The sequence below is a fragment of the Artemia franciscana genome, chromosome 13, assembly GCF_032884065.1.
Source record: "Artemia franciscana chromosome 13, ASM3288406v1, whole genome shotgun sequence".
Lineage (NCBI taxonomy): Eukaryota > Metazoa > Arthropoda > Branchiopoda > Anostraca > Artemiidae > Artemia > Artemia franciscana.
In genome coordinates, this window is record NC_088875.1 from 41778752 (window position 1) to 41922930 (window position 144179).

General features: G+C 35.1%; 4 protein-coding genes across 4 annotated transcripts in view; 2 read left to right on the forward strand and 2 right to left on the reverse strand.

The window, feature by feature from the left end:
* Nucleotides 1-369, forward strand: part of LOC136034325 (N66 matrix protein-like) — a 660-nt gene extending 291 nt beyond the window's left edge. The window contains exon 1 of the mRNA XM_065715459.1: nt 1-369. This exon is cut by the window's left edge and continues 291 nt beyond it. Within this exon, the coding sequence (XP_065571531.1) occupies nt 1-369 (369 nt within the window).
* Nucleotides 370-13213: 12844 nt separating this feature from the next.
* Nucleotides 13214-91367, reverse strand: LOC136034952 (AP-1 complex subunit gamma-1-like). Its single transcript, XM_065716497.1, has 16 exons — nt 91063-91367; nt 78591-78737; nt 70797-71035; nt 68217-68293; nt 66899-66994; nt 61385-61564; nt 58452-58598; nt 48104-48322; nt 46249-46422; nt 42974-43185; nt 34486-34711; nt 30655-30766; nt 28135-28305; nt 19932-20092; nt 16839-16931; nt 13214-13570 (listed from the first exon to the last, which is right to left on the reverse strand). The coding sequence occupies exons 1-16, from the start codon at nt 91305-91307 to the stop codon at nt 13469-13471; spliced, it is 2601 nt and encodes an 866-aa protein (XP_065572569.1). The 5' UTR covers nt 91308-91367; the 3' UTR covers nt 13214-13468.
* A 2649-nt stretch (nt 91368-94016) lies between these two features.
* On the forward strand, nt 94017-119720 carry LOC136034953 (dolichyl-diphosphooligosaccharide--protein glycosyltransferase subunit STT3B-like). Its single transcript, XM_065716498.1, has 2 exons — nt 94017-94236; nt 113775-119720. The coding sequence occupies exons 1-2, from the start codon at nt 94064-94066 to the stop codon at nt 115906-115908; spliced, it is 2307 nt and encodes a 768-aa protein (XP_065572570.1). The 5' UTR covers nt 94017-94063; the 3' UTR covers nt 115909-119720.
* Nucleotides 119721-130153: 10433 nt separating this feature from the next.
* On the reverse strand, nt 130154-141312 carry LOC136035109 (DBH-like monooxygenase protein 2). Its single transcript, XM_065716691.1, has 4 exons — nt 141285-141312; nt 137378-137516; nt 134973-135080; nt 130154-130534 (listed from the first exon to the last, which is right to left on the reverse strand). Coding segments are annotated over exons 1-4 (534 nt in total). The 5' UTR covers nt 141287-141312; the 3' UTR covers nt 130154-130249.
* Nucleotides 141313-144179: the final 2867 nt, after the last annotated feature.

Here is a 144179-nt window from a genome sequence, read left to right on the forward strand (position 1 = left end):
GAACAACTGTGTGAAGATTCTGAGGATGATGATGATCAGGATGACGAAGAAGATGGTACAGAATGTCCACCTGTCAATGGCAATGGAGGATCGAATGGTGGTAGCACTGATGGTGGTGAACAAGATTTTGATGACGACGATGGAAATGGAAGCAACAGTAATGGCGATGATGAAAATGGGAGCAATAGCGGCAGTCCCGGAAATGGGAATAATCCAGAAAATGGAAATAATCCCGGAAATGGAAGCAATGAAAGTGGAAGTAATGAAAGCGGAAGCGATGAAAACGGTGAACGTACCCCAGTCGGTCAAAACAAAGGCAGAAAGAAGGACGGAAACCACCGCGGAAACAAAAAGAACAGCCGTGGCTAGGAGTTTGAGTGATTTAAGTATTTTTTAAGTCCTTTATAGCAATAAAAAGAACTAGTTTTTCAACAAAGAATAAAACAAGTTTGTTGTACTAGATTTTATATACGTAATAAAAATAAAAACATTTTATATAAATTTGTATTTATATATGTACATATGTATGTATATATATATATATATATATATATATATATATATATATATATATATATATATATATATATATATATATATATATATATATATATATAAACATAACTGTTCGTAGGGTTCGTAGTGCCCGGGTAAAAACTAATTACAGCGCTCCCTCCCGACTGAAATATTAACACAAAAAAACCCAACCAAAGTGAAAAATTTGATCAAAGCGGGTAATCCCCGGCAGCGCCCCTCCCTCTGCGGTGCCCGGCGCAGCTGCTCCGCCCCTAGGAAACACTCCAGAATTACACATAGCCAATTTTGTAAAGCAACTTCTATCCCCCTTTTCTCTATCATCATAGAAATACTATCTTTTTTTTAAACAAAAGGCAACGGGCAGAAGAAACATGGATGCCAGTTAAATCTAGAGAAATAAGCTCCTCCCGGTAGAGAAGACAGCCAACAAGTTTGGCTGGTTTTTGAAGTTCAACGGAAGCTTCGTTTGCCAGAACAAGACCTAACATAAGAGAAGCACATGGGCGTACGATGGGGGGAGGGTGAGTTATCTCCCTAGAACTTGAAATTTACACGAGATTTGGCTGAAAAAGCAGTTAAAAAAGGTAGATGGCTAGAAAAAGTTGATAAAAGGTAGATGGTTGAAAAAGCTGGAATGACCGAATAAAAGTCAAACAAGAAGCAATTATCCATAATGCCTTGGAAAGATTTACCTCTAATCCAAGAAGATTAATGGCGAAGCGTATGATGAAACTTGCTGGCGGTGTAAGGTTTTGTGAACTGCAAATATAATTTCAGCTCTACCCCCCACCCTTCATCACATAATTGGCTGCCCCCCCCCCCAGACAAGAGGCTACGTACGCCCATGGAGAAGCAGTGACATAACTGTCGGTTTTGTATCTTAATCACTGTCCCTTTTATAGACAAAACGAAACTAGGGCCCCAAACTGTTTCGTGCTCGTGATCTATTGATAGGGTAGTAATCCTTTCTCCGCAAGGCTTCGTTTAAAAATGCAAGTATTTCACATAGACGTTTAATCTATGATGACGAGAGAGCCCGTGTTTTGGTGAGTTCCTTGAAGTTCTTTCATGCCACAGTGGAGGTTTCCCAAAGTGTTGAAGTTGACAAAATCAGTTACTCAGGTTTGCTTTTGGATGGATGCACCATTCTTTCTCTTTTGAGAATGTGCATATTTTTTGTTGCTTGTTTATTTCTTGTGATAGAGGAAACACATATGTCTGCCTACCTCTCTGTTATATAAATATCTACCTCTCCATAATAGAAGTTCCTAAATCTACCTCTCCATATAAATAAATATAAATATCTAAATATCTACCTCTCCATAGTAGAAGTTTCTGTCTACCTCTCTGTTATAAGTTGATCTATATAAGCTTAACCGTATTAATTCAATAAAAAATTAACGAATAATTAAGTTAATTAATTCAATAATTAACTCTATTAATTAATTGATTACCATTCCTCTTGTCAGACAAGTGGCGGCTACTCATCTGCTCACGCACAGCAATGATTTTTCTGTATCATTTATTTCTCTAGGTAATAAATCTATCATATTTCAACAATAGGAAAGGAAATTTCTTATTTCAATAATAAGAAACGAAACGCGCTTGGGATCGGAAAAAACAACAAAACAAATGGACGGCATAAATCTTTATTTACATTTCCATAACAAAACATGTATTTTTTGCCCTATATACACTACTGCAGCTAGAACTCATTATTTAAATTCCAAGCAATAACAAAATTCTAAATAACAGCCTTCATGATAGCCCTCGACGAAAAAAAAAAAAAAAAAAAAACAACAATAGGTAAAATATGTTAAGCTAGGATTTTAGGCTCCGATACAGCACAATATCAGAAATACTTCAAGGAAATACCTCTTAATTTTTGGTTGGAGACCCGGGATAGCAACGTTAGTTCGGAAAAGAGCAGCAGGTCCTCTCAACTTCTCCCTTTTGATTTTATCAGGAAATAGCAATATTTTATACCCAAGACTAAAAATTAAAAGACTGTAAATCAAATATCTCTTATGTTTATCGAAACCTAATAATGCGTTCGAACATGCCTTATTCAACTTATCCCCTTAATATTAAGTTCCCTGGGTGTAATTCGTAAAAGATAACAACAAACACTTATCCGGCAACGTGCCAACTGAAACGCTATGGACAAATAGGCAAATAACAACATCAATCACGTGTGTCCCACCGTAAACATAAATTATTTAAGGTGTGTCGCATTTCACAAATAACTGTCTCTTTTTGCTTTCCTCTGCATATAATTTCATAGACTTTTTCTGTTTTTGAGAAGATTGTTTTTTTTTTGTTTATAAATATGACATCACTTATCCTCAGTAATCCTGAATTTTCCAGGGTTAGCAGGTGTAACTTTTTCGACAATCGGGCTTGTCGGATAAGTAATCCTGGGATGCTCGAACGCACTATAACTGTTATTGTCTAAAATAGTGTTATAAGTTCATACCCTTTTAAAGAAAATAGTAAAAATTCAAAGAATAATCATAAAGGTGCATTTAAAACTAATTTTAAACTGCTACAATCTTATAATTATTATTGTGTTGCGAGAGCAGCACTTTGGTTTTGTGGTGTTTTTTTTTGTTCCTAGTAACCCGATTTCAGCTTATACCTAGAAAGTGGTAAGGGGCTAATCTCTGCGGTTTGTACGGACAGTGTGGACCTTAGGCCGGATTGATGAATATGACTTTGCATTTTGGAAAGCGTCGTAGAACTCTTGCCAGGGGCCAAAAAGGATGGTTTTTGCTTGTCCTTGAGCCAGAGCCTATAGTGTGTGAAGTGAAGTGGAATTTTATAGCCTATGTCAAAGAGAAGTATCTGAAGTTATGAAGTCAGGCTTTGGTTTCATCAACCCATGTTCCTGCTTTCGAGTGGAAAGCTCCGTTCTAGCAGGCAGGCACCAGTTTCAAATTGAAGATGGACTAAAATCTATAAGTGTTAAATATATGCGTTTAGTTACCCGGCCCCACAGCCAATATATCTATTTTGAGTAATAAACACAAAATTTACAGAAAAAAAGTGGCATTTTCTCACAGGTCGGAAAGTGCTGCCATCTATTGTTTCTACCCATTTCTGTTCGTAATTTCAGCTGAGTTTATCATTTGGTTTTTCGCACTTGGGATTGCAGTAGAGAAATGGTATCAGATGTGCTTCTTAAACTTGAAAAGTTCTCTCATTGCTCAAGAAATTAGAGTTTATCCTTTGCTCCTTTCCAAGTCACGACGTTAGAAACTTGGCCTACGGCAAAAAAGTCAACTTTTGAACTAAGACAGATAGATTTTTTTTTTTGACGGCAGTCGATAGCTCTTGATGAGTTGATCAAAATATATGTCATTCATTTTTTGGTAGAGAAATTCCTTCATGAGATGTACCAGTTTGAAAGTTTAAAGGGGTTGACAATTTAAGCAGTAAGGTACACACTGAAACCAAAAATAGGTCAATACCAATTGTGAGACATATAGGGGAGTTTTAAGCAAGAGTCGGCAGTTAGCTCATAATCATCTTCGGCAATGAAGGGTTCGCAGCTATTGCTAGTTGGTGTACCTATTATTTGTTTCCGTTGTATTTGATGGTAAGACCAATTTGGTTCCAGTGGTAAGACATGTACGGGACATTTACGTTGCCGCAACACCTCAATTTTCCCATGCAACGTAGATCTAGTTTAATTAATATTACGCTATTGTCACTTTAATAGAACCATTTTCATTATCGCAAGGAAAACCAATCCAGTAGTTACAGATATGGCTGGAAATTAAGTGGTAAATGGTAAAAATTGCGGTATTTGCCGCTTCTGTCCTCTCTTTTTGGTATTACGCTCGCAGGCAAGACCACAGTAGATAAGTTTAGACAGAACAATCATTCCCTACCTCAACCATTACACAAAAGCGGACCTAGATGCAAGTGCTCCAGAGAACATTTAAACAAATATGAACATAAGCGACATTAGATTTTTTCACGGATAGGTACGCATGTGGCAGAGGAAGAAAAAATTGGTATGGCTGTAATAATGCAAAAGGTAAAGGTAACATTGTTTTAAGAATAGAAAGAAAAAACAAAGAATGAATTTATAAGGATAATCAAGGTAAAAATAAGTTCTATTTGAACAGTACCATAAAGTGATAACATTTTTTGGCGCTTCGCATTGATATTTCACTTCTATAGTTTTGTTAATTTTTTCTTAAACGGAAATTATGTGGTCGACATCAATACAGACTCGCAGGTAAATTAAATTTAGCCACTTTTCACATATTTGATATTGGTTTGATTTTTATTGTCTGTAGTATTGGGGAGCTCAATAAGGAGACAATCAAATATTTACACTATTAAAACTAATACTTGGTGGTTTATTTTCCTTGATACGGATATCTGTTCATTTCATGATCCCTAAGTTTCACATCGTAATATGCACGTGTGCGCAAAAAGTAACGCATAAACTGTTCAAGTGGAAAGTCCTCGCAGCCAGCTTCCCAGTTCAAGTCTTTGCACTCAAGCCAAATTCGATGGATTAATTCTGGTTCCCAACAAAATTTTTATCTAATGTTTGAAGAAAATGGAGTCACAGTCTAGCAGAAGCAAAACAACACCTAGCGAAGGAACTAAGGTAGGATAAATTCAGGTTGACTGCTCGTAGGCCTTTTCTGCCATAAAAGAATAAGTTTCGTTGGAAACTTTACTATCGCCTTGAATAAGCTTTTTAACACACATCGGACACTTGTGCCAAGTGAGCAGCTTCTAGTTTCCAAGTGAACACGAAAACCAACGATATATGTTAAAGTATAATTCTCGAGGTATATCTGATAGGAGAGAATGCGGGTTTAAAGGAGAAAAATAACACGAGGACCACAATATATGGAGATGATCATTTTGCGCGTATTTCCTTCCCGTTTTGCAAACAAAATATATTGTCGCACGAAATACTACTTTTGAACAAATAGAAAACCCTATTCTTAGAAAAAATAGAAGTGGCAACACTGTATTTATCAATAATAAAGAAAAAGATTACACCAATTGCACAACTTTCTCCGAAGGTCATGAGGATTTTTCATAGCATAATGAACGATATTTTATTCTTTTTTTGCACCTTGTGAGAAACAAAGAGGATTCCAACCCTTGAAACCGAGAATTGTTGCAAGTCCTTGAAAAGCCAAATGACAGTGCTAGGTCAAAAGACGGATAAGACAAAGATATTCAAAAGCAGAAAGGGGCATTATAAAACTTTCTTAGCTACCGCTCAAAGCCTAAGTGAGGACAGTTTTCATAGAAAGCGAAGCTAATTATGCCACGACAGCGAAAACAAGAACTGAATGTAAAGAATAAAGGAAACTCAACCCCTTCCCTTTCTCCCAAAAAGGAAATCCTAGAAATGCGCATGATAATTAAGCTAAAGAATATTATGCAATAAAGGCCATTGGTGGATCTAGTGAGGGGTCATACCCCCTCCACCTGGCTCCAGACATGCCCTTGGCAAGAAAAGTCTATTTAGTAACTGACAATAAACTTGGTAACTAGAATGATTAAACAATTTTAAATACTCTTAACATAATTTTGAAACATTCCAAGTTTATACCGTACCAAACTTGCACGAAACGTGAAAGATAATGAAAAGAATCGTAAGGGTTAACTTGATGAGTTATAAAAAAGTTCTTTCTGAAGAGAAGATATACATAATTTGCAAGGTTGTGGCAGAATATTTACAACAATAATAACAACAAGCCTTACTATATATTTTCCTTATAATAAAAATACAATTCTTTTGATGTCCTCTAATTTTCCGAAAACCCGCTAAAATTTCACGAAAAACAGTTCTTAACAGACGTTTGATATTTTATTGAATAGGACCATTCCAACAGTTATTAGAAGAAAAGCAAAGCTGTTATATCAAATTTCGAAATACTTTTTTATGACCCAAAAAAAGAATATATAAGAGGAGAAATTCAATGGAATATTTTTCTTTACCAAGAAGAAAAAAGTTTTGACACTCCATGGCACAATATTACTATCTAAAAACACAGATAATTGTGAAACCTAATAGATAGTCTCTGCCAAAACTATTAGGTTGCCCCTTTGTGGTATAACATTTTGTGGCAAATTTCAAATAGTCCCGCCACTTTATGGATCCCTCTACCATTATTATGAAATTCCGGCTATTTCTCTGTGGAGGTGTTGATTCGAACTTAGCACTAGAAAATTTCTGTATTTGCTCAAATTTAATTCAAACCCCCCTTTTAGAAATCCTGGATAGGTCACTCAGTTAAGTCATACCTGTGAGACGGGACAGAAGTGAATCACTTCGCTGGCTCACCATATTTCTTTCTACTTTCACATTTATGAATAATAAAAATTCGCATCATTTTTCAGTGAAAATATACACTGGACCGCTGATGGTAAATTAAGTAGGAGGGGTTATTTGTACGCGCCGACAATGTAGTAGCCAAAAATTATTGAGTTTGATTATACTGTCTAAATTTATCTACAGTGGGCAAGGCAAAGTACAGTAAATTACAATGTGATGTAAGCTAAAATTGAAAGGGATATATAAGTCATGTGGCATATAAAGGGTTTACAATACAGACAGAGAGAGGAAAATAAGACAAATTTCAGATAATCTTGTCGCCTAAAGTTCTTCCCAAGAACATTCTTTTACCACCAGAGAAGAAGACATACTTTTAAACACAAAAAGAAAGAAAGAAAAAAAAGAGTATGTAAGGAGATTGAAAAAAAAACACGTCACAGGAATCTCTAGCAATAATAAAAAAAAGCTGTGTTCGACAAACTCTTGACAAGCATTTAAAGAGAGTACATGAAATCACTGAAACGTATCTTGTTACCTGATTATAAATATAGATTAATAGATGAACATGAAAATACTATTTTGGTACATATGTTGCTACTTCCTTCTATTTTTGGACATTCGAATAGATTTCAGAAACTAATTACGTTCGAAAGTAGAGGGGTGGCTTAAATGTCAAAATCAATTTTCAGACATGCGAACAGGCCACAAGACTTAGGCGAAAATCTATAGCACTTAAATCATTTTAATAATAATTGAAAGAACGCAAATTAAAATTTTTTTAGAGGGCTACACATGAAACACGGCCTGAAAAAAAATACACTCAAAACAACCGCTAAAGTATAGTCAACCGCTAAAGAATAACGCATTCAATAGGTCATTCAATCAAAACAAATCAATAAAATTTAAATTTACTTTACGTTGTGGTTTCTTTTCATAAATATTATAGTTAAAACTGAAGGCATAGCTTTCAGAAACTCTTTTCAGAGTTTCAAAAGGAAATAAACATAGCATACGAGTATATATATATATATATATATATATATATATATATATATATATATATATATATATATATATATATATATATATATATATAGATAGATATTATATGTTACCGTGAATGTCCAAAATCTGGTCAATGTCAACATTCACCAGTGAGTGTTCGAGATTTATTTTTCTCTGCTTGGATTCAATTAGCTTTGCGAGTCAGCTTTTTCAGTCTTATGCAAGCTATGATGGTAAAAGTTAAAGTTAGGTTAGATTATGTTAGTTTAGGTTGGGTTGGGTTAAGGTAGATTAAGTTAGGTGTGGTTAATTTTTTCTCTAATATCGGAAATGGGTTGAAAACCTGACCCAACCTAGCCTCACCTAACCAAATCCAATCTAACCTAACTCGTCATCATCAAACCTTGCATTAAATTGACAAAGTTAACTGACAACGCTGACTAAATCCTAGGAGAAAAACAGGTATTTCGGATATTCACGGGGTCATATATATATATATATATATATATATATATATATATATATATATATATATATATATATATATATATATATATATATATATATATAATATATATATATATATATAAATATATATATTTATATATATATATATATATATATATATATATATATATATATATATATATATTATATATATATATATATATATATATATATATATATATATATATATATATATATATATATATGTATATATGTATATATGTATATATATATATATATACTAAAAATAGTGTATCCATTTTCAAAAATGAATATAATAATATTGTCAATTATTTGTTGCACGAATAGAAAAGGCAATTAAATCTGATACATTTTAATAATCTTAATTATGTATTTGTCTTTAGTCCTGGTGGTGTTACAACAAACCTTTTTGATTGGTTGAAGAAAAACAACAGTTCCTATGCCCCTTCATTTAACAGGATCGATTATACCCCTTCATTTTTGTTTAGCGAAGAAAAACAACAGCTAACGGAACGAAATTCTTTTATTATATTCTTTCTTCACTACAAAAATATTAAAACTGGCGCATTGGCTGAAATAATCATTAAGGCCTGTTAATTATACTCTATAATGTTTTCTTAAAGCTATAATTAAAAAAAAAGAATACGGACTTTACAGTCCCTACCGGCGCGTCTGAACTCCGTTTCTTGGTCCTTCAGCCAGGAAGTGCGATGGGTGGTTTGGGCCAATTATCCTGTGCTTTTGCACACCCTTCCTGCTTACCTTCCCCAGATTTCTCCAGGTACCCATTTAGAGCTGGGTCGACTATGGCTGAGCTTACAGAGTCACGCCACTGACCCCCGTCCCAAACTAAATAATTGGGTACTCTAGGATTCGAAACCTTGCCCTCTCGGCAAAGGATCCTGAATCCAGCGCACCTGGCTCTATTAGGCCCCTCCATTTTCATTTAGCTTTTTCAGTTTTCAAAACGTAAAGGTTGTGGGTTCTTTTAAAGTCATCCTCAGTCCGCAACAACCTAAACTGAGCATGGTGGATCTATTACGCCCCTTCATTTTCAGTACCTTTTTCAATTTTCAAGACGCGAAGGTTGTAAGTTTTTCCAAAGTCGTCCTTTGCTGGATTCAGAAAGTACAAAATATATCTTTTGAAGTATAATTGCCTTCGGCGTTTCTTGAAGGCCAAAATTAATAATATCATCATTTTTTTTGCCTTTCTGTAAAGATTACACTTTTGATATCGCTAAAGAATCAGAATTTTTTAGTTAAACTGAGTCAACACATGAGAAAAGGACAGATTTTAAAGTAAATAAGTGATTTTAAAGCAATAGCGAGAAGTTTAAAGGCGAAGAGGATCCAAAAAGCCGTACAATTTTGTTTCTGATTTCAGTGGAATTGACCACTATTATAGCTGGCGCAATTCCGATCGGTTGCGTTTGAACCCATAAATATCAATCAATTTGAAATAAATCTTCTTAGTAAGACAAATTACGTTATATATTTTTGGAATTGGAAAGACTTTTGTGCAGCCACGTTTTGTTTTTAAACTTTACTGTCATTAAAAGTAGATCTTTTCATTCGATTGTGTTTCAATCCATAAAGATTCATATAGTTTGTAGTAAATCTTCTTAGAGAGAGAAGTTGTGGTATCTACCATTAGAATTACAAAAGCTTTCGTGCAGCCAGTTTTTACTTTTAAATCTTACAGCATTAAAGGTAGAACATTTTCCAATCCATTGCGTTTGAATCTATAAAGATTGACTAGTTGTTAAATTAGTAATAAAGATTTACGCTTTTAAAGTGAAACTTTAGTAACGGACTTCACAAGTAACGCCACTCGCCAAATAACTAGCAAATGGAGTATACTGGTGGATATCTCAAGTGCATATCTACCTTAAGACTTATAAATTCTTTTTCGCAGCCACTTACTATGGTTCCTTTACACATTGCAGAAATGCATGTGGAAATCCGTCCGTTTTTTTTTTCGAACAATGGCCCAGAAAACACTTACGTTTAAGGCAAAATTTTCAAATAAAAGCATCGGCGTGGATGAAAACAAGTTCTAAAAGAAGGATATTGGCTAATTTGAATCTCGCTTTAGTCCTTATACTGTGAAGGAGGCCAAGAAGACAAAAAGAGAAAGAAATTTGTCTGAAATAATACAAAGATTTCGATGTCCCAGTCATGATTTTATTCATTTAAAAACCTTGTCAAGAATCCGTCTGAATTGACAAAACCGTTGCGGAAGGCTAGAGAGTTTTTCAAGCACGAGAACGGGCAGAATCTTCCCACGGACTGCTAAATCCGGACGGATTTCCACAATGTGTAAATTAACCATTAGTTTTAAATTTTAGTGCACTAAAGTTAGGTTTAAACCAACCGCGATTAAATCAATACAGATCAATATAATTTGAAGTAAATCCTGAAGTAATATGTAACATTCGAACTTGTACAACTGAAATATTTAATACCTTTAGTATTAGAACCAAGGTTCAAAAATTAGCTTAAAGGTCCCCATGTATCCTCTTTAATTGAAACCGATAAGGACAAAGCAGCTTTAGTAACGCCACCCCAAAAGTAACTAGCAAGGAGGAAACTGGCGGATATCTCGGGCATTCAAAATCAAATAATATTTTCCCATTTTTATGGATATTTACTTACTTTCCAAAGACATCTGTGGTTACCATGTGCACAATCCCTGAACATTTAATGGGAAAAAATCCGTTTTTTATGCTCACAATGCGAAGGCAGCATAAGAAGCTATTCAGTTACACATTGTGGAATTTAAAAACAATTTAAACCAAAGTTTTGACAGAAGACGCCACATTTTGGGATACAAAAACAATTACACGACGTCGCAATGCGAATTTAATCCGATAAGTCTGTCGGAACACAATATCTATTTTTTTTTTTAGAAAACGTCTCGAAAAAAAGACTCTTTTGAATAAAAAAAGAAGCTTTATTTATTTTAAACACACTTTAGTTAGCAGGCGAAATAATTTTTTCCATTCTACCTGCTACGATATCCATCAAATATTCATCCGACAAGCTATCTTTTACCGTACGACATGATATCTGGCTCGAGAAGTGAAATTTAACTTAAATCCTAACTGAATAGGCAAAGTTAATTCATTAAATAGCTGAATGATAAAAGTAACCACAATTTTTGACACTTTATGCTGAAGATATATATTCAATGAAAATCAAAAGCTAAAATTTTGCCACCCGAAAAGCGACACATTACTATATTAAAAAAACAAAACACAAAGTGACTTACAACCCTGTCAGACACCGCTGAAACAGAGCAACCTCTCCTAGGAATGTTTTCAGGCTTCGGGATTTCAGTCTTGACTTGAGGTTTTGGAAAATATAAATATTAAATATTACCCTCAAAGAGTTCCCAAGTATATGCCCAACTTAAAATCTATTTTTTTTAGACGAACGGATTTTTTGTAAGTTCATCTTTGCGATATTGGTACTCTCAGCGACAGCCTTGGACTGATATGATACATGAGACAAGTACTTATTCTTCAGACGACAGAAGTTAAAAAACGTCCATCTGCGGGGAAAATTCTTAGAATTTGTTAAAAAATTTCAAGACAAACAAAAATTACAAAGGCCTGTCGGGTTAAGGGCCCAAAAAATGGACGTAAATGTGCTATTCAACAAAAAACATATAAAATTGCATTACGAGCAAAACCTTTCTCCAAGGGCCAATTGAAAAAAACCAACGTCGGACTATTATTAGTCCGACGTACTAACGCCTACTATTCAACTGCTTTATAATAACCAGTCACCTGCTGTATAATAACCAAAGCCTACTCTTCACCTGCTTTATAATAACCAACACCTACTAGCTTTATAATAATCAACGCCTATTTTTCACCTGCTTTATAATACTAAATTTTTGAAGACGAAAAGAATACAAAACAATAGACAACTTACATTTAGATTTAAGATAATTTTAAAATCTTAGTTTGAAATAAATTTTATTTTTGCTTTTGGAATAAAACTTAAATTTTCAATAACAAATTTGGCAATTTTCCATGATGACTAAATACTTAATCTCGATTTTTATGGTTGATGCCCTTAAACCTAGAGATTCCAATTTAGGTTTCATTTGGGCTGGATTTTCTCTGCAAAACATGGGGCTCACTTTGCATCTAGTTATTTAACCTTGAATTTGCAGTTCGGCAAACAACGCAGGCCAGATTGAAATCATCTTTCACGCCAGCATATAGAGGGGTGCATTTTTTTTTTTGGCTAATCAAAAATTTCCAAAAAAAGTTAAAAACGACCAGCTTGTCGCATAAATTTTGTTCTACGCGTTAATGTATTTTTTAAAGTGTTAAAACTTCGGTCATATAAAAAGTCCACCTTTAAATTTCGCACGGAACTATCGTATGTAGTTTGACTCAAAACCGTGATTCCTTTTTGGTAGCTTAAAGACAAAAAAAAAAGAAAGCTAAACGTAATAAAACATCGCTTTCTTTGATATTCAAAGAAATTAGTTGATCTCCAGTATTTCCAGAAATTAATGTGCTGATGCCTGGAAATTTCATTAACATGACTCCAATTCTTTTTTTAAAATATCAACAACCATAAATTCCTCTTAACGATGAAATGCAGTCTATAAATAATTCTTCAAAAAAGAGAAAGAAAGCCAAATATATTTTTCAACCTTTTTGGCCCGGAGAAGGATAGATAGATAGATACCCCCCCCCCTCCACTTCAAACTAAGTCCTGTTCTTACTTCTTAATTCCTTTTTTATTTAAATTTCTATAAGCTCTGGGTTTACTGTGCTTTCTGCCGACTAGAAAGCACAGCAAGATAAGGAGAAAATAAACATACATATTATAATGCAGATTTTTCAATATATAATATGTTTTTATTATTTAATGCACATCTCAAAAACAAATTTGATTCAAAATTAAAATATAATCAGAAGCTAAAGACATTACCGCTTTTATACCAGCCTTTGTCATTTTATCAAAGTAATTTCTAACTAAAATAACAAAGGCAATAAACTCGCCCAAACAGAAGAAAGGGGATAAAACTATAGAATGAAAGTGCACTTGATTCCTTTAAAAATGGTTTCTCTTTAGACCAGTTTGCATCACCTCATTGCCATGTTGCAGTCGGAAAATTATTAATTTCACCTTGGTCAGTGATTGGAACACCGTCTCGCTTGAACGACACCTTTATTCGCATTCGAAGTTGAACCTGCAGAAAGAGTGTAGTTCAATCAATGAAAGAAATGAGCCATTCAGAGGCCAATATCATTAAGTCGTTAAAAACCAAACAGTGGGGAGAATTCGAAGATTCCTTCAAAAAATTCCTCCAAGTGTTCCAAAGCAAACATAAATTGGCATTCTTTTTGTGCAAATAAATTAGCTGTTTAGAGGCTAATCTGACCAAACTCATAAAAGACTAATACATTTTTGTTGTCAATTTGTAAGGTTAAATATGCAAAAATTAAACCAATGTATTGAAAGAAGGGTTCAAAAGAAATAGTAACTTTACATGATGGAATAGAGAAGCTTAAAGCAGATTGACGTGGAAGATGAGAGTGCGATATCTGGTCAAGTGGCCTGATGCTTAAACAAGTTGTAACTATGAAAAAGCTATGAGTTGTAAGCTACGAAAAAACAAACAGAGAAGAAAATTAAAAAAAAAGTTTCTCTTAATAATTTACATTAACGCACTAACTATGGTCCATAAGACCCAATAGTGGGGGAAAATTCAATAGAAAATTTGATTCCAATCTCTAATTGCATCATGGAAAAAAAAGAACCCAAAGATGATTTGGTGTTTGCTTAAGTTTAACGAATGTTTTAAAACACAATCAGTGCTGTCAAACTGCCATCTAATAGAAATTAGATTAGAATTAGAAAGAAATTAGAAATTAGATAGAAATTAGAAAGCTGAAAAGCTAAGGATAAAAAAATATATAAAGATTCACAAACTAAATGAATGAACTGAAGAAATGGTTGAAATGAACTTCATGGAAGGGAGTAAAGATTGAAATTGGGATAGATTGTATAGCCCTTCCTAAAAGCGGTCTTTTCAGTGGCTCTTTGGCGTTCTTTTTTAGTACTCTCTAAATATGTACGCTAACATCGTTCCAAAAATTTCCTAAGACGAATAAATATGTTAAGATATACACTAAGCTTTTTTTTTTCCATTAATACCTTTTGTTTTTCATCACGAAAGTTTGATTATTTTGAATATTTGAATACTTGATTAATTATGAATATTTGAACTTTTTTTCAGGTTTTCTACTTAAGAATTAATAGATCAGATTCTATTTTCAATTCTTAGGTTGCATGAGGTAATCTGAGCGTTGATTCTGATTGCATTCACCACGACTATTGTCAAAATTTCTTTCAATTTGAAATGAAAGTTTAAAATGGTTCTTGAACTATGCTTTTGATTTATCAACAATCTCTAGATAATATAGTCGATAAAATCGTTGTGGGAGACTGTTCAAAAAATTACTTACAAATGAGAATAAAATTAGAGAATAAATAACAAATAAATAACAAAATAAGATAATAAATAACGAAATAAGAGAATAAATTTTTGTCAATTGCATCGCTCAGCTCTCTTTATATCTGACTCTTAAAGCTTTTGTGTTTCCTTGTAGGTAAGGTCAAGCAATACTCCCGACAAACCTAATAAGAGTGTCAACAATCCCAGTTAATAAACCCGAGCACTGCAGATTTTGATTGGCTCCACCAAAATAGGCAGCTCCATATTTCTCAGCGCTTGCGGCAGCGCTTCCTATTAAGCTTTTTATTTGCGCTTTGCTGCTATTTTTACACTGCTATATAAAATTCTCTTACGACGGTAAAATATGTACGCTAAACCATTGTAGAAACTTCTTGAAACGATAAAATACGCTAACCTACAACGGTAAGAGAAATCTTCTCGAACACCTGCAAATACCATTATTATTGTTAAAAGTACCCCATCGAAGATAAATAATGGTTATTGGCTAGGTATTAGGAGATGCTATTTTGTACAATTTTATTCTAAAAAATCTTTGATTAAAATAAATAGTGGCTAAAATCTAATACTTTAAAATACTTTTTGAATTTGATAATAGCCACTGTCTTTAACTTTTGTAATTCAAATTCGTAAACCCCCCCCCCCCCAAAAAAAAAAAAAAAATCTCATCATCTTTGGTATCTCGTTGAAGTTATTTCACAGGTTTAGTCTTTAAGATTTTTGACACTTCAAAGAGCTCAGTGGATCAAAGTAATTCCCCTTTTCAAAAATGTTGCTCATTCAATTGATTCGAACTATGTCACCGGCACGGAATTTTATACAAAATCTAATTCTTAAATTAGTTATGCGTGCGATTACCACATCATAAGAAAAACAAGTAGTTATGAGTAAGGCGAATTTCTTTAAGACAGTGAGTAAAATAAAAATAATGTAGTGAAATAAAAAGACTTCAGTAAGTCAAAGAAACCAATAAAGGAATCTATGTCACTCAAAAAATCTTTGATAAAATAAAAACTGGCTAAAACCTAAAAATAAAAGCCAAATTAGCAGAGTCACTTAAGTAAGTAAAAAGTAAGTAAGACGGCACTAGACCCTTAAGGTCCAAACCGGCGATGCTGATCTCTGTTTCATGGCCGTTCAGCCAGGAAATGCAATGGGGGGGGGCTGGGGTCCAACCATCCTGTGCTTTCACACACCCTTCCTGCTTACCTTCCCCAGATTTCTCCAGGTACCCATTTAGAGCTGGGTCGACTGGCTGAGCTTACAGAGTCACGCCACTGACCCTCGTCCCAAACTAAATAACTGGTCATAACTGGGATTGAGCCCGTGCCCTTTGGACACATAATTCCCACGCCAGCGCGCCAACCACTCAGCCAGAACGGTTGAGCAGACGGTTTAGCAGAGTCTCTTTAAGAAGTTCAGCTAAGACTTCAGCTATATCCCACACTATTAATGAAAACACTAGCTACTGCAACCGAAAACACCACTATTAGAAACTTTTGATAATAATTATTGAAAAGACTATTGAGAAAAAAGAGAAACCTATTGTTTGAAAATTCTAGGTTTGTCATTCGTTGTTTTAGTCATTTTACGACTAAAACGAAAATTATCTAAGAGAAGAGTAATTTCGTCATACACCCTCTCTACCCAGCTTGGGTAGAAGACTATTCCTGAATCTGGTTATACCCCAATTCTTGTTGAAGAAAACAATGTACGCTGGTATTGAAGACAGTGGTATTGGAAACATCTGTTTAAAGAAATTTATTGTTGTAATTATTGTAACTATGTATTATTGTATACAGGAATGTTACTGGAAAAAAGCCGCAACTTACCTGTTACTGAAAACACTATTGTTCTCCCATTTTATAAATAAAGCCAAAAACATTTAAAGAAACATTAAAGAGAAGAATTCAGAATTAAAAAAGAAGAATTCAGAGAAGAAGAAGAAGAACTAACAAACACATTAAGAGACTTTTTTAACCTTTGATTGATTAGTAATTTTAATGTCCTGCTGCACAGATTCCAAAGGTTGAATGGTCGTACTTGTTGGAGGGAACATTTGAAGCTGGATACTCTGGAAAAGAAAAATTTCACAACTAGATCCTCAGTAAAAAAAAAAAAAAAATACTAAGGACAATTTTACAACTTGGCAAACAAAAACTTCTTGAACGCAATACACTTAGTCAATCTTAAGAAGTTTCAATGTAACACCTTTAGTCGTTCTTAAGGTCGTGACGACCTTAGTCATAAAATTCATAACCTAGAGTTAAAAAATGTTTTTGATTCGGTTCATTACCCCCCCCCCCCCCTCAGTATTCGTTGAGAATTTCATCTTAATATCCTTAGATGTTCCTGAGATATTGCAAATATACCCTTTTGCAACATGGATAAACATAATGTCTCTTGATTGAGTTCAACATCCCCTCATGATTCCATAAAGGTTTCAATTTAACAGCCTTGGCTATTCCTGAGTAATTACAGAGGCGGTCTTTTGACAATCTGGTTTGACATAGTGTCTTTCGATTTTGTTGTTCTTCTTCTTTCCTTATGCTTTGGTCGAAGAACTTCACTAGTCTGTTACGACCTCTTCTTCCTGTTGGCGAACGGGCCTCCAAAAATGTTTTCGTCACGAGGTTTCAATTCCAGAATTTGTATGAGGGTATATCTTTCTTTGTCATCTTCTCCTCCCTTCTGTTTGGTTTGTGGGAAGTGCGAGTACTTGAGCTGCCTGTCCCCAGCAGTTTAAGACCTAGAAGCCGGCTGGTGTTCTACATCCCCCTAACATTTCTTGAAAGTTTCAACTTAATTATATAAGCTATTTCTGAAATGTTGCAGATACTCCCTTTTTTCATCCTGGATCAATACAGTATTTTTAATTTAGTTCAACAGTTCCTGAACGTTTCAACTTAATACCCACACCCGATCCTGAGATATTTCAAATATGCCCTCTTGACAAACTAGACACACATAGTGTCTTTTCATTTAGTTGAACATATCTTCAATACTTTCTGAAAGTTTCAACTGAATACCTTTATCCATGCCTGGTATATTGTAGATACACCCCTTTGGCGCCCTAGATGCACATTGTGTCTTTTTATTTAGTTTAGTATCCACTGAAAGTTTCAACATAATACCCTTAGCCGTTTTTGGAATATTGCACAAACTCCCCTTCTTATCATAAAAGTATCAAACAATTGCCAATTCACATTATTTACGGCCCTTGACCTCAGAAATATGGGGGACATGACATGCCTAGGCGCATTTTTATTGGACCTTTAGACTAAATGAATAAACTGGCTGTTTCAAAATGTCTTTGGAAATTATGGGGGGAAGGCAGCATAAAACGGAGAGGGGTCAGTCCCCGCTGGTTGAACTCCAATCACTTTTAAATTTTGTAAAAACAAGAAACAGAAGCGGGTTAATAAAAAAAAAACAACAACAATTAAGCATGTCTGTTAGTTTTTGAATAAAAATCAACTTGGCTAACTGTAATGAAAAAATTGAGAGCCATGGCTAATTGGAGAAGCCAAGACAGATAGTTTGAGTGAGAGGCAAGCCTGGCATAACCCATTTTCGAAACTGTATAAAAATGATGTAATTTCACTTGTTGATAGACAGTCTATTGGGCAACTGAGATTGTTCATATTATATGAGCTTTGCCTACTGGGCGAGCCCACTGGAATTGCAATGGGGATGGCTCTCAATTGTGTCATCACAGTCCATCAAATTGATTTTTGAATTAAATCAACTTGGTGGACTGTGACGAAAAAGTTGAGAGCCATGGCTGAAAATTGGAGTAAAAGCCTAGACAGGCAAAGCTGGGATAAACCTTTTTTAGAATTGTACAAAAATGATGTAATTTCATTTGTTGATAATTGTATGCAAAATTGGTCTATCATCAATCCATCCTAGGGTACAACAAAGGTAGATAGGCATTTTTGGGTTGACTCATGACGGACAATGTCCACTGGTCTTGTATGCAAAATGGGGGACTGTATTCACCAGCCTAAGTCTCCCCGTTCACATACAAGTTTAAAGGACTTTTCAGTCACATGTCAATCCAAAAAATCGGTAGCCCACCAGCTTTGCCTCTTACTCAGATTATCTGTCTAGGTTTTCCTCCAATTAGCCATGGCTCTCGAATTTGTCATCAGGGTTCACCAAGTTCAGTTCTTGATAGATGGCCTATCATTAATTCATCCTAGGACAGAACTAAGGTAGATGGACATGGAGTAAGGGTAATTCAAATGCATTAAATGGAAGACATGACATGAAAAATGCAATGTTTTGAATTTGCGTAGTTAGGACTTAATTATGGGATTATTTGACCACCAGAACCTGACAGTCCAATTTTTATCAATATCATTTTACCTTGGGGAGGGGGGACTGTTTCCCTTCTGTTCCTAAGCTTCACCAAATTTTACTTGTTTTGAGTCAAAATTTCTGGGTACCGAGTTTTTGCTACAACCAGTATGGGTCGCAATTTAGTTACAGATCCTTGAAACGAATTGTCTCTGCAGATACGCTCCAATTTATTGGAAGGATTATACAAAATACAATGTCCTTATCTAGTAGGCTGTATGAAAAGTGTGGTTCAATCCCACTTTCTAGGCCTATAATGAGAGAAAGGCTGAGATGGCTAGGGCACGTTCTGCGGACGAAGGATGACAGATTGCACAAGATTGTCCTTTTCGGCCAACCATCTAGGGTAAAACGGAAAGCAGGTCGTCTGCAGTTGGGGATGGTAGGATGTCATAAAGAAATATTTAAAGGAAATGGGAATTTCCCGGTAGAGTGTAAAGAGGGAGGCTTTGAACAGCTTGGGATAGAGAATGAGCATGCGTAGTTGTGTTGGCCTCAGGCGGCTTGGTGCTGCGGTGAGATGTTAATAGTAGTAGTAGTATTGTGCCCTGCACACAATACAAGTAGTATTGTGTGGATACACATATGGATGACTTCTGCTATGAGCTTTAGTGTATTCAAGTAATCAAGTTTATATCTCAGTGTTATATTCTTGTAAAAAAAAAAACAAAAAAAAACAACAACTTGAGACACTTGAACAATTTGAACTTACCTTTGGTACTGCAGCTTGGAATAACATATCTGTAATGTTTCCACCACCAGTATTTGTAATTTTCATAGTTATGGAAAGGTTGTCTGGAGATGAAATATCTTTACTAAAGCTGAAAGCCAGCTGAACTCCATTTTTATCGTAAGCAGTTATAGATGGAATGTCTAGAAGAAAAAAAAAGTCAACTGACTTTGGTGGAATGTTTAATTCTTAACTCTGCATGTTTATGTGTTATTTTTGTTCATTTCATGCCCAATATTTTTATAATACAAGTGAGATACAATAATGGTGTATTTATGTATGTTCTCGAAAACGGCTCCAGATTTTTTCGGGAAAATTGGTATCTTGGGATATTCTCGCATAAAAAAAACCCATCTAGATAGGTCAACAGTCTGAGAAAATTTGTTAAGAGCTTTAATTTTAGTTTTCACAAATGACGCCATATATTTTGTTAGTACATCATATAAGCATTTTATTATCTGATGTCATGCATAGCATAAATGAGATTGTTGAGTTTCTAACCCATCAATTACTTATGACATCTTTATAAGTGAGAATAAATTGTGTATTTTTTCTCAAAACCGGCTCCATATTTTTTCAGAAAAATTGGTATCTTGGGATGCTCTTGCATAAAAACGATCTATACATGTTAGAAGTCTGAGAAAATTGGTTAAGAGCCCTAATTTTGGTTTTTGTAAGTGACGTCATGTACTATGTTGGTACATCATGTAAGACTTTCTTATGGCATAATATAAACATTCGTTATATGATGTCATGCATAGCATAGATAAGATTGTTTAGTTTCCAACACATCAATTCTTTACATAAGGGAAAATTGGTATCTTGGGATATCTATATATATAAAAAAAAGTTGTTTGTCGACTGACGTCATGTTTGTCCACTGACATCATCATAAGGATTGAACATTATGACGTCATATATGTATTTTGTATGTTTGTAGGCTATATGACGTCAAAGGATTTGTATATGACGTCAAAGGCTTTAGCCGAGGAATCACAAGAGCAACGTGAAAACAGGCTTGCGACTGAAAGAGAAATTACCGAAAGAAAGCGTGCCGAGGAATCACAAAAGCAACGTGAAAACGGGCTTGCGGCTCAAAGACAAATTACCGAAAAAAATCATGCCGAGGAATCACAAGAACAACATGAAAACAGGCTTGCGGCTCAAAGAGATAATGCCAAAAGAAAGCATGCCGAGGAATCACAAGAACAACGTGAAAACAGGTTTGAGGCTCAAAGAGATAAAGTCAAAAGAAAGCGTGCCAAGGAATCACAAGAGCAACGTGAAAATATTCGCCTGGCATTCAGGTGCAGCCCAGTCGATGATTATAGCTTGAGTAGATGTGTTTAAATCGGGACTATGTCTAAAATTTGAAGTGCCTTCGTATTACACGTGGAATGCTAAAAATAAATCATTTGAACTTCGAAAACAAGGTAAGTGAGTCGACGGCCAACCTACCATCTTCAAAGATACCACGATAGGAAGACTCTACATCATTCACCCCAATCAACATGAATGCTTCTTTCTCCGTCTGCTTTTGGTGAATGTACTCGGTCCGACGTCCTTTGAGTATTTGAGAACTGTAAACGGTACTATACATGACACTTACCGTAGTGCCTGCCAAGCTCTGAATTTATTGGAGAATGACCAACACTGGGATAACTGAATCAATGACGCGTGTGAAACGTCAACTCCAAGCCAAGTTCGTGCATTGTTTGGAATCATGCGAGTCAAAAATGAAAATGAAGAGCAAATACAAACGCGGTTAGAAGAACAGCGGCGGCGTGTCAAAAATGAAAATGAAGAGCAGACACACGCAGTTAGAAGACATGCGAAACCAAGCAAGTGAGTGAGTCAAAAATAAAAATGAAGAGCAAATACATAGGCGGTTAGAAGAACAGCGGCGACGTGTCAAAGCTGAAATGAAGAGCAGACACACGCGGTTAGAAGACATGCGACACCGAGCATGTGAAGAAGTCAAAAATGAAAATGAAAAGCAAAGACACACTCGGTTAGAAGACATGCGACACCAAGCATATGAGCGAGTCCATGAAAATAAACCTGGACAGCAACAATCAAAACGTGTCAAAATTGAAAATGATAGCGATGATGATTGGGTTCAGGATTTTGACATGGATAAGGTCATCAATGCCTACCATACCTTTGTTAAAAAAAAAAAACAATGGTTCAGCGATATGTATTTCATAATGACGAAAAACAAGCCGAGGTAAAACGAACTAAACAAAAGGAAAATGATAGGGATGATTATTAGGTTATGGATTTTGACATGAATAAGTTCATCAATGCCTATCATACCTTTGAAAATCAAAAAGCTGGACTAGATAAATCGTTGGAAGAAAAAGAAGTTTCTGTTCTACCATCTGAATAATCAAAAGAAACAAAAGTTTGGCGATATGTCGTGAGAAAAGACAAGCCAAGACAAAAGAAGAAATTTTATATCCCACCACGTGAACAACTAAAAGAAACAAAGGTTTGGTGACACGGCTTTCATAATGACAAAAGACAAGCCGTGGCAAAAATTAAAGCTCCAAAAGAATGTAATTTTACACAGGCATTACTTCTAATTTAAGGTCCTTTGGACGTCAAGACATGAAAGAAAAATGCCCAAATTGTCTGCGTCTAGAAGAAAAGCGGCAGTGATAATCCATATACAGAAGCTTGCCGCGTACCGAGTGCAGAAACCCGGTAAAGGACTCGACCAATATAGAAATGGAACCCATAGAAAATGAAAGTATTCTAATATTTCCAATTCGAATAAAAAGTAGACTTTAATGATAACTAATAACTTACATCAACATCCACTTTCTTGTCCTTTTCCTCAAATAAATAGAAGACCTGAATACCAGGTCGAAATTACTAATAAAATCAGCGACACAACAACTGCACAAACCCCCTTCTATCCCTGGCCATGGAGCCTTTCGAGGGGAATTCAGTGTATTGTAATTCGATTTTGAATTGTCTTCTATTTAATATTAATAAACTTCTCTCTCTCTCTCTCTCTCTCTCTCTCTCTCTCTCTCTCTCTCTCTCTCTCTCTCTCTCTCTCTCTCTCTCTCTCTCTCTCTCTCTCTCTCTCTCTCTCTCAGCACTTCCTGGCACAAGGACCACGAAACGGAGATTAGCACCTTCGGTTTGGACTTCAAGGGTCAAATGCCTTCATCCTCATAACAACACTATTTTACAAATAAACTTGTCCCCCAATCTTCCAACACCTAAGACCTAGTTGGTGGGGGCGCTTCGCGCCCCCCTCCAAGCCCCCCCGCGCGCGTAAGTCGTTACGCGCCATATTAGTTACGCGCCATTGTAGTTGTGCCCCTGTGTCCCACCAGTGAATATAGATAAAAGAGAAAAGATTTCGCTTTTCGTTATAGATATATATATGTTTTTAACTACGTAAAACTTGCGAATATACAACATTCTTCGATGTCCCATTGTCTGTGCATATAAATAGATTGTCAGGTTTACCGACTCTTGAACATGCAACATAAAATTGTCCATGGGAAAAACAATCCGTATTCAGATCTATACCTCATTATTCTAATGATTGCCCTTGAGCTTTGTTGATGGTGATTGCTAATCGAACACCCTGTGTCCCGGTCGTCATTTCTATTCCCAGTATCCCGGTCGTCATTTGTGAATGTGATTAAAGGCTCTTTTCCTATGTCAAAAGATTTAGTTTTCGGGGGTAATAGCTACATATGTGGAAAAAATGAAGATATTAGACGTCCCAGTCTGTAATTTCTCTTTGAGCGGCCTGTTCGTCATTTATATTCCCTGTGTCCCGGTCGTCATTTGTATCTCCCGGTCGTTATTTGTGTCCCAGTGTCCCAGTCTGTAATTTCTCATTGAGTGTCCCGGTCGTCATTTATATTCCCTGTGTCCCGGCTTTTAGTTTTCTTTTTCTCCTTTATTTTTTAGTTTTTTTTCCTTTTTCTAGTTTTTTTTTCTTTTTCAGTTTTTAGTTTTTTTTAGTTTTTTTTATTATTTTTTAGTTGTTTTTTTTTTCTTTTTAGTTTTTTTTTGTAGTTTTTACCTTTTCTTTAGTTTTTTTTTAGTTTTTTTTCTTTTTTAGTTTTTAGTTTTAGACCTTTTTTTTGTTTTTTTTTTAGTTTTTTAGCTTTTGTAGTTTTTTTAGTATTTTCTTTTTAGTTTTTTTGTAGTTTTTACCTTTTTTAGTTTTTTTTTCTTCTTTTGTATTAATGCTAAAGCCAAGGTTCAAACCTGGAGCCTCTCGGACCTAGAACCTGAAACATAACGCTTTACCAACTCAGCTACTTCGGCTTGGATACATTCGTTTTGAGCAGCTTCCTCGTGTGTTGCCATTGTAGGTTCTTCAGTCATTTTACAATTAGAAATTTCTCTTTCAACGATCTTCTTACAATTAAAAATTTGTCTTTGAACGATATTCTTAAATACCTGTGTCCTGGTCGTCATTTATATTCCCTGTGTCCCGGTCGTCATTGGTGTCCCGGTCTGTAATTTCTCTTTGAGTGTTTTTTCTTTTTAGTTTTTTTTAGTTTTTTACCTTCTTTCTTTTTTCAGTTTTCTTTTTCTTCTTTATTTTTCAGCGTCACTATGAAACACATATCGCCGAACCTTTGTTTTTTTTTTAAACTAAAATCTGGTAGGCATTGATGACCTTATCCAAGTCAAAATCCCAAACCCAATCATCATCGCTATCATTTTCAGTTTTGATATGTTTTGACTCTCGCTGTCCAGGTGGATTTTCATCTAACTGCGCGGTTTTGCGTTCTTTAGCCGCAAGCATGTTTTATTGCTGTTCTTGTGATTCCTTGGCACGCTTTCATTTCTTACTTTCCCTATTAGCCGCAAGTTTTTTGGCATAGACTCTTTGAGCAGCTTCCTCGGCTGTTGTCATTGTAAGTTCTTCTGTCATTTTACAATTAAACATTTTTCCGTCCACGATCTTCTTACAATTAAAAATTTGTCTTTGAACGATTTTCTTAAATACTTTTAATGACGTCATCGTCATAACAAACATGACGACAACTAACCATGACGACATGGTGACATGACGTCACTTGACAGACCCACAGACAAACAACTTATTTTTATATATATAGATAGAAAATAATATATTCTCTATTCGTAATCTGTTTACTAGTACTCCCACTACTACTGTGGCTAAGTGTATTAAGGTGAAATTTTCACATTATTTTCACTGAATTTTCACGGTATTTTTTTTCTTCCTTTGAATTTTCTATCCAACATCCCACAATTTTAGGCCTCATCTTCCTTGTTTTTATGTTTCCTTTTCCTTAATCTACTGTCTTTAAAGGAGTAACAGTGTATATATTTAAAAACTTTTCTTGAAAACAACTGCATGTTTTTATTGTTTTTTGTTTTTTTGTTTTTTTTTTAACTGACACCCTGGGATGTTCTGAAAAACAATCTGAACAGATAGGTTACGAGTTTAAGAAGGCAGCATCGTAGGCAGGGCCGCGGTATGAGAAACTTTTAAAGGAGCTCATCCAATTTGAAATGAACAGCACTAGTGTATGTTTAAATTGGAAGGCAAGCAGTCCCCTTCCCAAGTCCATAAGTCCAATAACTATGTATCTGGGGAATTTGGGGATGTCTATTCCCAGAGCCCTCAGAGCAAAGGCTATAAGGTATACACTTTGCCCATTGTTTCTATATAGTATTTGTTCTTAGGTTAAGGGTATGTTTGACCTTAGGTGTAAAAAAAAAAACAAGTGCATTCAAGTAAAACTTTCAGACAATGTTGAGGAGATCATTGAACTAAATCAAAACAAGTTATGGACATATTGGTTGTCAACAGGCATGGAAAAAGTTCCGAAGCTACCAGTAGCAGAATTTGACAGAATTCCGAAGGCTGCCGACATTTTGGCAGTACAACTTATGTTTTGACAGGTTTTCTTTGAGCAAAAAGTAATTTTATGTGTAAAAATGGTATTTTCAGACAAAATCTGCCAACAAATTTGAAAACCGCCAAGTAGCATTGCTACTTTGCCACCCCACTTTTTACACGGCGGGTTTTCAAAAGGGGAAACTCAAGAATCATAGGGTATTAAGTTGGAACTTCAAGGGAATGATGGAGGGAAGATCCATCGACCAAGAGTATGTTGAGGGGGCTGTGGAACTAACAAAAAGGCACTAAGCGTGTGTTACAACTATTACTACTATGACGATTGATACGACTACTTCTTCAACAGAGGTTCAGGAAAATAAGGTGAAATTTCAGAGAGCACTTTGTCCGTACTACTACTACTACTACTATTGTTGCTACTACTACTTTTATTGCTGCGACTATTACTAATGAGGCTAAGAGTAGGTAGTTATAAATTTCAGGGTATGTCGAACTAAACAAAATCGCACTCTGTACAAGCAGGTTATCAAAAAGACGTATCAGAAGTATTCCAGGAATGGTATAGGATATTAAGTTGAAACTTTCAGGATATGTTAAGGGAGATCTTGAAATAGGCAAAATGCAAAATGTGCATGCTCCTACAACTACTAACTCTAATACTACTACTACGAAGAATACTGTTAGTACTAAGAAGCTAAGTTTGTTACAGTGAATGTGAATTACAGTAAAACTTCCAGAGAATGTTGAAGAGGGCTTCGTTTTTGATTTCATTTATTTATTGATGGTTATTTTTTTGGTAGCTTTACGTTTGGAAAATTATTTGAATATATTTCTGCTCATTTTGTTTTAATTCAGCTCTTTATTTTTCTTTTGAAAACTTATTTCAAGGAAAGAAAAAATTAATTTGAAAGAAAAAGCAAAGGAACAATTGACTGATGCGGATTTCAAGATAAGAAAATATATATGAAGGCACATAACCGATGATGAAGATCATGTTTTAGAGAACCTTTCAAAGACAAGTTCACAATCAGAACATTTATACTTGTCATTGATGCAATAAGAATCGAGTCTGATACAGCAGGCTCATTATGCAATGACGATACAAAAAAGTTTTCATTCTTATCAAAATTTATAAGCTACAGTAAAGTAGATTCTGGGAGGTAGGGTTAGGTATTCATGGAGGAGGGAGGAGTTTGGCTTTGGGCCAAACTCCTCCTTGATTCAAAGAAGTTTTCATTCTTACCAAATTTATAAGCTAGATTTTGGGAGGAAGGGTTAGGTATTCGTGAAGATACGAGGAGTTTGGCTTTGTGCCAAACTCCTCCTTGATACAAAAAGTTTTCATTCTTACTAAATTTATAAGCTACAGAAAAGAAGATTCTGGGAGCAACGGTTAGGTATTCATGAAGGAAGGAGGAGTTTGGGTTTGTGCCAAACTCCTCCTTGAAACAAAAAAGTTTTCATTCTTACCAAATTTATAAGCTACAGAAAAATAGATTCTGGAAGGAATGGTTAGGCATTCATGAAGGAAGGAGAAGTTTGGCTTTATGCCGAACTTCTCCTTGATAAAAAAAATTTTTCATTCTTACCAAATTTATAAGCTACAGAAAAGTAGATTCTGGGAGGAAGAGTTAGGTATTCATGAAGGAAGGAGGAGTTTGACTTTATACCAAACTTGTTCTGAAGATGTGAACAAGAATCTCAAAAATCAAGCATTTTCATCAAAATATCAGAGATAGACAAGCCTGTGGTCCAGCAGAACATGATAGTCTGACACTTCTTTAAAAGATAATTTAAAACAATTATATTTAATCAGCATTACGTAGTGAAGAAGCAACTTTATTAGCAACATGGCTCTGTAAAAAGGAAGAAAGAAAATAATTTTCAGTTATAGTTTATTATTACACTATTTTTATACTTCTTAATTACATTTCAGTGCAACCCTTCATGTTCCCCAAACTCAGAATTAGAATTTATATAAGATATTTGAAAATATGAGGGGTTTCATATCTGACATAGCTTATCAAGCCTAAACCCCAGCCTGACTGCATGCACATAATTATTTTTCTTTACATGATGGAAAAATGCATTTGAACTTCATTATACAATAACCTTGACAAAGTTAAACAAAAATGTCTAAATACATAAAAAATTGAAAATAGAAGAAATGAAACAAACATATCTTCAAGGTAAATGTTCAGAGTGAAAGAATTCAGCACGATAATCTTAGGTGATCTTCAAGAAGCTGTATATAGAGTACGACGCATCGTGCTGGCTGTAATGGACTTCCCGTTAAAATAATTATTAACTTACTTGACGAAGCTGGTTGTGAAAGACCAAGAAGTCCGAGTCCAAGACTATCTCCACCATTCAATAGACTTGAACCTGCTAGAGTTGGCGAACTGCCAATATTTAGAAGTGCATCTAGTGACTGATTTGTCCCTATGCCAGAAGGAGGTTTCGAAGGTTCGAAATCCAAGCCGGCTACAAGAAAAAGGAACCCTAAATTTTCTTAAAGAAAAAAAATAGGATGCTGAATTATCAAAAAAAAAAAAAATGTACAAACTTTCAACCGCGCCAATAATTTTTTCTTTTACTTCACACATACTTCCGTGTAATTTTAAACAGAGAGGAATAACTCTCTTTGAATTTTGTCTCTTTTTTCAACGAATGGGTTGAGGATCAGTGATTGAATGATCAAATCCTGTCTTTCACAACAATTTTGGCTTTACTATGACGAGACACGGTGATTTATCAAGTTTTCTCTTCCTCTTTGTGAAAAATATAAATTACATCGGATACCAAGAGGACATTATGGCAACTCTAATGCTAATAAACCAATCACCATATTTTTTAGCGAGTAGGTTACAACCCGTAGCCTACGTCAAAAAAAGTGCATAAACATTTAATAGCCATTTTTTTTTTATTCTTCAACCGAAGTACATAGTGAAATAGGTTAAATAGGGTTTAGAGAGGCTTGCGATATTTGATATTCAAGTAAGTATTTAAAAAAAAAAATAAATAATAGGGGGGAGTCCGTAAATACTTATCTGAGGTTCTCAGTGTCCTGCTTTGCCCCTCTCCCTTATACGACAAATCTTAAAGGGTGAATAAATTAAAAGCATATTCGACAGCTGAAGGTTGCAAGTAAAGCTCGTTATCTTCACCAGTTATTCAATCAACAAATAGCTTTAGACAAGAATGGTAGAAAAGAGCAAGTATAATTTAAGACCGTATATAGAAAACTAAACAAGGTTACGTCAACATTTATTCAGATATATCAGCAAAGACTACACTGGCCTGTAAGATTTTTTTTTAATTTCCTTTGAAGATTTCGTTACTGCCAGTCTTTGGAGTCTTTGAAGACTTCGTTTGTAGATGAAGGTAAAAAATTTTGTAGATGAAGATATATAATTTAGAGGTGACACACCATTTCCCACCTTGAAACTTTGGAAAAGCATAAAATGACAACCGAGCATATTTGCTATCAAAAACTTATCTACATTTCAGTTTGTATTTTAGTATTTCAGTTTCGAACAGCCAATTGTTTAAAATTGACTCAAGTGAAATTTGTCATGAAAAATTTATATGCATTAACCTAGCTCCCTTTTCTTTGATACCCTTTATTAACCCTCGAAATTGTTAAAAAAAATACATTATTTTGACTGTTGGTCTTTCAGTTTTTGCCTCTTGATTTTTCTTTTCTGTCGAACTAAAATTAAGATTCAAACAGAACAAATTTTCAATCTTGTATCTTTGTTTTAATCTTCAGCCAACATCACCGACATAATGTATGGCTGAAACACCCAGTTTTGCATGTTTTTCTTTATCTATCTACGAAAAAACCTTATACCAGAATTTTTTTTTTTATTTGAGACTTTATAATACAATATAGTCGTCACGTTCAAACCGGGGAGCTTTTACAGAATTTAGTAAAGAAACTCCTCATGTACATTTTCAAGCTGTACTAAGTGCTGTATTTGGTATTAAATTGGCTAAAAAATCAGGCTAAAAAATTTAGCCAGGTAACCAAAAGGGAAACCAGCTTATTACTATTTTTCATCTACTTTTTACTTTGATTTACTTATGAACAATATTTGAAGGTATTAGTCTAGAAGGGATGGGGAGGGGGGGGCGTAAAATATACCCTTTCCATATAATACGAATAGCTCATAAAAATATACAGTTATTGGTTGTGTGATAACTAAATAATACTTTCTATGGTAGGTCTCCCCCCCACCAAGAAAGAAAATCCTCGACAGAGCCTAGTCTGGAATGTTGTTCATATTATGGAAACTGAAGCGTATTATTGATATGCATGGCCTAATGAAAGTATCCGAAATTGTTCTTTTGCTCTCTTAGAAAGACAGAACTTTTTAAAATACAATGATGCATATGACATTCAAATACTTCATTTAGGGGCACCAATTCAAAAAACATAGATGGAAGGAGGGCTCAGGATTTTTTTTTTTTTAAGTTTTCTTACCAAAAGATATATTTTCTAAAATTTAAGGGTGGAAATTAACTCCCCCCCCTCCCCCCATCCACATAATCACCGTCTCGGACTTTATTAGGGATCATCTATTGAAATTTACAGTTGTTCCTTCTTCTTTTTTTTACAAAAACAGTTGATGATCCGAACAATCACCACTCCTGATAGACGACGTACTTTATTCTTTTTTAGACAAATCAAAAGGTCCCACTTGTTTTCGGTGATGGTTTTGATGATAAGGAAAAAGCCCCTAATTCCTAACTAACTCAAGAACAAGAAAGTAACAAGTGCAAAAAGTGTTTAAATAAATGTTCTATTTCTTAGAAAAAAGCAAGTCATACCTAATAGATCCATTAAAGGTTGTGATGAAACTTGAGCTTTCTTGTCAGAATTCAACTTTTCTAAGGCAGGCGGTGTTGAGTCAGATAATCCTAATAAGTCCATCAAAGAGTCCTAAAAAAGAAAACAAGTAACAAATTATAATTAGAAATTGGGTACTTAAACAACTGACTAATCTCTCACACTGATAAATATTTTTAGCCTAAGGGGCTGAGAAACAGAATACATATTGGCTACGGTGATTTACAACACAAGCGAAAATATATACAAAAGTAACACAGCACAGGCAAAAAGAAATAAAAAAGACATTAAAATGTGAATTTTAAAATGAAAAACGTTTTAAGAATCTTTTAGAAGATTCGCATTTTAATGTAAGTTTTTTATCTTTATTTTTTGCTTACGTTGTGCTGAAGACGGCCCTTGGACACTGGGCCAAAATATTTAGTAAATTGAATTCCCCTATCTTTAGAAAAGATAGTGGATATACCACTAGGTTCATATCTCTCACTAGGAACGCTAAACGTACGCACATTAGCCAAACCAGGAAAAAGGGAACTAGTCCTAAACGAGATGAACCGTTACCGCTGGGACATGTTGGACTTTCTGAGACTCACCTTCCCTCCACAGGAATAGAAAGAATAAACGACATCACGCTCATCACGTCTGGAAGAAGTGATGGAGTTCACCGCCAAGGTGTCGGTTTCCTACTCTCCAAGCGAGCCAAACAGTCTCTTCTTGCCGTCCATCCTGTCTCTGAACGTATTATCACCATTCGTCTGAAAGGAACCACTGCCAATATGACCATAATCCAAGTTTACGCCCCAGACTCATCCCGGAATGACCAAGAAGCCGAAGAATTCTACAGCCAACTCCAACACACCGTTGACATGGCTCCCAAGAAAGATGTTCTGTTCGTGATTGGGGACTTCAACGCCATATCGGACACTCAAATGATGGACTTGAAGACGTCATGGGCAAGTTCGGGCATGGGAGGCAAAACCACAGGGGTGAAATGCTCATCGAATTTTGTCGGGATAACGAACTTTTCATAACGAACACCATGTTCCGTCATAGAGAACGAAGGAAAGTTACTTAGAGATTCCCTGACGGCCGCACTGCAAATATGATTGACTACATACTTGTCAGCAAGCGATGAAAATTATCAGTACTGAATACAGCTTCCATAGCCGGTGGCGACTTCAACTCGGACCATGTTCTAGTCATGTCTGAGCTTCGTTTGCGTATTCGGAAGCCCCAACAGCTTAAGAAAAGCTTACCAAGATATCGTGTCGACCTGCTGAAAAACATAGAAACAAGGAACAGGTATAGAACAACAATCTCAAGCAAGTTGTCAAGAATCCAACCCATGGAAGCTCCAACAACAGAAGAAATTGACCGATTGGTCGACGAAAGCCCATCCATCATCAGAGAAACTGCTAGTGAAATCCTGGGAATTCAGACCCATTCAGATAAACCGTGGATCACCCCCGAAATTATTGATCTATGTGTGCAGAAGCGCGTCCATGCTAACAAGGTAGATCGACAAAGCAAGGACGAGTACAAGAGGCTGAAGCGCCTAGTAGAAAAGAAAATCCGGCAAGCTCTACGACACTACGTCAATGATAAATGTCGTGAGTGTGAAGAAGCCTTTCAAAGAGGTAATAGCCACTTCATGTACAAGAAAGTCCGCGAACTGTCAAAAAAGAAGTCATCGGCCGCTCCTACACTGTTAGATAAACACGGGCTCCAAATCACGGACTCCGAGGCAAGACGAGAACGTTGGAAGGATCACTTCAGAGAAAAACTGAACCCCACAATAACGCCCGACCCGAACATCTTACTATCTTTCCCACTACCGCAGTACCCAGTAGACCCAAGACCTCCCCCACTAAGAGATGAAGTACTCTCAGCAATAAAATCTCTAAAAATTAATAAAGCCCCAGGCCCGGATGGTATTCAGTCAGAACTATTAAAAGCAGGCCCAGAAGAACTGGTCGATATCTATCACAAAGTCATAACAAGTGTCTGGGAAACGGGCCACTTCCTCAGATCTTGGGCGAAAGCCACCATCGTCCCCCTTTTAAAAAGGGGGAAAAGGGCGACTGTAACAACTACAGACCAATAAGTTTAACTAGCCAACTGGCGAAGATTCTTACAAAAATACTCCTTGACCGTATGAAATCTCTGACAAACCATATCTTAGGGGAATACCAAGCAGGCTTTCGAAAAAATCGCTCCACCATAGACCACATTTTCTCCACTCGGCAAATGATGGAGAAGTATATCGAGTTTGCGAAAGAGCTGCTACTACTCTTCATTGATTTTAAGCAGGCTTTTGACTTGATATGGCGAGATGGATTATGACACATCCTGCTACACTGTGAAGTCCCTGAAAACATAGTAATCCTGATAAGAGACATGTATTCACATTTCGTCAGCCAAGTCCAAACGCCCGAGGGATGGATAGAAGGGTTTCTGAGATCGGCGGGCGTTCTTCAAGGTTGTCTCTTGTCACTCCACCTCTTTAACCTGTTCCTCAACGCAGCGCTATCATTTGCCGAGACTGATGACGGTGCAGAAATTGGAGGAAAGCTTATCGATAAATTGGCATACGCAGATGACATAAAAAAATTCAACAGTCAAGAGCATCTACTCCAAGCTGACACCGACGAACTGGTGTCGGCAACCGATGCCTTTGGGATGGTCGTTAACACAGCCAAAACCAAGGTTATGCGGGTGTCTGGAGACCCTACTCTAAGAAACGTGCAGCTAACAATAAAAGGAGAGCCAGTAGAAAATGTTGACTCCTTCGTCTACCTAGGGAGCCTCCTAAATTCTGATAACGCCTGCTCGAGATCGATCAAACGAAGACTTGGCCTGGCAGGCGCCAGCTTCAAGAACCTCTTGCCAATCTGGAAAAACAAGACTCTGTCAACTTCTCTGAAGGTGCGACTCTTCAACTCCCTCATAATCCCAATTGCTTTATACTCAAGCGAAACTTGGTCAATAAAGGCTGACGATGAGCGAAGAATCTCCGCATTTGAAACTAAATGCCTTAGACGCATTGCAGGGATCACCTACATCGACCGAGTCTCAAATGAAGACCTCTGAAAACTACTCCGTTGTCCCCGCACCATCATGGACCGGGTCAGAAACCAGCATTTCCGCTGGCTTGGCCATATCCATCGAATGTCGGCCAACCAGCTCCCAAAAATCACATTCGAAGGACGGGTCCACGGCACACGCCCCAGAGGCCGACCTCGTAAGAGATGGACCGACAACTTCCAGGCCAATAACCTCCCCCAGCTACTTCGTCTAGCGCCAGATAGATCGAACTACCGTCGCCACATCCATCATTTGCTAAGAAGAGAAGAAGCCCCAATACAGCCACAAAGGACGGACGGGACTTAAGTCAATTAAGTCAAGTATTTTTAGAAAATCTTCGCTATTATTTCTAAGTATGTTTCTTTTTTTGTTATGGAAAGGAAGTGTGGTCTTCGTCGCTATTTACATTTAGACAGTCGCAGTTAAGAATAACAAAGGAACATAGGACAATCAATACAAAATGACGGAAGAAAATAGAAGGAAAGAAAGGAAGGAAGAACATAAGAAAGAAGATATAACATGCAAAATTTAAGAAACAAAGAAAAGAAGAAAGAAAACAACATACAAAATTTATGAAAGAAAGAAAAGAAGAAAGAAAATACGACCTACAAAATTTGAGAAGGAAAGAAAATAAGAAAGAAAAGAAGAAAGAAAAAAAAATTATGAAAGAAAGAAAAGAAGAAAAAAGCATACAAAATTTAAGAAAGAAAGAAAAATACAATACTTACCGATTCTTTTTTCGGCTCAACGGATGGTAGAGCTGTTTCAGTTGGTTTTAATTCACCATTTGCCACAAGTCGATTAGCTTTGCTAGTTTCCATAGCAGGCATCTTTTCAAAAACTGCAGACTTGAGATTTGAATGTTTAGACACATACTGAGTAAACTCCAGACCACGTTGCTGCAGTTCAACATTCAAGTTAACAGAAAAAAGCCGCATAATCTTCTCAATCCGCCTATAGCAGAAAAAAAGATTGAGTTGGATTAAAAAGATACAATTTAAACGACTCAGATAACAAAACTAAAAATATAAAAGAAATTTTCAGCCCCGTAAATTTAAGTAACAGCCAAAAAAGAACCAAAAGAAGAGAAAAACAGCGAAAGGTGTGCAAGCGAGATCACAAAAAAAGAGAAAGTCAGTGTTTCTAACCCACACTCAAAGCATGGACACAGCTGGGAAGTATTTTTTTTCTGGAGAGGGTAGCCAAATTTCATAATAAAGCAAAACCCTTCATCATAGGCAGCACAATAGCGCTGCCTAAGTAAAGAGCCATATGGGCACAATTTAATTATTTATTTATTAACTTTTTTTGGTTTTAGAGCAGGGCACTTCGTATCGAAGCAGTTGTCGTAGAAACTTCAAAAAAGGTCATTCGATTGGAAATTTATAGTCGTAAGTTATTTGAGGACAACATAATCCCCCTCACACACCCACCACTCCCCCAAACACATCCAATCAAAGTTTTGAGATAGCCATTTTGTTCAATCTAGATGAAAGCTCCGGAAACTTTGTCTTTGAGGCTGACAGCCCACATCCCTCAAGGCAAGGATTGTAAGTTACGCCCTGGGGGCTATAGAAAGGGTGGTCGAAGGAATTTCGGAGAGGGCTCATTGGATTGGTAATCAGAAGTTCTAGTGCCCTTTTTAAGATTCAAAGTGATCGGAAGGTGGATGACCCTCCCCCCCCCAACACCTCGTATTTTCCCGAAATGCATCTGATAGAAATTTTGGGATGGCCATTTGTAGTCGTAGAAACTTCAAATAGGGCTTATTCAATTAGAAATTTAAAGGGTCATTGCCCTTTTTAATAGTAAAAAAGACTGGAGGGCTAACACCCACCCCCACGCTTATCAATTGCCAAAACACATCTTAACAAATTCTGGATAGCTATTTTGTCCACCGTAGTTGAAAGGCCCAGAAATTATGCCTTTGAGGATGAAAACGTCCCCCCCCACACAACCCTCAGCGCAAGGGTTGTATGTTATGCCCAATGGACATATAAGATATTTATTGAATGGATGGTCGTATAAACTCCGGAGTGGCCCCATTGGATTGGAGACCATATGCTCTCGTGCCCTTTTTAAGAGTCAAAATGATCGGGGGCAGCCACCCTACGTCGTATTTTCTTCAAATACATCCGATAAAAATTTTGAGACAGCCATTTGTTCAAAAATACTCCAAAGATCATATAACAATGCTTTCGGGATTGAAAGAATCCCCCAGAGTCTGAGGGTAAGGGTTGTAAGTTATGCCCCAGGGGCATATAAGATTTTTATGGAAGAGGTCATCGTGGAACTTTAAAAGAGGCAAATTTGATTGGAAATGTATAGTTCTAGTTTCCTTTTAAGAGTCAAACATGACGGAGAGCAACTAGCTCCAGTCCAGCACACCCTATTTTCCCGAAACGAATTCAGTTGAAATTATGTGAAAGCAAGCCATTCGGTTACCAATTGTCAAAAAATCATATAGCAATGTCTTTAGGGTGGACACAAAACCCCAGAGCCCATGGGCAAGAGTTTTAAGTTCTGCCCCGGTGCATATAACGTTTTTATGGAACGGATGGTCGTATAAACTTTGGATCGGTCGAGCTCATTTGACTGGAGGTCGGAAGTCTTTGTGCCCTTTTTGAGAGTCAAAAGTGAATGGAGGACAATCAGCCCCCCTAAGCTATCATTCCCCAAGCACATCCGATCAAAATTTTAAGAGAGCTATTTTATTCAGCATTGTTGAAAGGTCCAGTAATTATATCTCTGGAGATCTCAACCTTCCCACAGTCCTTAGGACAAGGGCTGTAAGTTAGGCAATTCGTTCATTGTTTACACATAGTATATGTTATTGAGAAAGGTATGCATGTTTGAACTTTACTTTCCAAAAGACGAAGGGCATTCAGGTGAGCCTTTAAGAGAATGTTGAGGGGAGTGTTGAACTAAATCAAAACATGATATGTGTCTACGGATTGTATAAAGGGTGTAACACCAGAATAACGATTATATTAATTTGAAAAGTTCAGGAAATGATAAGGGATATGATGAAAAAGGCAATATTTGCAAGCTACCAATGCTACTACAACTACCAACACTACTACCACACTACTCCACCTGCTGTATTGAGGGGAAATTCGAATAAAATCAAAAGACGCTGTGTGCATACACAATGTCAAAATAGCGCATCTCAAGAATTGATTTGGTTATTAAGTTGGAACTTTCCCAGAATGCTTTAACGGGGAAAATCGTGTCACCAAAAGGTCACCACACATTAGCAGTAATGTGCACTAAAAAGTGCACATTACTGCTAGTGCTGCATTTACTATTACTAATACTACTACTTCTATTGCAACTACTTGTAAGGCTAAGAGCACTGAGATGAAAATTTCAAGAATTATATGAGCATACAGGTTATCAAAAGGACATATCAATAATGTAACAGCAGTGGCTAATTGAATTAAGCTAAAACTTTTAGGACTTTATTAGAGGGATTTTCTACTGACCAAAAGGCAATATGTTAATACTACTGCCGCTAGTAATAGCAGCACGTAGTAAAAGCTAGTAAAGCCAGTAACATGCAACCCAGGTACTGGGATGCTAGTTTTAACTCACCAGTTTCAGCTACAGTTACCTACATATTCTAAAATTACAACACACCTGATTCAGTTGCGAAGCTCACTTCATCAAAAACGGTCGTTTTTAACTAAAAGAAATTCTCCATATTCTCTTGTGTAACACAAGGACAATTCAACAGGGCTTCCAAAGAAAGCCATCAGCCTCAATATCTCCCATCATTAGTTCTTCAACGAGCCAACCCTCGACAAGTACTATGCTGTCAGTTTCAACTAACGAATTTCAACAATAATTATCTTTGAAGGATACTTTCAACTCACACGAGACCATCAGCAGACTTAGTGGAAGTTCCTCTAATGCCATAATAGCGAGCTTTTAACAGGGCTTCCAAATACAGACAGACTACAGAGTCATAATCCTCAATACGTCCTACCACAAGGTCTTCAACGAGTAAAACCTCAACAAGCACAAAGCTGTCAATTTCAACTTACAACTTTCAGCAATAATTACCTTAAAAGGACAATTTATACTCACACAAGAACAACAAACAAATTTAATGGAAAGTTTCCTTGATGCCCTGTTAATCAGCTTTTAACAGGGCTTCCAAAAACAGGCTAACAACAGAGTACTAAACTTTAATACCTCCCACCACAAATACTATAATGAGCGAGTCCTGAGCTGTTAGTTTCAACTTAAATTTTCATCTATTATTACCTATCAGTTCCAGAAACTACAAGATATCTGATTCAGTTGGAACAATCACTTCATCTTCTTCATCACAATTTTTCCAGCTGAAGAAAACTCTCCATACTCTTCTATTCATAACATGGCAATTTCGACAGGGCTTTCAAAACAGGTCATCAGCAGAGAAATCAGCCTCCATACCTCCCTCAATACCAGAGTTATAAAGTACTGAGCTTTTCATCTCAGCTACAGTTCCCTTAAAGGAAATAAACTCTCTATTCACTAAAAACCACTAGTAAACTTAGTGGAAAATTTTCCTAAGGCTATAATGGCATATTCCTTAGTGACTAAGCTTGATTGCTTGGACGTTAATATGGATTCCAGAAATTGGAAGATGTATCTGATTCAGTTGCAACAATCAATTCATCTTCTTCATCAAAACAGTTTTTCCAGCTCAAGAAAACTCTCAATACTCTCCTATTCATGGCATGGAGCATCTGTGAGCCAACCTATGAGCATCTTGGTTGTTACCCAGTGAACCAAGTTTTTCTTTCTGGCCGTTAACCTCTTAAAAAAGATGGTTAGACAAAGAATTGTTGGCACCAAATGTAGGCTGAGAGTCTTTTCGAACTCTGTGAAATGTGGAGGGTGCAATTGCTCATTCCATGCAGGAGCAGAAAAGTGTGCCAAAATTGTTACAGCTAATTGGAGTGAGAGCTGGTGTTATCCTGACTGCTCCTCTAAGAAAATTTCAACCATACAGGTAAATTCTTTAAACTCACCTGTTTTACCTTCACCTCGCACCCCTCGTTCTCCAAATTCAATAGCCAGGATGCTTATATATATATATATATATATATATATATATATATATATATATATATATATATATATATCCTAAAGGAACTTAAATCCCTGTTGCCCCTCCTTTCACAGAAGTCGATTCCAGCTATCCCTAATCAGCATGAAGTGACCCCCCCTCGTGAAGTTTCTTATCCTGTTTTACCTTCACCTCGCACCCCTCGTTCTCCAAATTCAATAGCCAGGATGCTATATATATATATATATATATATATATATATATATATATATATATATATATATATATATATATATATATATATATATATATATATATATATATATATATATATATATATATATATATATATATATATATATATATATATATATATATATATATATATGTATATATATAAGGAACTTAAATCCCTGTTGCCCCTCCTTTCACGGAAGTCGATTCCAGCTATCCCTAATCAGCATGAAGTGACCCCCCCCCCCCCTCGTGAAGTTTCTTATCCCTGAGGGCACTACGGTGTTTACCGTCAATCCATCCTCTACTCGCGACACCACCAAAGAAAAATAAACACCTGCTCACGTGAGGTATCTGTTCAGACCAAACCATTTTTACGTTTTGCCAGTGATAATATAGCGTTATTCAAATCCCTGTGTTAAAGATTTTTCTTGCTAGACAGAAATCTACTCTACTAATCTGGAAGTTCTTAAACAAAAGCCTGCGTTGTGGCTTTCAAAATTAAAAGACAGACTAGAAGAGACATTACGGTACATTTCGAACATTATTTCTGACCGCCTATTCGCAATACAAAACAATCATATTCCTCCCCAACTGGGTATCTTCAATATCTCCGATATTTCCTCTTCCTTCAAGGAAAATCAGAAAATGCTAATCTGTCCTTTCCAACTTCATCTGAGAGGTCAAGTGCAGTGTGTCAAACTATTGTCAAACAGGTTATTAGCAATGCCACTGACCGGAACCGTCAAGAAAAAAAAATGTTGAAGCTGAATCAATTATCTTTGAACGGATTAATCCCACCGACATATCTTCTATTGCTATGGGAACGGATCAAGCTACCGAATACACAAGTAGCTTAATGACTTCCGGTTGTATGTCGACAATAAAAGGTGATAATGACAATGTTATTTTAAGGTCTTACAAGGTCAATGCTAAATCGTAAGCAGATGATGATATACTAATTGTTTTTGAGAAACTTGTGAAAAAAGAAAAGAAAGGAAACGCAAGAATAAGCGGGGAAAAATATGTGATATGTAGCCATTTTAATCACGGTCTCTGTAAGTTTCGTAAGAAGTGCAAGTTTTTACATATTTGTCGTAATTTTATTTTAGGTATTTGTATGTCCGATAAGTGCAGTCTTGATCATGTTCACCTTTGTCCAGTTTTACCTTGTATTGACAAATCGTATTGTTTTGCTCATGTATCAACCAGTGCCATATGGTAGGTTTAAAATCCTACCTTTTTTAGGGCGACACTGACAGCATTCATGACCCCTCCTCCCTTGGTTATGTTCCAATCGACTTCCTGTCTCATCCCCCTGCATACCCAATGTAGAGCAGCATCTTCAGAAATCTATCCCTTGAAAATTTCCTCCGTCCCAGGTACTTACGCGTGTCCAATCGACCCAGCCCCTCAGATCACGTTACACAATTCGGACTATCCCCAAACCTCCCCTTACTCACATCCCTCCCGAAAACCTACATCCCATAGAGTTAGATCCTCTCCGTATGTCCAAGAATTTGAAAACTGGCTCTTGCCTCCATCCGCCATTGGCCAAAATAAACCTGACCCCTCCCCTCTCAGACATCCTCCACCCTACTTCCCTTTCCCAGCATCTACTTGCCTTACTATCCCCCTATAAAGACCATACCCAATTTGACTTCTTTCCGTATCACTAGAAAACCTTTCCCCAATCCCTTCTACTTTATTCCCCGTGGGTACCCTACCAATGTGACTTTAGTTTGAGAGTTTCTACGTGCAAAAATTATCCTGTAGTAAATAGTCCACCCTAAAATTATCAACTCCATCCCACAGCCCATATTCAAAACCCACCCCGAGGATTACTGAAACTTATCGACAATCACGTTTCCCCAGTCGCTTATTTTAATTTAACGATATATCTTTGCCCTTTTATTGACAGAAAACTTCAATTCGATGACGAAAACTTTGCTTTAAAGCCGGAGCACTGGGAAATGCTCCTGAAAGAGCCAATATTTACCGCAGTAGTATATCCCCTGCTGAACCGACTGACGGAGATACTAGCGACTCAGACGAATTTTACTTACAATTACAGTAGCAAATAGACAGGGTCCCAGGTAGAAATATGGTATTTTTACTAGGAGATTTTAATACCGAGGTCGGTAGAAATAGAGATAGACAGTTTTGTACAAAAGGAGTCTTGTTTTTCTTTTGAAAAGAGAAATTCAGCTGTTGCTAAGTAATAAAATAAAATCCCTAATTTCTCTGCCTCACAGCTTTATACGACAGAACTTTTCTTTCTAGATATTTCGCCCTTATTGAAATTTCCTTGGTCCAATGTATATAAAGTGAAGCTTTAAGCACATTGGACAAAACAAATTTTGGGCTCTTTTTGGGATCTGCTTTCCAAAATTTTTAATCACTAACGCCAAAAGCCTCAAGGTGCTTTCAGGATAATTGCTGGCTAAATTTAAATTCCATTGACCTTCAAAAATCATTTGACCTTGTTAACCACAACATTTTAGTTGAGAAACTTGTAACTGATTTCAGCATTGGTTCTTTACTGGGGAAATTGGTTAACTCCTTTTTATCAAATAGATCACAAGTACTCAAATAGCAGACTCATTTTTCTAGTCCCCTCCCTGTCCACAATGGAGTACACCAAGGTAGTCTCCTAGGTCCCCTCCTTTATCTGTAATGATAAATAGCCTCGCTAAGGAATTTCCATACAGATGGAAATTTGTGGATGACCTAACGGTTGTTGAAACCTGCTACGAAACTTAGTAAGCAACCTTATGAGTATCACAAATGATACTGCAGGTGACGCTGCAAACTTAGACATGAGAGTAAACCCCTCTAAATTTATTGTAATGCCAACATGTTTCCTTAAAACTTCACCCCTATCCCTCCGGATATTTCTGTATCTTCCTTTAAATTAATTCGGGCTACAATTTCCTTTAATTTAAAGTGGGATATCCACTTTAAAGATATTGTCCATAGAGCCAATGCGTCCATGGTTCTTCCTATGCTTTTGAATAAATTTAACGTCCCCCATCCCATTCTTTAAGGATCTACACTTCCTTTGTACGCCCGCATCTTGAAAATGTTTGTCCAGTTTGGCATCCTGGCATCTCCCGCTGTGAATCAGAAAAAATCAAAGCTATTCAAAAAAGAACCCTGAGAACACTTTTTAAAGAAGCTAAGGTACCATACTCGCTTTTTCTATAAGAGGCCAAGCTAGAAACTGTTGAGCACAGGAGAGGAACGTTGTGCCTCTTTGCAAAAAATGCAATAATAAACCTTCGCATGGAAAACATTTCCCAAAAAGACACTCCCCGCCTAGACATCGCCTGCCATGTACTGTTTCTGAACCCGTTCCAATCTTGTTCCCTATCCCTTGCTTTACCTCCAGGTATGAAAAAAACACCTTGTTCCCTTCATTACTGTTATAATAAACCGCTAGTTTTCCTCTTTCTTTTTTTGGTACTGGTGATACCCCAGTTTTTTGTTCGTTTGATTCTCCCCCCCCCCCTTTTATTTGTCATCTTTTAAATCTTTTTAACGAATATCTTATTTCAGTCCTTTTTAGCTTTTTTTTTAGTTCTTACCCTTTTAGCTTTCTGACATTTTTCATTTTAATATTTTTGACTGAATGGTTTTGTCTTTCTGATGATGTTGTTTTTGGCATTGTTTTTAGTTGTTGGCTTTATTTATTTATTTATTTTTTTTTGGTTTTTTGACTCCGAGATGCGAATTCGGCCTTTTGGGGCTTGTGATAGACATTTTTTGAAATAAATATCCTATCTCCCCTTATCTCTCAGCAGGGCTTTCAAAAACAGGCCTCCAAAAGAGTTATCAGCCTCAGTACATCCTTATCATCCCGACAAGTGCATGTTTTTCATTTCAACTACAGTTGTCTTAAATAAAATACAAATTCAACTCACTCAAGACCACTAGTAAACTTTGTGGAAAGTTTTCCTAATGCCATAATGGCATATTCCTTAGTGACTAAGCTTGATTGGTTGGATGTTAAAATGGATTCCAAAAACTGCAAGATATCTGATTCGGTTGCAACTATTACTTCATCTTCTTCATCACAAACAGTTTTCCCAGCTAAAAGGAACTCTCCGTATTCTCCTATGCACCACATTGCAACCTGAAATTCAATTCTATTATTGTAGCTATTTTACATTTAGTATCATATAATATAACATATGTCTATAATATATATATATATATATATATATATATATATATATATATATATATATATATATATATATATATATATATATATATATATATATATATATATATATATATATATATATATATATATATATATATATATATATATAATATATATTTATAAATATGATATATAAATTATATTTATATAAAAAAGTCGAAAGTTACTTTGTACTTGATAATTAAATACAATCTGTAAATTACTTCACTTGAAATACAAAAAACTGCGGTAAAATTTCAGCCAAAGTAAAATTTCAGTAGTAATTTTTAAGATAACATTTCGATATTTTGTTTTTAAATTGTAATAATATAATTTTATTTTTAATAAAACCCATCAAAACAAAAGCATGAATTTCGCTTGGTTTCTTTATACTGAACTAAATTCGAGAACTTTCATCCAACACTGGAACTATTCAATTGCTTAAAATGGTTTAGAAAAAACATTAATATATACACGAATATTACTATACGAGTATTTTCGTCCACAGTTTTCACTGTTTGGTAAACTCCTGGTCATCCAGGAAGAAGCAAATGCATGTTCTGACCCCCCCCTCCCCCTGGTATAATATGAAAAGTGTCCAAGTCAACAGGGATCAATCACGGCAGGGTGATTGGAGACTTCAATATGCACCTATTTCACCCTGACTCACATCCTCTTATCATGGATAGTTTAAGAGGGACTTAGCGTTAATTGCATTTAGGGGTTATCTGACCCATAAATTCCTGAACTCTGGGTAAATTAACAAAAATATTATTGCAACTGTTATTTTTCGAATATATATGTATATATCGCTAATAAGATTCTAGCAAGAAAAATATAAGCGAAAGTATGGTCGCAAATTAAACAAAAGGTTTAATTTGTGGTCTTAGAACAGAGCCTCCTCCCTTGTTGTCTACAGAAAGCAAAATTAAATGTTTTGAGCTAGACAATGCATTTCCAAACAGGAAACAACATCTCGACTTTTTTTTAACCTACTAATAAGTATATACTAATAAGTACTAATAATAAGTACTAATAAGTACTAATAATAAGTACTAATAAGTAAGTATTTTTTTTAACCTATTAATAAGTATATACTGATAAGTACTACTAGTAAGTATATTTTTTTCAACAAATTAATAAGTATAATCTGCTAATAAGGTCACACCAGAACAAGGTGGAAACTTATTCACACCAAATAAGTTGAAAAAAAGAAGAAGAAGAAAAAAAAAAAAAAAAAAACAAGGCGCCGTGACACAATATGCCATGTAATGTTTCATGACAGAACTAGAATTGAAAGCGAAATGTACCACTGATACATTGACAGCATAGCGCTACCCCGCAGAATTAGAAAAAAAAAGCAAACTGAACTGAAATCTAATCAGCTATTTTTTTGATTTTATTAAATGTCTGAGCTTCTTTGGGTTGAACTTGGAGCTTTCTAAGGGCAGACATATTTATTTAATGTTACACCATTAGTGTATTATAAGATAAATGTGGCTATGCTAGTCTGGAGGACAATAGCTAAATTTTAACGAATGTACAAAAATATACTTATTGATGCCTTTTGACTAAAAAGAGCTTCTGCTTTATCTAGAGCTTTATCTTCTGCTTTATCTAAAGTAAAATCAGAAAAGGATAAAAGAAAATGAAGCTGTAATTGATTAACGACGCTTCTGATTTCTAAGGTCCTTATGTCAGCCCTGTAGTGTGTTAGTACAGCTAAGTTCAAACTCTGGGTCCTGTATCACCAAACTGAGATTAAACCCATTACACCACCACAGGACCAAAAATGAAATTATTTCTTATTTAGCTTTATTAAAGTTACGATAATACTGGATAATCATAAATGGGGCTAGCAGTTCTTTTCTAGGGCACAAACTCGAAATGCCGCTCACACGAATTTCTTTTACTCTTTGAGCAGGACTTTCAAAGCCACACTACCGTATCCAAGCAAGGATATTGTTTCACGCCTTCAGCAAACTAAAAGTACCGACCGATATTGCATGTGTGTAGGTTCACGGAGTCTATGATTGTAGCACAAAGCGGTACTTCACCAAGACAGCACTAATTTGCAAAAGCACCTGAAAGCATCATTAGCTTTCATCAATGAGTTTCCATTAGTTTTCATATGAGCATTCATTTACAGCTCTACGACTTTCCAATAGCCTGGTAGCGCAAAGGAGAAAAAAAGGAAATAAAATCAAGCAGAGACACAGCAGTGCCACCCATACAAAAATGCAATTTGCAAAAGCACCTGAATACAATCATTAGCTTTCATCAATGAGTTTCCATTAGTTTTCATATGAGCATTCATTTACAGCTCTACGACTTTCCAATAGCCTACTAGAGCAAAGGAGAAAAAAAAGGAAACAAAAACAGAGACATAGCAGTGCCACCAATAATAATATGCGATTTCCCTTGGTTTTCAAGACGGGGGACTGCCCACCACTGATCAAACGTCTTCAATGGTTTTCTTCAATTTGATGTTATGTTTGAGGGTTTTCAAAGTCTTTTTAGAGACTAGGTAAAATTTTATTTTGTATAGGCATGTCTTTACAAAAATAAAATGCCTTTACAAAATCAAATTTTCATTCCTTTACAAAAATTTGACAATTAGATCACATTTTTACCACAGACAGGATTTTGACTGTTTCTGTAGCTAAACAGCCCCTCTCTCTACTTCCTTCAACAAAAATAAACCTGATATTTGAACTAACAGCGAAAGCTGAAAGCAGAGATAAGTAGTTGAGTTCTCTCTCGGCGTAAATTTTGGTAACTAAAACAATTCAAAAAACATCCTACAAACAATTTTGACATGTACGATCCATGTCTTTGCTGTTAAAGAGTGAAACTACACATTCATAAATTATCTATACAAGTCAGCGCAAAACCTCCGCCCCCCTCCCAGCTCTGATATCAAGCACAATCCTATCGGGCCTAACAGTTCAAATACTGAAGGCATTTTAAAATCAACAAAGGCAAACTTACCTGAGCTAAAGGCTGTTTTTCACTGATTGGCTTTGATACAAGGCCACTTTCATTGGGTGTCTCTAATCTAACTGCATTCCAAAGTTGACCAACACAAAAACCCTGTAGCGACACTGCTTCAGAAACAAGCTGCAACACACCAGCAATAACATCGTCTCGTACATAGTTTCCAGCCTAAATACAAACAACACGTGATAAAACTTAATTAATAAAAATATTCTAAGCTCTATTACGACATCCATGACTAAATCAGCAAGACCGTATACGGAGGAAAAGGAGTGGATGATACAGTGCCTGACTCACATGGGTGCCCTGGATGAGACCGGGTTAAAGGTTTTTTTTTTAATTGAGAGACCCGTAGGCAAAGGTTGTTATTCAAGACCTTATTTTCTTTAATAATAAATTAGAGAAAATGTGAGTGGAAATGACGTCCAAATCAGGATTGGAAATTTTCTCCCCGGATACCAAAAATTACAAAACTGCACTCTTTGTTTTGCTTCAAAAAAAAAAAAAAAACAATAACATTACATTTTCGATTTTGAACCAAAACTTGAAAAACAACCGGCAATGGTTAAGATCAGGTTTGGAAAACCCTAGGATGTCCCACTATTCTCTTCATTTTTCACGTAATTAGCACAATAATTTTTAAACCCCCCTCCCATCTTCATATATGCTTGTTTGATATAAATTACAGTTAAAATGCAAATTTAATAGCCGAAATTATACATCAGCAGCAATAACCAAGAGTAAAATCTTATTTATCTTGCCGCCCATGATTTGAGACTAAGGGGCAGAAGGAGGCTCAAAATTTTAATATATGATCGTGCACAATCAAATTTCTATACTGCATTTTTTGGACCAGGTGTGACTCCCCCTCCCCCCACCGCCTCTGAAACCAATCCTTCCATACATACCGTTGACCAATGTTTTATACCAGATTTCGCTGGTTTTATTGTTGTAGTTCCTTTTTCAGATAGATATCATTAACCAGCTCTTGATGAGAAATAAGCACAAAAACACTATAAATAAGTATGAAAATACGAATATAAGTATAAAAAAGAGATAATTATAAAAATAAAAACAAAAATGCATTAATTATTTTCTTCTACGTGAGTTAGAAACTAAAAATAACATGAAACAACAGAATCGGCGAATTTTTATACAAAGTCTAGGGCTATATCACGCATTGGGGGGATGGGGGTTAAACTGGAAACGATTCTGAGAATCCAATAAGTCAAAATTTTCTGAATGTAATGAAGCAAAAAATTATATTGTTATAGCAAATAGTTCACAAGAGGGGATAAACTAAAAAGTTACCTATGCTAGTTTAGAAGGGGAATTTGCAAAACATTACCCTTTTTTATATTTCCTTCCAGTTTAACTGCATCCAGAATTTATAAAAATGTGTTTATTTTTGGATATTTCTATGGCTTTCCTTGCCCATTGTGTTATTTGCACCAAATTACAAAAACATAAAGAGGGAGGGGACAAGGATATTTTCGAACTGTTAATGTTAATTAACTAATAAAAAATAAGTAATTGACTAAAATAAATTGACTAATTAACTGTTAATGAAGATAAAGAAAAATACTGGGCAACATCGCTAAACTATGTCTAACAGATGTTAGCGGCAACTTCGGTGCTATGGAAAAACGTCGACAAAGCTACTCAAATCATAGAGAGGAGGAAGGGATTTAAAACGATAAAATTCATTTCCCGAAAAGTATATTTTTCTAAATCTAGGAAGGTCGAAATTACCTCCCTCTCCTCCTCATCCCGAAATCAGCGCCACTATATAATGCTTCTACACACAAGTTTGAAAGTTATTAGAATTCAAAACAAGGCAGTAACTTACAGCCAATAAGACTTTTAGAAGAACTTCAAAATGCCATCTAGGGGTTGGAGCATACTTTTCAAATGCCAAGACCATATTAGAAGAGCACTGGGACTGGAATTCGGGATCAGCGGTTTCCAAGAAACAAAGTAGCTCTTTGGTCATGATTTTGATATTCGACTGATTTATCAGTAAGAAACTCAATTCTAAAGCTCTTCGACGAATCGTCACATCAGGATCCTGTGTGAAAAATAAACACTAACTTAGACGGCTATATATATATAAAAAAAAAGAGAGAAGATGGGACATCACAGAAAAACATCCCAGGCACAGTATTTATAAAACTAGTAAAAATTCTTTTATTTAATTGGGTTAATCCAATTCAATTAAAATGGTATTTGACTTTATACTTCTAATTAATTATATATATATATATATATATATATATATATATATATATATATATATATATATATATATATATATATATATATATATATATATATATATATATATATATATATATATATATATATTTAAATTAAAACTATTTATGATTAAATTAAATTTAACAAATAAGGAATTAAATTAATTTTTTTAATTTATAGATTCTGATATCTGACTGATTTATTAACAAATAGTCCACTCGTAAGCATTTCAACGACTAAATTCTTCATGATCCTAAACGTAATTAAATAAAAAAAACAAGATTTTTCAACTGAAAGTAAGGAGCAACATTAAAACTTAAAACGAACAGAAATTATTCCGTATACGCCTCGCTCTTTATGCTAAAGTTTGACTCTTTCTCACAACTTTACTTTTTAAAACAATAAAAAACTTTATCGTAAAGAGCGAGGCGTCAAGGAGAGGACAACCCCTTTCACATACGGAATAGTTTCTATTCGTTTTAAGTTTTAATGTTGCTCCTTACTTTCAGTTGAAAAAATTGTTTCTTCTATTTAATTTCTGAAAGTTTTTGAATTAATGCATGTTTTGATTTTGGCTCACCGTACATGAAGAATTAAACGAAATTTGCATATTAATTTTTTTTTGGCTAAATAGCTTGCTCAGAGTTTTGATCGGGCGATTTTGACAAAAAAAGAGGGAGGAGGCCTAGTTGCCCTTCAATTTCTGGTTACTGAAAAAGGCAACTAGAACTTTTTATTTTTCTACGAACGTTTTTATTAGTAATAAATACACGTAACTTACAAATTAACTTACGTTGCGAACTTCAATATTTGCATATTTTTATTACGTATATGAGGGGGTTCGCCCCCTCGTCAATACCTCACTCTTTACACTAAAGCTTAAATTTAGTCCCAATTCTTTAAGAATGACCCCTGAATCACAAAAGCCATAGAATAAATAATTGAGATTACTAAAAATACTTTCACGTAAAGAGCGAGGTATTGAGGAGGAGACGAATCACTTATATACGTAATAATTTCTGTTCATTTTAAGTTTTAATGCTGCTCCATACATCTAGTTGAAATTTTTTTTTTTTCATTTATTTTCTCTTTTTTTTGTTTAAATAATGCTAGAAAATCAGCGCCCCCTTCATGGACATTTTCTTCCCTCATAATAAATTCCTTCATGGAAAGATCCTCCCACGTAACCCCCTTCCCCCGACCCCCCCACCACGAACAAGTCCCCCTAAAAACGTTTGTATGCTTCCCAATAACCATTATTATATGTTTGTAATTTGCAGCCCCTCCCCCGGGGACTGGGGGGGGGGATTAAGTCGTCCCCAAAGACAAAGTTATTAGGTTTTTCGTCTATGCTGAATAAAATGGCTATCTCAAAATTTTGATCTGGTGACTGTGGGAACAAATGAGCGTGGGAAGGGGCCTAGGTGGCCTCCAATGTTTTTGGTAACTTAAAATGGGCACTAGAAATTTTTATTTCCGTTAGAATGAGCCCTCTCACGACAATTCTAGGACCACTGGGTCGATACGATCACCCTTGGGGAAAAAAAAAACAACAAAAAAAACACACAAATAAACACGCATCCGTGACCTTCTGGCAAAAAATACAAAATTCCACATTTTGTAAATAGGAGCTTGAAACTTCTACAGTAGGGTTCTCTGATACGCTTAATCTGATTGTTTGATATTCGTTACGACTCTATGACTTTTGGGGGGCGTTTCCCCCTATTTTCTAAATTAAGGCAAATTTTCTCAGGCTCGTAACGTTTGATGGGAAAGACTAACCTTGATAAAACTTATATATTTTAAATCAGCATTAAAATACGATTCTTTTGATGTTACAATTGGTATTAAAATTCCGTTTTTTAGAGTTTCAGCTACTGTTGAGCCGGGTCGCTCCTTACTACAGTTCGTTACCACGAACTGTTTGAAAAACAGCAGTAACTCTGCTGCGACAAGATATGAAATAAAGGAAGAAAAAATGGAAGGAAGGAAGAAAAAATGGAAAGGAAGGAAGAAAAAATGGGTAATCATATGAAAACAAGCCATAAAAACATTAATAAAATTAGTCGAGTTTTCTTTAATTAACTGGCCTCATTTTATTTCGTCACAATTTATTCTATTATTTTACTTCTTTTTAATTAATGTTGATTTTCTACTGATTTAAGAACAAATAACAATTTATCAACAAAAAACAATGAAAATTGATTTATTGTCCAAAGTGTGTTTGCCTATCCATTTGCGGCCAAACGAAAAGCAGTTCGTTCCAGAAGGAGGGGGGTGTCATAAGAAAGGAGTCAAAGGAGATTGGAGCTAAATAACAAACAAAGACCACATTGCCTTTCCATTACAAAAACAAACAACACGGAGATACAAGGAATTTTTTCTTAGGACAGTGACCCTTAACCTTAAATAAACATTTCGACCCTATATCCAAGAGCCGTCCTCACTAAAAATAAATGAAAATATAAAAGAAACTCCAATTAAGATACGACCATTAAAACTAAAATCATTTTAAAAACAGTCCTAGCATCCTTACTTCAGGGAAGCTCAACCAGGACTCTAGGGTTAAGGTTCCACTATCTTAAGAAAAAATTTCCTGTTGTTTCTACTTGTTGTTTGTATTTATGAAATGAGAGCTTCAAATAGACTGGGTTGTAGTCTGGGTAGTAGTCTGGTTGTAGTCTGTAGACTGGGTAGTAGCATACAAAGTTGCGTTGGGCACAGAGGACCTGGTGCTTCAGTGAGTTGCTATTGGTCAAAAAGACATGGGTATCAACAATTGGTATCACTGGAAATGGTATTATTGGATAAACAATTGATATCAACAAAAGATGGAAATCAAAAGCCCTTCGATGAATCGCCCCTTCAGGATCCTTTACGTAAAAACTAACAGTTAATCTATGTTTTAGACCAGATATGAAAGAACCATAAGTCCTTTGGATATAGCCAGTATAATTTGAAAAATAAAGCAAAAGGCTTACAATTAACCTTAAAAAGAACAAAAAGGGTAAAATCTTTAAAAAATATTGAAAAAGATTAGATTGAAAAAAAATACTATTTTTTGGTTTAGTTTTTACCAGCCTTCGTCTTCTAGATTTTATGGTTTTGTATTTTTACTATTCATTTCTTTTTTATTATGTAGATGTCAAATGTTATGTTTGTTACTCCCAGCTATTATGAGCTCCACTCCAAATTGTGGGGGCATTATTATTGTGTTGTTTTTTAATACTAAGTTGAGAGAACGAATTCAAAAGCGCTCCGATGAATCGCACCTTCGGGATCCAATACGTAAAAACTAACAGTTAATCTATGCTTTAGACCAGATATGAAAGAAGCAAAGAGAAAATTGAAAATTACAAGGAAAACGTGGCATAGATTTACTTAAGAAAACTTAATTTAAATATTCTTTCTAGTTAAGTTAGTTTTATTTAATCTCATTAACTTCGACATTCGGCTAATTTATCAGCAAACAAACTCAATTCTACGACCTTTACGAAATGTATGAATTCAATTCAACGAATTTAACATTTCAACAAATATAACGTTAGAATTCTGTGCGTAGAATAAGTAAACGGTTACTCGAATTTAGAACAACGATGGAAAAAAGGGAGAATAGATGGGATATCACTACAATACGTTTCGCATAAAATATCTACTAAATTCTCGGAGTTTCTTTTATTTAACTGGCTTAGTTTTATTCAAATCTTATAAAATTTTGTTAATTATTTTCTTCTATTTGAGCTAGATGTATTTTTATTAATTTTGAAATTTGAATGAGCTATCAACAAAAAAATCAACCCAAAAGCTCTTATACGAATCGCTACATCAATGTAAAAAATAATCAGTCACCCTATTTTAGTTGATGATAGAAAAAAAATAAAGAGAGAAAAAAAATACAGCACCTAATAGTAAAAAAGCATAAAACATTTTTGTATCTACAAAAGGAGAACTTACCACATAATATATTCGCCACAGTAATTAAATTTATTTTATTTCATTGGCTTAAATGTATTTAATTTAATGAAAGTTCAAGTCTTTTCTTCTTATTGTATTAATTGTATCTAATTTTGTTATTTTACCGACTATCCATAAAAATCTCAATTCTTAGGCCTTTCAATGATCGGCAGACAAGATCCATAAGAGTAGACAATGAGTCATTCCATTAGAGAATTGTTGCCAAGTTTTATCAAAAAAAGACCTTAATAGTAAAATATGGCCAAAAGTACGAAAAAAGCGTCTATCTATGTTTTTGACAAGCTGTAACAGAAGAGAAAGATAAAATAGGACATCATAGAAAAATGTTTAGCTCAGAATATATACCAAGCTGGTTGGTTTCTTTCATCTAATTGGCTCATCTGACTTTCCATTTGACATATTAGCCAGTAGCTTTGGATTTTTGGCGCTTTAACACTGAATTAGTTATAATTAAATTTAAACTTGTATAATTATAGAGATATAATAGCTTACAAAAATATTTATTTAACTTGTATGATTATATCTAGATAATACACAAAAAAGCTCATATAATCAAATTACAATTGCTAGGGTCACCAATCCGGATGGGTAAGTAGCCTTACCCATCCGGAGTAGTAAGATTGAAAAAAGTCTATTTTTAATTTATAAAAGTTTCAAATTAAGTTTATTTGGGTCGAAATCAGCGCTTCCACACTCAATTTTTTTAATTCACGAACAAGTTTTCCAAATTCGGGGCGATTTGAGGACATCAAGACGAAATTTCAGTGTCCAAATCAGGACACAATTACGAAACATATACTATATAATACATATATATATATATATATACTAGCTGTTGGGGTGGCGCTTCGCGCCACCCCAACACCTAGTTGGTGGGGGCGCTTCGCGCCCCCCCCAAGCCCCCCCGCGCGCGTAAGTCGTTACGCGCCATAATAGTTACGCGCCATTGTAGTTGTGTCCCTATATATATGGTTTTAACTACGTAAAACTTGCGAATATACAACATTCTTTGCTGTCCCATTGTCTTTGCATATAAATAGATTGTCAGGTTATCCCCCTGTTTCCCCCGGTGTCCCCGTTGTAGTTGTGTCCCTGTGTCCCGGTCGTCATTTATATTCCCTGTGTCCCGCGTCCCGGTCATCATTTGTATCCCGGTGTCCCGGTCTGTATATACATTCGTTTTTTAGTTTTGTTTTTCTCCTTTATTTTTTTCCTTTTTTTTTCTTTTTTAGCTTATTTAGATTTTTAGATTTTTTAGTTTTTTTTATTAGTTTTTAGTTTTTATTTCTTTTTAGTTTTTTTGTCCCGGTCGTCATTTATATCCCCCTGTTTCCCCCGGTGTCCCCGTTGTAGTTGTGTCCCTGTGTCCCGGTCGTTATTTATATTCCCTGTGTCCCGGTCGTCATTTGTATCCCGGTGTACCGGTCTGTATATACATTCGTTTTTTAGTTTTGTTTTTCTCCTTTATTTTTTTCCTTTTTTTTTCTTTTTTAGTTTATTTAGATTTTTAGATTTTTTAGTTTTTTTATTAGTTTTTAGTTTTTTTTTCTTTTTAGTTTTTTTGTAGTTTTTACCTTCTTTTTAGTTTTGTTAATTTTTTTTTTTACTTGTGTCCTGGTCGTCATTTATACTCCCTGTGTCCCGGTGCTTTGTTGATTGCTAATCGAACATTCCTTTTGTCCTGGTCGCTTTCTCTTTGAGTGTCGTCATTTATTTTTTTCTTTTTTAGTTCTTTTAGTTTTTACCTTTTTTAGTTTTTTTTTAGTTTTTAGTTTTTTTAGTTTTTTACCTTTTTTTAGTTTTTTTAGTTTTTTAGCTTTTTTATTTTTTTTATTAGTTTTTAGTTTTTTTGTAGTTTTTGCCTTTTTTTTTAGTTTTTTGTCCTGGTCGCTTTCTCTTTGAGTGTCGTCATTTATTAGTTTTTTCCTTTTTTTTTTAGTTTTTTATTGGTTTTTACCTTTATTTTAGCTTATTTTTCAGTTTTTTCCTTTTTTTTAGTTTTTTTTTATTTTTTATTTTTTTTAGTTTTTTACCTTTTTTTAGTTTTTTTAGTTTTTTTAGTTTTTTAGCTTTTTTACTTTTTTTATTAGTTTTTAGTTTTTTTTTGTAGTTTTTGCCTTTTTTTAGTTTTTTCAGTTTTTTTTTTAGTTTTTTATTGGTTTTTACCTTTATAGTTTTTTTAGTTTTTTAGCTTTTTTATTTTTTTTATTAGTTTTTAGTTTTTTTTTGTAGTTTTTGCCTTTTTTTAGTTTTTTCAGTTTTGACGTCACCTAATCCAGTTTTTTCAGGTGACGTCACCTGACACATCCATCCACACATCCATCCACACATCCACAGACAGACAACTTATTTTTATATATATAGAAGATATATATATATATATATATATATATATATATATATATATATATATATATATATATATATATATATATATATATATATATATATATATATATATGTATATATATATATATATATATATATATATATATATATATATATGTATGTATATATATATATATATATATATATATATATATATGTATATATATATATATATATATATATATATATATATATATATATATATATATATATATATATATATATATATATATATATATATATATATATATATATACAATATATATACACACATTTATATATATATAGAGGACATCGCGATTTGAGGACATCAAGACGAAATTTCAGTGTCCAAATCAGGACACAATTACGAAACATATACTATATAATACATATATATATATATATATATATATATATATCTATATATATAAAAATAAGTTGTCTGTGTGTGGATCTGTGGATGGATCAGGTGACGTCATGTTTCGGCTGACGTCATGAAATTAGTTGCCATCATTTTTGTTATGACGATGCTTAGTATATTGTAAAACACATTAATTTGGTTAATAATATACCATTTAAAACACCAAAATGAACATGCTGGAGTAGTCACTCGGTGAGAGAGGGTGTCAGAACGGAGAATGAAGGTCCCAGGTTCAAATCCTGGTTAGGCTAAAAAAGGTAAAAAACTAAAAACTAAACAAAAAACTGAAAAAACTAAAAAAAGGCAAAAACTACAAAAAAAACTAAAAACTAATAAAAAAAAATAAAAAAGCTAAAAAACTAAAAAAAACTAAAAAAAGGTAAAAAAATAAAAAAAATAAAAACTAAAAAAAAGGAAAAAACTGAAAAATAGAAGAGAAAAAGAAAACTAATAAAATTAAGAATAAAAATAAAAAAAAATAAAAAAGATAAAAACTAAAAAAAAAGTAAAAAGAAAAAACGAAAAAAAAACTAAAAAAGCTAAAAAAAAGGTAAAAACCAATAAAAAACTAAAAAGAAAAAAAGGAAAAAAACTAAAAAAAAATTTCATCTAAAAAACTAAAAAAAACTAAAACAAGGTAAGAACTAAAAAAGAAAAAAATAAATGACGACACTCAAAGAGAAAGCGACCGGGACAAAAGGAATGTTCGATTAGCAATCAACAAAGCACCGGGACACAGGGAGTATAAATGACGACCAGTACATAAGTAAAAAAAAAACTAAAAAAACTAAAAAGAAGGTAAAAACTACGAAAAAACTAAAAAGAAAAAAAAAACAAAAACTAATAAAAAAACTAAAAATCTAAAAATCTAAATAAACTAAAAAAGAAAAAAAAGAAAAAAGGAAAAAAATAAAGGAGAAAAACAAAACTAAAAAACGAATGTATATACAGACCGGGACACCGGGATACAAATGACGACCGGGACACAGGGAATATAAATGACCATACATAAGCCATAATGACCAGGACATAAGTAAAAAATATAAATGACGACCGGGACACAGGGACACAACTACAACGGGGACGCCGGGGGGCACAGGGGGATATAAATGACGATCAGGACACCGGGACAGGGAATGGTCGATTAGCAATCACCATCAACAAAGCTCAAGGGCAATCATTAGAATCATGAGGTATAGATCTGAATACGGATTGTTTTCCCATGGACCATTATATGTTGCATGTTCAAGAGTCGGTAAACCTGACAATCTATTTATATGCACAGACAATGGGACAGCTAAGAATGTTGTATATTCGCAAGTTTTACGTAGTTAAAAACATATATATATATATATCTATCTATATTCACAGGTGGGACATAGGGACACAACTACAATGGCGCGTAACTAATATGGCGCGTAACGACTTACGCGCGCGGGGGGGCTTGGGGGGGGGCGCGAAGCGCCCCCACCAACTAGGTGTTGGGGTGGCGCGAAGCGCCACCCCAACAGCTAGTATATATATATATATATATATGTATATATATATATATATATATATATATATATATATATATGTATATATATATATATATATATATATATATATATATATGTATATATATATATATATATATATATATATATATATAAATGTGTGTATATATATATATATATATATATATATATATATATATATATATATATATATATATATATATATATATACAATATATATACACACATTTATATCTATATATATATATATATATATATATATATATATATATATATATATATATATATATATATATATATATATATATATATATATATATATATATATATAGTAATAACATATACAATAATAATATAGTTTTATGTTCAAACTCCGACTTAAAACTCTGTGATGGAAACAGTTTAGTTCAGTTCAATTCAATTCATTTAATTACAAAATTGCATATCAATCCATGTGGCCGACCATCTTTATCTACGAATGCAATGGTGGCAATTTGTAAGACTAATTTTACAGAATCGGTGACGGCATTAGCTTATAACAATATTTCACATAAGAGAAATATTAATGCATAGTGACATTGCTGATTAAGAACAGTGAATAGTGAAAATGTTACATATCTCCATTCCGTTCGCCAAGTTAGTCTTTCTCAAGGATGGATAGCAGTCTTTAAAGCACAAAAAGACTAACTAACCTGCAAACACTGAACGATTGATTGTCTACGTCCAAGACTGAAGTTATGACCCACAGCCATTCTAATTCACGTCAGATTATTCTTGATGGCGAATCAACTGAAAACGTTTAGGAATTCGAGCACCTTTGGTCTGTTGTCAAACCAGGTGGTGGAGCTCAAACAGAAATCGCAACACGTATAGCAAAGGCTTGGATAATCAATACCAGTCCAAAATAAGCGGTATGGGGCCAGATGACAGAGATGGGGCAGATAAAAGAAAAAGCCAAAAGTCACACAAAAACACAAGTCAAAGTTTATGCACAATCTGGAAGCTGTACTACTGTACACATGTGAGACGTGGCTATTCAAGGCAGAAGAGGCAAGAAATTCGGATTCCTTCGATCGCCATTGCCTTCCCTCCCAACTAACAATTGGTATATTGCTAGTTCCAATAGCAAATTAAAAATGCGTTGTTGCCAGTCTGAATAGCTACCTCCGATCATAAAGAGACATCGCATCACGCTCCTCGGCCATATCTTGCGTCTCACCGGACGTACGATACGTACGAACGTATATTCTCATTTACGCGCCAGCACTCTTCTGGAAACGACAACCAAGAGGACAGAAGAAGAATCTTAGGCAAAGATTCAAAAAGAACCTATAAACATGGGAAGCCTTCCAAAAGCTGGCTTGGAGATGGGACAGTGATTTGGTGAAGATCACCAGGGTATCTGCTGCCACCAAATCAAAGTGGCCGTCGAGTATGATTCCAAGATCCATTAGTGCCGGATAGGACAGTTCATCGTCTGGTTTCCGCCAAAAGTAAGTAAGTAAATATAGTCAATATATAAAGCTTGAAGTAAATGAGCAACAAAAAAAAGTAACTAACTTTCAAACAGTCAAAGATCGTTTGTCTATGTCTCATTACAGCTGCACAGTCAATATAATCGGTTTGAAGTAAAAGAGCAACAAAAAGGAGTAACTAACCTTCAAGCAGTCGACGATCGTTTGTCTATGTCTCATTACAGCTGTATAGTCAATATAAACAGTTTGAAGCAAAGTGTTCAGGGCGATATAGCGAATATTCTTGTCGCTGTTGATCAGAAATCGACCAAGTATATTGACTCCGAGAACCTAAGAAAGAAAAGTTTAAATACAGTAGCGCAAAGCCAAATTCGGTCTCATGATTTCGCTGGTGTCGAGAGTAAAATTCCAGCAAAATTTTTTAAATTAACGTCGAATGGTTCATTGGGAAAAATATTTACCGTTCAAGTTCGATAATGACATACAACTATTTAGCTTCTTTATCGTCACATCTAAAGTTTATTGTTCAGTAATAAAAAAATACATAAAAAAATGCGGTCTACTTTTACCCGCTTCATGTAATGGCGACCACTGCATTAATGGCGGCAGAGTCACACCAATGACTCCACCCCAAACCAAGGGATTTGCAACACAAGGACTCAAACCTACGTCGGAAGGGCCATAGAATTACACCTCCAGCATACCATCCACTCGGCTAGGGTGACCGAGTTTATTAATCAAAAGAAACGATTTCCATTTTGGCAAAATGTCAGAGATCAGCATTAACATTAAATCGAAAAGGGCTAAATATATTAAAATTAATTATGCATAAATAATAAAAAAATATATAATTAACTTTTGAAAAGCAAAATTACAGACTTTTCCCTAACATTCTCCAAGCAAACTTAGTGGCAAGCTTGTATAATTGACATTCAAGAGAGCTTAAGAAAGAAGAGGAATAAACATCGTCAAACATAATTATACACCAAAGGTTTTTTTTTATTTAGAATATATAAGAACGTGTGCAAGAAATAAATTGAGCACCACATTGTTTTAATAAAAATTAGTTACACAGTTTTGAAAGAATTGATCTACATATTTACAGTGCACAGAGTCCATTTGTTTGCCTTCATAACAGCACTGAAGCAATACCTTCTTTTCCAATCTCATTTTTCTAAAACTTAAACCAACATAGAAACAACAGATGGGTATTCTTGCCTTCTTTTTTTCTTAGTCATACACACTTGTATAAGCATATACGTTTTTCCGCAAGATTTACGTTTCAGCCACGGGGTTGCACAGATGCGAGTTTACGAGAAATATACGTTTTTGCGTAGAAAACTGATGGAGATAAATCTACATTAGACACATTTCCGGAACATACTATAGATTTTTTTTAAGCCACCAATAAAAAGCTACCAGTACCGGGCCAACAAAATGCCATATAAACTAATGAGTTAATGGTTGACAGCCTACCATTGGGTACAGTGGTGGTTCTGCCTTCTCTTGCGCCCTGGGCAAAATGTTGTTTAGCACTCCACCCCCATCTCCCACAAAATTTCAGGCCAAATTTTAACAAAATGTTTATTTATTAACAAAATTATATTCAGTTAATTAAATAATAATTTGTTTTGAATATTTTCCGAATTTATTATTTAAATAATTTAATCATTACTAATTATTTAGATTTAATTATTTTACTTATTATTATATGATTATTTTGTAACTTTTTAGTTTTATTAATCATTAGTTTTTTATTAACTATTTTCATTTATTAACTGCGTCCTCTGCTTTAATTTATTAATAGAATAATTTCAAAAATTACAAAATGATTATAAGCGTTAGATTATTTATTTGAAATTTTGCGCCCCTAAAATTTCTGCGCCTAAGGCAAGTGCCCTCTTCGTCCCTCCCCTAAAATCGCCTCTGATTGGATAAAAAACTAAATATCCAGTGAAACAACCCTGACCTTTCTGCAGTCTATTCAGCCTTATCCATTTTGGATACTGTCTTAGATTTGTTGTCATCAATTTGCTAGTTGATACTAACACTCAAATGTTATGTGATATACAAAAAAACAACATCATCCAATTGGTCAATATTGACCGTACTCCGATTGACCGAGGCACGGAAAAACTGATGAGAGATGGAACTCAGGTTTATATCCGAGAAAAAAACATTCAGTGCCATCCAGCGTAAGCCAGTAAATTTAGGAAGTTAACTAAAATTAAAAATAAGGATATTATCTGTTTTTAGTTTTGTATCTCTTTCATTACTTTTGCTTTAAATTGGCCCAAAAATGTAAGGCCCAAAAAGGTATATTTGTGACCCTTTCTTTATCTACTTTACATTCAAGAATAAATAGTTTAAAGAAAAAGAATTAATCTACTTTAAGACAACTACATATTGGTTTGATTTTTTTCTTCTGTTCTGCAGGGTAACGCTGCAGATTGAATGATGCTGGCTCATTAAAGCACCAAAGTTCCTTCTCTTTATCAGCTTTCTATATTCTTTGAGGAAAGTAAAATCCTTAACACCTATCCTATCCTAATGTGCCATCCTGTCCTAAAGCATACTTTTTCTTCCAGATACACACATAAATTAAATCTGGTCCATGTAAAAGACCATTGTCACTAGGCCGATTATCTGCAGTTTTAGAAATGGACCGAGTAGGCTGACGTCACATCTCTACAATCAGATACACAGAATATAAATTTGACTGAAAACACAAAATACAGACATATAAATTCCTAATCAGATTCATCAGATAATCATATCAGATCGTCATGTAACGAACAATGCCCCGTCAACTTAGAACAATTATTTTACCTGAAAGTTGCAAAAGTCGAACTGCATTTAGGGATGAGAAATCCTCTTTCTATGTTCTGTACAACCCCCTACCCTGATTCCAGGCATAATTTGAAGAAGCAAACACGCTGAACATATTTTTTTTTTTACTTTTTTCTTAATCCTTCTGATTTTAGTCTCATTTTATGGGCTTACTTAGTAGAGATATCGACTTACATGGGAGGGGCCAAATCTCCCCAAGACTAATCAAATGGCCCAGAAAAGTTTATAATCAAGATCTAAAATGAACAGGTGATTAGAATACTTACTCTCAAACTGCTATCAGATTCAATGTCCATGATAGACAAAACTGCTTCATACAAGATGGCATTACCAACATTTTTACTTGTCTCGGTGTTAGTGGCCACTTGAGCTAAAATATCGTTCATTGCCTCCGATGTTTCTGAATCTTTTTTTCCAAGTACTCTCAGCAACCTCAAAACCTTTATCTAAATAAAAACGAAATGGCTATCATGAGCAAATAAAAAAACAAGTACAAAGTGGATATAAATCAGTGGACAAAAATAAGCTAAAATAAGATTAAACTAAAAAACTGCTCTCATCTTCTAAAAATATGATATGCGCAAAACTTCTGAACAAGATTTTCTTTGTAAGTACAAGAATAAGTTCCAGTTCGGAGGACAAGAAAGGATAAGTTTTTATTTCATATATGACTTTCACAAGCATTAAATACCTCGTCAGATGAAAAAAAAATAAAGTATAAAAAAATACAGACTGATAAGCCAAAATTATCATTAGTACAATAAATACATTATAAATACGAAGCAAAAAAAAAGTCCCCCGTCAATAAAAAAATATCCACCCGTCACCAAACATATCACACGACATATTGTCACTCGGCTTAAAATTTGAGGATATAAGGGCTAAAAATATAATCAAACACGAAGACATACAAAAAACAGTAGAAAACAGTAAAAAGTCGGCAATAATGAAATAATAACAGACTTGTAACCGTAAAACCTGTAAAACAAGGGATGAAAAGGGAAAAAATTTGAGGAGAGGATAATCAGTCAAGGAAGGATATTCGAATCAGGAAAAGATATTTAGTCAAATGCTTGAATTAAAAGGAAACAAAAAAAAGTAGGAAAGATAAACTGATAAACGGAATGTAAAAAAGGAATAGGGAAGAATAAGAAGGAATAGGAAAGAAATGGAATCATACCAAAACACAAACTATACATGCTACATCACAAACTACATAAAGAAGAAAATTTACTGAAGATGTAAGTTGTATTTATTTTGTCATTTTTTTACACATAAGAAAACTATTTTAGCTTCTGCTATACAAATAGGTAGGAAATGGAAGCATAACTGGGAGAGATAAATGCAATGTGCGATCCCGTTAACGCTGGATCGACTCCGACTGTAGCGGGGACTGAGTTTAAACTTGAGCTCGTTTGATTTTCTTGATCTTCAAAATGGTGTTGACTTAATTCAGGCACAAGCAGTCTAATTTTATTTCGCTTTCAGTTTGTACTTTTGATCTTAACTTTGGAAGTTCAATTTTACTTTCACTTTCTAAGAAGGAAGAAAATAAAAATTCAGAAATGTTTCAAAGTACAAAAATACTGAACGAGTTAAGTCATATTGAGTTGCACTCACTAGCTGCGCTGTTTTCTGTTACCTTGGCAAGTGACGTTAATGGTTATTGCAAGAATAGAACGATGGTAGCTTAATTCATAAATATTGGCAGGAAATTAATTTACGAAAAATATGAGCAAGATTTTTAAAATACAATTTTTAACCTTTTGGTGAAAGAATGAATTTATCCACTCAACTTAGTATTAAAAAACAACAAGATAATATAATGCACCTACAAATTGGGAGAGGAGCTCATAATTTCTGGGGGTAACAAACATAACTTTTGACTCATCTGCATGACAAAAAAGAGAAATGAACAATAAAATACAAAACCACAAAATCTAGAAAACGAAAGTTGGTAAAAACTAAACCAAAAAATAATATTTATTTTAATCTAATCTTTTTCAATATTTTTTAAAGATTTTATCTTTTTTAGTCTTTTTAAGGTTAATTGTAGGCTTTTTTTAAAAAAAAAGCTGTAAATCCCTCATCCAGACTCAGTGAATAACACTTAACTTTGTATTTTTCAAATTATACTGGCTATATCCAAATGACTTTTAGTTGAAATTTTCTCTCTCAATCGAAAAAAATAGAATAGTATTTTATTAAGAAGCAAACCCTCGGAAACCTTTCAGGTTTCCGAATTGTTGTTCATCAATAAATTCATGGATTGTCTCGTTAAGCAAATCTGCTGCGAAGCTGTCATACAGTTTAGAGAATATTGGTGTTAAGGTAATTGGCCGAACTCCATAAAAATCCAAACTATCTAAACTAACACATTTCTTCTGTATGGGTGTAACGTATCCTTTTTTCTAGCATTTAGGAAATGAACTACTTCTAGTTACAGCATTAAAAGTATTTGATAAATGTTTTGATAACTTATCAGAAAATGCTTTTACTAAATCAATTGGAATATCAAGAAGACATTTTAAAGTTCTCTTTATTTTATGTATTTTCGCCTCATCATCAACATTTATTTTTCATCATTTATTTCATCATACAGCTCATTATTAGAACATCTTTTGAACCTCTGGAAAATGGAGTAAATAATTACTGATAAGTTTTTGTAGGAAAAGTTCGGCTTTCTCATTCGATTCGTCGACAGCGAATACATCTTCCCATTGCTCTTCTGAAAGCCATGTTCCAAAATTGAGCAGACCACTATTTGTAATTGGTCGATACTTCAATACATCAAATTTATACTACTTGCGCATATGATTTTGTATCGGATTTAGCGAAAGCGTAAAATTGGTAACTGCCACCAAGAGGGGGGAGGGAATTGGGTTTTTGATAAAATTCATGCATGTCAGTACAAATAATGTCAAGGGAAGTACCACCTTTTGTTGTTGGGATATCAAAAATTTGATTTAAATTAGCTTCCGACAAATATGACTTGTGTTTAGTTCATTTCCGTCACCGGTAAGTAGGATCCCAGCATTTGGATGTTTAGACAGGAGGCAATCAAGCGATACATTGAGTTTTTCTAAGAAGTCTTTACGCTGCTCTTATTGACCGTGTGAATAATAAAAACAACCAACAATGATATTAGCTAATGGCGTGGTAGAACTTCGGTTTAACTTTACTCCAAGTTTATTTCATCATACTCATTTATTCCTGGAAAACATTTACTTTCCTTGGCGACAAATTATCACGACAAAAAATCCTTACCCCTCCCCATTTTGTTTTACCAAGATAATGATCATGTGGGCGAAGTTTTACAAACTCAATAAAATAAGCCATCGTCAGCTATACAAATTAAATCTGATGCTAGACTGTTCGCCGTAATTTCAAGCTCAATAAGTTTTTTTAAAGTTAAGGCTTTCTGCATTACTTAATAACAACCTAGGGAAATGGTAACGTAACTTATTGCTCTTATGTTTACTATTATGTATACCAGAAACACCTGTCTATCTGGCAAACGATTTGAAAAAGGATTTTGAGGGTGAAGAGGTCTATGGACACTATCTGGGGGGCGCTGAGGTTTATCAGATTTAGCAGGGATGGGGGTACTATGGGTAAGCTCAAGATCAATTTTCCTAGTAACAGGTTGACCAGAAGGCGATACCAGGGACTTTTGACTCCTGACATTAGGAGTAGCCGCATCTCTGTACACGATATCATATTGAAGGCTTGACAGAAGGGGGGGAGTAAATGTATTGGAAGTGAGGATCAATACTTTGGAGGAAATCTGGGAAAGAGACGGCGGGGGTATTCTTAAAAAGAAGTCGAGAGCTACTGGTTGGAGAGGAAAGGGATAAGCTGGTGCTTCTTGTGCCAGCATCAGTTTAAATCGTGATTTTATTTTTGGTACATTCAACAAAAAAACGATCACTGGATTGATGTCATCCCTAGACTGAAATGAAACTGCAGAAATAGGCCTAGGGAACTTAGTGTGCGGGGACCAATTTGGAAGGTTTAGGCCCAAGGGCACTAGACGGGGGCACGGGACCGATGGGGAAAGTAACCTGGTCACTGGCCAGGGTACCTTTCCCGCTTTTGACGAATTTAAATTCTTAAGTGGGATCGAGGACCTAGAAGTAAGGGCCAAATTACAAGCACTGTCAACATATAATAAATCTGCATATAAATTAAGATAATCAAAAGAACAGGTACTATTTTTTGTAACATCAAACGGCACTTGACATGTAACTGAAAACCTACATCTTTCGGAGATGATAGAAGAAAATCGTTCGCTCTAGAGTCTCTAAGAACCGAATAAAAAGACTGTATCACTAGAAACTTCTAGCAGAAATTATTACTCGGCTTTTATATATTATGATTTAGCTCGATAATGTCGATTTAGTCGATAATAAAAAAAAGCCGGCAAATCGTTCAATAGCTGCATTAACGAAATAGATCTAGTTTATGAGTACATGGACAGATATTGGTTTGATTTCAGCTATGTTGAGGAATACTAGATCCAAAATCACCATACATGGACTTAGCTATCTTTAACAGTGAGGTATTGATTTATTACGCTTTTTATTCCTCTTTTCCTCTTTTTAATCGTGATGATTGTCATACATGACACACCCCTTTTGGAAGTACTTGACTTAATATATGGTATTATCTTTACACTGGAAGCTATTTCTTTTCTTTTTTTCTTGTAAACATCCTCAACCTAGATAATCTAGTCTTAATTTGACTTTCAATCTTCAATCCAATTCTTATCTAATTTTGTTTCTTAGCAGTTTTTGTACATTTTTATTATTAACCAGGTTCAAAAAATCATATTTATTTTTCTTTAAAATCTTGAATTTTCCCTCACTACGGAACAAATGGAAGGATAAAAATCCATTAGACATATTGCTGCTACATGGGAGTATCGAATCGACGGTTGGTCTGCCCCACTTCATTAAAGATCAGGAATAAGGACTGCAACATTCTATGCCGTTAAAAAAACTTACTTTGAAAAGAAACCTTTCCCCTCCTCACAAAGAGTTTAGGATCTTAGTCCTTCTTGGAAAGACTTCCACCGAGACTAATAGGAATAACTACAAAAAAAAATTGGCGGAACTTCCAAAAGATCTTGAAAAGATTCATTTGTCTGTCTTGCCACTTGAAATGGGCGGGTGCTCCTATCGCTTCCCCGCGCCCTTGGACTTTAGAGGAAACTACATTGCATAGAACAATATAACTAAAAGATATGCGAATCTTTTTTAAAAGTGTCCCTAATTCCTGACAGGTTGTGATCTGAAGAATTTCCAGCCATTAAGACCTCATTTAGTATCTTGAAATATATGACACAATATTACACGTATCATTGCGGTGAAGACAGCATTTCTACTTCGAGACCCATTGATTTTGGGACGGACAGCCTTGGCATTTGATCTTTCCCACTCCCTTAAAAGGCCAAAAATATGAGAAAAGGTGCAACATTCTACATCATTCGAAAAAATTTGCCGTTTTTTTAAATCAAACATTTCCCTCCTTGCAATTTGTTTACAGCCTTAAATATTTACCGATACTTTGGAAAAACCTCTACGGGTATTGATAGAAATAATAGCTAAAGAATCTGATGAAATTTCACTGCATTTATCAATAACGATCTTGAACAGTTTTATTTGTGCGTCTTGCAACTTGAAAGGGCGATATGCTCCTATTGCTGCCCCCATCTTTCTCGTCCTCAGATTTTAAACGACCCTAATATGCATAAAAATGTAACAATAAGATATACAAACCTGTAAAAAGGGATCACTAATTCCTGACACGTCATGCTCTGGAGAATATCCAGCCATTAAGAGGTTTTTAAGGATCCTGACCAAATTAGGGGCTGTCTAAAAAATGAAAAAAAATGGATGCCAAAGAATGGTTTGGGAACATCCTTATAACAAACAAAAAGAACAAATTTCCAAGAAAATCGTTGAAAAATCACTAGACTACAAAAAAATACGAATAACAGCAACTTTGTAAATCATTTTTTGCTTTTCCTTTTTTTCGTACAAAATCATAAAACCGATTTTTAGCTTGGTGAAAAATCTATCATATTAAAGTCTGAAACAAGCACTTGCAAGACAGGCCCCTTTTGTGCAATTATGTAAGCTTAGAAATTAGTTGGCAAAATTAGTTAAGCTTAGTTGGCAAAATACCAGCATTTTGCGTCTATTACGGCTAATTTACTTGATTTTCAGATAATTCTGGCAATGTTTTACTATTTCATCGACTTTAACGATTAAACGAGTATAATAAAAATAAAAAACTTTAATATCCGAAATTCGCCAATTCCATTTTAGAAACTGAACTTTCTCTTTTCCAGAAACGAGCATTTAGAATCATAAATGGTGAAGGGAAGGTTACATATCATTACCTACTAGGTAAGTTCAAGGTCACCACTTTGGCCGAGAGAAGGAACATCCTGTGCCTTCCTTTGGGTACAAAGACCCCGTCTGTTCCCCGATTACGTTCCATCCTCCCCGAACCCTACCATCCAGCCCGCAATAGAATGTTCTGTATAAAAACCCAAAAGGCCTACAAACTGACTCCCATTCCCGCTAAACATGAAAGAGTTCGCAAGAGTTTCGTACCGAGTTTTGTTGAGCTGTATAATGACCAGGGAAACTAGTCATTAATTTTATTGTTATCTATTTATTTTTTATTTTTGACTTTTTAACTACGAATTGACTCTTTTTTTTACCTACTTTGTACAATGAATTATGTCTAACATGAAGGTCAAGTTCTTTCGATATGATATATATTATATATTTATATATATATATATATATATATATATATATATATATATATATATATATATATATATATATATATATATATATATATATATATATATATATATATATATATATATATACACTAGTGCTTTTTTGACGTAGAATTCATATTCGACAACCATGCTGTGATAGAAATTTTTAAAATAAATTCTATTCTATACTTTCCAATTGTCAATCCAGTCAATAAGAAACACCAGTGTTTTAATATACAAGATAAAAATTATGGGTTATATAAAGACTGACCGCCTCCAAATAAAGTGTTACTTACTTTTCTGAAGTGGGCAAGAGTGTCTGGACTTTTACGACACATTTCAGTGATGAGTGTCACACCAGTTATCAAAACACCTGAAAATCAAAAAATTCATGCCAAAAATTGGAAATACAAATCAATCACAGTAATTACAGTAACCAAATACAGTAATTACATTTACAGTAATTCAAAGATGACTCGAGATTGTTTTCCTTATCTACAGCTTGCCCCTTTCAGGTCACTTAACTTACTAGTTTGGTTCAACTACTTGATTTTCCTAACTCTTTGGTTCGATTATTCTAACTAGCTATCTAGTTATTTGGAATATTCTTTTATTCTTAAAATACTTAGAAATTTTTATTTTTACAAAGGATGATATATCTTATTGTAATAGATTTAAATTGATCTTCAAGTCTTAAGGTATTGATTCGTTATTTTCTTTTTTCTTAGCTCCAAGCTGCAGTTTACGGGGTAAGCTGCCTCACGAAGATCTCTACTCCCGAGGCATACTTTGCGCATTATGATATCCAAAAATTGAAATACTTGGACTCGCTTGCCCAACAATTGCAAAAAGCAGTGCAGTTTGAAAAAGGAGAAAAAGAGAAGGTTAGGAAGTATTTTGTTATTCTGCTGAAAACAGCAGAATTGTCGAATTAGTGAAGAAAAAACTGAAAAAGAGAAGGTTAGGAAAAAAGAGAAAAAGAGAAGGTTAGGAAGTATTTTGTTATTCTGCTGAAAACAGCAGAATTGTCGAATTAGTGAAGAAAAACCTGAAAAAGAGAAGGTTAGGAAAAAAGAGAAAAAGAGAAGGTTAGGAAGTATTTTGTTATTCTGCTGAAAACAGCAGAATTGTCGAATTAGTGAAGAAAAAACTGAAAAAGAGAAGGTTAGGAAAAAAGAGAAAAAGAGAAGGTTAGGAAGTATTTTGTTATTCTGCTGAAAACAGCAGAATTGTCGAATTAGTGAAGAAAAAACTGAAAAAATACAGGCGTAAATAGTGAAAGAATCTATTAACCCAAGATAAACTGACAAATCTATCAAAAGTAAAGGAACAGGTGCAAATAGAGGAAGAAGTAGAGAAAAGAGGAAATTATTTTGCTGCGATCTATTCGCCCGAGATAAATCCAGACAAATATATGAAAACAGCAAAATGGTTGAATTATTGGAAAGAATTGCAAAAAGTAAATATATAGGAGCAGAAGAAGAAGAAGAGAAAAGAAGAAGATATTTTGTTGCGATCTATTCGCCCAAGAAAATTCAGGAAAATCTTTGAAAACAGCAAAAAGGTTGAATTACAGGAAAGACCTGTGAAAAATATCAAGGATCAAGGAATTCCAGCTTTGGATAAATTAGCTACGACTATTATTACCGGCTAAGACCAGAACATAAGAGAAAGAGAGTGTCATGGAGCAAGTGCGCATTTACTAAGTCTCAGTTGCAGTTTAAAACAGCCATCACATAAGGATCCCAGTCCCCGGGATATATTTGCAACAATACATTGAGATAACCAAAAATTAAGATATTGGAAATGTAGTTCATTTGTCCAGCAATGAATAAGTAAATTTTGTGGAAAGCATAAGACAAGCAATGTGAGTACCATTAAGCTTCAAAGTTTGTACCATTAATTCAAGTACCATTAAGCTTCAAGTTGGCAAAATTACAGGAATTCACATTTAACAAGGAGAGGTTGCAAGAAGAGGAAGAAGAAAAGAATGTAAAGAAGAACGAAGAAGAAAAGAAGAAAAGGCAAAACGAACAAAATGTATTAACCTTAGACAGATTCAGGCAAACTCTGAAAATCTATATTCAAGAGGGACACAGTCCAAAAAACCCAAACATGTGCGAATGCACCAGGAAACGCAAATATATGAAAGAAAAGAATAAATATTACTAAAAAAAAGAATTAAAGGCAAAAGTTAGAAAACACAACAGTCATAACTCCTAGAGCAAAATAAATACTTTTCAGGCATCCATCAATACAACTCAGCGTTAATTATCAGGCACTCCCCCTGCATATTGAAAGCAACAAGCATTCAAAAAAGTCCGTAGCTGCAACATAATAAAGAGTGATGCAGCCCATAGTAACCAAAATTTCAAAATGTGCTTTCAAAAACTGAGAATTCTTCATTTAAAGATGATTCAGGACTGAAAACTATTATACGGGGTTATCTTAATAGTAAAAGTTCATAGCAAAACACATATTTTTGAGAGTTTTGAATGAGTTTGAAACTCCTCAAAATGGCGGCGGATCGAAACAAAAATCACACCACTGGAGTCACTATGTCGACAACCCTTGGTTTAGAGCCCCTCGTCTCGAAAAACAATGAAAATAGTAATTTTGCATGGGTAGTTAAGGGTAGAGAATAACTCCTACAACAGCAAGAAAAACGAACGTTAAGAATAGTAGGAATTGGAATAAGGTTGGACTACGAAAATAAGAAGATTATCATTTAATCTAGGAATTCGTATTTGTAAAACCTGGTTACTTAGAGAGTAATGTAGGCTTCAGTCAAGTAATACAAAATTTAATGAGCTCTAGTCTTTGATCAATGAAAAGAACACCTAAACGCAAAAGAGTACATAATTTCTCATCATTACCGTGATTTTTTTCCGTCAACAAAGTTCGAGTTGCAGGCAAAAACATTTCCATTAGGTCAGGAACTTTGCAGATAATCCGGTATGCGCAAAGTGCTGCCTTCTTTCGTATATAAGCATTTGATGATTTGAGCAGCTTTTCAATCTCTGACGCCAGGTCTCGCCCCATTTCCGGAGAGGCAATGGCTCCAAGGGTACACAGTGCCAGTCCAACTGTAAACTGTGCAGTACTGTTTAAGTCACTAAAAAGGACAAGAAATTGCAAAAAAAATTGTAACAAAAGCCCCTCGCCATGATTTTAAGTTTTTCATAAGCAAAATAGATTAGGGTAAATCTTACCTACTATAAAACCTTACTACTATAATAATCTACCTATCTGTAAAAAGATAAAAAAAAATAGTATATTGTATTGTTATTGTCAATTAAAAAATACTAATATACTATTAGATAATTTTAATAAATAGTATTAATATACATTAAATAGAATTGCACATTAAAAGGTAGCTTCTATTTAGTTGAGTCCCATGTTGCCAGTCGGAAAAATAAATAGTTCAACTCTGATATATTGCAAACGCAAGCTATGTGCTGTATTTAAATCAAATAATTAAATCAAATTTAAATAAATTAATATTAAATATAAAACAAATTAAGATAACTAAAGCAATGTCCTTCAGGGTACAAAGAGCCAGTCCCACAATAAACTGTACAATGCTGTTTAAGTCTCTAAAAAGAAAGAGAAATTACGAAGAAGAGTTTTAACAAAAGGCTCTCGTCATGGTATTAAAATGGAAAACACTTGGTATAATATGTTTACAGCGCAATATGTTAGCTATTCAAAATTAAAAGACATTAGGGTAAAGAACCGCATACGACCGAATTCTAGAAATAGTGCGACATTTGTATCAAAACTAAAATGAATTTGACAGTAACACTGGTAAACGACGCGGCCGCATTTCAGACAACTATAAAAACAAGTCTCAGATGAAGGATAATAGAGTTAAAATACAGGCACGAATAGAAAAGATTATTTGAATAATCCTATATATTTGACGAAAGAGATAAAATACTAAAAAAAAATCCAACCCCTTCATTATTATTTCTGCTTTCCTGAAGTTTCACTACGAAAAAACGGAACATTTCCCGAAAATTACGATTTTCATTTACCTCAGAAGCTTGAGCGCGGATTCTCGAAAAAAAGTAGTTATTTATAGTGTCCGTTTTGACGCGAAAAAACCACCCTTCAGAGATTTAAATACCTGGAAATGCATCCATCAAGAGCAAAGAACAAATAAAAGTGAACAAAAAACAGATTTTTGAACAAAAAAACAAAAACAAAAAACAGAACAAAAAAAGTGTTCTGGTCACTGGGATACTGTTAAAAAGAGTTCAAAAGCCAGAAATGCTGTCAAAAAGGTAAACAGCTCATCAGGCTGTGATAATTCAACGGAATTCAAAATATGATTTTGTCAAACATTTGATGGATTGCCAAAAAAAAGAGAAGCTGTTTTTTGAACAAAAACACGATTTTTCCACATTTTCCAACCATTTTCACATAAAAAAAAAACAACAACAAACAAACCGTTATGTTTCATCTAAAGACTCTTGAAGGCGGGATGTTACTCTCCTTTAAGTTCAAGGGACTCCAGGAACACCAATTGATTGAAACGAGGGGGAAATGATTTTTAGTCATTAAAAAAAAGATACAAACATATTTTTCAAATACAGGGGGGGGGGGCAACTTATTTTTTTCACCCTTCAAAGATTTAAATACCTGGAAATGCATCCATCAAGAGCAAAGAACAAATAGAACGTCACGAGCCGAAAATTCCCTGTCTCAAAAGCATCAACAGAATTTTCACATCGTTCGTAGTTCGGAGTAGTCATTAAATTACATTTCAGGTATTTGCTTATTTAAAACAATTGTTTAGTTTGTCAAAGGTGTTGGAGATAAAGACTGTGCCATTATAGTAAATATTGGAGGCTATAACACTGAGGTATAAGTAAACATCCTCTCTCAGTTGTCATCTCTGTGATACACGGTATTTCTTTCCTAAAATTAATGAGGGAAAACTTGAGGCAGACTAAAAAGGTTTTTAAAAAATAAAAAAAAATTTAATTTATTTATTTTATTTTAAAAAAAATCAAATAAGAACAATGTCACTTTTTTGTGCATAACTTTGGTTTTTAAATTTCTTTTTGATTTAAAAAAAAAAAAACAAATACAAACAATGTCACTTATTTATGCACAACTTTGGTTTTAAAAATTGTATTTAATTTAAAAGAAAATCAAATAAAAACAATGTCACTTATTTATGCATAACTTCCGAAGGATATGTAACCAGAGTTATTTTTTATGACAAAGTTCGTGGCACCAGGCTGCTTTAAAACGGGGTTTGATACTACTAAACCATTTACCTAGGTTTTCTCTGTTGGTTGAATTTAGTCAAATTGTTAAATATAAACTTGAACACACAGTCTGTTGAGTATAAAGTTCTTAATGTAGTTTCAAAGAAGGACTAAGATTTTGGCTAATTTTATGAAAGATTAGTTTGAAAGATGAAAGACTTTTACTTATGCAGATTCCATTTATAAGATTTACCTCGCTTTTTGAGGGAACCAATAAGGTAATTTACATGGTAATTCTAGGCTAACTTCATGCCCAGCACAATACCAAGGTAACAAAACTTTGCAACATGGTGTATAGAGTTTGAATAAATTGATACACTAGAAGGAGTAATGACATTCTCCCTTTTTAAAAGCATTAGGACTGACTTTGATGGGCAAAATTCCATATCATTTTCCAATCCTCACAGTTCAAGATAATCAAGACCTTTCAAGATGCAGGCTTTAAGTCTATTTTGGTTTCTTGAATTTGCTGTAAGTGTAATGTCATCTGCATGAATATACAGCTTGCTGCCTTGAGCTATACCATAACTTAGGTCACTACAATAAGCTAGGCAAAGCACTCCAGCTGCATGTCTATATTTTCATTTAGTTATAATTTGCTGCAAAATACAAGTAAAGACACAATAAAGATATAGTAAAGAAATATGGGAAATAAAGAAAAGAACAAGAAAACGATGCAATCAACAAGCTGAAAAACATATACAGTAATCACCCCTACACCAATGTTGCAAAGTTTTGTTACCTTGGTCTTGTGCTGGACAGGAAGTTAGCATGGAATTACCATGTAAATTACCTTACTGACTCCCTTAAAAGCAGGGCAATTTTATAAATGTACTATGCAAAATAAAAGATGTGCCCCATTTCAAATTACATTAGTTTTTTTTTAAGTTTTTCTGGTGTTTTCTTTTTTTTTTGTTTTTTTTTTTGTAACAAACAAACAGTATATATATAGATATATAGATATATATATATATATATATATATATATATATATATATATATATGTATGTATATGTATATATATATATATAATATATATCTATATATATAAAAATAAGTTGTCTGTCTATGTGTCTGTCTGTGTGTCAGGCGACGTCATGTTTCTGTATTGACTGACGTCATGAAGTTAGTTATCGTCATTTTTGCTTTGACGGTGATACAACATTAACAGCTTTTTTTTCGCTTTGCAAAAATGATTCTTTTGCAAACAAACTGCTGTATACTGAAGTGCCTTCGTATTACACGTGGAATACTAAAAATAAAGTATTTGAACGCCGAAAACAGGGTAAGTCAGTCGACGGCCAACCTACCATCTTCAAAGATACCACGATAGGAAGACTCTACACCGTTCACCCCAATCAACATGAATGCTTCTTTCTACGCCTGCTTTTGGTGAATGTACCCGGTCCGACATCCTTTGAGTATTTGAGAACTGTAAACGGTACTATACATGACACTTACCGTAGTGCATGCCAAGCTCTGAATTTATTGGAGAATGACCAACACTGGGATAACTGCATCAACGACGCGTGCGAAACGTCAACCCCAAGTCAAATTCGTGCATTGTTTGGCATCATTTTAACAACTTGCTCTCCATCAGCTCCTACAGAGTTATGAGAAAAATATAAGTCAAAAATGTCCGAAGATATACTCCATCGAAAACAGTTAGAGACGTCAGATATGACTTTTGATTTTACATCAGAAATTTATAACTACACTTTAGTTATTATAGAAGATTTATGCGTACGTATGGCAAACAAACCTCTTCAGGATTTGGGAATGCCTTCACCTAACCGTATCGCTGCTGTTTCGACATGTGTAGAATTGGATCGTGAACAAAGTTACAGTACGAGTGATTTATTGTCGTATGTACAAAATAACATTTCCAAGTTAACGTCGGAACAAAAAGACATTTATGATACGATAATGCATTGTGTCGATAACAACGTTGGAGAAATTTTCTTTTTGGATGCGCCAGGAGGTACTGGTAAAACATTTGTGATAAAACTGATTCTGGCATCAATTCGATCAAAAAATGATATAGCGTTGGCAATTGCGTCGTCCGGAATAGCCGCAACATTGCTGCCTGGTGGAAGAACTGCTCATTCCGCTTTGAAATTGCCTCTGAATTTGCATTCTACAGAAACTCCCACGTGCAATATTTCCAAATCATCTGGGATGGGTAAAGTATTGCAGCAATGCAAACTTATTATTTGGGATGAGTGCACAATGGCACACAAAAAATCGCTCGAGGCTCTGGATCAATGCTTGAAAGATTTGAGAGGGAAGTCGAAACCCTTTTGCAGCACATTAATATTGCTTGCGGGAGATTTCAGGCAAACATTACCTATAATACCTAGATCAACTCCTGCAGACGAAATGAATGCTTGCCTGAAAAATTCTAATTTATGGGCACACGTAAAAATATTAAAATTAACTACAAATATGCGTGTCCGATTGCAAAACGATGACTCTGGTCAAACATTTTCAGATCAATTGCTGACAATTGGAAACGGAAAGCTCCCAGTAGACTCAATTTCAGGACGTATACAACTACCTGCTGATTTCTGTAATTTAGTGACGTCCAAAAATGAATTGATTGAAAAAGTATTTCCGAATATTCAAAAAAATTATAAAAATAATAAATGGCTAAGTGAAAGAGCGATTCACGCACCCAAAAATATAGACGTCCACGAAATCAACAATATTGTTTTGACCAAGATTCGAGACCAGGCAGTCCTTTACAAAGCCGTATGCACTAATAATGACGTCATATGCAAAGGCTCTTTTTACAAACAAACAAACATGCATACACACAACTCGTTTTTATATAGATAGATAGATAGATGGATACAATACAAATTAACTGCGCAAAACTTGCGAATATACAACATTCTTCGCTGTCCAATTGTCGCTGCATATAAATAGATTGTCAGGTTTACCGACCCTCGAACATGCAACGTACAATTGTCCATGGGAAAAACAATCAGTATTAAGATCTATACCACATTTTTCTAATGATTGACCTTGAGCTTTGTTAATGGTGATTGCAAATGCTAATCGAATTGGGAATTGCAATCTTTTAAATTGAAAAGGCAGATCCGTTGGAATCATGGGAATGCGAGGAATAAGAACAGCCTTACCCTCAAAATGCCCTGTCAAGATTGTCGCCTTTATTAGGCTTTCCATTGTTTTTTTTTACGGCAAGTCGCGTGCCATTGCAAAGCTTTGGTGGGTCGCCTATTTTTAGTTGTAGCACGTGTGGTGGAAACCCTGAAAGATATATGGAATTTAAAAATTCAGATGGATAATTAACCACTTCATTTGGTTCCAAAACTGTGTCGACTGACTTGCAAAGGACTGCCTGGTCTCGAATCTTGGTCAAAACAATATTGTTGATTTCGTGGACGTCTATATTTTTGGGTGCGAGAATCGCTCTTTCACTTAGCCATTTATTATTTTTATAATTTTTTAGAATATTCGGAAATACTTTTTCAATCAATTCATTTTTGGACGTCACTAAACTACAGAAATCAGCAGGTAGTTGTATACGTCCTGAAATTGAGTCTATCGTATCATAAATGTCTTTTTGTTCCGACGTTAACTTGTAAATGTTATTTTGTACATACGACAATAGATCACTCGTACTGTAACTTTGTTCACGATCCAATTCTACACATGTCGAAACAGCAGCGATACGGTTAGGTGAAGGCATTCCCAAATCCTGAAGAGGTTTGTTTGCCATACGTACGCACAAATCTTCTATAATAACTAAAAGCCATTTATTATTTTTATAATTTTTTAGAATATTCGGAAATACTTTTTCAATCAATTCATTTTTGGACGTCACTAAACTACAGAAATCAGCAGGTAGTTGTATACGTCCTGAAATTGAGTCTATCGTATCATAAATGTCTTTTTGTTCCGACGTTAACTTGTAAATGTTATTTTGTACATACGACAATAGATCACTCGTACTGTAACTTTGTTCACGATCCAATTCTACACATGTCGAAACAGCAGCGATACGGTTAGGTGAAGGCATTCCCAAATCCTGAAGAGGTTTGTTTGCCATACGTACGCACAAATCTTCTATAATACTTAAGTGTCGTTATAAATTTCTGATGTAAAATCAAAAGTCATTTCTGACGTCTCTAACTGTTTTCGATGGAGTATATCTTCGGACATTTTTGACTTATATTTTTCCCATAACTCTGTAGGAGCTGATGGAGAGCAAGTGTACGAATTTGACTTGGGGTTGACGTTTCGCACGCGTCATTGATGCAGTTATCCCAGTGTTGGTCATTCTCCAATAAATTCAGAGCTTGGCATGCACTACGGTAAGTGTCATGTATAGTACCGTTTACAGTTCTCAAATACTCAAAGGATGTCGGACCGGGTACATTCACCAAAAGCAGGCGTAGAAAGAAGCATTCATGTTGATTGGGGTGAACGGTGTAGAGTCTTCCTATCGTGGTATCTTTGAAGATGGTAGGTTGGCCGTAAACCCACTGGTTATCTACTTCAATGGTGGCACCGTTGCCATTGTAGGTTTTTCAGTCATTTTACAATTAGAAATTTCTCTTTCAACGGTCTTCTTACAATTAAAAATTTGTCTTTGAACGATATTCTTAAATACCTGTGTCCTGGTCGTCATTTATATTCCCTGTGTCCCGGTCGTCATTTGTGTCCCGGTATCCCAGTCTGTAATTTCTCTTTTTTCTTTTTTCAGTTTTCTTTTTCTTCTTTATTTTTCAGCTTCACTATGAAATACATATCGCCGAACCTTTGTTTTTTTAACTAAAATCTGGTAGTCATTGATGACCTTTTCCAAGTCAAAATCCCAAACCCAATCATCATCGCTATCATTTTCAGTTTTAATATGTTTTGACTCTCGCTGTCCAGGTGGATCTTCATCTAACTGCGCGGTTTTGCGTTCTTTAGCCTCAAGCCTGTTTCCTTGCTGTTCTTTTGATTCCTCGGCACGCTTTCTTTTCTGACTTTCTCTATCAGCAGCAAGTTTTTTGGCATAGACTCTTTGAGCATCTTCATCAGTCATTGTAAACTTAAACATTAATAGAATTCTACGCGAACATATGTCTTATATAACTTGAATGACGTCACCTTCAAAGCAAAAATGATGGCAACTAATTTCATGACGTCAGCCGAAACATGACGTCACCTGATCCACAGATCCACAGATCCACAGACAACTTATTTATATATATATATATATATATATATATATATATATATATATATATATATATATATATATATATATATATATATATATATATATAGCATAATAAAAATAATTGCAGTCCTAAAGATAGAGCTATTTGGTAAAAATAAATAAATAAAACGATATCATGATTTTGCAACACTTACATTTTTAAGGAGTTTGTAATTAAAACATGAATATCTTGACGTTCATCTAGTAAAAGCATAGCACCTAGATATCCAATCCTTTTGTCTGTAAAACGTTCTGATGCAACTAATTTCAAACATTCCAACTGACCAAAATGAGCAGGATAGCTAAAATTATAATAGAATTCTTTGTAACATAATTGATAAGCATAATTACGAAGCATAAAAGTTGTTATCAAGGGGAGCAGAGTACCTAAACATTAAAATTATAGTCTAATTTTTCTACAATGGAATTACCAAATATAATACCAATTAAAAAAAAAGCACCTATATATTAAAATTTTGGTGTAAACCTTTGATTAATCAAGAAAGGGCTCAAATTGTCTGCAGTTAGAAGACAAGCAACAATGCAAATCCATATATAGAAACCTGTCACATGCCAGGTGTCAGGCCCAGCAGCAAAGTGACTGTGCTCCTGGTACTCTATATATATATATATATATATATATATATATATATATATATATATATATATATATATATATATATATATATATATATATATATATATATATATATATATATATATATATATATATATATATATATATATATATATATATATATATATATATATATATATATATATATATATATATATATATATATATATATATATATATATATATATATATATATATATATATATATATATATATATATATATATATATATATATATATATATATATATATATATATATATATATATATATATATATATATATATATATATATATATATATATATATATATATATAATTTGACCAAACTCAAGTTAAGGATCTTGTTGCTTGCAATGTATCATTTCACTGCCACTCATATCTGGCACTGAATTGTCATCTTCTTCATTTAAATTCTCAAAGGTGTTTTCTATAGGGTGTTGGCTTGTGAGATGTTTCAAACAGGCTAAATTGGCTACTTAGGTCTACTTTTGCAGTATCAGCAGAATTTCTAATAAGTTTTCTTATTCATTTAAATTATCAAAGGTGTTTTTTATAAGGTGTTGGCTTGTGAGATGTTTCAGACAGGCTAAATTGGCTACTTAGGTCTACTTTTGTAGTACCAGCAGAATTTCTAATTCTGCACATACACTTCAAGTAAGAAAAATACTTATCTCTATAGTCAGAATTGCATCCTGAATCCAAAGTTATTATGCATTAGCATCAGAAAGGAAATTAATATTCACCATATACAGACCTAGCCTATACCAATTCAGGGTATATATTTGCACGTTAGTGAGTATATGTGTATGTATGTGTATATGTGTGTATGTGTATATGTATGTGTGTATGTATATGTATGTATATGTATGTGTATATATATATATATGTATATATGTAAGCCCTATAGATAGGTAGAGTAGCTCCATAGGAGGCTTAGGCCAAGTAGGAGCTTGTCCCAGTGGGGCCCATAATAGAAACTGGGAAACCCTCCCCTGGGGGTCATAATTTCAGGTGGAGGAGGAAGAAGGCCCCTCAAATGTACACTCAGCAGGGCCAACTGCCGTGTTCACGCGTCAGATGAGTTACAAACCTTCTCCCAGTAATGGGTTAAATTGCATGGTGAAGCAGAACACCATCGTGGGAGGATCCTCTATAGGAGGACAACTGCGGCAGGGCGTAAGATCCAGATTTATGGACAACGGCCTCTGTAAAGGGCTGCCTCGACCCTTTCGGGGTACCTGCAAGACTGGGAAACTTGCGGTCAATTTTTCCCACTTGAGGAGTGGCGCCCCTCGAGGAAATTATAGCCTAGTAAACAACACAGCACTCGTACGGGATTCTGATTATTGGATAATTTTCTGGGCTTGGTTTGTTTTGATGGGCGTTTTCGGGCTGAAAAACCTCTTCCTAGCTAATTTATCTACTATGGGCTGCCTCCCCGTAGTAGCATAATATTTGTAGGCATGAATATATAATGAGTCGGAGGTAATAGGCTTGGGACTGTCTGTGCAGGATTTCGACTCTTGTTGATAGAAGAGCATCGCCAAGTGCTGAAAACCATGTTGTGACCAAGATGGGCCCAGGATTGCACAAAGCCTCCAACTTACTGGAGGTCCCAGGGACTTCTTGCTGTCCGGTTCTAAGCCGGCTTAAGCGCTTCGGTGTAGACTTGAGAAGATATGTTGGTCCCCATCCTGCACTGGTATCCGGGATCACTGCTTATCTTGAGGCCAAAATAATTTCAAAGATTTAAAGAACATGAAAATTGGAACTTGGAATGTTACGACGTTAAAAAATGACTATCGCATCGACATTTTGACTGACGAATTCAGACGGTTTGAACTGGATTTATTAGGAGTTTCAGAAACTCATATCCCAGGGGTAGGAAGCATGAAATTAGGTGACATAGAATTTGTTTACTCAGGAAGGAAGGATGGGGTACATAGACAGGGAGTAGGGCTCATGATGAATAAGGAAGCTGCTAAGTCTTGTTTAGGCTGGGAAGGTATTAATAATAGAATACTAATTGCTCATTTTATGACTAAAAAGTTTAGGGTATCAGTTATAGTAGTATATGCCCCCATTGAACCAACTGATGGAGATACTAGTGACTCAGATGAATTTTACTTACAGTTACAGGAGCAAATAGACAGGGTACCAGGTAGAAATATGGTGTTTTTGCTAGGAGATTTTAATGCCCAGGTTGGTAGAAATAGGGATAGATGGTATCCTAGCCTAGGTAATTTTGGTGTAGGAAAAGAAAACAGTAATGGCTATAGGCTTTTGCAATTTTGTAGGTATAACAACCTAGTTATAACCAATACGGTGTTTGGTCACAAAATGGCCCATAAGTTGACATGGTATTCACGTGATGGTAAGACAGCAAACCTTATTGATTATGTTATTGTAAACAGAAGACTAGCAGGATCAATACAAGATACTAGGGTGTATAGGAGTGCCGTTATTGATGTTAAAAGTAAAGATCACCATCTAGTAGTGTCTAAGGTTAATTTAAAGCTGAAATTTCGGAAGAGTAACTCCCTCCCGGGAAGTTATGATGTTGGTAGACTTCAGGATGAAAATTTGAGAAAAAAATTCCAGGAACAGTTGAGTACTAAACTTGAGGGTTTAAAATTTGACAATGTGGAAGATGGATGGAATAATTTCAGAAAAACAATTTGTGAAGTTGCTGATGGTGTCCTAGGGAAGAGTGCTAAGACAGCAACTAGGAATATTAGTGAAAAAGCTTTAGGTTTAATAGAGAGTAGAAGGGGTTTGTATAAGAATTATCTGAGCGATAGGTCGTATGAAAACAAAAGGAATGTAAAGAAAGTGGAGAAAGCATTAAAATATGAACTAAGGAGATGTGAAATGGAGGCGATGGATAAAATTGCTGAGGATCTGGAAGATGCGGCTAGACGGCATAATAGTAAAATATTATACTGGCATGTTAATAAATTGAAAGGGAGTAGCCGATCCGGACTAGTCCCAGTTAAAGATAGAAATGGGGTCACAATTAGTGATAAGGAAAAAGTTAAAGAAAGATGGGTGGAACATTTTGAGAATGTGCTAAACCGAGATACAGTTGCAGGAAAAGATATAGATGAAAATGAAAAAGTTTGTGATACCTTGGATGTGAAGGAAAATTTGTTTAGTCAGGAAGAATTAGCGACAGTACTAGAAGGATTAAAAAATAATAAGGCCCCAGGTGCTGATAGTATGATTAATGAGTTCCTTAAATATGGTGGCTCTGAGGTTAGGAATAAGCTACTGAAGATTATGAACATGATTTTTGAAAAAGGGGAAGTACCCAATGATTTTAGGAAAACCTTAATTAAACCACTGTATAAGAAAGGTGACAAGAGTGAATGTCGGAATTATCGAGGCATTAGTCTGGTCTCTGTAGGTAGCAAATTACTGAGTAATATGATACTTTTTAGACTGAGACATGCTGTAGACAAAGTTTTAAGGGAAGAACAATGCGGTTTTAGAAAAGGTAGAGGATGTGTCGACCATGTTTTCACTCTTAGGTTAATAATTGAGAAGTCCCTTCGTTGTCAAACACCTTTGGTCCTTAGTTTTATCGATTATGAGCAAGCTTTCGATTCTGTTGATAGAACAGCGTTAACAAAGGTCTTATCGTTATATGGTATACCAGAAAAATACATTAAAGTGATTTGCGCTATGTACGAGAATAATACTGCTGCGGTTAAGGTAGGAAATGAGGTTAGCAACTGGTTTTGTATTAAATCAGGAGTTAAGCAGGGTTGTGTTCTATCCCCCTTTATATGGATCATTTTGATGGACTTCGTCTTAAGGAGCACAGGAAAGGCAATTGGAGACCATGGAATCAAATGGGGAGGAAGAACGCTCCTGGACTTAGATTATGCTGATGATTTAAGCATATTAGATGAAAGTGTGAGCAAAATGAATGAATTTTTAGAGGTTTTACGAGTTCAGGGTGCTAAAATAGGCTTGAAAATTAATGTTAAGAAGACTAAGTCACTAAGGTTAGGAATAAGTGAAGATGAACAGGTGACCTTAGGTAACGAAAAGATTGATCAGGTTGGGAGCTTCAGTTACCTTGGTAGTATTATTAGTAAAGATGGTGGGAGCAGTGAAGATGTTAAAAGTAGAATAGCTAAAGCTCAGGGTGTTTTTTCACAGTTAAAAAAAGTTTGGAAGAATAGAAAGATAAGCCTACAAACCAAGATTAGAATATTGGAAGCTACAGTGATGACAGTGGTCAAATATGGCTCTGAAGCATGGACACTCCGAAAAGCAGATGAAAATTTACTAGATGTTTTCCAGAGAAATTGCCTACGGATTGTTCTGGGTACCCGGCTGACTGACCGTATTTCAAACAGTAGGTTGTACGAAAAGTGTGGTTCAATCCCGCTTTCTGGGGCTATAATGAAAGAAAGGTTGAGATGGCTAGGCCACGTTCTACGGATGAAGGATGACAGATTACCGAAGATTGTCCTTTTTGGCCAACCGTCTGGGGCTACACGGAAAGCAGGTCGTCCTTGTCTGGGTTGGGAGGATGTCATAAATAAGGATTTAAAGGAAATGGGAACTTCCTGGGAGGGTGTAAAGAGGGAGGCTTTAAATAGATTAGGTTGGAGGAGGAGCGTGCGTAGCTGTGTTGGCCTCAGGCGGCTTGGTGCTGCAGTGAGTTATTAGTAGTAGTAGTAGCAGTAAACAAAAGGAAAAGGAAAAAGATTTGTATACCTCTCAGTAATACAGTCACTAATGTCCACCAAAATGGTAGTTTTTGGTAAATTTATGTTGTAACAATGAATGCAGATAGCAAAAAAGAAAAATACATGATTTGATTCCCTATTCAATGCCTACCTACACTGTTTCAATTGCGTCCTCCTCCTTCTCCTGTAATGGGGCCACGCATAACCATAAGCTATATACAGAGGTGTATTTAGCATTATGATTAAACTACAGATGAGAAGAAGCACAAAAAAATTAATTCAAACCCATAAAATTGGCAAACTTTGATTTTAGCCTCTGTCCATGTCTAGCCTGATTTGAAGGGAGGGCTGAGACACAATGATGGTAGTGGTTATTACATTTTCAAGTAGTATTGAATAGGAAACCAAGCTAAATCATTAGCTAACCAGGTCCATGTTTTCCAGGCACTATCTTATCAGAAATATATGCATTTATACATTTTTTTGGCAATTATTCAATTTATAGGAGAGCAGCAAGTAAATGTACATTTACTTCAATTTTGAAAACTACTTAATTACCTTGAATCACACTTGCTACCAAAAGAAAGAGTCATTTCCTATACCAAACGTAGATTTTGGGAGTCTAAAATTGTGGTACAAAAATGAGATCTGTGTTGGAGCAATTAACAATTATATGACATAATTTCAAACAGGTATGGGCAGCTTGCAGGCCACATATGGATCTTGATGATATTGGATGCAGCCTGCAGTAGTATTACCACTATCATGTGACCTGCTGCCATATATGAAGTTATAATATTATATATAAAATAATCCTTCAGAACTTCAGTGCATCCTATCCTTTGGAACTTCCTGTAAAACTTGTTCGTGAATACGCCCCCTTCATTGCCAAGCCATTATCCGTGTTGATTAACCTGTGTTTCATGCTTGGTACTTTCCCAGATATTTGGAAAAAGGCATATATCCGGGTTATTCCGAAGTCAAGCCCCCCTAAAGCATGTGATGAATTGCGTCCTATCTCGATAACCCCCTGCCAGGCTAAAGTTATGGAAGCATTTGTACTCTGTCGATTGCTCGACCAAATCAGTTCTTCTATCGATAAGTACCAGTATGGTGGACTCCAGGAGTGCAGTACTACAATTTATCTAGTGCGTATGTATGATTGTATACTTACATGGCTGGATAAAGGTAATTGGTTCCTGGATCTAGGTGCAATAGACTTCCAAAAAGCTTTTGATTTCATTAACCACCTGATTGCTGGCCAAAATTTGAAGATAATGGGTGCGAAAAAGCGCGTGTTATCCGTGATTATGGATTTCTTATCTAATAGGAAACAGCGTGTTTATGCCCTGTTTGAGGGGGATTCTGACTCCGATTGGACAGGTATAACATGTGGAGCTCTGCAGGGCACAAAGTTGGCTGCCATTGTATTTATAGCCATGATCAACTACCTACTAGTTGAATATGAGGATCATTACAAGTTTATAGACGATATCTCTTTTCTATTGAAATACTTAGTTGAAAATGGGATTGTTAAGAAAGAGTTCAGTGACGATTTCTTCGATGCGTTTATTGCCAAGTGCAATGTCTCTAAATTGATCATTAACACGAATAAGTCAAAGGTCTTATGCTTTAATCCGTTGAAGCGCACATTCAGCCAACCGTATGTTCCGTTTCCGATTGTTGACTCAATAAAGATTTTGGGAGTTACTTTTTCAAGTGATTGTTCTTTCAGCTTGCATGTTGAAAATGTTGCTAAAAACGCAAATGCATGTCTGCAGTCTTTGAGTACAATGCATAGATTTGGCTGTGATGTCCAGTGCCTATTGCTAGCTTATCTTACATACGTCCGTCCAGTTCTGGAATATTCAAGCCCACTATGGGGGCCTGCAGCACTGCGTACTGTATACCTCATCCAAGAACTTGAGTCGGTGCAAAAGCAAGCCATGTTGATTATTATTGGCGATCGACAACTATCTTATGGTGAAGCGCTTGTTAAACTCGACCTCCCCACGTTGGCCCAAAGATACGAGCAGATTATCCTGAGGTTTGGGAAGTTTCTTCTCTCTAAACCCCAGCACTGAGACATCTTACCACCTACTGCAGTGCCCAACAACCGTACGCGTCTCTCTCTCTCTCTTAATAAGTAATACTGTTGTGAATTAGATAAAATTGAAACAACAAGAATTTTCTCATTTCCAACACATGTTGCAAAAATTAATCCTACTTATCCTCTTACATATTACTTTTTATTTAGTACAACATCTGTTTTACAAAACAAGCTTACTACCATGCATTGCTTTGAACCTTGTGTATTAATGACCACATAGTCTTGTTCATGGGGTCTAGGAAATTGATTAGTGTTGAAAGCTTCATATTTCAAGTTAGTTTTATGTTTGTACATGTTTGCCCACCTTGCAGTGTTACCTTAATTACCATAGTTTGTACTTTGGAGCAAATTAAGATCCACCTTGATCTGTAAATTACTCCATACTTTATTATGTGGATGATCAAACATCAAATGCATCTCAATGATGTTTCCAGGGAACACCATTCCACTCAACATCTAGTAGCTTCTTTGAAACATTATCATTGAGTGCTGAAACTGTTGTATCTGAGAGACTATTCCAGTGGTTTACTACACAGCAGGAGAAAAATGTTGATTTTCAAAAAATGAATTTCACATCATTCAAACATTCATCATAAGGCTTGACTCTTATTTTTGTTTCTGTGTTAGTAGTTCTCTTTTGCACCCCCTCCAGAAGCTGTATATTACCCCTGTATCCTGATAATGCTATGCTCAGTCCAAATCAAGCACTGGTCTGACAAGGAGCTTGTATAACCTCACAAAAATATATGGAGACCTACTGCAAAGAGTTTCTCTCAAGAGTGCAAGGACAGAGTTTGCATGAGAGTCTTCTTGCACTTTGAATGGAATTTACATTGCTTGTCAACAATGATTGCAAAATCCCTTTCTTCATCCACACTTTGCAGCTCTTGTTTGTTGTTTACAGATAAGATTGACCATAGTATGGTCAATCATGGACAATACTATGGACATAGTATTGTCAATGTAACAATGCCAATGGTTGTCATTTTTGAGTCAGATGTCCAAAAACGACTGAAAAAGCTTGATGCATCGAAGTCAAAGGGACCAGATGGTATACACCCAAGACTACTCAAAGAGATTGCTGAACTAATATCCTCACCTTTAGCAAAAATCTTCAAGAAATCACTAAAGGAAAAAGTTGTCCCCTCTGACTGGAAAAAAGCTACTGTTATACCAATACACCAGAAAGGCTCCAAAGACAAAGCTGAAAATTATAGGCCAATAAGTCTAACATCAGTAACTTCAAAGATTCTCGAGGGAATCATAAATGATGCTGTCACTAAGCACTTGACATACAACAACATCATGTCTCCAAATCAGCATGGCTTCCGAAATGGCCATTCCACGGACACAAACCTAATACAGTCATACAATGAAGTCACCAAACTACTGGAAAAAGGGACACCCGTGGACATGATTTTGTTGGATCAAGCAAAAGCATTCAACAAAGTCACACACCTAAGGCTAAAACGAGAGCTTCAAGCTTGTCATATCCACTTGGACATCATTGAATGGATTGTAGACTTCCTGGGAGAACGAACCCAAAGAGTTGCTGTTATGAATGATAAAGGAGTACGTGTACTATCATCACCTATACCTGTTCTTAGTGGAGTTCCCCCAAGGAACCGTGCTTGGGCCATCACTTTTCAACATATATATCAATGATGCTCCTGAAATACTCCAAAACCTTCTCACACTCTATGCAGATGACTCTAAGCTCATCGGGGCAGCATCATCTTGAACAGAGGCTGCATCAATCCAAGCTAATCTTGACAGGCTGGATGACTGGGCTAGACAATGGCTACTTGAATTTAATTCAAGTAAATGTAAAGTTTTAGATTATGGCAATAAAAATCAAAAACATATTTACCCCATGCAAAACCAAAGAACTGGTCAAAGAGAACCCCTAGTTGCAGTTACAGAGGAAAGAGACTTGGGTGTCATAGTTGACTGCCAGTTAAAGTTTCAAAGTCATACTGAAAAGATTGTAGCTAGTGCAAACTGCGCTTTAGGGACAATTAAACGAACATTCACGACTAAATCTCCACAAACAATCACCAAGCTATACAAAAGTCTTGTCAGACCAAGGCTAGAAACTGGCATGTCAATTGCATCTCCCTTCTATAAAGTGGACAAGGACATGATAGAGGAAGTACAGAGGAGAGCAACAAAGATAGTAGATGGGTGCCAACATCTTCCTTACCCAATGAGACTGCAAACTCTGAACTTATGCAGTATGACTTACCAAAGAAAAAGGGGTGACATGATTAAAACTTACAAATTGATTCACAACAATCCAATTCATGGTGTCTTCTTCATTGATTCATCACAGCGGACAAGGGGTCATTCTAAGAAGCTCATAAAGGTCGCTCAGAGGAGGGAATGCCATCACTTCCTAACCAGCCAGGTAGTAGACCAGTGGAACTCCCCGAGCAATCATACTGTATCCAGTAAGACTTTCAAAGAATTCAAAGTCTCACTTGACAAGGAGTGGAGCAATAAGGAATGGAGGCTGGAATGGGACACCTTGGAGTCCCAGACCAGAAAATAAACCCTAGTTAATAAAACCAAATCAATATTAAAAACAATTCCAAATTGATCCACATGGCAATTTTTGAAGAAATGCTGAGCAATGCTACAGGATGGAAAATCCTTCAATTGCTCCAAGTTGCAATTTAAGGTAATTTAAGGTAAAAACATGAGTTGGACTTGCCAAAGTGTATAACACTACATTTGTCAATATTGAAACTCATGTGCCATGTTGTTGCCCAGTTTGAATATTGTCAAGATCCACTTGTAGTTATTCATGGTTAACTGCACCAAACAAATCTGAGTTGTCAGCATAAAGCAATATGATTTGTAAATAATTGAAAAATATCATTTATATAGATACTGAACAGGGTAGATCCTAAGACACTACCCTGCAGGACATCACTGGTGACTCCATATGTCTCATAGAGGATTGATTCTCCTTCATTATTAAAGAGCCTCACTCTCTGAGTTCTATCAGTAAGAAAAGTGAAGATCCAGCCGACAAGGTCTGCATTGATTACACATGAGACAAGTTTTATCTTCAGGTGCAAATGAGGAATTTTATCAAATACTTTGGCAAGGTCAAGCAGCAGGACATCCAAAGGTAGGCCCTGATCAATCAGGTCTGTTATTGCATCTTATCTCTTTCCTTACTGTTCAAGTTATCATTAAATCTCTCCAGATTATCTCTGGATTGGAAAACAGCCCATATCATTCCAATATTTAAGAAAAGTATAAAGAACCTTGCTGAAAACTACCAACATATTGGCATGACTTCAGTAGTTGTTAAGATTCTTGAAAGAATAATCAGTTTTGCAGCTATTACACATTTTGAAGCAAATAATCTCTTGCTAAAAATTTCATAATATTGTATAGTTTATTTGGAAATGGTATTACCCTTTGTTAAGTGTTGCCTACAGAAAAGGAATCTTGGAACAAGATAACCAAAAAAATAAACAAAAGATAATGCACCAGTTACTGGATAATAAAAATTTTTGCAAAAGCAAAATTTATTGCTTTTGCATTTGAAATCAGGTTTGGGCAACTGTTTTTAGAAAAGAGCCATTATAATTAGGGTAGGCTAATTGGTTTACAGGCAATATGATTAAATTTTTACATATATTAAATACAATCTAAAGATGATCCAATTAATTTAATTTTAAAGTAGCTATAATAGCTATTTTTACCTATTAATAAGGACAAATTTCAGTGTTACATCCTATTTTTGTAGCCTATTTATGTTCCTTTGGAAGGAACATAAAATAAGCATTTCAATGGGTTATCAGTTTGGCAGGTCTACTCCACATAAGGAAAAACAATAAAAATGAATTCTACCTTTAATATAGGCTATGCCTAAAATGTAGTCAACAGATTCTGGTAAAACTCTAGTTAATTGACTTCTCACTATCACAAAAAGGGTTTAGGTTAGGAAAATGAAACTTTTAGGGATGGGTCTACAGGCTAAAGTATGTCCCAGGAAGGTATTTTAAAGTACCCATCTCTACTCCTTCTCCCTCTAGACAGCCCTGAAAATTGCCTACATGACAGGTCTTTACCAATTGAAATTTTGACAAGACAACATTTTACCTTAATTTTCAGTTACTAGTTACTTTATCTCTGCCTTTAGTTCTGAAAAATGCAATTCCTGTTATTTGAGTAGTGTTTTGAGCCATATCAATGTTTTTTTTTTCAAAATTTTGGAAATGTTTTTGCACATCTTAAAACCTTGTAAAATGGAATTGAGCAAAGTTATGAAGCTCAAAACAATTTTGTTGTACTTCAATTAAGCAGATGATCTATTTTGCAATGTTTCACTTTTATAACACACATGCTTTTAAAGGTCATCAAAGGTCAGGGCCCTCTAGAGGGAGATGGAGTAGAGGTAGTTACTTCAAAATGCCTTCCTGGGACATACTTTAGTCTGTAGATTCATCCCTGATGGTTTCATTTTCATAACCTAAACCCTTTCCAAGATAGCAAGAAGTCAATTAACTAGAATTTTACCCAGATTCTCCATGCATAAACCATTTTCACCACCCCTACCTTTATACACAAATATATAGCCTAGGCCAAATTAAATGCATATTTCTGTTTCTTGATTTGGTTAATGATGCTATAGTTTAGACTATGAGTAAAACAAAAGAAAAATGTATGGTAAAATGTATCGAGTATAGCTATGATTTGGAATGCAGTCTATATTTGTAGCTTAGGGGGGAGAAGAGGGATTGTAAAAGTGGTTTGTATGTAGATAATCTGTTGACTGTATGCTTTATGTATAGCCTATTAAGAAGCAAGAATTGTTATGTTTACCATGTTTCCTTGGGTGGATTGGACCTCATGAGCTTATGCCTTTAATAGTACTAACTTTATTTATATAACATGTTTCTTTTAGAAGTGGCCAACCACTAAGGTGAAACCAAGAGTGTTGAATGGAGAATTGAATGGTACTGCATGCTTCTCCTTAAAGTGATTCCTTTAGAATAGGAATCTTGACAAAAAGTAGTATTTTTCTATTTTCTGATTTCTGTCTTCTGCCATAGATCTGACAAGACTTTCACTCCCAATTTGAGCTAGTCTATGAAAGACCACAAATGAAATGCAAGAAGTTACCCTAATTTCTATAAGATACAATATAAATCTCACCCTAACATATGGATGTAAAGTAGCTTGGCAATATTTCTGCATCTCCACATAGCATCTTCATCTCTGAAAGTTGATCTGATGTAAGCACATTCTTTATTAACAACAGCACGTTCCTCAGCTGCTGTTCTGGCTGACCTTATTTGTCTAATTAAGTCCCTCAGTCTAGTGGGTGTAGGCGTCTTAACTTTCTCAACAACATCCCCAATCACCTGTTTGATAGTGTCAACCACAGCAGCAGAATTCATTTCATTTGAAAATTGGGCTTTAAGATAAAATTATTTGATTTCTTCCTAAGTAGGTGCCGCGATGTTGACATGGTTGCTGCAAAAACACAATTTGGCACATTTGAAGTGAATAATGAACAAAAGTAGACATTATAAGGATCACCATGTACATATTTTGAAGGAGAGCTTTTAATTTCTCCTTTTATCCCATGGTGTTGTAAAAAAATCCTCTCAGTTAAACCGTGGCAATTTGTAATTGGGCTCATTTTCTAGATAACAGGTAAATACAATCAATTAATTCAACATTCACTGTTCTTTCCAAAAACTATTTTAAAAAAAGAACTCAAAAAAAAAAAATAAAAAAAATTAAAGAGCCATATTAAAACCTAAAAGGAACAGGAACAGAATTTCATAATGATTCAATATACTCGTTAATATTGCAAACAACCAGTTCTAACAGAATTTAAGTGAATAAAGAAAGTGCAATAGAATAAATACTAAAGTAAATAGTTAAATCACAGGCAGCGCATTAGCGGTGCCTAAGTAAAGAGCGATGTGACAACCTTTATTATTTTTTAGACCAAGGCACTTCGTATAGAAGACGTTGTAGTAGAAACGTCAACAGGGACTCAATCGATGGGAAATTAAAAGGGGTAGTACCGTTTTCAATAGCCCTAAATAATTTAGGGCAGCCAACCCCCCACGCCCATAGTTTCCTCAAATATATCTTATCAAAATCTTAACATAACTATTTTATTCGTGTATTTTAAAGGTCCGAAAATTATGTCTTTGAGGATGACAATCCCCTACCCAAAGCCCGGGGACAAGGGTTATAAGTTAAGCCCTGGGGGCATATACGGTTTTTAGAGAAAGGGTATTCGTATAAATTCGGAGGGCTCATTGAACTGGTAATTAGAATTTTTAGTGCCCTTTTGAAGATTAAATAAAAATTTTTTTTTTAACTGCAAGTAAGGAGCGACATTAAAACTGAAAACAAACAAAAATTATCCGTATATGAAAGGGGTTGTCCCCCTTGCAAAAGTTTGACTCTTTCACAACTCTATTATTAAAAAAATAAAAAAAAACTTTAGTGTAAATAGGAAGGCCTTGTGGACGGGACAACCCCATTTTGTATATGAGAGAATTTTTGTTCGTTTTAAGTTTTAATGTCGCTCCTTGATTGCAGTTAAGAAAACTTGTTTTGTTTTTTTATTTAATTTATGAACGTTTTTGAATTAATACATGTTTAGATTTTGGCTCACCGCACTTGAATCATTAAAACGAAATTTACATATTGATTTTTTTTTTTTTTGTTTAACGGCTTTCTCATAGTTTTGATCGGACGATCTTGATAAAAAAGGTTGGGAGAGGAGGCCTAGTTGCCTTCTAGTTTTTGTTTACTTAAAAATCCAATTAGATTTTTTATGTACGAACCTTTTTGCTAGTAATTAACATACGTGGTTTATGAATTAGAAATTGCAACGTTAGTGCCCTTTTCTCTAGTCGAAAGGTCGAAATATCAATAGTCAAAAAAGATCGAAAGGGAACCGGCTGCAATACCCCTCCATACACCCATCGCTCCCCCAAATACATTTAATCATAATTTTGCTATAGCCATTCTGTCCACCGTTGTTGAAAGGTCTAGTAAATGTGTCTGTAAGGTTGAGCACTTCACCTCCTGTAGCCCTAAGGAAAAGGGTTGTGAGTTATACCTGAAGGTCATATAAGGCTTTTATGGAAAGGATGGTCATATACACTTTGGAGGGGGCTCATTGGATTTGAAATTAGAAGTTCTAGCTCCCCTTTTAAGCGTCAAAGTAATCAGATGGTAAGTAGCCCTCTCCCCTTACGGTCTATTTTCCCCATGTAAATCTGATAAAAATTTTAAGATGGCCATTATTTCAAAATAGTGTGAAAGATTTCATAACAAGAACTTGAGGTTAATAAAATCCCCCACAATCTGTGTCATTGTGGATAATACCCCCTCCCCTAGATCCCTCAGGGGAATGGTTGTAATTTGTGTCCTGGGAGGGGGATATAAGGTATATATAGAAAGGCTTATAGAGAAATATTTTAGCAAAATGATTATTTTAAATTGTTTGAGGATGTGTTCGAGGAAATGGTGGGTGTTGGAAGACATATATATACATATATATATATATATATATATATATATATATATATATATATATATATACTTTTTACATATATAAATATGTATACATGTAAAATGTATACTTTTACAAATTCTTGGTTTGGTCTTCGTTAAAAAAAAAAAATGTTGTGGAATGAAGCTAGAGAATACTTAAAAAATCAAAACTGATATTGGCCTTTCAGTAACTTAATGCTGCTGAAAAAATTAAGTCAGTTTTTAAAGAATAATAGTTAAATTATTGAAGTAAACATGCCTCAAAATTAGTTTTGAAATTAAAAGTACAAAAGAATTTTAATTTTTCTTAACGATTAGCCTTAACCGGAAAAGCAGTTTAGGATTTACAAAGAGATTTTTTCAACCACTCTGACAGCTTAAAAAACAAAATAATTCCAGGTCAAGAAATTTGAGTGAAAATTTCCTAGTTCAAAGCTTCTATTTTTGTTTCTACCTAAATTAGGTTGGAATATGAGATGAAAAAACATTCTTTTATTTATCATTGGCTGGACCATTTCTTTTGCGACAAAAGGTTGTGTTTCGGCAACGTTTGAATAATTGTCTCACAGCAATTTCTAGAAGAAGTACATTAATCTTAAGTCAAAGTTCCGGGTCGTTTTCAAGCAAAATGGCACTCTTGGCCACCAAGAAGATATATGATTCTGGAGTCACTGGCTTAATTAGTCTAATTATATTCATAGTCTTAACTTTGGCCTGTATTGCTGGATTTTCATCAAGATTATTTGCTGTTATTCGCTTTGAAAGCATCATCCATGAATTTGACCCCTGGTTTAACTACAGGTTTGTAGCCTAGCTCATCTTAATTCATATAGGTCCTTTTAATATCCTCAGTTATCTATTTGGTTAAATTCTTGTTAATTGACATCTTGCTATCTCAGAAAGGGTTTAGGTTAGGAAAATGGCACTTTCAGGGATGGGTCCACAGGCTAAAGTATATCCCAGGAAGGTATTCTGAAGTACTTACCTCTGTGAAATTCTAGTCCATTGACTTCTTGCTATCTTGGAAAGTGTTGGGCTAGAGAATTGAAACTTTCAGGGATGTGTCTACAGGCTAAAGTATATCCCGGGAAGTTATTTTGAGATCCCTAACTATACCCCTTCCCCCCTCCTCTATATAACACAGTTTTTTGTGCATGACAGCTTATATTTTGGTCAAATTTGATCCTATATTACTATTAAAAGTGTAAATCCTTGCTTACCTTAGAAAAATTCAACTTTTCACTGTTTTTTAAGCTACTATATTCTATAATTAGTTCACCAGCATTGAAAAACAATTATTACCTTTTATGGTATAGTTCAAAATGGAATGCAGGCATTTAAAATCCCCTGTTTGAAACTCTTATCTTTAAAGGGCTTTTGACAGGGGTAATACAGATAAGACTTTGAACTTTTAAGGGGCTTCTCACTCAAAATTATGATTTGTTGCTACAATTGGGTAAGTTTTATGTTATATGTATCAATAACATTTATTTTGTAAATTGTAATGGCATAGAGAAAGTCAATTTCTTCAAGAAGGCCCAATAATGATTCTTAGAAACCTGAAGAGAGGCAAAACAGAAATTTAGTGGGAAAAATAAGCACAAGTCCTAAATACATGATTGGCATAACTGTAATGGATATGCTCTCTTTGGGGGGGGGGGTTAATTTGAAAAAAATTAGAAAGATGTATTTGTAACTTACAAATGGGTGATCAGATCTTAATGAAGTTTGATATCTAGAAGGATCTTGTGCTTCAGAGCTATTATTTTAAATCCCAACCAGATCCAGTGACATTGAGGGGAGTTGGATGGGGAAACCAGAAATCTTGGAAGACGTTAAAATTGAGGTATCTTTATCTTCAAAATGGGTGGTTGGATCTTAATGAAACTTGATATATAGAAACATCATATGTCTGAGATGCTTAATATAGATGCTTATACAGAAATTACTCTGTATATGAAAGGGGTTTTTCCTCCTCAATGCCCTGCTTTTTGTGCTAAAGTTGGCACTTTCTGTTAGCTTTACTTTTTAAAACAGTAAAAAACTTTAGAGTAAAGAGCGGGGTGTTGAGGAGGAAAAGGCCCTTTCATATACAGAGTAATTTCTGTTCATTTTAAGTTTTAATGTTGCTCCTTACTTTCAATTGAAAACACTTGTTTTTTTTTATTTAATTTATACCATAGTTATATAAATATATTTAAAATTATCAAAATAAACCAAAAATAAGCCCTTAATAAACATTAATTACAACACAACTATTCAGAAAAGAAGTTTTACTAAGGAAAGTAAAGGACCATATTAAACTTAAGACAAGCTTCAACACATTCCTATAATATTTAAAGCTCAATGTTTTGTGAGAAACCAGGAAAGGAAAATATATAATTAATGAAAAAAATCAAATAGTTGAGAAAATGAGAATTTTGTCAGCCAGTAGCAAAATATGAAGATGAAAATCAAGCAAATATTTTGACAAGGACCTCTGAATAATGGAAGTGTTTTCAAACAAAATGAAGTGGTGAGGGTTATTGTGCATGTGTTGGGCCAAGGCAGAATCAAAATTCTTGGGCCTTTGGTGCTAACTATGACTTAGTTGATTGAATATTTGTGTTTCAACAATCTCTCCTCCCAATTGTTGGCGTTTTACCAATATAGAAGATTTAGAAATGTTACACACCGCTTAAAATTTGAAAACTGGTATTTTTCACATTTCTAAATCTCTTTCATAGGGAAATTTCAGGAAACTCTGGAAATCCAGGAAATTTCCAAGGGGGAAGGGGTATTAATGATTTTTTTTTAGGAATCTTTATAAGACAAGGTTTTCAATTTCAAATATTGTTCCACTAGTGGCAGTGGAAGTGGGCAGTGGAGCCCACTTCCCAAGTTTGGGCTCCACTGTTTTTAGGATTAGTTTCTCCTTCTGTATAGGTACCAAAAATTTTATTTGTTACTCATGAAAAGTTTGTCTGGTGATGCTAGACTATCAATAGGAGTGTTTCTGTACTCCAGAAGAGAAAAGTATGGGCCTGTCTTGTGCTTAAGTGCCTTGATGGCTCTCAACAAACTGGGATGATTTTTTGCTTAGTTTGTCCAACTGAGGACAGTGTGGACTGGAAGTCCCTATCTTTGGTGAATGTTTGAAATTTCATGGATGAGAACTGAGAGTCTGACCAAGCTTTGGTGTCCATATCTGCCAAGACTTGTGTTTCCTGGTCTCTTTTCATATGTCATTTAGTTTACTTTCTTTGATAGGCATTGACCTAAAGAATACAAGCACTGCAAGCTCAAATTCTTTTTGAATTTTGTCATCTGTTTGAGTCAAATGTACCCTAGACCATGCATCTGCTACTGGAATATCTTATCCAGGATTGCACAACACACAAGTATTTATCTCTAATGGTTTATGGTCAGTTGTGATCAGGGTCTTTTTCCTGTATAGGTATTGATGAAGTTCTTGCATGCATATGTTACTGTTATCATCTCCTTTCTAATTTGGCTGCATTATTTTTCTGTTTCACTGTGCTGTCTTGACCCAAAGGCAACTGTTTTCTTTCTAATAAGTAACTGGGCACCACCAGCATGCTGAGAGGGTGTCAACAATATGTTTAATATTGCTTCATTCTTGGTCAAAGTATTATAAGTTTGAACATATTGTTTCCTGGATTGTCCAATTTGTTTGCTCAAGAGCATCAGTTCATACAAATCCTTTCCTTTTTGGATAGATCTCTCAGTGACTGGTTCAAAGTTGAAAGGTTTGGGTGTATCTAGAAAGATAGCTGTATGAATGATTAGCCCAATATCCAATCCTTCAAATGCTTTATTCACTTTTTCTTTATAACTGATCTTACACTGGTTTAATACCTAGTGGTTGAGCAATATCTTTCAAATATTGTATGGAATGTTGTCAGGTATGAAGACTCCTTGTCAAGCATCGTTGACCAGCATCCATGCCTGGCATCCAGTTTGAAAAAGCTTTTTGCATCTGTGCATTTGGATACAATGTTGTCAAGCAATGGGAATGAACAGTGGAGATACAAGATCCACATGTTGATGTAAACAGGGTCTAGGTATATACAGAGCGATCCATATGGTTTTTGGACCACTCAAGCTGAATTTACTCATTCTGTAGTTTGAGTCATCTTTTCAGTAATTTTGAGTGCTTTAATGTGTTCTAGTTCTTGTTTAAAGGGATATGGAATTCTCTTTGGAGACTGGACTGATGGGACTGCACCTTCTTGCAAATATATTTTACAGCTTTCTTACACTTTCAGAAACTTCTTTGTAGTCTTCTAATGTAGCCTGTGTTTCTGGTCTTATATCACCCTTGAGTGCATACTTAGTATTAACTTAACAAGACCTAATTCTTCATATTTACTATGTAGAATTGGTGTCTCTGGGATATATTATCCCAGTCCTTCAATATTGAATGACAAGTTCCCTTCACTGGTGGCTTTCTCCCCTTCCCTGTGTAGGTAGTTAGCACATAGTTTATACTGTTGTGTTTTGGTCAGGGCATAATCTTTTCATATTCTCTGTAAGGAAAAACATTTGCTTCATCACCTGTATCAATCTTGAAGATTACATCCAAATACAAATTTATTTGTGAGTAGCATGTCACTCTGCTCGCATAGAAAGGTTGTCTTTTTCTCCAGTAGTAACTCTGGCTTTCAGCTCTTCAACAAGTGTCTTATGTCTAGTTCTGTCTTCTCTTGATATGTTGCTATAAAAATGAATGTCTGACTTTTTCTGGGAAGACTTTTTAACAATGGCATGTTTAATCAAAGTTGTAGGCACAGTGAAAAGTAAAGGGAGAGATCTTTGAACTAATTTACTGGCAATAGTTAGCCTTGGGGGTAGACATTTTGAGGTAGAGATAGGAACAGATGACAGACCATACTGGGGCTCCAAATAGTTTTGAACATAAGTGCTACCATCTGTTGCCACAGGAATGCCTTAAGCAACTAGATTATTTTTCTACTGCTTTCTATTTCATTGCGCACTAGTTTTCTTAGTTCTGTTTTCACTTGGTGGTTGATGTCCATTATTAGACTCTTTGTTTCTGTCTTTACTGTATCAGATGCAATTTGTTTAACTTTGGTGACATGATACTTTGATTCTGCTGCAAGTTCAATAGTTTCAACTTTGACTTTAATTGCTTCTATGCTGCTGTTCAGTCCTTCAGATAAAGTGCTCATTTGTTGGAATAGATTTTATTTGTAAGCACGAAATTATGTTTGTAACAATTTTGGTTACATTATTCATTATAGTGGCAATTGAATTAGCTTGGGTTTCAGTTGGATTGGATGTGTATACACATCCAATCCTGGTTTGGCATAGATCTTGGTTTTGGTCTGTGATATCAAACCAAATTGCCTACATAGATAGCAAGCTAGAATCTATGTAAAGTTCTTGGACAGTATATACTGCTTTTACATAAGCTAGGACTTCACTACATTATCCATGGTAGTAGCAACTGAATTAGCTTGGGTTTCACTTGGATTGGATGTGTATACGCATCCAATCTTGGCTTTGTTCTGTGATATCAAACCAAATGGGCTCCATGGATGGCAAGCTAGATTGTATATAAAGTTCCTGGACAGTATATGCTGCTTTTACATAAGCTAGGACTCCACACTTGCATTCTTTTGATTCATATCTTCTAATCTACTCTTGGTATTCTTAGGGTATACTTTGGTGAGTAGAACCAGATCATGGTCTTTACTATAAATAAGACTTTATAATTCATTTATTTTGTTAGTAATTTGATCTACATTGGCTAATAGGAGGCAAAAGTCAGAACTTACTTTTGAGCAGCCATTGCTATCTGGTCCTTGTTCCTTATGTTCTGTGTGGGTAGGATCAGTAGATTGGCAGAGAGAATTGTCATTGATGCTGGACTGTCAATTTGAAGTAGGCTATCTGATGTGATACACGTTTCAAACTAGGATAATAGAGTAGAACATGGAGACATATAAACACTTTCATCATCATCCTAACTATTAACGCTATTTATAACATATGACAGTTTTACATTTGCATGGGTGTTGGGGTGTGCATTTCTGCACCATCTGGTACTCCTTTTATGGAACTATTTTCCCATTACAAAGAGCAAAGTCTTTTTCTCGAGCGGTAACCCTGGCTTTCAGCTCTTCAGCACATGTCTTGTGTCTAGTTCTGTCTTCTCTTGACATGTTGCTATAAAAACGGATATCTGACTTTTGCTGGGAAGACTTTTTAACGATGGCAAGTTTAATCATAGTTGTAGGCACAGTGAAAAGTAAAGGGAGAGGTCTTTCAACTGATAAACTGGCAATAGTTAGCCTAGGGGGTAGACGTTTTGAGTTGAAGATAGGAACAGATGGCAGGCCACACTGGGACTCCAAATAGTTTTGAACATAAGTATTTTCATCTGTTGTCACAGGTATTCCTTAAACAACTAGATTATTTTTCTGCTGCTCTCTATTTCATTGTGCACCAGTTTTCTTACTTCTGTTTGCACTTGGTGGCTGGTGTCCATTCTTAGAGTCTTTGTTTCTGCCTTTACTGTGTCAGATGCAATTTGTTTAACTTTGGTGACATTACAGTTTGATTCTACTGCAAGTTCAATGGTTTCAACTTTGGCTTTAATTGCTTCTATGTTGCTGTCAGTCCTTCAGATAATGTGCTCATTTGCTGGAATAGATTCATTTGTAAGCACATAATTGCGTTTGTAACAATTTTGCTTACATCATCCATGGTAACAGCAACTTCCAATTCCAGAATTTGTATGAGGGTATACAGACTGCATACAGTCCTTTCACCCCTTTGACTTCAAGATGGCAATAGCAATCTTTCTTTTTCATCCTCTCTTTCCTTCTGTTTGGTTTGTGGGAAGTGCGAGTACTTGAGCCAGTAGTTTAAGGCCAAGAGGCCGGCTGGTACCAATATGGCTCTTCCTACTCACTCTTGCTCTCTTCTGCACAGTAGATCTTCATTAATAAATTGGCTTGTTTTCCATTGTATTTTTCATAGTTTGGATCATCACCCTATAAATTGGCCTTTCAGTATTAGGAGGTAGTTGTAAGCTGATGATGGAGTCAAACATTTCTTCAATCTTTAGTTTTTTACAAATTATCTTAATCTTATTAGTTTCAGGTGCAAGTATATGGCAATCAAAAAATATGTGTTGGGGAGTTTCCTCTGTTGTTAAGTGCTATCTGCATAGTGGTAAATGATATAAATTCCCTTGAAATTGGACAGAATTCAGAAAAAGATATCCTGATTTCAGTCTGTAGTACCACACTGTGTCTTCTCTAGAACGAAATGGGGAATTTCGAAATGGTAGACACTTTATTTGTCCACGGTGTTTCATAATATCTTGTAGGTTCCCCAATTTTGATTCTGGTTGGGGGTCAATGTTTGATGCTTCATTTGCCAGCCTATCAGCAGTCACATTATGAATCAGTCCTTTATGTCTAGGAATATGCTGGAAGCAAACAAAAATACCACATTTATTTAATCTTTGTTGATCATCTCTTATTAATTTTAAATCTGAATCAGCAGCCTCATAATTTATTTTTCTTATTAATTGAATTGCAGAATTTGAATCTGTAAGGATTAACACATTCTTTGACAAAAGGTTTAGTCTGGCCATAGTTTCAAGTGCTTTATGTATAGCAAATAACTCTGCTGACAGAATTGAAGTGTGGGATGGAAAAGTTGCTGCTATATTCAAGGAAACATGAGGAATACACACCCCTGCTCCTGCTCTTGATCCTTTTACTGAACCATCCGTGAAGGCTAGAATATGTTCAGGAAAGTGTGAGGATATCTTATTAGCAAAGAGTTGACAGACATACTGATCTGAATAATGTTACTTGTTTTTAGAAACTAACTGAAGATGACATTCAGGAGCCACCATTTCCCATGGTGGAGATTTTGGAAAAGGGTAACTATCCGCATGTTCACTTTTCCAATTTGGGTAGTCTTGGATAAGTAGCTTTTGGATAAGCAACTGAATTAGCTTGGGTTTGAGTTTGGTTAACTTTACATAGAATCTACAACAAATGGCAACCTGTTTTTGATGTCTTTTTATTAAGTAGATTGTATTCTTCAGTACTTAGCTTGGGACAGGTTGCATACAGCCATCTTCCACACTTATCACAAATTGCCTCTGCAGCATCATCAAGGCCAATACTACAGGCAGCAAAGTTATATTTGTCCTTGGAAGGGCTTGCTTGTACTCTTTTATTGCCTCTAGATTGCATTATGGCTTGATTTGCTTATCATATGGCTTTCAACAAATAAATATCCAATATTGGGGGAAAAAACAAAATGGACACTGGCAACCCTGTGAGTTAAGATGAAGGAGAAGGCCTTGATATATATTTAATACAAAGATCTACTGAAGATCTTCTTATATTTTTACTCCTAGAATCAAAAGATCTACTGAAAGAAATCTGAGCAGATTCAAGTGAATCAAAAGGAAAAGGGATGAATAGTCTTGACTGAAAATTTCTCATTGGCTGAGACTGAAGAAGAAGAAGAAACAACTGCATCAGTTTAAGAAATTTATAATAAAATTTCTTGTGAATATTTATCTCAATTTATTTATCTCAATTTATTATTGGTTGGGCAGTCAACCCAACCAATCGTGCATCAAACCATCTTCTGGACCACACTGTGGTGTTTTTTTTTGTGGATGGTGAAGTCCTCCCTTCACAGGAGTGCAGACGTTCTGGTGTTAAAATCTCCTTTAGTTAGTATTAAAGCTTATTGCAAAAGGCAATGCTTAGAACACCCCCCCCCAAAAAAAAATTCCCCCTGGACCCTACCACAAATACTACCAAAAATATTCCACATCTTGGCTGGTCAAGCTCACTGTCTCAGAGCTCACATGACGTCAAATTCAATGGATAACACAATGGTGGAGATGAGGGCGTTTGTCACTATCCATGATTAAATAAAAAAAACAAGTTTTTAAGTGAAAGTAAGGAGCAACATTAAAACTTAAAACAAACCGAAATTACTCTGTGTATGAGAGGGACTGTTCCCTCCTCAACGTCCCGCTCTTTACGCTAAAATTTGACTCTTTCTCTCAATTCTACTTTATAAAACAGTAAATAACTTTAGCGTAAAGAGCGGGACGTTGAGGAGGGAACAGCTCCTTTCATATGCATGGAGTAATTTCTGTTCATTTTAAGTTTTAATGTCGCTCCTTACTTTCAGTTAAAAAACTAGCTTTTTTATTTAATTTCTGAACGTTTTTGAATTAATGCATGTTTGATTTTGGCTCTCTGCAAATGAATAATTAAAACGAAATTTGTGAATTATTTTTTTTTTTTTTGTTAAATGGCTTTCTCTTAGTTTTGATCAGAAGATTTTGAGAAGAAGGGTGGGGGAAGAGGCCTAGTGGCCCTCCAAGTTTTTGGTTACTTAAAAAGGCAACTAGAATTTTTAATTTTTAACGAACGTTTTTATTAGTAAAAAAATACATAACTTACAAATTAACTTACATAACAAACTTCTATATTTCTTATATTTTTATTATGTATATGAGGGGGTTTGCCCCCTCGTTAATACCTTGCTCTTTACATTAAGTTTTAATTTTGTCCCAATTCTTTAAGATTGACCCCCGAATCACAAAGGCTGTAGAATAAATAGTTGAAACCACTAAAAATGCTTTAGCATAAAGAGCAAGGTATTTATGAAGAGATGAACCCCCCATATGCGTAAAAACCTCTGTTCGTTTTAAGTTTTAATGCCGGTCCTTACTTCCAGTGGAAATCATATTTATTTTTTCATTTTTTTTTAATAGTGCAAGAAAATCCTGCGGCCCCTTCATGGAATTTCTCTTCTCCCATGACAAATTCCTCCAAGGGAAGATTCTCCTACATGGCCCCCTCCCCAACCAAAAAATCCCCCTGAAAAGGTCTGTACACTTCCAAATAACCATTACTGAATGTAAATGCTGGTCTAAGTTCGTAACTTGCAGCCCCTCCCTTGGGACTGTGGGGGAGTAAGTCAGCCCCAAAGGCATGGTTATTATGTTTTTCGACTATGCCGAACAAAATGGCTATCTCAAAATTTTGATCCATTGACTTTGGGAAAAAATGAGTGTGGGAGGGGGCCTAGGTGCCCTCCAGTTTTTTTTGGTCACTTAAAAATGGCACTGGAACTTTTGATTTCCGCTAGAATGATCCCTTTGGCGACATTCTAGGGCCACTTGGTCGATGTGATCACCCTTGGGGAAAAAAACAGAAAAAACAAACAAACAAACAAATAAACACGCACTTGTGATTAGTCTTCCGGCAAAAAATACTAAGTTCCACATTTTTGTAGATAGGAGCTTGAAATTTAAACAGCACGGTTCTCTGATACGCTGAATTTGATGGTGTGATTTTTGTTAAGATCATATAACTTTTAGGGGGTGTTTCCCCTATTTTCCAAAACAAGGCAAGTTTTCTTAGGCTCGTAACTTTTGATGAGTACGACTAAATTTAATGAAACTTTTAAATTTAAAATCAGCATAAAAATCGATTCTTTTGGTGTATGGTATCTATTAGTATCATAAATTCTGATTTTTAGAATTTCGTTTACTATTGAGCCAGGTTGCTCCTTTAGTCCTTACTACAGTTTGTTACCATGAACTGTTTGATGAAAATGAAAATGACTTTCTAGGAGCTCCAAAAAAAGAAAAAAATCTTCTCAATGAAAAATAATTGCCCTCCCCTTGTTCCTACTCCTCCTTAACAAAACCTGGGAATATACTTTAAAATCTCTCCTTATACCCCCTTTGAGATAAATAAGATAACTCTAATAAGGGTTGCAATTTTCAAATTGTTAAAATGAATGTTTTCTTTAAATATGAACCGTGATAGATCTTTGCTAATAGCTCTCCAAGATCCGAACTCAGGTGACGTAACATTTGTCAAAATTTGAGTCCAAGTCATCTTTTTCATCTATAAATTCCCATGAACGTTCTTGCAGTTTAGTCTTTAAAGCTTCAAGGTTCTTTTCCGTAACGAAGTTAGGCTATGTTGAGGGGCTAGACCGTGGAGCCTGCACATTCGGCAACAAAAGATCTGATAAAACTGGGAAATGGTCAGATATATTACTAACAATAACGAAGCTATTCTGAAATGTCATTGACGGAAATATGTTATCGATCAGAGTTGCTGATTTCTCAGTAACCGTTGTGCGTATAGTGACTGATGGTAGTAGTCCAGATGCAAGCATATCGGATAAGAAGTCTGCAGGAAACGAACCCTCGTAGTCTAGGAGATTGACATTGAAATCACCCATGACAACCGTTTCGCACGGCTGGTTCTGTATAGCTTCAAGGATTTCACGAAGGATCTGCAGAAAAGTCACCAAAGAGCCACTAGGGGAATGATATACCTCTCCAATGATCAAAGTACCAGATTTACCAGGATTAATTCCAACAAAAAGTGATTCTAAAACTCCTTCAATGTTCTTAGAAAGATCGTGTCGGACCGTGTATGGAATCGCGTCGGAGATATACAGTACCAATCCTCCTTTACTCAACTTTTTCCTATGTATTTTTTCGCAGTTGTATCCAGGTAGTTCCAGTAATAAATCCGTTTGGTCTGTAACAAACGTTGTGCATATGCCTAAAATGTCGGGACGTGAAGAATCTTCGCATATAAGTTTTAGCTGATCCAGAGATGACGAAAGGCCTTGGATGTTAAGGTGTAGAGTCTGATGGCAATCAGATCGTTTTGAAACCCTACCCAGAGTTGAACTATATCTACAATTAACTAAATTACTAATCCCAATATCACATTTATTCGGTAGAATTCCTTCTGAACTATTTAATAATTCCAATAAATCTAGGGGGCTTTTCTCAAGAACTTTAAGGTTAGAAATCATCCCGGCGGAATCCCTGTGGCCAGACTGAGAACAATTAATTAACATAACTTACCAAAATTTGTGTGGGCATTTGTGGAACTGGACTTGCACTCCGAGGGCACAAAGCAGGCGAAAATGAAACCAATATCCCGACTGGCACTCATGGTTCATTGAAAAAAAAAATATATACGCCTGAAACTAGAACTGCATTTTTCAGAACTAAAACTAACACACAAAACAGGGAGAACATGTGAAATGGGGGAACGCTGTACTATAGAAAAAACAAAAGAAAAAAAATATAAGAAACAGGATGAAAGAAAAAACAAAAAAAAACGTGAAGAAAAATTCAGCATTCTTAGTCATTTTCAATGAGACAGGGAGGAAAAAAAATAATCATATGGCAATGAAAGAAAAAAAAAGGAGGTGGAACACGATAATCAACTTCAAGTATCGTTAATAAGGACACTCTCATCATTATCACTAATGAAGATTTCAGACCAGTATTCATTATCGTTGTTCCTGTGTTCTAGTCGAAGCGAAGCACCAGCCTGCTTGAGCTGAATAGATTGATAACTGGTTTTAAGGTCCTTCATCTTTGCAAGGAGCTTGGCCCGCTTAGTATTTAGCTCTGGAGGCAAATCAGTACAGATTCGGAGACCAGAACCTTTAAAGTTTTTTACGAGTTTTATGATCAAAAGGATATCATGATCAGAGCTGCATGTGAAGAGAACAGGCGGGGCTGAAGTTCTGTTGGAACGATCGGAGACACTTTTTTCTTTTAGTTTAAAAAGCCTGGAAATCTTTATTTCCTCAAATTCAGAAGAAATTGCAAAAAGATGCTTTAAATATTGACCAGCCAAGCCAATCCCCACTAGAGATATACCACTGGAGATTATCAGGAGTATTGTTAAATAAGAATAATCCAATTTTGTTGTACTTCCCTAATAAGCACCTTTTTAAAATTTATCATAGAATTTGGTCAGGCTGAAATGGGCTTAATTTTTATACGTTTTCATATCAGTTCCCTAATTCTCTTTGCAGGTATTGTAATTTAAAAATTAAGCAATTGACCATTGCCTATTTGAATGTAATATGCTGATATCTGCACAGTATATCCTGCAATATAAACTGTTAAAGTGCTTGAAACACCACACAATCTCACTATCAGCTAAAAGTCTATCTGACTATGCCTGCTCACAGAGCTCAGAACTAAACGTTTATCTTCTTGTATTTCAACTCCAAGAATCGAAAGATTTACTGAAAGAAATCTGAGCAGATTCAAGATAAATAAGAAGCAACCAATTCAGTAGCTCTGTTCATCTCGAATCAAAAGGAAAAGGGCCTAATAATCTCAACTGAAAAGCCCTCGTTTGCTGAAACAGAAGAAGATTCACTGAAACTTGAGGTTTCGTTTACAAAAAAGTAAATAAAGGGAGACAAAGGCTGAAATCCCATAGGGGTTTAAAACGAAATTTCAGTAACTTCAAAGTCCAGGTAAATCGAATAAAACACTAAGGAAAACCACTTAAAATGACACTGAAGGCAAATAAAAGTAAAAATAGCACACAATATGTAGGATAATGTCTTTATCTCATAAATTGGGCATATAATCCTGTTTTCAATTTTCACACAACAATATGCTGCTCCAATTGCAGCTGCTGATTCAATTATGGATTCATTTTAGCTCAAAACGAATATGAAAACCCTGGAAAACATCTAGTATATGCTGAAAAACCTGTGCACAGTCTTAGACGCAAGCCACACCCTAAGAGACTATCAGTACTTAAAATACCAGCCTTATTATAAAGGCATAAGCAAGATGATTGTATTAATGCATATAAACTGATAAATAGGCTATATAAGATACCTTTCCCTTTTGATCCAAACAAGTCTTCTAGTCTCATGGCTGTAGAATAGTCTATAATTTCTATGGATTCAAGACCATATAAGAGACTTTGCCCTTTTGAGCTAAATAAAAAAATAAATGCATCACAGGATATACCAAGTCAGTCCTCTCAGCACATCATCTTAATCCATTTGCGAGTCTTAAGGTTGTCTAAATCTGTATTGCTCTTGAGTTGATGTCTCCCAGTAAAACCTCCACTGCCTCTTCTCCCACTCCTTGTCAAGATGGCATTTGGAAGAGTGGATAAAGGGAGTCCTGACAGTTAAGTCCTTCAATTGATTCCATTGGTTTGTGTTTCTTCTTGAGAAGTATTTTTGACATGTTCTCAATTGGGACCTTAACTTGGGCAGCTTCTTATAGTGTCCTCCTGTATAATAGTGGCTTGTGCTATGACTGCTGCTGAAAATAGTAGAGATTTTTTCTTGAAATTTATAGATGCGTTTCAAATCACTTTGTCTGTATCTGTAGACAATTGAAGTAGCTCTAGTTGCTTGAGGCGGTCTTGATATAAAGCCAATCATGCCCTTTGTTGCAAGCCTCTGAACATTTTTAACAAGCCCCACATGTTGCCTATATAAAAGACCAGCAAGGCACATGCCAAAATCAAGATGAGTCTAACAAGAGCTTAAATACTTTTGTGAAAATTGTTTGCCTTTTGGCTACTGATGGTCGGTTTTAATGGGCCAAGACTAAAATTTGCATGGGAAACAATGTGCTGGGATGCCTGTGCAACTTTAACTTGTGTTTGGTGATGATACAAAGGTCTCTTTCCTCCTTACTACTCTCTAGCTACTCCCTTTTTTAGTGATGGCATGCAATTTGAGCTGGTAGCCATCAGTTTGTTAGACCAAGGTGCAAAATACAGTATTTAGATGTATGAAAGTGGAGGAATCAGTCTTTAGACAAATCCTATAACCTGCATCATCAGCAAGCAATTGTTTATTATTATTCTGAATATCATGTCAAGTTTTCAAGTTTACTAGTTTTCAAGAAGCAAGTGGTCCTCATGTGTCCATTTAAAACCTAGGAAACATTATCATTACAGAAATTTCTTTCATGGGGTTAATGAGGTAGAAAATGCATCTATTGACAAGTAGACTTGTGTTTCTTGAAGCCAGTTTGTGTCAAGGGTTTCAATTATAAACTTTGGTAAGTTATAGGATATAATTTTGAATCATTTTTTCTATCACTGCCTAGGTTAAGATTGTCAGTATGTGACCATGTAGTGGTGGCTTATCTTTAGGCTTTTATTTTTGAGGATTAGGGGTAGCATAGAAGATCTCCATATCTTGGAGAAAATTGACTTCTCTAAGGCCTTATTGCAACAAATTAGGAGTTCAATGAAAGTTAAAAGCTTTAGCAAAGATGATTTAATTTTAGCTATCCTGTTTTAGCAATAAAATGAATATGGGTAGTGCTACGGGTGCTGATTAATGGAATGCTTTAATGTACATATTTTAAATATATGCAAAATGCAAAAACTAATGTTTCTTCTGATGTCTTTATTTCCCACAAGGAAGCACAAACAAAGGAATTCATTTTAATTTATCTGGGAAATCCAAAGAGAAACTCATATAAGCTACCATCCAATTCGTTACCTTCGTTTTTTATTCATTTATCTTTTATGCTTGAAATTAAAACCACATACATGAACATTTTGGTAAGGGAAGGGAGGGGGAGCCTCCTTCACTGGCTATAGCTCTGAATAGATGCCTTTAGGGCTGATTATTTTGCCGTGTGTCGAAATTAGCCATTTAAGATAGATCATGCCAAATCTAAGGTATTTATAATCTCAATTCCACATCAAACGGTTATCTGTGAATAATACATAAAAAATCAAACAGTTTGTAGTAACTAACTGTAGGGAGGAGCAATTTGGTTCAAAAGTAACTTGAACTCGAAAAAAATAGTTTCGAAAGCAATTAATACATAAAAAAAATTGGCTTTTTATGATGGTTCCAACTATATAAAATTCATTAAGCATAGGATTACTCATCAAATGCTATGATCCTGAAAAAACTTTGCCTGATTTCCAAATTCAAGTGATCTTAATGGAAGGTGTGACATTGTTTCAGTTTATCAGAGAACTTACTATAGAGGATTCAAGTTTTTATCTACAAAAATGTGGAATTATATATTTTTGGCCAGAAGACAATCATGGATGCATATTTATTTCTTTTTTGTTTTTTATTCGAGGTAAGATTGGATCAAACCAGTGGTCATAGAAGATTGGGAGAGGGCTCGTTTGAATGGAAATTAAAGTTCTACTGCCCTTTTAAGTGAAAAGATTGGAGGGAAACTAACCCCCCTCTCCTGCCCCTTTTTCCTAAAGACACCTGATCAAAATTTTGAGATATCCATTTGATTTAGCATAATTGAAAGTTCCAAAAATTATGGTATGCCTCTGTGAATGACTTGATCATTCACAAGAAAGGGCTATAAGTTATGCTTATTTGGCCATCGTTTAGATATTGTATTCGATATTGGGAAATATACGAAATGTAACAGGGAAAAATTTCTACAGGGAGGAAAGTTTTTGGGGAAAAATTTCCACAGGGCAGGGCGATTTCCTGGTATGATTAGAAAAACGATCAGAAGCTAATAAATAAACAAATTTTTTCAACTGAAAGTAAGGACTAGCATAAAAAATTAAGACGAAGAGAAATTTATTCTATAGATGATGGAGGCTGCCCCTTCCTCATCCCTTGCTCTTTACTCTAGTCCCAATTGACTTTGACTTTTTGTCCCATTTCAGTTTGACTTTTTGTTCCAATTCTTAAGAATAACTCCTGAAACACAAAGGCAATTGAATTTGAATGAGAAGTATTTTTGAATAGCTTTGATGCTACAATACTAGTATAAAAAGTGAGGGTTGATAAAGGGTACCCCCCTCCCCCTGTATACAGAGTAATTTCTGTTCGTTTTAAGTTTTAGTGTTTCTCCTCACTTTAGCCAAAAAGAGGCAACTTTTGTTTGCTTTGATTCAGGGGTTTCACAAATACATAGCTATTACTGTAGTAAAAGAAATAAGTATGAAGATATATGCCGTGTTACCAATGCTTTGAAATTAACTCTTCCAGTTTTCTTCCAACCAAAATCGTATCATGAGAGATTAATTTGAACAGATATCTGATTCATAAAGGAGCAAGTAAAACAAAAATGCACATTACTTGAAAAATTGTACTGTACCAAAAAAATTTCAGTTTCACTGTATTGTACCAAGACTTCAACATTGTTCTAAAAACAATACAATTTAACCGCGTTGGCAATGCTGCATGGATGTTATAATCAGTAGGAATGGAAATATCTAGGACCAGTATTGTTTTAAAGAAAGCAGTGTTGAAGTTTGAAATATTTTGATGACCAAAAAGAGATCTACTCATTCTTTTGTTTCAACTGTAAAATCTAACAAATAGATAGCTTTTAACAGAGTTCAATTAATAAATACTAATATGCATCTGATTATCAAATGTGAGTTCAACTAGTGGCGTTTAAAAGAAAGTATTATTGAGGTTTAACAATTCAGTGACTAAAAACAGGTCTATCCTGTTTGTTTTAACTCTTAAGTTGACAAATAAATAGCCACCAAAAGTTATTACTGGTAAAAGAAATGAAAACTAACATTTATGCTTTTGTACATGAGGCCTATTCTGTTTGTTTCAACTTTAAAATTTGAAAAATATATATATCTATAATTTGTTATTACTATAGTAAAATAAATAAATGCTAAATGCTATTTTTTTCATTATTTGAAATGAGAGTATTGACGTAATCTATATATATAAAAATAAGTTGTTTGTGTTTGTGTGTGTGTCTGTCGAGTGACGTCATGTTTGTGTGTCGACTGACGTCATGTTTTCGAGTGACGAAATTAAAGACCGGGACATCGGGACACAAATGACGACCGGGACACCGGCACATAGGGAATATAAATGACGACACTCAAAGAGAAAGCGACCGGGACACAAGTAATGTTCGATTAGCAATCACCATCAACAAAGCACTGGGACACAAATGACGACCGGGACACAGGGAGTATAAATGACGACCGGGACATAAGTAAAAAAAAAAACTCAAAAAAAGGTAAAAACTACAAAAAAACTAAAAAGAAAAAAAAAACTAAAAGCTAATAAAAAAACTAAAAAAGCTAAAAAACTAAAAAAACTAAAAAAGAAAAAAAAATAAAAAAGGAAAAAAAAATGAAAAATAAAGGAGAAAAACAAAACTAAAAAAACGAATGTATACACAGACCGGGACACCGGGATACAAATGACGACCGGGACACAGGGAATATAAATGACGACCGGGACCCAGGGACACAACTACAACGGGGACGCCGGGGGGCACAGGGGGATATATAAATGACGACGGGGACACAGGGAATGTTCGATTAGCAATCACCATCAACATAGCTCAAGGTCAATCATTAGAATCATGAGGTATAACTAAAAAAACTAAAAAAAGGTAAAAAACTAAAAACTAAAAAAAAAGACCAATTCAAAAACGAATGTATATACAGACCGGAACACCGGGATACAAATGACGACCGGGACACAAGGAATATAAATGACGCCCGGGACACTCAAAGAGAAATCACAGACTGGGACACCGGGACACAAATGACGACCGGGACACAGGGAATATAAATGACGACCGGGACACAGGGACACAACTACAAAGGGGACGCCGGGGGGCACAAGGGGATATATAAATGACGACGGCGACACAGGGAATGGTCGATTAGCAATCACCATCAACAAAGCTCAAGGGCAATCATTAGAATCATGAGGTATAGATCTGAATACGGATTGTTTTCCATGGACCATTATATGTTGCATGTTCAAGAGTCGGTAAACCTGACAATCTATTTATATGCACAGACAATGGGACAGCAAAGAATGTTGTATATTCGCAAGTTTTACTTGGTTAAAAACATATATATATATATATATATATATATATATATATATATATATATATATATATATATATATATATATATATATATATATATATATATATATATATATATATATATATATATATATATATATATATATATATATATATATTCACAGGTGGGACATAGGGACACAACTACAATGGTGCGTAACTAATATGGCGCGTAACGACTTACGCGCGCGGGGGGGCTTGGGGGGGGCGAAGCGCCCCCACCAACTAGGTGTTGGGGTGGCGCGAAGCGCCACCCCAACTGCTAGTTGTAAATATTTATGTTAATAACTCTGATGGTAATGTTTGTTGAGAAAGTGTTTATGCCTACCAAAAATATCTTCTATGATTTTAGTATTGTCTTTCAGTGCATGTTTTCTTTTCTGTCTTTTGCAGCTATGTTCTTTATGTTCTACTTTTTACTACTTTTACTACTACTTTACTACTTTTTACTACTTTACTACTTTTTACTACTTAAAATAAATCGATTGTACAGTTACAGTTAGAAATGACAATGTTTTAAAAAAAAATGGCTGAAATTAACTGAATTCACTGCAGTAAATTTAGGTAAAATAATAGAAATAAAACATTATATTGGCCAGTTTCCTTCCTTTTTTTGTACCCCATATATTCTCTTTGATGTAATTTGGCCGTCCTTTCATTTGAACTTGAGCAGGCCTGCTGTAGTATGTCAAAACATTTAAAGAAGAATAAAATATGTTGAAGCAAAACAAACCAAGGGGAATAATCTAACCCTCAACCCGCTGCTCCTCATTGGCACACATTAGACTAGCTTCTGTAAAGAGAGATGTCTCTTCTCTGATACTATTATTTTTTCCGAATATTCTGGAATGCTATTCCAGTACTTTATTAAAAGTCAAAAAACAAGTGGACATGCAGCCTAATATAAGGTGTTGGGAGTCTTCCTGGGACACGTGTATTCTAGTTGCTCTGCTCCGCCGCTGCAGTACAATGACTCCTCTCCTGAAGCAGAAAAGTTTAAGCGCTGGGTGAATGAAACTTTGAGGATTGGATATACAGCCCAATTTAGGGCCTGTAATAGTGTTTTCAAACTCATACCTAAGCAAAATTTGGATTTTAATAGAAGAAAGATAATATTAAAAATATAGCTTTTTAGTTTTTTTTGTGATTCTTCTTTAAAAGTGTTAATTTTGCTTAAACTCCAGCTCAAATCCTGAAAAAGACACTTCCAAAGGATCCAAGAGGAGCAGACATTAAGCCTAATTTGAAAATGCAAAATCTTGAAGATAATCTATCTGCCTCTTCATAGTTTTTCTGTATTTCACACTATGGGCTGATATCAGTACTCTTGTGGCTTTGGCATGTATGATTTGCTCATTTACAGAAAAAATTGAAGATAATACACTATCTTCAAGTTTGAAGACTTTTATGTCTTCACAGTGCGTTTCATGTTTCTCAAGTGGAAAGGAGGTGGAGTTAAGAATCGAGAACTTCTTCCTGGACACTAGTTTGGGCTTTAGATCAATTCCTGCATGTTTCACTTACCCAACTCAACAACTGTCCAAATAACAGATTTGGTTAGAGCTGTTCTACTTAACTGTTACTAATGGTTTAGTTTTTAGTTTTATACATTTTTTCTTTTTTGTTCTTTCAGAGCTACTGCTCATATGGTTGAAAACGGCTGGTACAACTTCTTAAACTGGTTTGATGAAAGAGCCTGGTACCCACTAGGAAGAATTGTTGGTGGTACTGTATACCCAGGATTAATGATCACATCTGGCGCCATCCATTATGTGCTGCATACTTTGAACATTCCAGTGCACATTAGAGACATCTGTGTGTTTTTAGCACCAGTTTTTAGTGGTTTAACTGCTTTGGCCACATACTTTTTAACCAAAGAACTGTGGTCAGTTGGTGCTGGACTATTAGCTGCTTGTTTTATTGCCATCGTTCCTGGATACATCAGTCGCTCTGTGGCAGGAAGCTATGATAATGAAGGAATTGCCATTTTCGCATTGATGTTTACATACTTCTTGTGGGTGAAGTCCGTGAAGACAGGCTCTGTTTATTGGTCAGTGTTGACGGCCTTATCCTACTTTTACATGGTTTCCGCTTGGGGTGGCTATGTGTTTATCATAAATTTAATACCACTCCATGTCTTTGTTCTTTTGCTGATGGGAAAGTGTAATGAAAAAGTCTATGCTGCATATAGTACATTCTATGTAATTGGTACATTGCTGAGTATGCAGATCCCTTTTGTTGGATTTCAGCCAGTTCGTACTAGTGAGCATATGGCATCAGCAGGTGTTTTTGCTTTAATTAATGCTGTTGCAGTTCTGAAATTTTTGCAATCAAAACTTAAAAAGGCTGAAGTTCGGTATTTTTTCACTGTTGCTGGATTTGCTGCTGCTGGTATTGTTTTTCTAACTGTTGTTGGATTGACTTATGCTGGTGTGATTGCGCCATGGAGCGGACGATTTTACTCCCTCTGGGATACAGGTTATGCCAAGATTCACATTCCAATTATAGCTTCTGTTTCTGAACATCAGCCAACTACATGGTTCAGTTTCTTTTTTGACTTGCATGTGTTAGTTGCTGCTTTCCCTGTTGGACTCTGGTACTGTGTCAAGGAGGTGAATGAAGAACGGGTATTTATCGTTCTTTATGCTGTGTTTGCTGTATATTTTGCTGGTGTTATGGTTAGACTGATGTTAACGTTAACACCAGTTGTCTGTATTCTAAGTGGTATTGCTTTTTCCAAGCTCTTAGGATTGTTCTTGAAGGAAGATGATGATCAGAAAGATGAAGGTGGATCTGATGAAGATGGAAGTGATAAGAACAATCTTTATGACAAAGCAGGAAAATTAAGAAAGATGAAACATGAGCAAGTGAAAGAAAATGAAGGCCTTGGAGTGAACGTACGAAGTCTTGCTCTTGTACTATTGATGATGGTATTGATGATGTTTGCTGTGCATTGCACATGGGTGACATCAAATGCTTATTCAAGCCCAAGTATTGTCTTAGCGTCGTATGGTCAAGATGGAAGTCGTCAGATTATTGACGATTTTAGAGAGGCATATTACTGGCTGTGGCAGAATACCCATGAAGATGCCACAGTAATGTCATGGTGGGACTATGGTTATCAGATTGCAGGCATGGCAAATAGAACCACTTTAGTTGATAATAATACTTGGAATAATTCTCATATTGCTTTAGTTGGCAAAGCCATGTCATCTAATGAAAGTGAAGCATATAAGATTATGACTGAATTGAACGTGGACTATGTTCTTGTTATTTTCGGTGGTGTTATTGGCTACTCTGGTGACGATATTAATAAATTTCTCTGGATGGTGCGAATTGCTGAAGGTGAGCACCCTAAAGATATTCAAGAAAGTAATTACTTTACTGAGCGGGGTGAATTTCGCGTTGATAATGAAGCATCTGAAACCATGTTGAACTGTTTAATGTACAAGCTGTCGTATTATAAATTTGGTGACTTGAAGATGGATTATCGTTCTCCTGCTGGATTTGATAGAACCAGAAATGCAGTGATTGGTAAAAAGAACTTTGAACTAACCTATCTAGAAGAAGCATATACAACTGAACATTGGCTTGTAAGAATTTATCGTGTCAAAAAACCTGATGAATTCAATCGACCTGAGTTGCCTTTAGAATCTAGGAAAGTTGCCTTGAGTTCTGGCTATGTCCCAAAAAAGAGTAACAAAAGAAGAAAGGGTAGTTTGAAAAACAAGCCTTTTGTTGTAAAAGGCTCTAGGAGATTTTATTAATTAATATTTTATGTATCTTTTTTTTATCTGTGATTTCTGGATTGTTGTAAGCTGACCAAAACTTTGCTCTGAGACAGCTGGTTGTGTCTGCTTTTTGTAGAGGGATGGGTTTTAAAAATGGCATGGCAAAATATCCATGAATTTTTTTTTTTGTAAATTAAGAAGAAATTTTTTTTAATGGTAATATTATGATCCTGGTTTGAAAAACTTAAGTTTGCCCAATCTCCTTGACTAAAATATAAGAAGTTGTAAAAAGAAGAAGAAAAGGTGCCACTACCAGCTAATATGTAATTGATTCATACATCTCAATACCTTTTGAAGATAAAAAAAAATAAAAATAAAAAATGCTAACTAGAAAAAGTAAAGAAATTGAAAAAACAGAATATTAAAAAAAACTTACAATTTATATTTTTTAGAGGAGTCAGTTGCTTTGAATAATTACTAAAAATGCATCAGTTATGGCAAAATATATTCAATAATCTAAATACAATTAAAAGCAGAGAAAATAAAAGGATGTGAAAACAGTTCACATGCAGAACATTTACTTTATTTTTGAACAAATTTAAGTAATTAAGAGTCAATATAGAGAATGTCTGCTTTATTTTAAATCATTTGATGCACATCCCAAATGTTTAATATCTTGCTTTTGACCATATTTTGCTTTTGTAAATGCCTACTTCTCAACTAGGAATAAATTGACAAATATTTCTAGAACAAACTGTTCCCCAAAAATTAATATTTATATTTATCATATATAAAATTCTATATGTATTTATACAATTCGCATTAACATTATACACATTAATGTTATACCATATAAAAATTAATATTAATATACAGTATTCAAGTACACATGCAGGATTTTTCTTCGAGGTAGGGAGGATCGATGATAAAAAGAAGTTACTTGATATTTTGAATAAGAAATACCCAGGACTTCAGAAATTTCTTATGATTTTTTTAGGGGGGGTGAAGCCCCATCCTCCCTGCGTGTCTCGCTGCTAGTATTGTACTGTTTTTCAATGCAAGTGTAAATACACAGTTTGTAATGAAGCTTAATAGTTTTAAAGGGGCCTAGAAATAATGTACTCTTTGTTTTCTTTTTCTCCTTAATACTGAAATGTCTGCCAGGGGTTTATCTACCTACGGTCGACTAATATTCTACAAGTTTCTCTGTATTGAGGCAGTGGGAAGAAAGTATTTTCGTTTCTTCATAATAATCTAAAGGGAAAAAAAGAGCGATTTCTGTTAGTGAATTAAATGCGGTAAAATATTTGAAATAGAGTTAATCAAAACGCCCAGATGTAAGTAATAGAAAAGGCCAATATAAAAATAGCACCAACCCGGATAAAACGGATATTTGCTATCTCCTGGTTCTCACTATTTCTGTTTTTCTTTATTTTCTTATATTTTACTTAATTTTCTTGGTTGCTGAAGACTTAAAGACTTTTTATCCTTAAAATTTTATTTCTGAGGATATCCTTCAAAGAATATTAAACAAACTATTATCTATTTTGCTCAGTGACTGAAAAGTTTACTCGTTTTTTCTTTTTTCCTTTTTTGTTTGTTTTTTTGTTTTTTTTACTTGTTTTGGTTGGTCTAGCCAATGTAGTATCATAACATATTTGAGTCTTCACAGTGTAGAGTAGAAGTCCAAATCTCAAAATTGTTACGAAGCTAGGCGTCCTTTGATTGATTGGGCTAAGTTTAGATTTGTTATGTATCTTGTCATGTTTCTTAGGTTTGCTAGATCAATCTAACGCTATTTTGACACGGTTTTTTGTTGCAGTTTAATCTCAGTTCTTTGCGTCCCTTTTTTGCATAAAAATTCAGCAATTAAGATTCTTAAAATATATATTTAATTTTTGAAATTAAAACTATTATTAATTTTTTCTTAGCCTAAGAAATTTTACTGGCTTTTTTTTTACCTTTTTAGACCAAAAGGAAAACTTGATTTTGTGCTTAATTGAATCCATGACACTCAAAGTGTCGCATTGATTTTATAATTTCCTTAATGTTGTGCTTGCAGTTAAATAAATAGTTACTCCAATTAAATTTGATCTTTGAGCCATTACAAGCTTAAGGTCAAGTATAACTCACTTCTTCCTCAGATGTTACCGCCTAAACAATTTTCTTTAGGTAAAACTACAATTTTTTGTTCTGTACAGGCATTAAAAAACTCTTTCTAGTGTTCTACGTTGATTAATTTAAAAAAAAGAATTTGGGTACATCGGTATTGTTATGAAGCTTTTATAATATGCTTACACTTCTAAACCATCTGATTAGATGAAGTTAGAATTAGTAAAACCTGAATTAGTAAATTAGTAATTATGAATTAGTAAAACCTGATGGATGTTTAGTTTTGACTAAGTCATGCTAGACATGCGGAACTCCAAGCTTGAGAATCTAAGCAAAAGTACTGTCAATATAAGAGATGTCAATTGCTATTTGAGGCTAAATATTTTACAGTAAATTTCTTATTATATTGCTGTATTATATTGCAACTATACGTTCTATGAGAGCCTAGAGTAATATATGGTTGTCCAAGAGGAGGACTACAGTTCCTGAGAAGAAAAGTGGAGATTCTTTAATTTTTAGTTGTGTTTGGTTTGCTTTATTACTTAAGTTTCTAATTAGCCTGCATTTTTAGAATCAACAGGAAAAGGAATACCTTTATTACATGCTTCCAGACTCTCAATTTTTATATTTTGCTTTTAAAGATATAGGTCCATAATATGCATATATTAGAAATATATGTGTATATCAACCTAAGCTTATTAAAAATGTCGGCTCAGTATTAAAGTGAATCAAACTCAGGGGGATAAAAGGTAAATCCTCCCCCTTTCTTGAAATTTTTGTCTGACTCGTAAAAACGTAACAAAAATGTATGTAAACACATTTTTGATGCTTTCCTGGCTGTGGCCTTGTTAAAGGGGATAAAACACCTATTCGAGGGCATGCATTTTCATTTCAGTCGTTAATTAAGGGGGACAGAAATTATCTGTCCTTTCTGAAGTATGTCCCCGTTTTGTTTTGTCTGACTCCGGTCTCAGCACCTTGGAAGTCTGGCTTAAGGAATCTCGTATCTGGAGTTCTACCGTCTGGAATGTATTAATCCCAACTGTTTCAAACTGACCAAGGCTTGTAAGTACTTATGAAGGTATAAAATTAAAAATGTTCTCTGTGGCATCAGTTTTGGCAGTAGAACAAAATGTAGTATCACGTTTCCATTTCGGTCCTAGAAGTCCACTTGAAAAAACTAACACTCCAAGATAGACCAAAAAATTACAGCAAAGTTGAAACCTTTATACAGATGGGACCTTTGTATTGAAATAACTACTGAACTTGTTGTTCATTATTTTCTGGTTTTTCAATTTCTTGTTTGGTCAGATTTTGAATTCTTCTATCAAAATGTTTATTTGTTTTTCTATTCCAGTCTATATTCATGATAGGTTCTTATGTCCATTTAAGTATTTGACAGGAGTGATTTAGTGCTTTTCATATCTTAAACACGAAAGGTTACGGCCAGATTAATGTCAAAAAATGGACGGACTCAAATTTTTATTTTATTATAAAAATTTCTTCTTCTTAATATTTATTTTGTATGCCCTTGATGTTTTATACAGAGTTGTATCTGCTATAGAAGTTTTGAACACAAGAATGCGTTGTAGTCACTTTGAATGTTTTGTTTGGGTAATTGGTTCCAGTGCTTTTTGATGATGTCTTGTGAAGTTTTGAAAATAAAATTTTTTTTCGAAGAAATTTATCATTTTGGTTGATTTTGTGTTCAGAAAAATAAACGAAATCAAAAACAATTTTGTTTTGGTGCTTGAATAGGATTTTACTTCCTGGAAGGGGGGGGGGGTAACTTCGAAAGAAGCACTAATAACAGGCAAATAATATTGGAAACCAAAGCAATTGCGGGGGGAAAAGTAAAAGTCTTGAGGCCAGATCATTTTTCTTAAAGGGGAGGGGGTATCAAAGAATGTTCCTTGGCAGGCTGGGAGGGAGGGCCAGAAACTGTATTATCAGGCCTACCTTTCAATTTTATTTAGTGGGATCAATCAGCCCAGTTCCATAAGGGATTGGGATTCCTCCGCTCTTATGGCAGGTGAGTGCAAGGGTATCTACAGGGGAAGGCAACCAGCCCCCCCCCAGCAAAAAATCAAAATTTGGTTTTGAAAAAACAAGATTGTGTAACAGTTGGGAAAACGAGGTAAAATTTGCGTTATTAATTTTTTTTTTAATCCGTAAACCGGAACCCTGGGAAATGTTTCGCATATTCACCCATCCCTCGGTAAAAAAAATAAAAAAATGTGTGTGCCTTTGGGTATACAAGAAAAGCTTACGGCTCGCAAAAGCAGAAAAGAATAGAAACAAACTTACTTGAAAGAAAGTCTAATAAAAGCTGTAAAGTGCCGACTTTTGTTAGGAAAGATTAATTTGCTGCGAAAATGTGCGTTTAGATATGCTTAATGCCCGAGCCACACCGTAGTCACACCTTTCGAGAAAAGGGCAAGTTTCATGAATAACATGGGTTTTATCGTGATTTTAAAGTGAAACTTGTATTTTATAAGCGAAATGTAAAATGGAAAGAAATTGGTTTGAAAAGCTTGTTTCAACACTGATTTGTTCCCAGCTATCCATAGTTAATGACCGAGATTCACATGCTTAATGCCCAAGCCACATCGTAGTGGCCCAAGCCACACCTTCCGAGAAAAAGGCAAAATTCATGAATAACATGGGTTTTATCTTGATTTTATAGTCAAACTTGTCTTTTTAGAAGCGAAATATAAAATGGAAAGAAAACGGTTTGAAAAGCTTGTTTCTACAGTGATTTGTTCTCAGCTATTCACTGTTAAAAAAAAACTATGCCTAAATTCTTGACTCTGATTGGTCAAACCTAAATATTATGCACGAAAGTTGAACAATGTTAGGGTCGAATAATTACTAACAGCTGCATAAGCGCCGTAGTCGTGCGTAGTTTTGATTTTATCGGGAAGTGTAACTATAAAGTAGCCTGGTATAAGCAAGTCTAAGTTGGACCGCTCTGAACAAGCTAATTTCAATTCAAGTTGTTTAGTGCATGGTTGATGGCCAAAATTAATATTTTCATTTTGGTCATGATTTTTTTTTTCCTATTTATAGGGGAATAATGGACAAAACGAAGTTTGAACCATGTTCTTAAGAAAAGTCTGAATTATGTACTTAAATGTTATAGTCTCGAAAAGTGCAAAAAATAGTTGGACATGATTAACATGGCTTCTGAACAGGTCAGCTACACAAACATAAGTTAAAGCTTTTCAGTTTAATCTATTTAGAAAGATTAAATAGAAAAAAAGAAGTTTTTTTTAAATGAAAGTAAGGAGCGACATTAAAACTTAAAACGAACAGAAATTACTCCGTATATGAAAGGGGCTTTTCCTCCTCAACGCCTCGCTCTTTACGCTAAAGTTTGACTCTTCCTCTTAACTCTACTTCTTAAAACGGTAAAAAACTTTAGCGTAAAGAGCGGGGCGTTGAGGAGGAAAAGCCCCTTTCATATACGGAGTAATTTCTTGTTCATTTAAAAAAAACTTGTTTTTTTTTATTTAATTTCTGGATGTTTTTTAATTAATTCATGTTTTGATATTGGCTCTCAGCACATAAATAATTAAAACGCAATTTGCATATTAATTTTTCTTTTGGCTAAATGGCTTTCTCATAGTTTTAATCGGAAGATTTTGAGAAAAAAGGAGCGAGGGAGGAAGCCTAGTTGCCCTCCAATTTTTTGATTACTTAAAAAGGCAACTAGAACTTTTAATTTTTTACGAACATTTTCATTAGTAAAAATATACGTAATTAATCGAATTAACTTACGTAACGAACTTCTATATTCGTATGTTTTTATTGCGTATATAAGGGGTTTCACCCCTCGTCGATACTTCGCTCTTTACACTAAAGCATAAATTATGTCCCAATTCCTTAAGAATGACCCTTGAATCACAAAGGCCGTAGAATAAACAGTTGAAATTACTAAAAATACTTTAGCGTAAAGAGCGAGGTATTACGAGGAGGTAAACCCCTCATATGCGTAATAATTTCTGCTTGTTTTAAGTTTTAATGCTGCTCCTCACTTTCAGTAAAAAAAAAAACTGTTCATATTTATTTTTTCATTATTTTTTAAATAGTGCTAAAAAATCCTGCGCCTCCTTCATTGAAAGTCTCTTCCCAATTGAGAAGTTTTTCCATGGAAAGATCTTCCCGCGTAACCCCCCCCCCTCCCCACCTAAACTCTCCCTCCCAAACCAAAAAAATCCCCCTGAAAGCATCCGTACACTTTCCAGTAACCATTACTATATGTAAACACAGGTCAAAGTCTGTAACTTGCAACCCCTCTCACGGGGACTGTGGGGGAGTAAGTCGTCCCCAAAGACATAGTTATTAGGTTTTTCGACTATGGTGAATAAAATGGCTATCTCAGAATTTTGATCTGGTGACTTTGGGAAAAAATGAACGTGGGAGGGGGTCTAGGTGCCTTCCAATTTTTTGGTCACTTAAAAAGGGCACTAGAACTTTTAATTTCTGTTAGAATGAGCCCTCTCGCGACATTCTAGGACCATTGGGTCGATACGATTACCCCTGGGAAAAAAACAAACAAATAAACACGCATTTGTCTTCTGTAATTTGTCTTCTGGTAAAAAATGCGAAATTCCACATTTTTTTAGATAGGAGCTTGAAACTTCTACAATAAGGTTCTCTGATACACTGAATCTGATAATGTTATTTTCGTTAAGATTGTATGACTTTTAGGGGGTGTTTTCCCCTATTTTCTAAAATGAGGCAAATTTTCTCGGGCTCGTAACTTTTGATAGGTAAGACTAATCTTGATGAAAGGTATATATTTAAAATCAGCATTAAAATGCAATTTTTTATGTTACTATTGGTATCAAATTCCATTTTTTAGAGTTTCGGTTACTATTGAGCCGAATTAAATGTTTATTAATGATTTAAAAGGTGTTTGGTCTTCAAATGCGGGGTTTCGACGTTTTATAGATGGTATTAGTTATAATTTCGCACAGTGAATCGTAATTTATCATTGTAACACTGTTTCCGCGATAAAAATACATAACTTCGACTTTTATTTACATAATAAACAAAAATATAAACTATTATAGATATAAATGACTACGTTAGGGAAAAATTTAACTTTTGCTAACTCGTAGCAATTAACTACATACACATTCCTAAAAACATCCTAAATTAAAAATAATAATAAAAAAACCTCCATAAATGTTTCTAGAAGCATCCTGCACTAATTAAAATAATAATGAAAGGAAAAAAGACAATCACCTTCTCTCAAACACCCCCAGGGTAACAACCCTCTTCCAAATACAACTCCCTCCACTCCAATTTCTTCAACCTTTTCCTCCCTCCAGCCCTATAACCCACTCCAACCCATCCCAAATACAAAAAACAACTAATTCCATAATAAATACTCTTTTAAACTTTTTTTAAACTGTGGGAGGAGCTCAGCCTCTCTAACACTCACAGGAAGTGAATTCCAAACAGAAGGGCCAAGATACTTCAAAGTAAAACCGGATCTTACACTATTTTGAATATCCACAATCAAGTCATCACATCTTCTTGTATCATGCTCATGAACAGAACTTCTAAAACAGTAAAACTCATTAAAAGTTTCTGGGACTAGATTATGCACACACATAATTGAACACAAACACTGCTGCTTGATAGTCCCTTATCTGTCCAACATTGAGTAGCCTTAGAGACTTAAAGCATGCACTGGTGTCTTTAACATTTTTTACGTACTTCCCAATTAAACTTGCTGCTTTATTTTGTAGAACTTGCACACGCTTGCAATTAACATAAAAATTGCTGCTACAAACTAAACATCCGTATGATACATACGGGTAGATTATTGCAAAATATATCTTGAGAAGAGTCTGTTCCGGCAGAATATGCTTCAGTCTTCTGAGGATGCCAATTCCATGTGCAATTTTGGCGGAATAATGTCGCTATGAGGCTTCCACGATAGAATAGAATCAGTATGGAAGTCAAGGCACCGTAGTGATTTAACTTGTAAAATAGGTTTTACGCCTAATAGGACTTTACTACTTACATCAACAGAATCACCCACTCTACAGAATGTCAGTAAAAACGTTTTTTTTTACTTTCACGCATAGCAAACTTAAACTTTTAAACAACATCTAATCTTTTGAGAGTATCATTGGCTTTTATTTTTAAATCGTCGACTGATTTTGCAAATACTGTTAGCATAATGTCATCCGCAAAAGAAGTAATGCATGCGTCCTGCTAATAAAAGCGCATCATGTTCACGTAAACTAGATAAAGTAAAGGGCCCAGCACAGAGCCCTGAGGTACACCACACTTCACAGGAAAAGACGATGGGACTACATCATTTAAAACGACTTTAAGGGACATACCGTAAAGATAGCTCTCAAACCATCTTAGGCAAACTCCATTTATTCCAAGACTTCTCATTCTATGAAGCAATATTTGGTAGTCAACCGTGTCAAACGCTTTTTTAATGTCAATGAAAATAGACATAGGTACGTTACCTGAGTTTAATGCACAGTTAACACTTTGAACCAGGTGTTTTAAAGGCGTGTGTCGTGGAATGACCCTTACGAAACCCAAACTGTGTCTGACTCAAAAGCCTGTTCATATGAAGGAAATTACAGAGCCGTTTATGTACCACTTTCTCCAGTATCTTTGAAAAGATGGGTAGAATTGATGTGGGTCTCCAGTTTTCTATATCTGACTTGCAACCACCTTTGTGAAATGGAATGACCTTCGCCACCTTAAACTGCACCGGAGAACTTCCCTTTTCTAGGGAAAGATTAATGGTAAAAACTAGACTGGGAAGAATATATCTTAGAATCACTTTAACAGTTTGAAGGGGCAAACCATCAACACCGGCAGAATTAGACTCAAGTGGCTGCACAACTTTACGCACTTCTTCACTCGTGCACGGCTGAAATTCTATATTTAAAGTTTCGCCACGGACGTCATTAATAATATTGCAGTTTCTTTCATTAGGTTGTTGCTAACACTAGATTGCACCTTGGAGCCGATATTTGAGAAAAAATTAATAAAGTTATTTACAATTTTATTTAAATCACCAAGGTTACACCCATCCAAATTAATGTCTGCCGGGGTCTCTTTTCCCTTACCACCCATGACCTCATTTGAAATAGTCCAAGTTTCTTTCATATTACCTTTACTATCCTCCAACTTATTTCCATAATAATCAGACATTGCTTTTCTCCTCAGTTTATTCACAAAATTTTTTTTGCTTTGTAAATAAAATAAAAGACTCATCACTTTTGGAATCCAAATATGTTTCATAAAGCCTATTTCTTAATTCTATTTGGTCAATTATCTCCTCTGTTTTATCCATGGCTTACGGGGAACAAGCTTCTTTGATTTAAAAACTTTTACTGGACACTTCCTTTCATATATAGGGTTAATGACTTCCATCAGACAATCCAGAGCTTTAGTAGGGCATTCATTCTCTTCAAACAATTGACTCCAGTCTATTACACTCACTTCCTCTGAAAACTTTAGGAGATTTTCTTTTTTCGTCAGTCGAAATTTTAGTTTTTTTCTGGACTCGTTTAACACTACAACAAATTTTACCTGAGAATTGAAAATGATCAGACCCAGGAAACATGATTGCATCGGAAAAACTTCGATTCAAATCAATTGAACGAACAAACACATTGTCAATAATCGAAGCAGATTGACCTGTGATTCTCGTTGGAATATTAACAAGTGGATATAAATAATCTAAAATTTAAGAAATCAGCATTTTGACTAGATAGATCCAATAAATTAAGATCAAAATCCCCCATTACTATATGACTAACACCATTCGGGGCTTTATCAAGGAGCTCATTAAATGCATCAATAAACTCATCCAAGTGAGTGCTAGGAGGCTTGTACACCATGCTTATTAAAAAATTTTTTTGGTGATTAAGTTCAATATCTACTGAAAAAATTTCCACCTTACCTTCTCTTCATATACTAAGACCACCCCTTATACGACTCCTAATCCCTTCCTTCATCAAAAGTGCAATACAACCTCGGCCTAGTGAAGTACGATTTTTGACATGTAGGTTGTACCCCGGAAATGAATAAAGCGAAAGAGACTGATTTGCACATAAAAACGCCCCAGGACATCAAACTGGGAAGAAAAATCATCTAGTAACTGGAGTATATCTAGGTAACTTGATGTCACATGGACATTCCAAGAGCATAAATACAAACATTGGTCGTTCTCTATTGACGAAAACTCATGTGGCGCACGCAGTTAAACACTATTTTTTGGGGGATTTAACTGAATTATATGGGAATCATTATCACGGGCGATTCCACTAGATAAATAATCCTCCAGGCTAAATTTATCTACTTCAGACCCGACCATCTCTTACCAGCAAAAAAGAAAAATACATATAAAAGCAGAAAAAAATAAAAGCAAAAAACAACAAAATAAAACAAAAATAAATAAATGCAAAAAATACTAATCATAGCATATGAGACTGAATACAGTCGGTAATAAAACGGATTTTCTTGACTGCTGACCCTACACTAGGCTTTGCCAAAATCTGACCTTGATCTGACCATGCATTTCGCTGACCATACTTGTCTTTCGCTGCGTTCAAAATGTCCCAGCGAAATTTTGTTAGAGACTCCGACACAAAAATTCCATTTGAAGCAAGTCTAGCTTTTGCTATAAAAACTCTTCGGGCTACATCTTTGCTATAAAATTTAACGAGGATCGGAGCAACTCTAATAGAACTGCCTTCATGTTGCGTAGTCGGATTATTCAATCGGAAACGGTATACACTAATCAAGTCAGAAAATGAGAGGTCAGTCACAGACATTTTGCTATTTATAATGCTAGATATTGTCGTACGAGTGTCTACACCAGGTAACTGCTTTACCCCATGAAATACAAGACTATCAAGCAAGGACTCTTGATCATAATCATCCAGTTTTTCTTCTATTCGAGCAATTCTCTCCTCCAAATTTTCAATTTGAGTTCTCAGGCTGCTTAGAGCCTGTTCAATTTTTGCAAAATTGGGATTAAACTCGAGCGGGACTGAATGATAAACCTGGCTGATTATCAGTTCAGTAGCCTCTTTCAGTGACCTTGGGCCATTGAACTTTTCAGTCACTTTCTTTGTTATATTTTCAAGCAGATCACTTTTTGTCTTCTCCAGCTGGGCTTCAGTTGCAACTAATTGATCTTAAATTGGGGCGATACTTGAAGAAACCGAGTTAGACCCTAATTTATCACTTGCTTTCAGGGCTAAAAAAGTCTTAGAAAGAGTTTCGTAAATTTCAGGGGTATTAGCAAGTGCCACAAATACTTTTTTAACAACAGGAGTGGATGAATCTTTCCTTTTAGGGTTTTATTCTTGAAGATTAGCATCTATTAACCTAAATTCATCGTGACGTGATACTCCACAAATACGCTTCAGACTTCAAGAAAAGCAGAAAATTTATAAAATTATTTTAATACTGAGGATAAAAATATGAAAAATTATGGAGAAGAGGATATTTATATTTAAATGAATATATTAAAAGAATATTTATATTTAACAAAACCTCCACATAGAGATTAATCTTAAAGAGCAGTTACAACAGTGAGCCATGTTCATTTCATGGAACATGTTGACAAAACACAGAAATTGTGCGTTAGGTTCATATTTTTGTCAACAATACAGCGTCGGATTTATTTTTTGCCGAAGTAAATGTTGTCTGTTCGCAACATAAGATATTGTATGTTTTTTTTCTGTCGACAGAAACAACGAATCCAACACCACATTTGGAAATATTGATAGGTAAAGCTAGAATTGAACGAAGTTCCGTCATTTTGACAAGTTTTCCAGAACATTAACCTTGCTTATTTCATTTAACATGTCGACAGAACAGAAAATTAATGTGTTTGATTCATACTTATATGTCGACAGTTCATTGTTCAGTTCATTCTCTGTTGACATAAATGTTGTCTTTTCATGATATATAAAATTGTATGCTCTCTTTTTTGTCGACAGAAATGATGAATCAAACACCATATTTAGAAATATTGACTGACTAACCTAGTATGGAGCGAAGCTTTGGCGTTTTAGCAAGTTTTGCCAGAATATCTGAGTCTTGTTCATTACATATAACGTGTCGATAAAACAGAGAATTAGAGTGTTTGATTCAAATTTATATCGACAATAGAGCGCTCGATGTATTCTCTGTCGACATAGATGTCGCCGTTCACGAAAATTTCTATGCTCTCCTCTATCGACAGAAACGGGGGATTGTACACCATATTTGGAAAAGTTGACACACAAACCTAAGATTGAACAAAGTTTTGGCATGTCATCAAGTCTTGCCAGCATATTTAGACTCAATTTATTTTTCATATAACAAGTCGACAGAACAGAAAATGAATCTGAAATCTACATTGTTCAATCCATTTCCTGTCTACATAAATGTCGTCTTTTGACGATATAAAAAACTGTTCGCTGTTTAAAAACTTGTTTTACGTTTTGTTTCTCTCTCAACATCCTGGTCGATAATAATGATGAATCGAACATATTCAGAAATCGTCGACATTTATGTCGAAAGATAAAGCTTGAATCGAACTAAGTTATTATTCTATGTTTAGCACCATTTACTTTCTTTTCAAAATACTGGCTATAATTTTTACTGTAGACAACAGTAAGATGGTTTTTCTCAAAACCATATTTCACGTTTTAGTGGCTGTTCTTGTTTATGAATTTTAAAGATGTTGCTAATTTGACTTAAACGAAAATACAATATAAGTAATAAACAAAATAGCGGAAAGAGAGGAGAAATAATGAATCAGGGGGTTTCACGAACTCGGATCATTATATTTTAAAATTTCCAAAGTCGACTTTAGGCTTGGGTGGCGTTAAAGTTAAGACAGAGGCAGGTAATCATCATTCTGCTTGAATACACCCCCCTCCAATAGGTGTGAGCTATTTACGTTAAAGGAAAATGTAGAATATACCTTGATTCCTATATATTCAAGATGGGGAAGAATACTCCACTTCAGGGCCTGGTTTTCCCCCTTTTAAGAACACTCTCCACCTTGGCTATCCTGCTTTTTACATCTTCACTTCATCAACCATTTATACAAACAAAGCTACTTAAGCAAGTGAATCCGTCCAGTTGATTGATTTTGTCAGTATCTAACATTACCTCTTCATCCTCATTTATTGCTAATTTAAGAAAATTTGTCCAAAATTTCAACCCTCAGAGTCTGTATAAAAAACTCCATATGAAGGATATAAATATATCCTTCACTCCTAACTCCACACCCAGCCTCCTACAAACGTTACTTCCAACCTTACCTGCTGCAATAATATCATCATACATGGTACCAATTCCTTTTATCACTTATCACCTGTACCATATAAGGATAGACCCTTAATTAAAGATTTTCACATGTAAATAATTATCACGTGTACCGTATAAGGATAGACCCTTAATTACAGATTTTCTATTAGCTGATTCACATATCTGTCGGTATTCTGTAGAACTCGAGGCTGAAAGGTTCTAATAATTCACAAACTTTTCGATTGACAGTGATACTTTTGTCAATACATCTTCCTCCTCTTCTGAAACCCCACTGCTCTCTAAAAACATTTGCAGGTTTTGGTGACAGCGTTAGCCAAATTTAGAAAAAGAAACATGGATGAAAATTCAGCAAAAAAATAGACTAAAAACATATGCCATCAAACAGCTTAAGAAGGTGGGACTTCCCCTTGAATGTGTAGCTGTCTTTGGGAACCAACACATTGTTAATATTTGAAATTTGACTTACAAAAGGAATTAATTAGATTTAACGGATTAACTGTGCTCATCTATTTTCACGGTTTAAGGTGGCAATAATGACAAAAATGTGGTACTGCCCTAGAAACTTCATAACTTTGAATCAACCAGAATAAAGTCTTAGATGGTTATCAGGTGTGATGGTTATCTAAGGTGTGTCGAGGGAGCAAAAATTGTTTCTATTTTGATGTCCTTGGTACTTTAGGTGGGTATTACAGATGTTTCTGTGAACGTCCTTATTGCCAAAATCGAAGGGTTGTTTAGATAGACGTTTTAGGCTATGGAGGATACTATTAAATATAAAATAAAAAATAGTTATAGGCTATTCTTGCCCCTTATCCCCCTCCTAAGGGAAGATAGCGTAACAAAATATTTTGACAACGATTTTATTATTGCTTATAAAAAGGAACACTGATTAATTGCCTAATGGCTAAATATATAATAAAACAAGATGATTTTCTAAACTTCATGGCTCAATAAGCACAACGTCAAATCTACCTGTAGTCTCTGCATAAAAGGTGACGTTGTCGAAATATTCTAGATCCATCTCCCCATAGGACCAGATGAGCTTCATTTCTCCTGGGTAAATTGGCTGATCGAAAAGTATGTCATCGCCAGTTTCTAGCTTTCTGTAAAAAGTGGTTGTTGTAGCGTTTCCATCCTCTGATATTTCAACTAGAAACCAATCTTCAGTGCCCCCGTCTGTGGTGTCCAAAATCTTTGGGTCGCTAGGCTGAACCGAATGGTAATCCTAGGGAAATTTAAAAGTGTCAAAGTTCTTACAGAAAATTATATATTCAATTTGAATTTTTTTAAATATACCATTTATAGCATGTAAATGAATGAATTTCTAAAAAATAGAAGGGTGAAAGATTCTCTAAAACAAAACATGTCTATGACAGTTTATGACATTTATGAATATATGTTGGGTTTTACAGATTCGATGTAAAATTCATTAAGTTAAATGCTGTTCGTCAAAAGGTACAAATCTGAAAGGATGGTCCAACAGTTATGCATTTGGGATGACAAACCTCCTCACCACCCGCAAGGAAAGGGCAGCAAATTATGCAATTTAACCTTTATTCGCATATATAGTCTTTGTTATTCGGAAATATACGGAAACTTCTCATTCGGAGAAGAGATTTTCCAAGGGGATTTGTTTTTGTAGGGAGAACAATTTTTGACTGGTAATTTCCTTCGGAAAACCTTACATGCTTGGAACCCGGATTTCCTTGCATGATAAAAAAAAACAGTCAGAAATTAAATGTATCTTTTTTCAACTGAAATTAAGGAGCAACATTAAAACTTAAAATGAATGGAAACTATTCTGTTTATAAAGAGAGTTACCCCGTTCTCATTCCTCGCTCTTTATACTGAAGTTTGGTTTTTACCCAAATTCTTTAAGCACGGCTCCTGAAACATAAGAGCCTTTGAGTTTGATTAAGGAGCATTTTTAAAGAACATTAATGTAAAGAGCGAGAAATAGGGAAGGAGCCGCCCCTTTCCTATAGGGAATTATTTCTGTTCATTTTAAGCTGTAATGTTGCTCCTTTCTTTCAGTTGAAAAAATTGTTTGATTTTTGCCATTAAGATTAATCGCAACTCGTAGTTACCATTCCTGAATCAGCTTCAAATTGCAACTTTTCTCACTTGAAAAGTTTTTATAACGTGTTTTTAAGTTTTGGTTACTATGGCGTGCTTCGGTCTCTATTAGGTTTCAGCTATGGTGCCAACCAGCATACAGGAAATAATGTGAAATATTTCGAAGCAAGTTAAATGAAGAAAAGTTTATTTAATGAGCAGGAGATGGAGGTTATACCAAAGAGATGGAAGAAGAATACGGTTAACAGTATACAGTAAGTGTTTACGGTAAAGTAAACGATTTTCTCAGATTAGTTGAGTTGCGAATTAAAGATGACGATAATACAAAATTTGAGTTTTCTTTGTGATGGAGGGAAAGTACCTGGTAATCTTAGGATAACTTTAGTTAAGCTACTTTATAAGAAAGGCAGTAAGAACGAGTATTGCAATTATTGTAGCATTGCTTTGATTTTCGAAGAAATTAAATTACTGAACATGATGCCACTTATTGACCAAAAGATACTTTGAATAAATCATACCTCTTTACCTCTGAATTTTTATAGATTGTAATAAGGCATTTGGTTCAACCTGTAGAAAGCCTTTAGTTAAGCTCCTATCCTTGTGTAGTAAACCAGGTAGGTGCATAAAATTTATAAGTGCTATGTGCCAGAATAATGTTGCTGTGGTTAAGATTGGAAGTGAGATGGAGATATTTAGGTTTGTATCCTATCCACATTCAAGTTGCATTCATTTGATGAACTAAGGAGTCTACAGAATGAGGGAGGAGAAAATTTTACCAAATGGGAGGCCATGGTAATAAACAAGAAGGTAATACTGTTCTAGATTTAGATTATGCGGACGATGTAAGTGTTCTTGATGAAAATGTCGGAAAAGTGAATGAATTTTTGGAAATTTCGGGAAACTTAGATATGAGAATTTGCCTGAAGATCAATTTCAAGATAAACTAGACCTACGTTGCCCGGGCAACGTGAAGTGTTGCGGCAACCTTTGTCCGGCCTCGCCGACTAAAGTATTGCGATAGCAACACTTTGGTTTTGTTTCTTCGCTATCGATCAGTAATCACATGATCAAAGGCTATTCCTCAGCGTTGAAAAAACAACAACAAAATAGTATCGAAAGAAGGGACTAACTTGACTTTGCAGCCAGTTCAACTTTATCCTTTTCAATCGTAGACATCGTGACGGATGAAAACTCGGAACAACATCTTATATAATCTAGTTGCTATTATAAAGCTATCCTTAACTTTCAGGACCAAAATACCATAGATGACATTCTATTAAATATTACGAAACTATCTCATTGTTTTACATTCTCGTTTGTGCTTGTTTCTTCACTATCAGTTAAATGATGAAGTTGTCAGCCTATCGAAGTTTTTAAAACGGTATGTTCAAACAAGAACGCAATCAGTTATCATATGATCAAAGGCTACTCCTCAGCGTTGAAAAAACAACAACTACAAACTAATATCGAAAGAAGGGACTAAATTGACTTTGCAGCCAGTTGAACTTTATCCTTTTCAGTCGTAGAAATCGTGACGGATGAAAACTTGGAACAATATCTAGTATAATCTAGTTGGTATTATAAAGCTATCCGTAACTTTTCAGGATTAAAATCACTAATTATTACGAAACTACCTCATTGTTTTATGTTATCATTTGTACCCGTTTCGTAAACACTTAATTCTGTCAGATTTAAAGAAATCGAATACAATGTGCACCAATTTGCACAAATTTCTAGCCCAAAGTGAACAGATTCTTACATATAAGTCCCTCTCTTGTGATAGACATCAAGTTCACCGTAAACAAATAAATGGGTACACCAACTAGCAAAAGTTGCAAACCCCTTATCGCTGAAGTTGAGTGTAGCCTAACAGCAGATTATTACTTACAAGTCCCCTACATGTCTTACCACTGGAACCAAATTGGTTTTACCATCAAATACACTGGAAACAAATAATAGATACACCAAACTAGCAAAAGTTGCTAACCCCTCTTTGCCGAAGGTGATTATTACCTAACAGCCGACTATGGCTTACAAGTCCTCTATATGTCTCACAATTTGTATCCACCTAGATTTCGTTTCAGTGTGTACCTTAATACTGAAGTTGTCAACTCCTTGAAACTTTCAAACTGGTATTCCTCATGAAGGAATTTTTGTACCAAAAAATGGATGTCATACACTTTGATCAGCTCATCAAGAGCTATCGATTGCCGTCAAAAAAAAAAAATTATATCTGTCTTAGTTCAAAAGTTGATTTTTTTTTTTTTTTGCCGTAGGACAGCTTTCTAACGTCACTACTTAGAAAGGAGCAAAGGATAAGCTCCGATTTCCTTAGCAATGTGAGAAATTTTAAAGTTTATTAGGCACATCTGATACCATTTCTCTATCGTAACCCCAGGTCCGAAAAACCGAATGATAAACTCAGCTGAATACACGAACAGAAATGGGTTGTAACAATAGATGGCAGCACTTTCGGACCCGAAAGTGCCACATTTTTGCTTCTGTAAATTTTTCTATTTATCACTCAAAGAAGATATATTGGCTGTGCGGCCGGGTAACTGCCGCATATATTTAACACTTATAGATTTTAGTCCGTCTTCAATTTGAAAGTGGTGCCTGCCAGCTTGCCTGCTAGAACGGAGCTTTCCACTCGAAAGCACAAACATGGTTTGATGAAACAAAAGCTTGGCTGCACAACTTCAGACAATCCTCTCTGACATAGGCTACATAAGTCCACTTCTCTTCACACACCAAAGGCTCTGGCTCGTGGACAAGCAAAAACCATCTTTTTTGGCCTTGTATTTTTTGGCTCATTGTGTTGCTCTCGCAACCCAATGAGTCGAAAATATGAATAACGAGAATGACGAGATGATGTAAAATAATGAGAAGATTGTCTGATTGGACACGTGTATTTTCTTGTATTATTATTTGTAAGAAGGGTAGATTCGGTGACGACGTAAAAAGTAGAATAGCCAAGACACATGGTGCTTTTTTGGCAATTGATAAAACTTAATATTACCGAAAAATAAGGTGAACTGTGATTAATAGACTAAAGCCAAAGTGATCATAGTGTTTGAGTATGGTTCTAAATATTTGTGCTTTGAAATACTGTGTAAGATCTGCTAGAATTTTTTGAGGGAAATTGCCGAAGGACAAATTTTGATTCAGGTTTGAATTGACTTCACTTAATTGCACTTGTAATTGAAGAAGGATCCGTGTTTTCAGCCTCACTTGGCATCTAAAACACATTTTTTATGGGAATGTGTGTAACTGCAAGCTTCCCAGACTCGCCACTGGGGTTTACATTGACAAAAACGTGACAAACCATGGTTTCAATTGACTACAAATACAAAAATAACAGAAATTCCTGGAAAGGTAACAAAGGAAGTCATAAAATAGACTCTATAGGAAGTAGGAGCTTCATGGCAGGGAGTACAGGATAAAATTCTGTGTAGATTGATGATAGGAAAGAAGTATTCGTTGCTTTGTTTGCCTCAGACGGCACAGCGCTTCACTGAGTTGCTGGTACTTTGATGTTTCTATATTTCAAATATACTAAAAAGAAAAAAAAGACTGTATGTACTTACGTCAAGGTATGCTGTGCCGTTGGGAGAAAGGCCGAATATGCAAACGTCTTCATTGTCTAATCCATTTTCTGGAAAGATACCAAAGCCAACAAACCCAGTTGTCTGTGCCTAGAAATTAAAGTGAAGTAGAATCAGATTTAGAGAGCTGGTGACAATGCCGAATAAGAGCTTTAAGGTAGAAAGTTTTATTGGACGACATATTTTGTGAACATTGCAATTTTGATCTAAATCAAGAATCAACTATGCTTGGTCCTTAGTGTCAGATGGAAAAACGTTTGGATATAGGATGTGTTTGGCTTGCTCAATATTAAGATTAATTCTATATATCCATTATTCGATATGAAATAAAACCAATTATCTTAATCTCATATGCTTGTCCCTTGTTTTTCGACTTTATTCACAATTCAATAGAATCCTTATTTTAAATATTCATTATCTTTTTTTTTACATAAGGTACAATTACAAAATCAAATTTTCACTTCAGACAACAGTAGAAAAAACTTAATCACTATCATGCATTCAAATCTTTTTGTCTCGCTCGGATTGCTTTATTGATGAACTACCCCAGTGGGTGTTAGACTAGCCTATGTTTTATAAACATGAAAAGTATTATCAAATTGCTGGATAACTTTCTGCTGAATTTTTTATCCGATTCAGTTAACAAAAGTGAGAAACTTTGTGGAAGACCAAAAATCTTCATTATTTTGCAACAACCAATAGAAAAACTGTAAAAAATCCCGGGTTTCAGGCATGAATACACTTAAATGGAGCCAGGGGGGCAGAAATAGTTTTATTCTTTTGTTTATGGAATGGGAAATAAATGAAAGGATCGTGTGATCTGAATATGAAGCAGTGCTTTGACATTGCATTTCATATCACTTTCTTTCACCTCAGTTGCGGTCAGGATGGAATGGGCAGCAACCTGAATTTTTGTCGATAGGACTACTGATATTTTAGAAAGATGAATGAAATAATTATAAAAGGTATTGGGCCGTTTACCTGGGGAATACTATAGGTAAGTTGTTTAATAGGATAATAGATACTAGACTAAGAATGTGTCTGAATAAGAATTGAGAAGTAGCAGCAAAATATACTATTTTTTTGTGTGGGGGGGGGGGAGATTTGATACAATTGATAAGACCCTTTACATTTGATTGTTTGTTTAAGAAACAAGTAAAGAGCTCGCAGTAGAACCAAAGGATAAACTACAAGATCTGATTGATATGACGAGTGATCGTTTAATGAAGAAGAATTTAAGTCTAAACGCAAAATCGTTTTAAAACTTAAAACGAACAGAAATTATTACATATATGAGGGGGGCTACTCCTCCAAACCACCTCGCTCTTTATGCTAGAGTTTTTTAATATCTTTAAGAAAAGCTGCTTATTTTTCTAATTAAACGAACATAGTATTTCTGGAGTCGTTCTTAGAGAACTGGGACAGAATTCAATCTGCGACGAAAAGAGTAAGGTGGATTGGAGGAATAACCCCCCTTTTATACGTAATAATTTCTGTTTGTTTCAAGTTTTAACGTTGCTCCTTACTTTAAGTTGAAGAAACTTTTTTTTAAATTTAATTTCTGGTCGTTTTTAAAATAATTCCAGGAAATCTGCCTACATTTCAACGGAAAAACCATCCCTCCCCCGAAAGATGTATGTATACTTCCCAATAATAAATACTATACGCAAACAATGGGGAAATTTTATAGCTTAAAGACCTTTCCCTAGGGGCTATGGGAGGGTCATGATATCCCTAAAGGCATAGTTATTCGGCCTTTCAACAATGCTGAACAAAAAGGCTATCTCAAAATTTCAAATGGATGATTTTGAGAAAAAAAGGGCGTGGGAAGGGGCCTAGTTGCCCTCAATTTTTAGGGGACTAAAACTTTTAATTTCCGTTCACAAATGACGACCGGGACACAGGGAATATAAATGACGACCGGGACACAACTACAACGGGGACGCCGGGGGGCACAGGGGATATATAAATGACGACGGGGACACAGGGAATGTTCGATTAGCAATCACTATCAACAAAGCTAAAGGGCATGTTGCATGTTTCAAGGCAACATGTTTTGTCAAGGCAACATGCAATATTGCATGTTCAAGAGTCGGTAAACCCGACAATCTATTTATATGCACAGACAATGGGACAGCGAAGAATATTCACATATTCTATATTCTATATTCTATATTCACTTATTCACTTCTATATTCTAATATTCTATATTCACAGGTGGGACACAGGGACACAACTACAATGTGCGTAACTAATATGGCACGTAACGACTTACGCGCGCGGGGGGGCTGGGGGGGGGCGCGAAGTGCCCCCACCAACTAGGTGTTGGGGTGGTGCGAAGCGCCACCCCAACAGCTAGTACTCAATAAGGAAGGGTAATTACTTACTGTTACAGTAAAATACATTTCGTCACCAGCCAGTGTCCACTCAAATTGATACTCATCATTGACAACAACTTTTCCACTATTACGAGTAGGCACTGCAGCAACAATACAGCAAATAGCCAAAATAGAGATCAGTTTATTCCTAGAATGGAAACATCAAAGGTTATCTATAAATTTCTACAGCGATGCAACGAATAGTAAAAAAAGGTAAGTTTATTATTATAATGCAGAAAGCAAGGATTACTCCCAGAACACTATTTATGTTTGGTGGATACAGTAGAAATATTTTTAGAGAACTTATTGATATGTCAAGAAAAAGCTGGAAAATGAACTGATGAAAAGAGTATTCTTAAAGAAACTGCCTCATGATTATTTTAGGAGTACATTCATTTCTTGGACATTGCTATCGTAGAAGAGTTCAGAACTATCAGAGATTTCAAAGAAAAATGCCTTTTCTACATTGTAAACGGAATTTTAAATCATCATATGTCCTGTCTGAGCATCGAAAAGTTGATGAGATTATTGCCGAGGATTATATGAAGCACAGTCAGATGCAATTTGTTAGCGGGAAGCCAATTCACTTTTGGATCTTGATTTACGCAATGCTTCCTGGGAGGGTGTAAAGAGGGAGGCTTTGAATTGATTGGGATGAAGGAGGAGCGTGCGTAGCTCTTTTGGCCTCAGACGACTTGGTGCTGCGGTGAATTGTTAGTAATATTAGCAGTTCATCCCCTTCCCTTTCTTAGGCAAAAATATGGATATAACGTTTGCAATTATAAATTCCTGATTTGACGCAAAAAATCAGGAGCGAAAATGTGTGCCCTTGTCACATCTGCTATCCCTTTTCCTGAGAAAGATAGGCATGTTGCGCCTCTTTTGAGGCCCAGTCTTTTTCAGTCCGTTTTACTATAAACAAAGTGGGCATCCTTTGCATCACCACTATTTTCCCAGGAAACCACAAATGTTCCAAATTGTTACAACGAGATTCACGAAAAGATTTTCAGGCTCTGCGGTTTGAGAACCAAAGGGAATAGAGATTCTGTCATCCCCTACCCCCACGTCCCAATTACAACCTTCCAGCAGAAAGAAAACAATGGTTCATTGAGATGGATTCATGTAAGAATTTTCAGTCTAGATGAACTGAGGACCATAGTGGGCCCATGGTCTTACCAACAGTTCCTTTCCTCTGTTTCAATGTTTTAGTACAAAAGCAGGATTTTTGGTGCCTTATTTGAACCAGAACTATTCCAAGGTTTTCAAATGTACGATTTATTGAAGAAATGGATTCGTGATCCTTCCATCACCCCTGCCTCTTCCTATCAATTTTTTTTTTTAGCAAAAGTCACATTATCCGCATTTTCTGGGTATTCAATTAACTAATTTCTGCTATTTAACAAACTTTAACTATTCTAAATTTTCTATTTTTCAAATTTTGCATTCAAAATTTGTGTTTATTTAGTATTTGTTCTAATTTTTAAATAGTTTTAAATATAAATATACCATCGTTATTTTATCTGCGGGGAAAGTTTTTCAGAGGAGAATTGCCGAAGGAAACAAATTTTTGGAGGAGGAACTTTGGTGATTGGAATTTTCGGGAGGATTCAACTGGAGGGGTGGTCCATACTAAAATAAATATATTTTTTAGACTCTTTGCATATTAATAATCGTGATAAATTAATTTATTTTAATAAATTAATTTAATAATTTATATGAATGTAAGTATAAAAGACAGCTTTATTAATTCTAGGATTAATTCTACTGTGAGAAGGATGATGTCTGAAACAACGTCCTTCCTTATCGTTTCAGTGCAATGTCGTGATATTTGATTCATGGACTCGATTCCCAATGAAGGGGAATTGAGGGAGGAAGGTGATTTTTCGCGCAAGGGAGGGAATTTTCCATACGAAGTAGAATTTTGCGGTGGGGGACGATTTTCTGACGAGGAGAAGTTTTCTGCATGGAGGGGGGGGGGGGGTAATTTTCTCGGGAAAATATTGTCTGTGGGGGATTTTTCTTGGGAACTCTTCAACCACAATTAAATTTTAAAATGTGATCGTTGTTAGTACAATGAGAAAAGGCTCTTCCACGGAGTTAATTTTCTGGTTGAATTTCACGTGGTTGGAATTTTCACGAAGGACGAGTTTTTGGCAAAAGGGAATCCTCCGTGAGGTAATTTTTCTAAGAAGGAATTTTTCTTAACTTTTTGTTCTCTCGATATCTCCGCAACATACGCTGGGCAGGTTAGTAGACAATAAAATTGGTCACGAGCAGATCTTTCACAATTTTTTCAAAAAGATTTTCTGAGGGACCTACCACTTTAAAATTAGTAAAAAGTTGACAATTACATTCTTTAGTCAATGGCCAAGGACGTCACTTTAAGTTGCCCATGCACTGTAACCGTAGTCTTTTTATAAAATGCAAACTGAATTATTTTCAAGTCTTGAACAAAACAAGTTCTCGTCTGTTTGAAAATGAAACTGAATTTTCATTTCAGTTGAAAATGAAAATAAGCAAGGGGTGTCAATCAAGAAACGACTTTTGCTGCGTGTTAGGTGGGGGGAGGAAGGGAAATAGGCTCTTTCTTACGCCTCTACTTATACAGTGCAATCACGAGATGACATAATCGCAAGACAACACACAGGCTACAGGCAAGAATAAACACAGAATACACACAGCGAATGTTACGCAGTTGATTTTTTACAATCCAGGTGCTAGCGGACTTCAAAATTCCATATTTTGGGGAATCCTTTACTTTCGTATACTTGAATCCGGAGTGTCGCGACTGAAAACAGCTCGTGGTCTAGAATTTTTTGGGCGAATTTTCGCCGCACTTCTCGTATCTGTGTTGCCGCCTGCACAACTGTGGTCTCCCCTTTAACTGTATCTGTGCTTCCGCCAAATTTAAAAAGAATACACATGCAACTTTTCACTAAAAGGAATTGGGGTTTGCAATTGGCGTACGGTTCTGAAAATCCGTTCACTCTATTTTCGTGGCTCAAGGCTATTGTTATGTAGGTTCCAAGTCGACTTGAGCGCTTTTATGAAGTGATAGAGTTTACAGACCTACTTTGGCTTTCCGATCATACTGATTCGAAGTTCTTGCACGATCCCTGTTCAGACCAAGTGCAATGTGAATACCGTTATACAAAAAGAAGTTAGCCAAATCAATTCCTGTATGAACAAGGTGCTGCGCCCATACGTTTTAACATGTGGTTTTAACATACGTTTTAACCATTTCAGTTTTAACAAGGACAAACATTCCCACCTTCCCTACTATAGTATGAAAGAACCATTGCCCTTAATCGTGGCTATAGTCATCTAGGAGTCACTATGAGCAAAATGTATATCTTGAAATTTTAACCCAATGCCATCAAGGCTACGTGGACGCCAGGATGCAAAGAATGGCATTAGACGGAGGTCAGTTGCCTTGCACTCACTTTTGAACCTAACAAGACCTCTGAAAGCTTCAATTTCGAGCAAAGGGATGCCTTCGCAAAATACTTCGCAGCTATTGTTGCAGGAAATCAGCAAGGGAAAGATATTCTAATTTATCCGTTATCAAACCTAAAAACATATATTTACTTCAAATGAAAATTGAAAAATTGATGAATTTTTGTACAAATAGTATGCCATACAATTTTTAATCACCCCAAAGTGGATATTCTTAGTGAACCACCAACCGAAAATCGCTGAGAAATTTCTAAAAATTGCCAATAGTTGATGAATATTTATCAATAACCGATGATAAAAACTGGCAACAAGATGGTGCCAGTGAAATGGTAGCAATCAAGTAACAGGTACATTAGCCTAATACATCGAAGACCCTTCCTTCGTGTCCAGATACTTCCTTCGTTTCATCTAGCTATTAGATACACAAGAACTGAATTATGAAAAAATTGAAAGTACTTACATGATTGCGGCCTAAGATTCATTGTCCGACGTTCAGGCTATAAAGTATTTATATCAAAATTCAAGGTGATAATTCGTAGAAATTGAGCCGGCCTATCGCTGCTTAAAGTATTTTATCTATTAAACAAATATTTGGAAAATGTTGAAATCGTAGTAAATATATTTTCTATCAAAAATTGGCCTAAATTAAGCAAAGGTTGAAGGTTATTAAATAGAAAATATACGATACCACAATGAAAAAAAAGTGTAGGTAGAGACTGAATTCTGCAGCAGTGTCAGTAGCTTTTACCTTAGTTGCAGCAGTAGCTACAACCTAGTAGAGAGTGAACTCCAGACAATAGTATCAAACAATCTCTAGTGAGAAAACAACTGAAAAGGACTTTTTCTGGTACTTGTATCATAAGCGTCCTACTGTTCAAGTTGGCCATTCATTGACGCATTATAGAAAGCGGTTTTTTCGACAGTTTCTTTCATCTTAGCGTGGGGCAAGAAAAAGAGAAGTGATAGAAAAGGTGGAAACAATATATTATTTGGACAAAATATTTCCACATTAGCGGGGGGGTAAAGCATTTGGACACTTTGAAGTTAGAAAACAATTTTTACCACATAACATACAGAATAATTGTACCTACCACATGAGGCATGAAGAACCGCTATATTTTACCCCCTATTCCCCCTTAATGTGCAAGCCCAAATTTGTTCTAAAGTATTATATTTTTCTCTTGCTTTTAGACATATTTCATTAGGATTGAACATCAGAGAAACATATTAGAAGAACATTAGGTAGGGCGTATATCATACAAGTACCCTTTTGTTTTGTCGTAAGAAAGTGTAGATTAATGAAAGGTTGGAGATTTTCACCAAGAAAATTTTCATTTAGAAAAATAATCGTAATGTCGAGAATATGCTAGGATATCAGCCCAAGTCTATTTCTGGGAAAGACAGTGAGGCGCAGGACCCAAATTATCTGAAAAAAAAGAACAAATTTAGTGGAACACCTTGAAAATCTAAAAAAAAACGAATTGGAAAGAATTTGAAACAGAACAATAAGAAAAAGTTTCCTTTAGGCGAAAAAGAAAGTTGTATCTTACTTTTATTCCATGTATTAGAAAAAAAATTGCTTTGGTATAGTAAAGAACATTTAGTCTGTCTATTGTGCTTCCATATTTAAATTAATTGATTATACGAAATGTTTCTATACATAATTGGTTGGAATTTACGACCAAATTTTGTTTCTAACATAGTTTAGTATACAAACTTTAACCCTAACATATTAGTCTAAAGTACCAAGGACAATAAAATGAAAAAATTACGCTCTGGCTTCATCATAGGTGTATTCATACCTAAATTTATTTATAATGCCTAAAAACTTAGCACAGCCTTGCAAGGTTCGCTTATGTTGTTCTATTGATTAAGAAATGTTTATTTATAATAAAATTGTTCTACTACTATTACAACCACTACTACTACTACTACTAAAATCTGGGATTTTTTGGCCGTTACAGAATTATGAAGATTGCAAAATTTGTGAAGTTTCGGGAAAACTTCATCATTGTTGCCTAATTGAAAAATGAATAAAATGAGTATAAATCAATTCAAACATTTATTTGATCTTCCACTTGACACTACAATGTTGCAAAATTTGGAGAAATTGTTAAAACTAAAAAATTACGTTTAAAGGATTAGTATAAATAAATATGAAGGGGATAATCGATTAATTCCGATTTACATTAAGCTAGTTCTAATCAAAAAAAGCCAAAATTATATATTCTTGTAATAATAAAGAGGATCAAGGACTTTTGAATAATCAGGTCCGCACAAGTTTGAGCTTCAATAAATTAAATTAAACACAAGTTTTTCAACTGAAAATAAGGAGCAACGTTAGAACTTGAAACGGAAAGAATTTTTTATATATAAAGGAGGGTGCCCCCTCCTCAATAACTTGCTCTTCATGGTAAGGTTTTTTAATATTTTAAGATATTCTCTTGTTGCATTTAAATGGCTCTCAAGTTTCAGGAGTCGTCCTTAAAAAATTGGGACTCAATAACAAGCTTAAGCTTAAAGAGTGAGGTATCGGGAGGGGACATTCTTTCCATATACAAAGTGATTTCTGTCCTTATTAAGTTTTAATGTTGCTCCTTACTATCAATTGAGAATCAGTCAATTCCTGATCTTTTCTCAGATATTGCCAGGAAATCTACCTCCCCCATCCCATGGAAAATTCCCCACACATAATTCTTCGACCAGCAAGACTGATATAGATGGCGCCCTCTCCCCCTCCCTTCAAAACATTTTTTCACATAATATGAGAGCCTCATTTTTGTTTTAACACTAATTTTAAAATTAACAGTAGCTAACCCCCAAGAGCTCTAAGACAGGTTTTATTCCCCGAGTTTTATTCACTTCGTAAGAAGTTTTAATTTTTTTCATTTAATTTAGAAAATAATGATAGCTAGCTCCGATACCCCAATGACAGCCTGTACACGCTTGTTAAACTGCTTAATCCTACCTGTGATATTTTTTAAACTAATTTTAAATAATAATCATACTTCATCATAGTAAGAGAAGTAATGGGTCAATCTGTCCTAAGGTCACACCCTACTGCTGCCGTCTATTTACCTATAGTTATAATTTTTGCAACAGTAACCCCATGCCTCTAAAGGCCCGACCGTCAACCTTACTGCTACCATCTATTTCCCTTTAGTAATAATGTTCACTAGGGTCACCCAATGCCTCTATTGATCCAACCGTCGCCCCCTACTGCTGCTATCTATTCCCCTGTAGTCATAATGTTTACTACGGTCACCCCATGCCTCTACTAGTATGAAAGCCAACTCTATTTGTGGCTGCTACAGGTACCAAGGTCTTTTCCAAAGGCACTCTGTTGAAAAACAAT

Bases quoted from the DNA above. Each gene is read 5' to 3' on its own strand.
- LOC136034952 (XM_065716497.1), bottom strand. From the start codon at position 91,307: ATGAATTCTGCTGCTGTGGTTGACACTATCAAACAGGTGATTGGGGAT. The intron at 34,712-42,973 runs GTGAGTTGAATT...TTTCTGCTATAG, and splicing joins AAGTTTACTAGTGGTCTTGA to GCGGATTGAGAAGATTATGC. The intron at 20,093-28,134 runs GTAAGTTAATAA...TTTTTCTTCTAG, and splicing joins TTCACAACCAGCTTCGTCAA to ACATTCCATCTATAACTGCT.
- LOC136034953 (XM_065716498.1), top strand. From the start codon at position 94,064: ATGGCACTCTTGGCCACCAAGAAGATATATGATTCTGGAGTCACTGGC. The intron at 94,237-113,774 runs GTTTGTAGCCTA...TTGTTCTTTCAG, and splicing joins GACCCCTGGTTTAACTACAG to AGCTACTGCTCATATGGTTG.
- LOC136035109 (XM_065716691.1), bottom strand. The intron at 135,081-137,377 runs GTAAGTAATTAC...TTTAATTTCTAG, and splicing joins AAATGTATTTTACTGTAACA to GCACAGACAACTGGGTTTGT. The intron at 130,535-134,972 runs GTAAGTACATAC...AAATTTCCCTAG, and splicing joins ACGGCACAGCATACCTTGAC to GATTACCATTCGGTTCAGCC.